The following is a 144179-nucleotide window of genomic DNA, read 5'->3' on the forward strand; positions in this document are numbered from 1 at the left end:
AACCGAGGGTTGTTTTTGTTTTCCTCTATCAATGATGAATAATAAGCTGTTCTTGCCGTACGTAAGGCTTTTTTGTATACAATTAAACTTTCTTTCCAGGTTAAGTGAGACTCCTCTAGTCCTGATGAACGCCATCTGTTTTCCAAACGCCTTGATGCCTGTTTTAGAGCTCGAAGCTGGGAATTAAACCAGGGAGCCTTCATAATCTTACCTAATTTCTTCTTCTTTAGGGGAGCAACATTATCCAAGTTTGTACGCATTGAAGCTGTTATAGTATCAGCATGTTGATCAATCTGAGCAGGAGTAAGGCTTAAAGGGGGACTCTCGGTCATGCTAACACATGGTAGATGTGAAAAAATTGATTCAATTGATTGTTTAAATTTTGTAATATTATTGTCTGATAAACATCTACTATAGTAGAATTTATTTTTGGTCAGTGAGTAATCAAATAAAGTGAATTCAAAGGTTAATAAGAAGTGATCGGACAAGACAGGGTTTTGAGGAAATACTTTGAGCTTATCAGTCTCAATACCACATGTTAGAACAAGATCAAGAGTATGACCATGAGAGTGAGTGGCTCCATGGACATTTTGTGAAAACCCAATTGAGTTTAGAATAGAGGTAAAGGAAATGTTTAAACTATCATTTTCAACGTCAACATGAATATTAAAATCACCTAGTACAATGACCTTATCAGTAGTCAGCACTAACTCAGACAAGAGATCAGAGAATTCGGTCAGAAACTCGGAGTAAGGTCCAGGTGGGCGATACACTAATGCTAAAAGGAGCGGTTTCTCTCAATTCCATTTTGGATGAGATAAATTTAATGTCAGGAATTCAAAGGATTTATAGTTAGTTTTGAGCTTAGGACTAATTCATAATTCTGACTGAAAAATAGCTGCAACACCTCCTCCTCTGCCTGTAGTTCTAGGAATGTGAAAGTTTAAATAGTTAGCTGGCGTAGCTTCATTAATACTAACATAATCCTCTTGCTGTAACCAGGTTTCCGTAAGACAGAATAAATCAATGTGGTGATCACATATCAAGTCATTGACTAATAAAGACTTATTTGGGAGGGATCTAATATTCAGAAGGCCACACTTTATTGTCTTATTTTCAGATTTTATTAGATCCATTGTTTTTATTTTGTATGAGGTTTTCACGATTAACCCCAGAAGTGTTTCTGTGTTGTTTAATTCTTACTGCTGGGGAGTTGTATAAGGTCGGAATGGGGTTTTGGGTGGGTGGCAGCAGGTGGGAAGCTGCAGAAAAGTGTGTAGGACTACAATTCTGCCTCCTGGTCCCAACCCTGAGTTGTCAATTTAGCTGACTAATAAAAGAGTCCATATTGCTAGATAAGAGAGCGGCTCCATCCAACGTGGGATGGATGCCATCTCTCCTAATAAGACAAGGCTTTCCCCAAAAAGCGCTCCAATTATCTATAAAACCCACGTTGTTATCGTAAACGTGCCCAAATGCCGGAATATTTCTTCAGGAATAAGTTTTTTGGAGGGAAACTCAAAAGTTTTCCATGACCGACGCCTTCTTACGATTAAAGTCTTGTTTGCATCTCACCTGGCGCTCTGTGTTGGATGGAAGAGGACGTCTGTCGGTGTCACCTGCAGAGACAAAAATGCTTTAATAACAAAACATGAACAAACTCAAGCATGTCGTCAGTTTGGTGTTCATGTTTCTGATCAACTGTAATCAGAATGCGTTGCTCCACCCGTCCCGTCTGATTCGGCTGGTTGAGGCCAGATGGAGGTTCGGGTTAGGGAACAATGCAGGAAACCTGAATCCCTGTAAACCTGTAAGACTGGTTGGTATGAAACATGCTACGGAAACCAGAGCCAGTTTCCCAGTTCCAGCCCAGTTAACACAAAGAGACTGAAAAGACCTGCAGAAACATGATGGTGCTGGTCGGATGGCCGACGGGTCAGCTGTTTCTCCACCACTGAGCTTTGTTTATATCAGTTTATCTGTCGGTTCATTTTCAGCAGCTTTAAATAAAACCTCCTGGAGGATCTTACTGATGTCTTCCTGAGAACAGGTCCTGGTACAAACTAGATCCGGATCAGCATCTGGATCAGGAAGGTTGTGAAGGATCCTTCCTCATTGAGAGATAGAACTATTATCATCCAGAGCAGGAACAACGTTCTGGATACTACCATCCAGAACAGGAACAACGTTCTGGACACTACCATCCAGAACAGAAACAACGTTCTGGACACTACCATCCAGAACAGGAACAACATTCTGGACACTACCATCCAGAACAGAAACAACGTTCTGGACACTACCATCCAGAACAGAAACAATGTTCCAGATACTACCATCCAGAACAGAAACAATGTTCCAGATACTACCATCCAGAACAGGAACAACGTTCTGGACACTACCATCCAGAACAAGAACAACGTTCTGGACACTACCATCCAGAACAGAAACAATGTTCCAGATACTACCATCCAGAACAGGAACAACGTTCTGGACACTACCATCCAGAACAGAAACAACGTTCTGGACACTACCATCCAGAACAAGAACAACGTTCTGGACACTACCATCCAGAACAGAAACAACGTTCTGGACACTACCATCCAGAACAAGAACAACGTTCTGGACACTACCATCCAGAACAGAAACAACGTTCTGGACACTACCATCCAGAACAGGAACAACATTCTGGATACTACCATCCAGAACAGAAACAACGTTCTGGACACTACCATCCAGAACAGGAACAACATTCTGGACACTACCATCCAGAACAGAAACAACGTTCTGGACACTACCATCCAGAACAGAAACAATGTTCCAGATACTACCATCCAGAACAGAAACAATGTTCCAGATACTACCATCCAGAACAGGAACAACGTTCTGGACACTACCATCCAGAACAAGAACAACGTTCTGGACACTACCATCCAGAACAGAAACAATGTTCCAGATACTACCATCCAGAACAGGAACAACGTTCTGGACACTACCATCCAGAACAGAAACAACGTTCTGGACACTACCATCCAGAACAAGAACAACGTTCTGGACACTACCATCCAGAACAGAAACAACGTTCTGGACACTACCATCCAGAACAAGAACAACGTTCTGGACACTACCATCCAGAACAGAAACAACGTTCTGGACACTACCATCCAGAACAGGAACAACGTTCTGGATACTACCATCCAGAACAGGAACAACGTTCTGGACACTACCATCCAGAACAGAAACAATGTTCCAGATACTACCATCCAGAACAGGAACAACGTCCTGGATACTACCATCCAGAACAGGAACAACGTCCTGGATACTACCATCCAGAACAGGAACAACGTCCTGGATACTACCATCCAGAACAGGAACAACGTTCTGGATGGTAGTATCCAGAACAGGAACAATGTTCTGGATACTACCATCCAGAACAGAAACAATGATCCAGATACTACCATCCAGAACAGGAACAACGTTCTGGATACTACCATCCAGAACAGAAACAATGTTCCAGATACTACCATCCAGAACAGGAACAACGTTCTGGACACTACCATCCAGAACAGAAACAATGTTCCAGATACTACCATCCAGAACAGGAACAACGTCCTGGATACTACCATCCAGAACAGGAACAACGTTCTGGATGGTAGTATCCAGAACAGGAACAACGTTCTGGATACTACCATCCAGAACAGAAACAATGTTCCAGATACTACCATCCAGAACAGTAACAACGTTCTAGATGGTAGTACCCAGAACAGGAACAACGTTCTGGATACTACCATCCAGAACAGGAACAACGTTCTGGATGGTAGTATCCAGAACAGGAACAATGTTCTGGATACTACCATCCAGAACAGGAACAACATTCTGGACACTACCATCCAGAACAGAAACAATGTTCCAGATACTACCATCCAGAACAGGAACAACGTTCTGGATGGTAGTATCCAGAACAGGAACAACGTTCTGGATACAACCATCCAGAACAGGAACAACATTCTGGATAATACCATCCAGAACAGGAACAACGTTCCAGATACTACCATCCAGAACAGGAAAAACGTTCCGGATACTACCATCCAGAACAGGAACAACATTCCGGATACTACCATCCAGAACAGGAACAATGTTCTGGATACTACCATCCAGAACAGGAACAACGTTCTGGATACTACCATCCAGAACAGAAACAATGTTCCAGATACTACCATCCAGAACAGGAACAATGTTCCAGATACAACCATTCAGAACAGGAACAACATTCTGGATACTACCATCCAGAACAGGAACAACGTTCCGGATGCTACCATCCAGAACAGGAACAACGTTCTGGATACTACCATCCAGAACAGGAACAACATTCTGTATACTACCATTCAGAACGGGAACAAAGTTCTGGATACTACCATCCAGCACAAGAACAATATTCTGTATACTACCATCCAGAACAGGAAAAACGTTCCGGATACTACCATCCAGAACAGGGACAACATTCCGGATACTACCATTCAGAACAGGAACAACATTCTGGATGCTACCATCCAGAACAGGAACAACATTCTGGATACTACCATTCAGAACAGGAACAACGTTCCAGATACTACCATCCAGAACAGGAAAAATGTTCCGGATACTACCATCCAGAACAGGGACAACATTCCGGATACTACCATTCAGAAGAGGAACAACATTCTGGATACTACCATCCAAAACAGGAACAACGTTCCGGATGCTACCATCCAGAACAGGAACAACATTCTGGATGCTACTATCCAGAACAGGAACAATGTCCTGGGTCTATCATCCAGAACAGGAACGACATTCTGGATACTACCATCCAGAACAGGAACAACATTCTGGATACTACCATCCAGAACAGGAACAACGTTCTGGATACTACCATCCAGAACAAGAACAATATTCTGGATACTACCATCCAGAACGGGAACAAAGTTCTGGATACTACCATCCAGAACAAGAACAATATTCTGTATACTACCATCCAGAACAGGAACAACATTCTGGACACTACCATCCACAACAGAAACAATGTTCCAGATACTACCATCCAGAACAGGAACAATGTTCCAGATACTACCATCCAGAACAGGAACAACATTCTGGATACTACCATTCAGAACAGGAACAACGTTCCGGATACTACCATCCAGAACAGGGACAACATTCCGGATACTACCATTCAGAACAGGAACAACATTTTGGATACTACCATCCAGAACAGGAACAACATTCTGGATACTACCATCCAGAACAGGAACAACATTCTGGATACTATCATCCAGAACAGGAACAACGTTCCGGATACTATCATCCAGAACAGTAACAACGTTCCGGATACTACCATCCGGAACAGGAACAATATTCTGGATATTCTGCTTTAAATGCCAGAAGTCCACCTGGAAGTCCACCTCCGCCAGAAATACAGAGAAAAACCGGGAATTATTCCTGGTCCAGAACACAACTCTGTTTTTATTGGAAAACAAACAAAATGTCATTTTTCTGCTTTTACATGTTTGTAGACAAACATGTGCATTTAGAAGCAGGAATCGAACTTGCGGAACATAAATAAAAACTCTTTATTCCTGAACAAAGTCTGGTCTCTGCATCTGTCAGAGTCCAACCCGGATCACAGGGACTCTAAAGTCCTCCAGCAGACCTCTAATAAAACATGGAATCCTGGGTCTGATTTCCAGGCAGGAGGATCCAGGTTCCGGTCTGCAGAACCCGGATCAGGTCTTCCTCCTGGGGGAGACACCGGGAGCAGCAGGAACAACCAAACTTCCTCCTCCAGGCTTCCGTCCAGCCTGTCAGCGCATTTATCAATAATTAATCATTTACCGGGATGTAACACGTCATGGTGGCGCGAGACGGTTTATGTAAGAAGAGAAAACAATAAATGTGCGCGAGGACGAAGAACCTGGCGTCTGAACCAGGACCGATCCGGATCTTCAGGTTTCAGCAGAGACCTTCAGGCCTTTGACAAGAGACTGGAACCAGATCAGTCGGCCCGGAACCGGAGTTATTCTTGAGAACTGGATCTGCTCAACTTTCCAACTTTTACCAGGTGGAATCTGCAGAAACGCACTTTGGAGTCCGGAGCGGGTCTTACCGTCGTGCCGGGGGTCCGGCTGAACGGACGCGGTTCCGTCCCGGTGCAGCAGGATGCAGGACGGGTCCGTCACGCGCCGGACCGTCCGCGCCGCCGGCGGGCGGGGCAGCCGGAGCCCGCTGCAGCACTGGTAGCACACCGCCCACGCCTGCTCCTCGTTGATCGGCTGCTCGTAGGACTTCAGCACCTCCTCCAGAGACAGCTCCCGGGGCTCCGCCAGGTCTCGCGCCTCCCCGCGCTCGGTGGGGGCGCTTCCACGCGGGTCTCCGTTCTCGGTGCTGGTGTTGGTGGATCTGGCCATGACGGCGCCGCCACCGAGGCCATGGATGCTGTCCGCCGCTCGCTCGCGCGTCCGCGGTGTCAGCTGCGACCGTCGTCAAGGTAGCGCGCGCCACTTCCGGTGGTCGGTTTTCAAAAGAAAAGCCTTTAGAGGCTGAAAGGTGGAGGTGAAGAAGGAAAGCTGCTTTTCATGTTTTTAGCAGTTTTAGTGAACGAGCGGTTCTCCTGTGATCCACTTTAACCCCCTACGGACGCCGAGAAGGTCCAGCTCCAAAGTTTTTCTTTTTCGTTTTTTTGCGATAATGAGACCAAACTTATCTGAAGACACAAAGTCTGTTTTCTGCTAAAAACACGATCAATGATCTGCTTTCACGATAAAAAGGTGGAACGCAGAAAACATGGGAGCCAACAGGTGTCTAGTCGTAGACATATATACATAGACATCATACATATATATATATATATATATATATATATATATATATATATATATATATATATATATATATATATATATATATATACATAGACGCTCATAGACCGTATATGAAAGATGGACGGAGCCTCCGGCGGTTAAAAGTGAAGCCTATGTGGAAGTGCATAAAACTGCAGTTCCCCCTTCATCCACTAGGGGCTGCAAAACGGAGCAAATCCCCATAGACTCCCATGTTAAAAAGACCAACTTTACAGCAGAAATAAACATGTTTACAGCAAAAATAAACATGTTTACAGCAGGAATAAACATGTTTACAGCAGGAATAAACAGGTTTACAGCAGAAATAAACATGTTTACAGCAGGAATAAACATGTTTACAGCAAAAATAAACATGTTCACAGCAGGAATAAACATGTTTACAGCAGAAATAAACAGGTTTACAGCAGAAATAAACATGTTTACAGCAGGAATAAACAGGTTTACAGCAGAAATAAACATGTTTACAGCAGGAATAAACATGTTTACAGCAGAAATAAACAGGTTTACAGCAGAAATAAACATGTTTACAGCAGGAATAAACAGGTTTACAGCAGAAATAAACATGTTTACAGCAAAAATAAACATGTTTACAGCAGGAATAAACATGTTTACAGCAGAAATAAACAGGTTTACAGCAGAAATAAACATGTTTACAGCAGGAATAAACATGTTTACAGCAGAAATAAACATGTTTACAGCAGAAATAAACATGTTTACAGCAGAAATAAACAAGTTTACAGCAGAAATAAACAAGTTTACAGCAGAAATAAACAAGTTTACAGCAGAAATAAACATGTTTACAACCTGGTACAAAAATCCATTTTAGGTTTAATAGGTCAGGTTTGCCTTCATGACAACTGTGGGGGGAGGGAATTTTTTTTCTAACTTGCCCGTTAAGAAGTAATTTAATCTCGAAGTTTGGTATATTTCGGGGCGTGTCCTTTTGATTGACAGGTACCGATCTCCTGCTTCAAGTCAGAAGAACGTAGAACAACCGCGGTTTTTAGCCGGTTAACAACGTGACTTAGCTTTAGCCCGCTTACCTCCATTAGCTGGTTAGCTCCTGTTATCTACGGGGTTAGCTCGGTTAGCTCTTAGCTACAGAAAGCTCGGAGTTCGCTCGATGTCAATCATCCACCATGACACTCACAGCCCCCCTCTCAGCTCCACCTCTTTGCCCATATTTGTATTTTCTGGGTGAGATGACGTGCATGCCCCTGCCAAGATGGTGATGGTAGGAACCGCCCACCGAGCTTCAATTCAGCTCTTCAGAAACCTACGGGTGACGTCACGGAGGCTCCGCCCATCTTTTATGTACAGTCTAATGAGAGTGACCCAGCGTCGCCGCCATATTGGATGGGTCTCAGCTTTTGAGTCTTGCTGCAGAGTCAACGTAGTTTCCTCACATAACTGTTTTCTGTGGAACAACACGTATATATTGCACACAAACAAAACACTTTTCTACAGAACTGGTTTCTAAATAATGTTAACACAGTAAATAATCTACTAAATGATAAATTTTACTCCTATGAGGTGTATATGGATAAATATGATATTGATGCTTCACAAAGAGAGTTTTACATGGTAGCATAATTACCTCCACCAAGGAAGTGATGTTTTTACCGTTTTATCTGTTTGTGTTCAAGATAACTGAAAAAGTTCTGGACGGATTTTCATGACATTTTCAGGACTTGTTGGAAACGTTAAAAGGAAGAACTGATTAATTCTGGTGGTGATCCGGATCACTGTTTGAATCCAGGAACTTTTTAAAGGCCTGGGTGGAGGTTAACGCTCTCAGTGTGTTTTTCTGGAAAACTTCTGAATTGTTTTGATACAATACGTTATTTTCAGACTTTGTACAACTGTATCTCTATATTGATAAATTAATGCATATAAATAAAAGAAAGAGTCAACCATAGTCAGGAGAAAGCAGCAGCTATTCCCGTATTTTGGTCAGCATACGGTTGCAATAACTGGCGAAATATTGAAAGCAGATTGTGTGGAATTACATTTCACAATGTTGAATAATAATTTATTTAACCAGATAAAAACAGATAAATCCAAATGTATCAACAAAACAATCAAACATGTTAGCATCAAATTTATTTATACATTTATTTATATTGCAGTTACCTTATGTCTTAGTTAAATAGCATTATAAAAATATTTTAGCACATAGTTTTTATTGTTTGACAGTGATCTGTATCATAACAACATCTCTGTCCTTTGTAACAAACCAAACTGAGAAAATCGGGTAAAAACTGGTGAAGCGGGAGAGGACTTCAGTCTTGGTAAGTAACATCCGACCAATGAGATCTAGGTCTCTCTGGGACCAAGAGTTGAGAAAAGCTTTACATTTTTCCAAGTTTTGGTTAATAAATTCACATCTTTGATAATTTGTGCACTTGGAAGTGTGCAGACCCTGGATTGAGAAACGCCTGTGTTCTCGTGTGGAAACATACGCATGCGCACAACGTCAAAACGTCATTACAATGTGTACTTCCAAGACGTCCATGAAGGCAGACTATTATTTTAAAAATTCAGACACAATTACAACATTGGCTTCAAAGAGATCTATCGTTAGGGGTCGACTACTAATTACAAAAGCAGAAGGCCTTTCTAGAATGACTTATGAAGCTCTAGACCTTCATCTAGACAGAAATAATCTAGACAGTAAACGTCTAGACTGTAAACATCTACAGTAAACATCTAGACAGTAAACATCTAGACTGTAAACATCTAGACAGTAAACATCTAGACAGTAAACGTCTAGACTGTAAACATCTACAGTAAACATCTAGACAGTAAACATCTAGACTGTAAACATCTAGACAGTAAACATCTAGACTGTAAACATCTAGACTGTAAACATCTAGACAGTAAACATCTAGACAGTAATCATCTAGACTGTAAACATCTAGACTGTAAACATCTAGACTGTAAACATCTAGACAGTAAACATCTAGACAGTAATCATCTAGACTGTAAACATCTAGACGGTAAACATCTAGACGGTAAACATCTAGACGGTAAACATCTAGACTGTAAACATCTAGACAGTCAACATCTAGACTGTAAACATCTAGACAGTAAACGTCTAGACAGTAAACGTCTAGACAGTAAACGTCTAGACAGTAAACATCTAGACAGTAAACATCTAGATAGAAATCATCTAGACAGTAAACATCTAGACAGTAAACGTCTAGACAGTAAACATCTAGACTGTAAACATCTAGACAGTAAAGATCTAGACAGTAAACATCTAGATAGAAATCATCTAGACGGTAAACATCTAGACAGTAAACGTCTAGACAGTAAACATCTAGATAGAAATCATCTAGACAGTAAACATCTAGACAGTAAACATCTAGACAGTAAACGTCTAGACAGTAAACATCTAGACTGTAAACATCTAGACAGTAAACATCTAGACAGTAAACATCTAGACTGTAAACGTCTAGACAGTAAACATATAGACTGTAAACATCTAGACTGTGAACGTCTAGACAGTAAACATCTACAGTAAACATCTAGACAGTAAACATGTAGACTGTAAACATCTAGACAGTAAACATCTAGACTGTAAACATCTAGACTGTAAACATCTAGACTGTAAACATCTAGACAGTAAACATCTAAACTGTAAACATCTATACTGTAAACATCTAGACTGTAAACATCTAAACTTTAAACATCTAGACTGTAAACATCTAGACTGTAAACATCTAGACTGTAAACATCTACAGTAAAAATCTAGACAGTAAACATCTAGACAGTAAACATCTAGACAGTAAACATCTAGACTGTAAACATCTAGACTAAACATCTACAGTAAACATCTAGATAGAAATCATCTAGACAGTAAACATCTAGACTGTAAACGTCTAGACAGTAAACATCTAGACTGTAAACATCTAGACAGTAAACATCTAGACTGTAAACGTCTAGACAGTAAACATATAGACTGTAAACGTCTAGACAGTAGACATCTAGATAGAAATAATCTAGACAGTAAACGTCTAGACAGTAAACATCTAGACTGTAAACTTCTACAGTAAACATCTAGACTGTAAACATCTAGACTGTAAACGTCTACAGTAAACATCTAGACAGTAAACATCTAGACAGTAAACATCTAGACTGTAAACGTCTACAGTAAACATCTAGACTGTAAACATCTAGACAGTAAACATCTAGACTGTAAACATAAAGACAGTAAACATCTAGACTGTAAACATCTAGACAGTAAACATCTAGACTGTAAACATCTAGACAGTAAACATCTAGACTGTAAACATCTACAGTAAACATCTAGACAGTAAACATCTAGACTGTAAACATCTAGACTGTGAACGTCTAGACAGTAAACATCTACAGTGAACATCTAGACAGTAAACATCTACAGTAAACATCTAGACAGTAAACATCTAGACAGTAAACATCTACAGTAAACATCTAGACTGTAAACATCTAGACAGTAAACATCTAGACTGTAAACATCTAGACAGTAAACATGTAGACTGTAAACATCTAGACAGTAAACATCTAGACAGTAAACATCTAGACTGTAAACATCTAGACTGTAAACATCTACAGTAAACGTCTAGACTGTAAACATCTAGACTGTAAACATCTACAGTAAACATCTAGACTGTAAACGTCTAGACAATAAATATCTAGACAGTAAACATCTAGACTGTAAACATCTAGACAGTAAACATCTAGACAGTAAACATCTAGATAGAAATCATCTAGACAGTAAACATCTAGACAGTAAACATCTAGACAGTAAACATCTAGACTGTAAACATCTAGACAGGAAACATCTAGACAGTAAACATCTACAGTAAACATCTAGACAGTAAACATCTATACTGTAAACATCTAAACTTTAAACATCTAGACTGTAAACATCTAGACTGTAAACATCTAGACAGTAAACATCTACAGTAAACATCTAGACAGTAAACATCTAGACTGTAAACATCTAGACAGTAAAAATCTAGACAGTAAACATCTACAGTAAACATGTAGACAGTAAACATCTACAGTAAACATCTAGACAGTAAACATCTAGACAGTAAACATCTACAGTAAACATCTAGACAGTAAACATCTACAGTAAACATCTAGATAGAAATCATCTAGACAGTAAACATCTAGACAGTAAACGTCTAGACAGTAAACATCTAGACTGTAAACATCTAGACAGTAAACATCTAGACTGTAAACGTCTAGACAGTAAACATATAGACTAAACATCTAGACAGTAGATATCTAGATAGAAATAATCTAGACAGTAAACGTCTAGACAGTAAACATCTAGACTGTAAACGTCTACAGTAAACATCTACACTGTAAACATCTAGACTGTAAACGTCTACAGTAAACATCTAGACAGTAAACATCTAGACAGTAAACATCTAGACAGTAAACATCTAGACTGTAAACGTCTACAGTAAACATCTAGACTGTAAACATCTAGACAGTCAACATCTAGACAGTAAATATCTAGACTGTAAACATCTACAGTAAACATCTAGACTGTAAACATCTAGACAGTAAACATCTACAGTAAACATCTAGACTGTAAACGTCTAGACAGTAAACATCTAGACTGTAAACATCTAGACAGTAAACATCTAGACAGTAAACATCTAGATAGAAATCATCTAGACAGTAAACATCTAGACAGTAAACGTCTAGACAGTAAACATCTAGACAGTAAACATCTAGACAGTAAACGTCTAGACAGTAAACATCTAGACAGTAAACATCTAGATAGAAATCATCTAGACTGTAAACATCTAGACAGTAAACATGTAGACTGTAAACATCTAGACAGTAAACATCTAGACAGTAAACATCTAGACAGAAATCATCTAGACAGTAAACATCTAGACAGTAAACATCTAGACAGTAAACATCTAGACTGTAAACATCTAGACTGTAAACATCTATACTGTAAACATCTAAACTTTAAACATCTAGACTGTAAACATCTAGACTGTAAACATCTAGACAGTAAACATCTACAGTAAACATCTAGACAGTAGACATCTAGACTGTAAACATCTAGACAGTAAACATCTAGACAGTAAACATCTACAGTAAACATCTAGACAGTAAACATCTACAGTAAACATCTAGACAGTAAACATCTAGACAGTAAACATCTACAGTAAACATCTAGACAGTAAACATCTACAGTAAACATCTAGATAGAAATCATCTAGACAGTAAACATCTAGACAGTAAACATCTAGACAGTAAACGTCTAGACAGTAAACATCTAGACGGTAAACATCTAGACAGTAAACATCTAGACTGTAAACGTCTAGACAGTAAACATATAGACTGTAAACATCTAGACAGTAGATATCTAGATAGAAATAATCTAGACAGTAAACGTCTAGACAGTAAACATCTAGACTGTAAACGTCTACAGTAAACATCTAGACTGTAAACATCTAGACTGTAAACGTCTACAGTAAACATCTAGACAGTAAACATCTAGACAGTAAACATCTAGACTGTAAACGTCTACAGTAAACATCTAGACTGTAAACATCTAGACAGTAAACATCTAGACAGTAAACATCTAGACTGTAAACATCTACAGTAAACATCTAGATAGAAATCATCTAGACAGTAAACATCTAGACAGTAAACATCTAGACAGTAAACGTCTAGACAGTAAACATCTAGACAGTAAACGTCTAGACAGTAAACATCTAGATAGAAATCATCTAGACAGTAAACATCTAGACAGTAAACGTCTAGACAGTAAACATCTAGACTGTAAACATCTAGACAGTAAACATCTAGACTGTAAACGTCTAGACAGTAAACATATAGACTGTAAACATCTAGACAGTAGACATCTAGATAGAAATAATCTAGACAGTAAACGTCTAGACAGTAAACATCTAGACTGTAAACGTCTACAGTAAACATCTAGACTGTAAACATCTAGACTGTAAACGTCTACAGTAAACATCTAGACAGTAAACATCTAGACAGTAAACATCTAGACTGTAAACGTCTACAGTAAACATCTAGACTGTAAACATCTAGACAGTAAACATCTAGACAGTAAACATCTAGACTGTAAACATCTAGACAGTGAACATCTAGACAGTAAACATCTAGACTGTAAACATCTACAGTAAACATCTAGACAGTAAACATCTAGACTGTAAACATCTAGACTGTGAACGTCTAGACAGTAAACATCTACAGTAAACATCTAGACAGTAAACATCTAGACAGTAAACATCTACAGTAAACATCTAGACAGTAAACATCTAGACAGTAAACATCTACAGTAAACATCTAGACTGTAAACATCTAGACAGTAAACATCTAGACTGTAAACATCTAGACAGTAAACATGTAGACAGTAAACATCTAGACTGTAAACATCTAGACAGTAAACATCTAGACTGTAAACATCTAGACAGTAAACATCTAGACTGTAAACATCTATACTGTAAACATCTAGACTTTAAACATCTAAACTTTAAACATCTAGACTGTAAACATCTAGACTGTAAACATCTAGACAGTAAACATCTACAGTAAACATCTAGACAGTAAACATCTAGACTGTAAACATGTAGACAGTAAACATCTACAGTAAACATCTAGACAGTAAACATCTAGACTGTAAACATCTAGACAGTAAACATCTATACTGTAAACATCTAGACTGTAAACATCTAGACTGTAAACATCTACAGTAAACATCTAGACTGTAAACATCTAGACAGTAAACATCTAGACTGTAAACATCTAGACTGTAAACGTCTAGACAGTAAACATCTACAGTAAACATCTAGACAGTAAACATATAGACAGTAAACATCTACAGTAAACATCTAGACTGTAAACATCTAGACAGTAAACATCTAGACTGTAAACATCTAGATAGAAATCATCTAGACAGTAAACATCTAGACTGTAAACGTCTAGACAGTAAACATCTAGACAGTAAACATCTAGATAGAAATCATCTAGACAGTAAACGTCTAGACAGTAAACATCTAGACTGTAAACGTCTACAGTAAAAATCTAGACTGTAAACGTCTACAGTAGACATCTAGACAGTAAACATCTAGATAGAAATCATCTAGACAGTAAACGTCTAGACAGTAAACATCTAGACTGTAATCGTCTACAGTAAACATCTAGACTGTTAACGTCTAGACAGTAAACATCTAGACTGTAAACATCTACAGTAAACATCTAGACAGTAAACATCTAGACTGTAAACGTCTAGACAGTAAACATCTACAGTAAACATCTACAGTAAACATCTAGACTGTAAACATCTAGACAGTAAACATCTAGACTGTAAACATCTAGACAGTAAACATCTAGACAGTAAACATCTACAGTAAACATCTAGACAGTAAACATCTAGACAGTAAACATCTACAGTAAACATCTAGACTGTAAACATCTAGACAGTAAACATCTAGACTGTAAACATCTAGACTGTAAACGTCTACAGTAAACATCTAGACTGTAAACATCTAGACAGTAAACATCTACACAGTAAACATCTACAGTGAACATCTAGACTGTAAACATCTAGACAGTAAACATCTACAGTAAACATCTAGACTGTAAACGTCTAGACAGTAAATATCTAGACAGTAAACATCTAGACTGTAAACATCTAGACAGTAAACATCTAGACAGTAAACATCTAGACAGTAAACATCTAGACTGTAAACAACTAGACTGTAAACATCTAGACAGTAAACATCTAGACAGTAAACATCTAGATTGTAAACATCTAGACTGTAAACGTCTAGACTATAAACGTCTAGACTATAAACGTCTAGACTGTAAACGTCTAGACTGTAAACGTCTAGACAGAAAACATCTAGACTGTAAACGTCTAGACTGTAAACGTCTAGACAGAAAACATCTAGACAGTAAACATCTAGACAGTAAACATCTAGTCTGTAAACATCTAGACTGTAAACATCTAGACAGTAAACATCTAGACAGTAAACATCTAGATTGTAAACGTCTAGACAGTAAACATCTAGACTGTAAACATCTAGACAGTAAACGTCTAGACAGTAAACATCTAGACAGTAAACATCTAGACAGTAAACGTCTAGACAGTAAACATCTAGACAGTAAACATCTAGATAGAAATCATCTAGACAGTAAACATCTAGACAGTAAACGTCTAGACAGTAAACATCTAGACAGTAAACATCTAGATAGAAATCATCTAGACTGTAAACATCTAGACAGTAAACATCTAGACGGTAAACATCTAGACTGTAAACATCTACACAGTAAACATCTACAGTAAACGTCTAGACTGTAAACATCTAGACAGTAAACATCTAGACAGTAAACATCTAGACAATAAACGTCTAGACAGTAAACATCTAAATAGAAATCATCTAGACAGTAAACATCTAGACAGTAAACATCTAGACAATAAAAATCTAGATAGAAATCATCTAGACAGTAAACATCTACACTGTAAACATCTAGACAGTAAACATCTAGATAGAAATCATCTAGACAGTAAACATCTAGACAGTAAACATCTAGACAGTAAACGTCTAGACAGTAAACATCTAGACTGTAAACATCTAGACAGTAAACATCTAGATAGAAATCATCTAGACAGTAAACATCTAGACAGTAAACGTCTAGACAGTAAACATCTAGACAGTAAACATCTAGATAGAAATCATCTAGACAGTAAACATCTAGACAGTAAACATCTAGACAGTAAACGTCTAGACAGTAAACATCTAGACAGTAAACGTCTAGACAGTAAACATCTAGATAGAAATCATCTAGACAGTAAACATCTAGACAGTAAACGTCTAGACAGTAAACATCTAGACTGTAAACATCTAGACAGTAAACATCTAGACTGTAAACGTCTAGACAGTAAACATATAGACTGTAAACATCTAGACAGTAGACATCTAGATAGAAATAATCTAGACAGTAAACGTCTAGACAGTAAACATCTAGACTGTAAACGTCTACAGTAAACATCTAGACTGTAAACATCTAGACTGTAAACGTCTACAGTAAACATCTAGACAGTAAACATCTAGACAGTAAACATCTAGACTGTAAACGTCTACAGTAAACATCTAGACAGTAAACATCTAGACAGTAAACATCTAGACTGTAAACATCTAGACAGTGAACATCTAGACAGTAAACATCTAGACTGTAAACATCTACAGTAAACATCTAGACAGTAAACATCTAGACTGTAAACATCTAGACTGTGAACGTCTAGACAGTAAACATCTACAGTAAACATCTAGACAGTAAACATCTAGACAGTAAACATCTACAGTAAACATCTAGACAGTAAACATCTAGACAGTAAACATCTACAGTAAACATCTAGACTGTAAACATCTAGACAGTAAACATCTAGACTGTAAACATCTAGACAGTAAACATGTAGACAGTAAACATCTAGACTGTAAACATCTAGACAGTAAACATCTAGACTGTAAACATCTAGACAGTAAACATCTAGACTGTAAACATCTATACTGTAAACATCTAGACTTTAAACATCTAAACTTTAAACATCTAGACTGTAAACATCTAGACTGTAAACATCTAGACAGTAAACATCTACAGTAAACATCTAGACAGTAAACATCTAGACTGTAAACATGTAGACAGTAAACATCTACAGTAAACATCTAGACAGTAAACATCTAGACTGTAAACATCTAGACAGTAAACATCTATACTGTAAACATCTAGACTGTAAACATCTAGACTGTAAACATCTACAGTAAACATCTAGACTGTAAACATCTAGACTGTAAACGTCTAGACAGTAAACATCTACAGTAAACATCTAGACAGTAAACATATAGACAGTAAACATCTACAGTAAACATCTAGACTGTAAACATCTAGACAGTAAACATCTAGACTGTAAACATCTAGATAGAAATCATCTAGACAGTAAACATCTAGACTGTAAACGTCTAGACAGTAAACATCTAGACAGTAAACATCTAGATAGAAATCATCTAGACAGTAAACGTCTAGACAGTAAACATCTAGACTGTAAACGTCTACAGTAAAAATCTAGACTGTAAACGTCTACAGTAGACATCTAGACAGTAAACATCTAGATAGAAATCATCTAGACAGTAAACGTCTAGACAGTAAACATCTAGACTGTAATCGTCTACAGTAAACATCTAGACTGTTAACGTCTAGACAGTAAACATCTAGACTGTAAACGTCTACAGTAAACATCTAGACAGTAAACATCTAGACTGTAAACGTCTACAGTAAACATCTAGACAGTAAACATCTAGACAGTAAAAATCTAGACTGTAAACGTCTAGACAGTAAACATCTAGACTGTAAACATCTACAGTAAACATCTAGACAGTAAACATCTAGACTGTAAACGTCTAGACAGTAAACATCTACAGTAAACATCTACAGTAAACATCTAGACTGTAAACATCTAGACAGTAAACATCTAGACTGTAAACATCTAGACAGTAAACATCTAGACAGTAAACATCTACAGTAAACATCTAGACAGTAAACATCTAGACAGTAAACATCTACAGTAAACATCTAGACTGTAAACATCTAGACAGTAAACATCTAGACTGTAAACATCTAGACTGTAAACGTCTACAGTAAACATCTAGACTGTAAACATCTAGACAGTAAACATCTACACAGTAAACATCTACAGTGAACATCTAGACTGTAAACATCTAGACAGTAAACATCTACAGTAAACATCTAGACTGTAAACGTCTAGACAGTAAATATCTAGACAGTAAACATCTAGACTGTAAACATCTAGACAGTAAACATCTAGACAGTAAACATCTAGACAGTAAACATCTAGACTGTAAACAACTAGACTGTAAACATCTAGACAGTAATCATCTAGACTGTAAACATCTAGACAGTAAACATCTAGACAGTAAACATCTAGATTGTAAACGTCTAGACTATAAACGTCTAGACTGTAAACGTCTAGACTGTAAACGTCTAGACAGAAAACATCTAGACTGTAAACGTCTAGACTGTAAACGTCTAGACAGAAAACATCTAGACAGTAAACATCTAGACAGTAAACATCTAGTCTGTAAACATCTAGACTGTAAACATCTAGACAGTAAACATCTAGACAGTAAACATCTAGATTGTAAACGTCTAGACAGTAAACATCTAGACTGTAAACATCTAGACTGTAAACATCTACACAGTAAACATCTACAGTAAACGTCTAGACTGTAAACATCTAGACAGTAAACATCTACAGTAAACATCTAGACTGTAAACGTCTAGACAGTAAATATCTAGACAGTAAACATTTAGACAGTAAACATTTAGACAGTAAACATCTAGATAGAAATCATCTAGACAGTAAACATCTAGACAGTAAACATCTAGACAGTAAACATCTAGACAGTAAACGTCTAGACAGTAAACATCTAGACAGTAAACATCTAGATAGAAATCATCTAGACAGTAAACATCTAGACAGTAAACGTCTAGACAGTAAACATCTAGACAGTAAACATCTAGATAGAAATCATCTAGACTGTAAACATCTAGACAGTAAACATCTAGACGGTAAACATCTAGACTGTAAACATCTACAAAGTAAACATCTACAGTAAACGTCTAGACTGTAAACATCTAGACAGTAAACATCTACAGTAAACATCTAGACTGTAAACGTCTAGACAGTAAATATCTAGACAGTAAACATCTAGACTGTAAACATCTAGACAGTAAACATTTAGACAGTAAACATCTAGATAGAAATCATCTAGACAGTAAACATCTAGACAGTAAACGTCTAGACAGTAAACATCTAGACAGTAAACATCTAGACAGTAAACGTCTAGACAGTAAACATCTAGACAGTAAACATCTAGATAGAAATCATCTAGACAGTAAACATCTAGACAGTAAACATCTAGACAGAAATCATCTAGACAGTAAACATCTAGACAGTAAACATCTAGACAGTAAACGTCTAGACAGTAAACATCTAGACAGTAAACATCTAGATAGAAATCATCTAGACAATAAACACCTAGACAGTAAACATCTAGACAGTAAACATCTAGACAATAAACGTCTAGACAGTAAACATCTAAATAGAAATCATCTAGACAGTAAACATCTAGACAGTAAACATCTAGACAATAAAAATCTAGATAGAAATCATCTAGACAGTAAACATCTACACTGTAAACATCTAGACAGTAAACATCTAGATAGAAATCATCTAGACAGTAAACATCTAGACAGTAAACATCTAGACAGTAAACGTCTAGACAGTAAACATCTAGACAGTAAACGTCTAGACTGTAAACATCTAGACAGTAAACATCTAGATAGAAATCATCTAGACAGTAAACATCTAGACAGTAAACATCTAGACAGTAAACGTCTAGACAGTAAACATCTAGACAGTAAACATCTAGACTGTAAACATCTAGACAGTAAACATCTAGATAGAAATCATCTAGACAGTAAACATCTAGACAGTAAACGTCTAGACAGTAAACATCTAGACAGTAAACATCTAGATAGAAATCATCTAGACAGTAAACATCTAGACAGTAAACATCTAGACAGTAAACGTCTAGACAGTAAACATCTAGACAGTAAACGTCTAGACAGTAAACATCTAGATAGAAATCATCTAGACAGTAAACATCTAGACAGTAAACGTCTAGACAGTAAACATCTAGACTGTAAACATCTAGACAGTAAACATCTAGACTGTAAACGTCTAGACAGTAAACATATAGACTGTAAACATCTAGACAGTAGACATCTAGATAGAAATAATCTAGACAGTAAACGTCTAGACAGTAAACATCTAGACTGTAAACGTCTACAGTAAACATCTAGACTGTAAACATCTAGACTGTAAACGTCTACAGTAAACATCTAGACAGTAAACATCTAGACAGTAAACATCTAGACTGTAAACGTCTACAGTAAACATCTAGACTGTAAACATCTAGACAGTAAACATCTAGACAGTAAACATCTAGACTGTAAACATCTAGACAGTGAACATCTAGACAGTAAACATCTAGACTGTAAACATCTACAGTAAACATCTAGACAGTAAACATCTAGACTGTAAACATCTAGACTGTGAACGTCTAGACAGTAAACATCTACAGTAAACATCTAGACAGTAAACATCTAGACAGTAAACATCTACAGTAAACATCTAGACAGTAAACATCTACAGTAAACATCTAGACTGTAAACATCTAGACAGTAAACATCTAGACTGTAAACATCTAGACAGTAAACATGTAGACAGTAAACATCTAGACTGTAAACATCTAGACAGTAAACATCTAGACTGTAAACATCTAGACTGTAAACATCTAGACAGTAAACATCTAGACTGTAAACATCTATACTGTAAACATCTAGACTTTAAACATCTAAACTTTAAACATCTAGACTGTAAACATCTAGACTGTAAACATCTAGACAGTAAACATCTACAGTAAACATCTAGACAGTAAACATCTAGACTGTAAACATGTAGACAGTAAACATCTACAGTAAACATCTAGACAGTAAACATCTAGACTGTAAACATCTAGACAGTAAACATCTATACTGTAAACATCTAGACTGTAAACATCTAGACTGTAAACATCTACAGTAAACATCTAGACTGTAAACATCTAGACAGTAAACATCTAGACTGTAAACATCTAGACAGTAAACATCTAAGGTGAACATCTAGACAGTAAACATATAGACAGTAAACATCTACAGTAAACATCTAGACTGTAAACATCTAGACAGTAAACATCTAGACTGTAAACATCTAGATAGAAATCATCTAGACAGTAAACATCTAGACTGTAAACGTCTAGACAGTAAACATCTAGACAGTAAACATCTAGATAGAAATCATCTAGACAGTAAACGTCTAGACAGTAAACATCTAGACTGTAAACGTCTACAGTAAACATCTAGACTGTAAACGTCTACAGTAGACATCTAGACAGTAAACATCTAGATAGAAATCATCTAGACAGTAAACGTCTAGACAGTAAACATCTAGACTGTAATCGTCTACAGTAAACATCTAGACTGTTAACGTCTAGACAGTAAACATCTAGACTGTAAACGTCTACAGTAAACATCTAGACTGTAAACGTCTACAGTAAACATCTAGACAGTAAACATCTAGACAGTAAAAATCTAGACTGTAAACGTCTAGACAGTAAACATCTAGACTGTAAACATCTACAGTAAACATCTAGACAGTAAACATCTAGACTGTAAACGTCTAGACAGTAAACATCTACAGTAAACATCTACAGTAAACATCTAGACTGTAAACATCTAGACAGTAAACATCTAGACTGTAAACATCTAGACAGTAAACATCTAGACAGTAAACATCTACAGTAAACATCTAGACAGTAAACATCTAGACAGTAAACATCTACAGTAAACATCTAGACTGTAAACATCTAGACAGTAAACATCTAGACTGTAAACATCTAGACTGTAAACGTCTACAGTAAACATCTAGACTGTAAACATCTAGACAGTAAACATCTACACAGTAAACATCTACAGTAAACATCTAGACTGTAAACATCTAGACAGTAAACATCTACAGTAAACATCTAGACTGTAAACGTCTAGACAGTAAATATCTAGACAGTAAACATCTAGACTGTAAACATCTAGACAGTAAACATCTAGACAGTAAACATCTAGACAGTAAACGTCTAGACAGTAAACATCTACACAGTAAACATCTAGACAGAAATCATCTAGACAGTAAACATCTAGACAGTAAACGTCTAGACAGTAAACATCTAGACAGTTAACATCTAGATAGAAATCATCTAGACAGTAAACATCTAAACAGTAAACATCTAGACTGTAAACATCTAGACTGTAAACGTCTAGACAGTAAACATGTAGACAGTAAACATCTAGATAGAAATAATCTAGACAATAAACATCTAGACAGTAAACATCTAGACAGTAAACATCTAGACAGTAAACGTCTAGACAGTAAACATCTAGATAGAAATCATCTAGACAGTAAACATCTAGACTGTAAACATCTAGACAGTAAACATCTAGATAGAAATCATCTAGACAGTAAACATCTAGACAGTAAACGTCTAGACAGTAAACATCTAGACAGTAAACATCTAGATAGAAATCATCTAGACAGTAAACATCTAGACAGTAAACATCTAGAAAGTAAACGTCTAGACAGTAAACATCTAGACAGTAAACATCTAGATAGAAATCATCTAGACAGTAAACATCTAGACAGTAAACGTCTAGACAGTAAACGTCTAGACAGTAAACATCTAGACAGTAAACATCTAGATAGAAATCATATAGACAGTAAACATCTAGACAGTAAACGTCTAGACAGTAAACATCTAGACAGTAAACATCTAGACAGTAAACATCTAGATAGAACTCATCTAGACAGTAAACATCTAGACAGTAAACGTCTAGACAGTAAACGTCTAGACAGTAAACATGTAGATAGAAATCATATAGACAGTAAACATCTAGACAGTAAACGTCTAGACAGTAAACATCTAGACAGTAAACATCTAGACAGTAAACATCTAGAAAGAAATCATCTAGACAGTAAACATCTAGACAGCAAACGTCTAGACAGTAAACGTCTAGACAGTAAACGTCTAGACAGTAAACATCTAGATAGAAATCATCTAGGCAGTAAACATCTAGACAGTAAACGTCTAGACAGTAAACATCTAGACAGTAAACATCTAGATAGAAATCATCTAGACAGTAAACATCTAGACAGTAAACATCTAGACAGTAAACGTGTAGACAGTAAACATCTAGATAGAAATCATCTAGACAGTAAACATCTAGATAGAAATCATCTAGACAGTAAACATCTAGACAGTAAACATCCAGACAATAAACATCTAGATAGAAATCATCTAGACAGTAAACATCTAGACTGTAAACATCTAGACAGTAAACATCTAGATAGAAATCATCTAGACAGTAAACATCTAGACAGTAAACGTCTAGACAGTAAACGTCTAGACAGTAAACATCTAGACTGTAAACATCTAGATAGAAATCATCTAGACAGTAAACATCTAGACAGTAAACATCTAGAGAGTAAACGTCTATACAGTAAACATCTAGACAGTAAACATCTAGACAGTAAACATCTAGATAGAAATCATCTAGACAGTAAACATCTAGACAGTAAACATCTAGATAGAAATCATATAGACAGTAAACATCTAGACAGTAAACATCTAGACAGTAAACATCTAGACAGTAAACATCTAGATAGAAATCATCTAGACAGTAAACATCTAGACAGTAAACATCTAGACAGTAAACGTCTAGACAGTAAACATCTAGACAGTAAACATCTAGATAGAAATCATCTAGACAGTAAACATCTAGACAGTAAACGTCTAGACAGTAAACATCTAGACAGTAAACATCTAGACAGTAAACGTCTAGACAGTAAACATCTAGACAGTGAACATCTAGATAGAAATCATATAGACAATAAACATCTAGACAGTAAACGTCTAGACAGTAAACATCTACACAGTAAACATTTAGATAGAAATCATCTAGACAGTAAACATCTAGACAATAAACGTCTAGACAGTAAACATCTAGACAGTAAACATCTAGATAGAAATCATCTAGACAGTAAACATCTAGACAGTAAACATCTAGACAGTAAACGTGTAGACAGTAAACACCTAGATAGAAATCATCTAGACAGTAAACATCTAGATAGAAATCATCTAGACAGTAAACATCTAGACAGTAAACATCCAGACAATAAACATCTAGATAGAAATCATCTAGACAGTAAACATCTAGACTGTAAACGTCTAGACAGTAAACATCTAGACTGTAAACATCTAGACAGTAAACATCTAGACTGTAAACGTCTAGACAGTAAACATATAGACTGTAAACATCTAGACAGTAGACATCTAGATAGAAATAATCTAGACAGTAAACGTCTAGATAGTAAACATCTAGACTGTAAACGTCTACAGTAAACATCTAGACTGTAAACATCTAGACTGTAAACGTCTACAGTAAACATCTAGACAGTAAACATCTAGACAGTAAACATCTAGACTGTAAACGTCTACAGTAAACATCTAGACAGTAAACATCTAGACAGTAAACATCTACAGTAAACATCTAGACAGTAAACATCTAGACTGTAAACATCTAGACTGTGAACGTCTAGACAGTAAACATCTACAGTAAACATCTAGACAGTAAACATCTAGACAGTAAACATCTACAGTAAACATCTAGACAGTAAACATCTAGACTGTAAACATCTAGACAGTAAACATCTAGACGGTAAACATCTAGACAGTAAACATCTAGACTGTAAACATCTAGACAGTAAACATGTAGACAGTAAACATCTAGACTATAAACATCTAGACTGTAAACATCTAGACAGTAAACATCTAGACTGTAAACATCTAGAGAGTAAACATCTATACTGTAAACATCTAGACTGTAAACATCTACAGTAAACATCTAGACTGTAAACATCTAGACAGTAAACATCTAGACTGTAAACATCTAGACTGTAAACGTCTAGACAGTAAACATCTACAGTAAACATCTAGACAGTAAACATCTAGACAGTAAACATCTACAGTAAACATCTAGACTGTAAACATCTAGACAGTAAACATCTAGACTGTAAACATCTAGATAGAAATCATCTAGACAGTAAACATCTAGACTGTAAACGTCTAGACAGTAAACATGTAGACAGTAAACATCTAGATAGAAATCATCTAGACAGTAAACGTCTAGACAGTAAACATCTAGACTGTAGACGTCTACAGTAAACATCTAGACTGTAAACGTCTACAGTAGACATCTAGACAGTAAACATCTAGATAGAAATCATCTAGACAGTAAACGTCTAGACAGTAAACATCTAGACTGTAATCGTCTACAGTAAACATCTAGACTGTTAACGTCTAGACAGTAAACATCTAGACTGTAAACGTCTACAGTAAACATCTAGACAGTAAACATCTAGACTGTAAACGTCTACAGTAAACATCTAGACAGTAAACATCTAGACAGTAAAAATCTAGACTGTAAACGTCTAGACAGTAAACATCTAGACAGTAAACATCTAGACTGTAAACATCTACAGTAAACATCTAGACAGTAAACATCTAGACTGTAAACATCTAGATAGAAATCATATAGACAATAAACATCTAGACAGTAAACGTCTAGACAGTAAACATCTACACAGTAAACATTTAGATAGAAATCATCTAGACAGTAAACATCTAGATAGAAATCATCTAGACAGTAAACATCTAGACAGTGAACATCCAGACAATAAACATCTAGATAGAAATCATCTAGACAGTAAACATCTAGACTGTAAACGTCTAGACAGTAAACATCTAGACTGTAAACATCTAGACAGTAAACATCTAGACTGTAAACGTCTAGACAGTAAACATATAGACTGTAAACATCTAGACAGTAAACATTTAGATAGAAATAATCTAGACAGTAAACGTCTAGACAGTAAACATCTAGACTGTAAACGTCTACAGTAAACATCTAGACTGTAAACATCTAGACTGTAAACGTCTACAGTAAACATCTAGACAGTAAACATCTAGACAGTAAACAACTAGACTGTAAACGTCTACAGTAAACATCTAGACTGTAAACATCTAGACAGTAAACATCTAGACAGTAAACATCTAGACTGTAAACATCTAGACAGTAAACATCTAGACAGTAAACATCTAGACTGTAAACATCTACAGTAAACATCTAGACAGTAAACATCTAGACTGTAAACATCTAGACTGTGAACGTCTAGACAGTAAACATCTACAGTAAACATCTAGACAGTAAACATCTAGACAGTAAACATCTACAGTAAACATCTAGACAGTAAACATCTAGACAGTAAACATCTACAGTAAACATCTAGACTGTAAACATCTAGACAGTAAACATCTAGACTGTAAACATCTAGACAGTAAACATGTAGACAGTAAACATCTAGACTGTAAACATCTAGACAGTAAACATCTAGACTGTAAACATCTAGACTGTAAACATCGAGACAGTAAACATCTAGACTGTAAACATCTATACTGTAAACATCTAGACTGTAAACATCTAGACAGTAAACATCTACAGTAAACATCTAGACAGTAAACATCTAGACTGTAAACATGTAGACAGTAAACATCTACAGTAAACATCTAGACAGTAAACATCTAGACTGTAAACATCTAGACAGTAAACATCTATACTGTTAACATCTAGACTGTAAACATCTAGACTGTAAACATCTACAGTAAACATCTAGACTGTAAACATCTAGACAGTAAACATCTAGACTGTAAACATCTAGACTGTAAACGTCTAGACAGTAAACATCTACAGTAAACATCTAGACAGTAAACATCTAGACAGTAAACATCTAGACTGTAAACATCTAGATAGAAATAATCTAGACAGTAAACATCTAGACTGTAAACGTCTAGACAGTAAACATCTAGACAGTAAACATCTAGATAGAAATCATCTAGACAGTAAACGTCTAGACAGTAAACATCTAGACTGTAAACGTCTACAGTAAACATCTAGACTGTAAACGTCTACAGTAGACATCTAGACAGTAAACATCTAGATAGAAATCATCTAGACAGTAAACGTCTAGACAGTAAACATCTAGACTGTAATCGTCTACAGTAAACATCTAGACTGTTAACGTCTAGACAGTAAACATCTAGCCTGTAAACGTCTACAGTAAACATCTAGACAGTAAACATCTAGACTGTAAACGTCTACAGTAAACATCTAGACAGTAAACATCTAGACAGTAAAAATCTAGACTGTAAACGTCTAGACAGTAAACATCTAGACAGTAAACATCTAGACTGTAAACATCTACAGTAAACATCTAGACAGTAAACATCTAGACTGTAAACGTCTAGACAGTAAACATCTACAGTAAACATCTAGACAGTAAACATCTACAGTAAACATCTAGACTGTAAACATCTAGACAGTAAACATCTAGACAGTAAACATCTACAGTAAACATCTAGACAGTAAACATCTAGACAGTAAACATCTACAGTAAACATCTAGACTGTAAACATCTAGACAGTAAACATCTAGACTGTAAACGTCTACAGTAAACATCTAGACTGTAAACATCTAGACAGTAAACATCTAGACAGTAAACATCTACAGTAAACATCTAGACTGTAAACATCTAGACAGTAAACATCTACAGTAAACATCTAGACTGTAAACGTCTAGACAGTAAATATCTAGACAGTAAACATCTAGACTGTAAACATCTAGACAGTAAACATCTAGATAGAAATCATCTAGACAGTAAACATCTAGACAGTAAACATCCAGACAATAAACATCTAGATAGAAATCATCTAGACAGCAAACATCTAGACTGTAAACGTCTAGACAGTAAACATCTAGACTGTAAACATCTAGACAGTAAACAACTAGACTGTAAACGTCTAGACAGTAAACATATAGACTGTAAACATCTAGACAGTAGACATCTAGATAGAAATAATCTAGACAGTAAACGTCTAGACAGTAAACATCTAGACTGTAAACGTCTACAGTAAACATCTAGACTGTAAACATCTAGACTGTAAACGTCTACAGTAAACATCTAGACAGTAAACATCTAGACAGTAAACATCTAGACTGTAAACGTCTACAGTAAACATCTAGACAGTAAACATCTAGACAGTAAACATCTACAGTAAACATCTAGACAGTAAACATCTAGACTGTAAACATCTAGACTGTGAACGTCTAGACAGTAAACATCTACAGTAAACATCTAGACAGTAAACATCTAGACAGTAAACATCTACAGTAAACATCTAGACAGTAAACATCTAGACTGTAAACATCTAGACAGTAAACATCTAGACTGTAAACATCTAGACAGTAAACATCTAGACTGTAAACATGTAGACAGTAAACATCTAGACTGTAAACATCTAGACTGTAAACATGTAGACTGTAAACATCTAGACAGTAAACATCTAGACTGTAAACATCTAGACAGTAAACATCTATACTGTAAACATCTAGACTGTAAACATCTACAGTAAACATCTAGACAGTAAACATCTAGACTGTAAACATCTAGACTGTAAACGTCTAGACAGTAAACATCTACAGTAAACATCTAGACAGTAAACATCTAGACAGTAAACATCTACAGTAAACATCTAGACTGTAAACATCTAGACAGTAAACATCTAGACTGTAAACATCTAGATAGAAATCATCTAGACAGTAAACATCTAGACTGTAAACGTCTAGACAGTAAACATGTAGACAGTAAACATCTAGATAGAAATCATCTAGACAGTAAACGTCTAGACAGTAAACATCTAGACTGTAAACGTCTACAGTAAACATCTAGACTGTAAACGTCTACAGTAGACATCTAGACAGTAAACATCTAGATAGAAATCATCTAGACAGTAAACATCTAGACTGTAATCGTCTACAGTAAACATCTAGACTGTTAACGTCTACACAGTAAACATCTAGACTGTAAACGTCTACAGTAAACATCTAGACAGTAAACATCTAGACTGTAAACGTCTACAGTAAACATCTAGACAGTAAACATCTAGACAGTAAAAATCTAGACTGTAAACGTCTAGACAGTAAACATCTAGACAGTAAACATCTAGACTGTAAACATCTACAGTAAACATCTAGACAGTAAACATCTAGACTGTAAACATCTAGATAGAAATCATATAGACAATAAACATCTAGACAGTAAACGTCTAGACAGTAAACATCTACACAGTAAACATTTAGATAGAAATCATCTAGACAGTAAACATCTAGATAGAAATCATCTAGACAGTAAACATCTAGACAGTGAACATCCAGACAATAAACATCTAGATAGAAATCATCTAGACAGTAAACATCTAGACTGTAAACGTCTAGACAGTAAACATCTAGACTGTAAACATCTAGACAGTAAACATCTAGACTGTAAACGTCTAGACAGTAAACATATAGACTGTAAACATCTAGACAGTAGACATCTAGATAGAAATAATCTAGACAGTAATCGTCTAGACAGTAAACATCTAGACTGTAAACGTCTACAGTAAACATCTAGACTGTAAACATCTAGACTGTAAACGTCTACAGTAAACATCTAGACAGTAAACATCTAGACAGTAAACATCTAGACTGTAAACGTCTACAGTAAACATCTAGACTGTAAACATCTAGACAGTAAACATCTAGACAGTAAACATCTACAGTAAACATCTAGACTGTAAACATCTAGACAGTAAACATCTAGACTGTAAACATCTAGACAGTAAACATGTAGACAGTAAACATCTAGACTGTAAACATCTAGACAGTAAACATCTAGACTGTAAACATCTAGACTGTAAACATCGAGACAGTAAACATCTAGACTGTAAACATCTATACTGTAAACATCTAGACTGTAAACATCTAGACTGTAAACATCTAGACAGTAAACATCTACAGTAAACATCTAGACAGTAAACATCTAGACTGTAAACATGTAGACAGTAAACATCTACAGTAAACATCTAGACAGTAAACATCTAGACTGTAAACATCTATACTGTTAACATCTAGACTGTAAACATCTAGACTGTAAACATCTACAGTAAACATCTAGACAGTAAACATCTAGACTGTAAACATCTAGACTGTAAACGTCTAGACAGTAAACATCTACAGTAAACATCTAGACAGTAAACATCTAGACAGTAAACATCTAGACTGTAAACATCTAGATAGAAATCATCTAGACAGTAAACATCTAGACTGTAAACGTCTAGACAGTAAACATCTAGACAGTAAACATCTAGATAGAAATCATCTAGACAGTGAACGTCTAGACAGTAAACATCTAGACTGTAAACGTCTACAGTAAACATCTAGACTGTAAACGTCTACAGTAGACATCTAGACAGTAAACATCTAGATAGAAATCATCTAGACAGTAAACGTCTAGACAGTAAACATCTAGACTGTAATCGTCTACAGTAAACATCTAGACTGTTAACGTCTAGACAGTAAACATCTAGCCTGTAAACGTCTACAGTAAACATCTAGACAGTAAACATCTAGACTGTAAACGTCCACAGTAAACATCTAGACAGTAAACATCTAGACAGTAAAAATCTAGACTGTAAACGTCTAGACAGTAAACATCTAGACAGTAAACATCTAGACTGTAAACATCTACAGTAAACATCTAGACAGTAAACATCTAGACTGTAAACGTCTAGACAGTAAACATCTACAGTAAACATCTAGACAGTAAACATCTACAGTAAACATCTAGACAGTAAACATCTAGACAGTAAACATCTAGACTGTAAACATCTAGACAGTAAACATCTAGACAGTAAACATCTACAGTAAACATCTAGACAGTAAACATCTAGACAGTAAACATCTACAGTAAACATCTAGACTGTAAACATCTAGACAGTAAACATCTAGACTGTAAACGTCTACAGTAAACATCTAGACTGTAAACATCTAGACAGTAAACATCTAGACAGTAAACATCTACAGTAAACATCTAGACTGTAAACATCTAGACAGTAAACATCTACAGTAAACATCTAGACTGTAAACGTCTAGACAGTAAATATCTAGACAGTAAACATCTAGACTGTAAACATCTAGACAGTAAACATCTAGACAGTAAACATCTAGACAGTTAACATCTAGATAGAAATCATCTAGACAGTAAACATCTAAACAGTAAACATCTCACTGTAAACATCTAGACAGTAAACGTCTAGACAGTAAACATGTAGACAGTAAACATCTAGATAGAAATCATCTAGACAATAAACATCTAGACAGTAAACATCTAGACAGTAAACATCTAGATAGAAATCATCTAGACAGTAAACATCTAGATAGAAATCATCTAGACAGTAAACATCTAGACAGTAAACATCTAGACAATAAACATCTAGATAGAAATCATCTAGACAGTAAATATCTAGACTGTAAACATCTAGACAGTAAACATCTAGATAGAAATCATCTAGACAGTAAACATCTAGACAGTAAACGTCTAGACAGTAAACATCCAGACAGTAAACATCTAGATAGAAATCATCTAGACAGTAAACATCTAGACAGTAAACATCTAGACAGTAAACGTCTAGACAGTAAACATCTAGACAGTAAACATCTAGATAGAAATCATCTAGACAGTAAACATCTAGACAGTAAACGTCTATACAGTCAACGTCTAGACAGTAAACATCTAGATAGAAATCATATAGACAGTAAACATCTAGACAGTAAACGTCTAGACAGTAAACATCTAGACAGTAAACATCTAGACAGTAAACATCTAGATAGAAATCATCTAGACAGTAAACATCTAGACAGTAAACGTCTAGACAGTAAACGTCTAGACAGTAAACGTCTAGACAGTAAACATGTAGATAGAAATCATATAGACAGTAAACATCTAGACAGTAAACGTCTAGACAGTAAACATCTAGACAGTAAACATCTAGACAGTAAACATCTAGAAAGAAATCATCTAGACAGTAAACATCTAGACAGCAAACGTCTAGACAGTAAACGTCTAGACAGTAAACGTCTAGACAGTAAACATCTAGATAGAAATCATCTAGACAGTAAACATCTAGACAGTAAACGTCTAGACAGTAAACATCTAGACAGTAAACATCTAGACAGTAAACATCTAGATAGAAATCATCTAGACAGTAAACATCTAGACAGTAAACGTCTAGACAGTAAACATCTAGACAGTAAACATCTAGACAGTAAACGTCTAGACAGTAAACATCTAGACAGGAAACATCTAGATAGAAATCATCTAGACAGTAAACATCTAGATAGAAATCATCTAGACAGTAAACATCTAGACAGTAAACATCTAGACAGTAAACGTCTAGACAGTAAACATCTAGACAGTAAACATCTAGACAGTAAACATCTAGATAGAAATCATCTAGACAGTAAACATCTAGACAGTAAACATCTAGACAGTAAACGTCTAGACAGTAAACATCTAGACAGTAAACATCTAGATAGAAATCATCTAGACAGTAAACATCTAGACAGTAAACATCTAGACAGTAAACGTGTAGACAGTAAACATCTAGATAGAAATCATCTAGACAGTAAACATCTAGATAGAAATCATGTAGACAGTAAACATCTAGACAGTAAACATCCAGACAATAAACATCTAGATAGAAATCATCTAGACAGTAAACATCTAGACTGTAAACATCTAGACAGTAGACATCTAGATAGAAATCATCTAGACAGTAAACATCTAGACAGTAAACGTCTAGACAGTAAACGTCTAGACAGTAAACATCTAGACTGTAAACATCTAGATAGAAATCATCTAGACAGTAAACATCTAGACAGTAAACATCTAGACAGTAAACGTCTATACAGTAAACATCTAGACAGTAAACATCTAGACAGTAAACATCTAGATAGCAATCATCTAGACAGTAAACATCTAGACAGTAAACATCTAGATAGAAATCATATAGACAGTAAACATCTAGACAGTAAACGTCTAGACAGTAAACATCTAGACAGTAAACATCTAGATAGAAATCATCTAGACAGTAAACATCTAGACAGTAAACGTCTAGACAGTAAACATCTAGACAGTAAACACCTAGACAGTAAACGTCTAGACAGTAAACATCTAGGCAGTAAACATCTAGATAGAAATCATCTAGACAGTAAACATCTAGACAGTAAACATCTAGACAGTAAACGTGTAGACAGTAAACATCTAGATAGAAATCATCTAGACAGTAAACATCTAGATAGAAATCATCTAGACAGTAAACATCTAGACAGTAAACATCCAGACAATAAACATCTAGATAGAAATCATCTAGACAGTAAACATCTAGACTGTAAACATCTAGACAGTAAACATCTAGATAGAAATCATCTAGACAGTAAACATCTAGACAGTAAACGTCTAGACAGTAAACGTCTAGACAGTAAACATCTAGACTGTAAACATCTAGATAGAAATCATCTAGACAGTAAACATCTAGACAGTAAACATCTAGACAGTAAACGTCTATACAGTAAACATCTAGACAGTAAACATCTAGACAGTAAACATCTAGATAGCAATCATCTAGACAGTAAACATCTAGACAGAAATCATATAGACAGTAAACATCTAGACAGTAAACGTCTAGACAGTAAACATCTAGACAGTAAACATCTAGATAGAAATCATCTAGACAGTAAACATCTAGACAGTAAACACCTAGACAGTAAACGTCTAGACAGTAAACATCTAGACAGTAAACATCTAGATAGAAATCATCTAGACAGTAAACATCTAGACAGTAAACATCTAGATAGAAATCATCTAGACAGTAAACATCTAGACAGTAAACATCTAGACAGTAAACGTCTAGACAGTAAACATCTAGACAGTAAACATCTAGATAGAAATCATCTAGACAGTAAACATCTAGACAGTAAACGTCTAGACAGTAAACATCTAGACAGTAAACATCTAGACAGTAAACGTCTAGACAGTAAACATCTAGACAGTGAACATCTAGATAGAAATCATATAGACAATAAACATCTAGACAGTAAACGTCTAGACAGTAAAAATCTACACAGTAAACATTTAGATAGAAATCATCTAGACAGTAAACATCTAGACAGTAAACATCTAGACAGTAAACATCTAGACAGTAAACGTCTAGACAGTAAACATCTAGACAGTAAACATCTAGATAGAAATCATCTAGACAGTAAACATCTAGACAGTAAACATCTAGACAGTAAACGTGTAGACAGTAAACATCTAGATAGAAATCATCTAGACAGTAAACATCTAGATAGAAATCATCTAGACAGTAAACATCTAGACAGTAAACATCCAGACAATAAACATCTAGATAGAAACCATCTAGACAGTAAACATCTAGACTGTAAACATCTAGACAGTAAACATCTAGACAGTAAACGTCTAGACAGTAAACATCTAGACAGTAAACATCTAGATAGAAATCATCTAGACAGTAAACATCTAGACAGTAAACGTGCAGACAGTAAACATCTAGATAGAAATCATCTAGACAGTAAACATCTAGATAGAAATCATCTAGACAGTAAACATCTAGACAGTAAACATCCAGACAATAAACATCTAGATAGAAATCATTTAGACAGTAAACATCTAGACTGTAAACATCTAGACAGTAAACATCTAGATAGAAATCATCTAGACAGTAAACATCTAGACAGTAAACGTCTAGACAGTAAACGTCTAGACAGTAAACATCTAGACTGTAAACATCTAGATAGAAATCATCTAGACAGTAAACATCTAGACAGTAAACATCTAGACAGTAAACGTCTATACAGTAAACATCTAGACAGTAAACATCTAGATAGAAATCATCTAGACAGTAAACATCTAGACAGTAAACATCTAGATAGAAATCATATAGACAGTAAACATCTAGACAGTAAACGTCTAGACAGTAAACATCTAGACAGTAAACATCTAGATAGAAATCATCTAGACAGTAAACATCTAGACAGTAAACGTCTAGACAGTAAACATCTAGACAGTAAACACCTAGACAGTAAACGTCTAGACAGTAAACATCTAGACAGTAAACATCTAGATAGAAATCATCTAGACAGTAAACATCTAGACAGTAAACATCTAGATAGAAATCATCTAGACAGTAAACATCTAGACAGTAAACATCTAGACAGTAAACGTCTAGACAGTAAACATCTAGACAGTAAACATCTAGATAGAAATCATCTAGACAGTAAACATCTAGACAGTAAACGTCTAGACAGTAAACATCTAGACAGTAAACATCTAGACAGTAAACGTCTAGACAGTAAACATCTAGACAGTGAACATCTAGATAGAAATCATATAGACAATAAACATCTAGACAGTAAACGTCTAGACAGTAAACATCTACACAGTAAACATTTAGATAGAAATCATCTAGACAGTAAACATCTAGACAGTAAACATCTAGATAGAAATCATCTAGACAGTAAACATCTAGACAGTAAACATCTAGACAGTAAACATCTAGACAGTGAACGTCTAGACAGTAAACATCTAGATAGAAATCATCTAGACAGTAAACATCTAGACAGTAAACATCTAGACAGTAAACGTCTAGACAGTAAACATCTAGACTGTAAACATCTAGACAGTAAACATCTAGACTGTAAACATCTAGACAGTAAACATCTAGACTGTAAACGTCTAGACAGTAAACATATAGACTGTAAACATCTAGACAGTAGACATCTAGATAGAAATAATCTAGACAGTAAACGTCTAGACAGTAAACATCTAGACTGTAAACGTCTACAGTAAACATCTAGACTGTAAACATCTAGACTGTAAACGTCTACAGTAAACATCTAGACAGTAAACATCTAGACAGTAAACATCTAAACAGTAAACATCTAGACTGTAAACATCTAGACAGTAAACGTCTAGACAGTAAACATGTAGACAGTAAACATCTAGATAGAAATCATCTAGACAATAAACATCTAGACAGTAAACATCTAGACAGTAAACATCTAGATAGAAATCATCTAGACAGTAAACATCTAGATAGAAATCATCTAGACAGTAAACATCTAGACAGTAAACATCTAGACAATAAACATCTAGATAGAAATCATCTAGACAGTAAATATCTAGACTGTAAACATCTAGACAGTAAACATCTAGATAGAAATCATCTAGAAAGTAAACATCTAGACAGTAAACGTCTAGACAGTAAACATCTAGACAGTAAACATCTAGATAGAAATCATCTAGACAGTAAACATCTAGACAGTAAACATCTAGACAGTAAACGTCTAGACAGTAAACATCTAGACAGTAAACATCTAGATAGAAATCATCTAGACAGTAAACATCTAGACAGTAAACGTCTATACAGTCAACGTCTAGACAGTAAACATCTAGATAGAAATCATATAGACAGTAAACATCTAGACAGTAAACGTCTAGACAGTAAACATCTAGACAGTAAACATCTAGACAGTAAACATCTAGATAGAAATCATCTAGACAGTAAACATCTAGACAGTAAACGTCTAGACAGTAAACGTCTAGACAGTAAACATGTAGATAGAAATCATATAGACAGTAAACATCTAGACAGTAAACGTCTAGACAGTAAACATCTAGACAGTAAACATCTAGACAGTAAACATCTAGAAAGAAATCATCTAGACAGTAAACATCTAGACAGCAAACGTCTAGACAGTAAACGTCTAGACAGTAAACGTCTAGACAGTAAACATCTAGATAGAAATCATCTAGACAGTAAACATCTAGACAGTAAACATCTAGACAGTAAACATCTAGATAGAAATCATCTAGACAGTAAACATCTAGACAGTAAACGTCTAGACAGTAAACATCTAGACAGTAAACATCTAGACAGTAAACGTCTAGACAGTAAACATCTAGACAGGAAACATCTAGATAGAAATCATCTAGACAGTAAACATCTAGATAGAAATCATCTAGACAGTAAACATCTAGACAGTAAACATCTAGACAGTAAACGTCTAGACAGTAAACATCTAGACAGTAAACATCTAGACAGTAAACATCTAGATAGAAATCATCTAGACAGTAAACATCTAGACAGTAAACATCTAGACAGTAAACGTCTAGACAGTAAACATCTAGACAGTAAACATCTAGATAGAAATCATCTAGACAGTAAACATCTAGACAGTAAACATCTAGACAGTAAACGTGTAGACAGTAAACATCTAGATAGAAATCATCTAGACAGTAAACATCTAGATAGAAATCATCTAGACAGTAAACATCTAGACAGTAAACATCCAGACAATAAACATCTAGATAGAAATCATTTAGACAGTAAACATCTAGACTGTAAACATCTAGACAGTAAACATCTAGATAGAAATCATCTAGACAGTAAACATCTAGACAGTAAACGTCTAGACAGTAAACGTCTAGACAGTAAACATCTAGACTGTAAACATCTAGATAGAAATCACCTAGACAGTAAACATCTAGACAGTAAACATCTAGACAGTAAACGTCTATACAGTAAACATCTAGACAGTAAACATCTAGACAGTAAACATCTAGATAGCAATCATCTAGACAGTAAACATCTAGACAGTAAACATCTAGATAGAAATCATATAGACAGTAAACATCTAGACAGTAAACGTCTAGACAGTAAACATCTAGACAGTAAACATCTAGATAGAAATCATCTAGACAGTAAACATCTAGACAGTAAACGTCTAGACAGTAAACATCTAGACAGTAAACACCTAGACAGTAAACGTCTAGACAGTAAACATCTAGGCAGTAAACATCTAGATAGAAATCATCTAGACAGTAAACATCTAGACAGTAAACGTGTAGACAGTAAACATCTAGATAGAAATCATCTAGACAGTAAACATCTAGATAGAAATCATCTAGACAGTAAACATCTAGACAGTAAACATCCAGACAATAAACATCTAGATAGAAATAATCTAGACAGTAAACATCTAGACTGTAAACATCTAGACAGTAAACGTCTAGACAGTAAACGTCTAGACAGTAAACATCTAGACTGTAAACATCTAGATAGAAATCATCTAGACAGTAAACATCTAGACAGTAAACATCTAGACAGTAAACGTCTATACAGTAAACATCTAGACAGTAAACATCTAGACAGTAAACATCTAGATAGCAATCATCTAGACAGTAAACATCTAGACAGTAAACATCTAGATAGAAATCATATAGACAGTAAACATCTAGACAGTAAACGTCTAGACAGTAAACATCTAGACAGTAAACATCTAGATAGAAATCATCTAGACAGTAAACATCTAGACAGTAAACACCTAGACAGTAAACGTCTAGACAGTAAACATCTAGACAGTAAACATCTAGATAGAAATCATCTAGACAGTAAACATCTAGACAGTAAACATCTAGATAGAAATCATCTAGACAGTAAACATCTAGACAGTAAACATCTAGACAGTAAACGTCTAGACAGTAAACATCTAGACAGTAAACATCTAGATAGAAATCATCTAGACAGTAAACATCTAGACAGTAAACGTCTAGACAGTAAACATCTAGACAGTAAACATCTAGACAGTAAACGTCTAGACAGTAAACATCTAGACAGTGAACATCTAGATAGAAATCATATAGACAATAAACATCTAGACAGTAAACGTCTAGACAGTAAACATCTACACAGTAAACATTTAGATAGAAATCATCTAGACAGTAAACATCTAGACAGTAAACATCTAGACAGTAAACATCTAGACAGTAAACGTCTAGACAGTAAACATCTAGACAGTAAACATCTAGATAGAAATCATCTAGACAGTAAACATCTAGACAGTAAACATCTAGACAGTAAACGTGTAGACAGTAAACATCTAGATAGAAATCATCTAGACAGTAAACATCTAGATAGAAATCATCTAGACAGTAAACATCTAGACAGTAAACATCCAGACAATAAACATCTAGATAGAAATCATCTAGACTGTAAACATCTAGACAGTAAACATCTAGACAGTAAACGTCTAGACAGTAAACATCTAGACAGTAAACATCTAGATAGAAATCATCTAGACAGTAAACATCTAGACAGTAAACATCTAGACAGTAAACGTGCAGACAGTAAACATCTAGATAGAAATCATCTAGACAGTAAACATCTAGATAGAAATCATCTAGACAGTAAACATCTAGACAGTAAACATCCAGACAATAAACATCTAGATAGAAATCATTTAGACAGTAAACATCTAGACTGTAAACATCTAGACAGTAAACATCTAGATAGAAATCATCTAGACAGTAAACATCTAGACAGTAAACGTCTAGACAGTAAACGTCTAGACAGTAAACATCTAGACTGTAAACATCTAGATAGAAATCATCTAGACAGTAAACATCTAGACAGTAAACATCTAGACAGTAAACGTCTATACAGTAAACATCTAGACAGTAAACATCTAGACAGTAAACATCTAGATAGAAATCATCTAGACAGTAAACATCTAGACAGTAAACATCTAGATAGAAATCATATAGACAGGAAACATCTAGACAGTAAACGTCTAGACAGTAAACATCTAGACAGTAAACATCTAGATAGAAATCATCTAGACAGTAAACATCTAGACAGTAAACGTCTAGACAGTAAACATCTAGACAGTAAACACCTAGACAGTAAACGTCTAGACAGTAAACATCTAGACAGTAAACATCTAGATAGAAATCATCTAGACAGTAAACATCTAGACAGTAAACATCTAGATAGAAATCATCTAGACAGTAAACATCTAGACAGTAAACATCTAGACAGTAAACGTCTAGACAGTAAACATCTAGACAGTAAACATCTAGATAGAAATCATCTAGACAGTAAACATCTAGACAGTAAACGTCTAGACAGTAAACATCTAGACAGTAAACATCTAGACAGTAAACGTCTAGACAGTAAACATCTAGACAGTGAACATCTAGATAGAAATCATATAGACAATAAACATCTAGACAGTAAACGTCTAGACAGTAAACATCTACACAGTAAACATTTAGATAGAAATCATCTAGACAGTAAACATCTAGACAGTAAACATCTAGACAGTAAACATCTGGACAGTGAACATCTAGATAGAAATCATATAGACAGTAAACGTCTAGACAGTAAACATCTAGATAGAAATCATATAGACAGTAAACATCTAGACAGTAAACGTCTAGACAGTAAACATCTAGATAGAAATCATCTAGACAGTAAACATCTAGACAGTAAACATCTAGACAGTAAACATCTAGACAGTAAACGTCTAGACAGTAAACATCTAGATAGAAATCATCTAGACAGTAAACATCTAGACAGTAAACATCTAGACAGTAAACGTCTAGACAGTAAACATCTAGACTGTAAACATCTAGACAGTAAACATCTAGACTGTAAACATCTAGACAGTAAACATCTAGACTGTAAACGTCTAGACAGTAAACATATAGACTGTAAACATCTAGACAGTAGACATCTAGATAGAAATAATCTAGACAGTAAACGTCTAGACAGTAAACATCTAGACTGTAAACGTCTACAGTAAACATCTAGACTGTAAACATCTAGACTGTAAACATCTAGACTGTAAACGTCTAGACTGTAAACATCTAGACTGTAAACATCTACAGTAAACATCTAGACAGTAAACATCTAGACAGTAAACATCTAGACTGTAAACGTCTACAGTAAACATCTAGACAGTAAACATCTAGACAGTAAACATCTAGACTGTAAACATCTAGACAGTAAACATCTAGACTGTAAACATCTACAGTAAACATCTAGACAGTAAACATCTAGACTGTGAACGTCTAGACAGTAAACATCTAGACAGTAAACATCTACAGTAAACATCTAGACAGTAAACATCTAGACTGTAAACATCTAGACTGTAAACATCTATACTGTAAACATCTAAACTTTAAACATCTAGACTGTAAACATCTAGACTGTAAACATCTAGACAGTAAACATCTACAGTAAACATCTAGACTGTAAACATCTAGACAGTAAACATCTAGACAGTAAACATCTACAGTAAACATCTAGACAGTAAACATCTACAGTAAACATCTAGACAGTAAACATCTAGACAGTAAACATCTACAGTAAACATCTAGACAGTAAACATCTACAGTAAACATCTAGATAGAAATCATCTAGACAGTAAACATCTAGACAGTAAACATCTAGACAGTAAACGTCTAGACAGTAAACATCTAGACTGTAAACATCTAGACTGTAAACGTCTAGACAGTAAACATATAGACTGTAAACATCTAGACTGTAAACGTCTACAGTATACATCTAGACTGTAAACATCTAGACTGTAAACGTCTACAGTAAACATCTAGACAGTAAACATCTAGACTGTAAACGTCTACAGTAAACATCTAGACAGTAAACATCTAGACAGTAAACATCTACAGTAAACATCTAGACAGTAAACATCTACAGTAAACATCTAGATAGAAATCATCTAGACAGTAAACATCTAGACAGTAAACATCTAGACAGTAAACGTCTAGACAGTAAACATCTAGACTGTAAACATCTAGACTGTAAACGTCTAGACAGTAAACGTCTAGACAGTAAACATCTAGACTGTAAACGTCTACAGTATACATCTAGACTGTAAACATCTAGACTGTAAACGTCTACAGTAAACATCTAGACAGTAAACATCTAGACTGTAAACGTCTACAGTAAACATCTAGACTGTAAACATCTAGACAGTAAACATCTAGACAGTAAACATCTAGACTGTAAACATCTACAGTAAACATCTAGACTGTAAACAACTAGACAGTAAACATCTACAGTAAACATCTAGACTGTAAACGTCTAGACAGTAAATATCTAGACAGTAAACATCTAGACTGTAAACATCTAGACAGTAAACATCTAGACAGTAAACATCTAGATAGAAATCATCTAGACAGTAAACATCTAGACAGTAAACGTCTAGACAGTAAACATCTAGACAGTAAACATCTAGACAGTAAACGTCTAGACAGTAAACATCTAGACAGTAAACATCTAGATAGAAATCATCTAGACTGTAAACATCTAGACAGTAAACATGTAGACTGTAAACATCTAGACAGTAAACATCTAGACAGTAAACATCTAGACTGTAAACATCTAGACAGTAAACATCTAGACAGTAAACATCTAGACTGTAAACATCTAGACTGTAAACATCTACACAGTAAACATCTACAGTAAACGTCTAGACAGAAATCATCTAGACAGTAAACATCTAGACAGTAAACATCTAGACAGTAAACCTCTAGACAGTAAACATCTAGACAGTAAACATCTAGATAGAAATCATCTAGACAATAAACATCTAGACAGTAAACATCTAGACAGTAAACATCTAGACAGTAAACGTCTAGACAATAAACATCTAGATAGAAATCATCTAGACAGTAAACATCTACACTGTAAACATCTAGACAGTAAACATCTAGATAGAAATCATCTAGACAGTAAACATCTAGACAGTAAACGTCTAGACAGTAAACATCTAGACTGTAAACATCTAGACAGTAAACATCTAGACAGTAAACATCTAGATAGAAATCATCTAGACAGTAAACATCTAGACAGTAAACGTCTAGACAGTAAACGTCTAGACAGTAAACATCTAGATAGAAATCATCTAGACAGTAAACATCTAGACAGTAAACATCTAGACAGTAAACGTCTAGACAGTAAACATCTAGACAGTAAACGTCTAGACAGTAAACATCTAGACTGTAAACATCTAGACAGTAAACGTCTAGACAGTAAACATCTAGATAGAAATCATCTAGACAGTAAACATCTAGACAGTAAACATCTAGACAGTAAACGTCTAGACAGTAAACATCTAGACTGTAAACATCTAGACAGTAAACATCTAGACTGTAAACGTCTAGACAGTAAACATATAGACTGTAAACATCTAGACAGTAGACATCTAGATAGAAATAATCTAGACAGTAAACGTCTAGACAGTAAACATCTAGACTGTAAACATCTAGACTGTAAACATCTTGACTGTAAATGTCTACAGTAAACATCTAGACAGTAAACATCTAGACTGTAAACGTCTACAGTAAACATCTAGACTGTAAACATCTAGACAGTAAACATCTAGACAGTAAACATCTAGACTGTAAACATCTAGACAGTAAACATCTAGACAGTAAACATCTAGACTGTAAACATCTACAGTAAACATCTAGACAGTAAACATCTAGACTGTAAACATCTAGACTGTGAACGTCTAGACAGTAAACATCTACAGTAAACATCTAGACAGTAAACATCTACAGTAAACATCTAGACAGTAAACATCTACAGTAAACCTCTAGACTGTAAACATCTAGACAGTAAACATCTAGACAGTAAACATGTAGACAGTAAACATCTAGACTGTAAACATCTAGACAGTAAACATCTAGACTGTAAACATCCAGACTGTAAACATCTAGACAGTAAACATCTAGACTGTAAACATCTATACTGTAAACATCTAGACTGTAAACATCTAAACTTTAAACATCTAGACTGTAAACATCTAGACAGTAAACATCTACAGTAAACATCTAGACAGTAAACATCTAGACTGTAAACATGTAGACAGTAAACATCTACAGTAAACATCTAGACAGTAAACATCTAGACTGTAAACATCTAGACAGTAAACATCTATACTGTAAACATCTAGACTGTAAACATCTAGACTGTAAACATCTACAGTAAACATCTAGACTGTAAACATCTAGACAGTAAACATCTAGACTGTAAACATCTAGACTGTAAACGTCTAGACAGTAAACATCTACAGTAAACATCTAGACAGTAAACATCTAGACAGTAAACATCTAGACTGTAAACGTCTAGACAGTAAACATCTAGACAGTAAACATCTAGATAGAAATCATCTAGACAGTAAACGTCTAGACAGTAAACATCTAGACTGTAAACGTCTACAGTAAACATCTAGACTGTAAACGTCTACAGTAGACATCTAGACAGTAAACATCTAGATAGAAATCATCTAGACAGTAAACGTCTAGACAGTTAACATCTAGACTGTAATCGTCTACAGTAAACATCTAGACTGTTAACGTCTAGACAGTAAACATCTAGACTGTAAACGTCTACAGTAAACATCTAGAAAGTAAACATCTAGACTGTAAACGTCTACAGTAAACATCTAGACAGTAAACATCTAGACAGTAAAAATCTAGACTGTAAACGTCTAGACAGTAAACATCTAGACAGTAAACATCTAGACTGTAAACATCTACAGTAAACATCTAGACAGTAAACATCTAGACTGTAAACGTCTAGACAGTAAACATCTACAGTAAACATTTAGACAGTAAACATCTAGACAGTAAACATCTAGACTGTAAACGTCTAGACAGTAAACATCTACAGTAAACATCTAGACAGTAAACATCTACAGTAAACATCTAGACTGTAAACATCTAGACAGTAAACATCTAGACTGTAAACATCTAGACAGTAAACATCTAGACAGTAAACATCTACAGTAAACATCTAGACAGTAAACATCTAGACAGTAAACATCTACAGTAAACATCTAGACTGTAAACATCTAGACAGTAAACATCTAGACTGTAAACACCTAGACAGTAAACATCTACACCGTAAACATCTAGACTGTAAACATCTAGACAGTAAACATCTACACAGTAAACATCTACAGTAAACATCTAGACTGTAAACATCTAGACAGTAAACATCTACAGTAAACATCTAGACTGTAAACGTCTAGACAGTAAATATCTAGACAGTAAACATCTAGACTGTAAACATCTAGACAGTAAACATCTAGACAGTAAACGTCTAGACAGTAAACATCTACACAGTAAATATCTAGACAGAAATCATCTAGACAGTAAACATCTAGACAGTAAACGTCTAGACAGTAAACGTCTAGACAGTAAACATCTAGACAGTTAACATCTAGATAGAAATCATCTAGACAGTAAACATCTAAACAGTAAACATCTAGACTGTAAACATCTAGACAGTAAACGTCTAGACAGTAAACATGTAGACAGTAAACATCTAGATAGAAATCATCTAGACAATAAACATCTAGACAGTAAACATCTAGACAGTAAACGTCTAGACAGTAAACATCTAGATAGAAATCATCTAGACAGTAAACATCTAGATAGTAAACATCTAGACAATAAACATCTAGATAGAAATCATCTAGACAGTAAACATCTAGACTGTAAACATCTAGACAGTAAACATCTAGATAGAAATCATCTAGACAGTAAACATCTAGACAGTAAACGTCTAGACAGTAAACATCTAGATAGAAATCATCTAGACAGTAAACATCTAGACAGTAAACGTCTAGACAGTAAACGTCTAGACAGTAAACATCTAGACAGTAAACATCTAGATAGAAATCATCTAGACAGTAAACATCTAGACAGTAAACGTCTAGACAGTAAACGTCTAGACAGTAAACATCTAGACAGTAAACATCTAGATAGAAATCATATAGACAGTAAACATCTAGACAGTAAACGTCTAGACAGTAAACATCTAGACAGTAAACATCTAGACAGTAAACATCTAGATAGAAATCATCTAGACAGTGAACGTCTAGACAGTAAACGTCTAGACAGTAAACGTCTAGACAGTAAACATGTAGATAGAAATCATATAGACAGTAAACATCTAGACAGTAAACATCTAGACAGTAAACATCTAGAAAGAAATCATCTAGACAGTAAACATCTAGACAGCAAACGTCTAGACAGTAAACGTCTAGACAGTAAACGTCTAGACAGTAAACATCTAGATAGAAATCATCTAGACAGTAAACATCTAGACAGTAAACGTCTAGACAGTAAACATCTAGACAGTAAACATCTAGATAGAAATCATCTAGACAGTAAACATCTAGACAGTAAACGTCTAGACAGTAAACATCTAGACAGTAAACATCTAGACAGTAAACGTCTAGACAGTAAACATCTAGACAGGAAACATCTAGACAGTAAACGTCTAGCCAGTAAACATCTAGACAGTAAACATCTAGACAGTAAACATCTAGATAGAAATCATCTAGACAGTAAACATCTAGACAGTAAACGTCTAGACAGTAAACATCTAGACAGTAAACATCTAGACAGTAAACGTCTATACAGTAAACATCTAGACAGTAAACATCTAGACAGTAAACATCTAGATAGAAATCATCTAGACAGTAAACATCTAGACTGTAAACATCTAGATAGAAATCATCTAGACAGTAAACATCTAGACTGTAAACGTCTAGACAGTAAACATCTAGACAGTAAACATCTAGATAGAAATCATCTAGACAGTAAACGTCTAGACAGTAAACATCTAGACTGTAAACGTCTACAGTAAACATCTAGACTGTAAACGTCTACAGTAGACATCTAGACAGTAAACATCTAGATAGAAATCATCTAGACTGTAAACGTCTAGACAGTAAACATCTAGACTGTAATCGTCTACAGTAAACATCTAGACTGTTAACGTCTAGACAGTAAACATCTAGACTGTAAACGTCTACAGTAAACATCTAGAAAGTAAACATCTAGACTGTAAACGTCTACAGTAAACATCTAGACAGTAAACATCTAGACAGTAAAAATCTAGACTGTAAACGTCTAGACAGTAAACATCTAGACAGTAAACATCTAGACTGTAAACATCTACAGTAAACATCTAGACTGTAAACGTCTAGACAGTAAACATCTACAGTAAACATCTAGACAGTAAATATCTACAGTAAACATCTAGACAGTAAACATCTAGACTGTAAACGTCTAGACAGTAAACATCTACAGTAAACATCTAGACAGTAAACATCTACAGTAAACATCTAGACTGTAAACATCTAGACAGTAAACATCTAGACTGTAAACATCTAGACAGTAAAAATCTAGACAGTAAACATCTACAGTAAACATCTAGACAGTAAACATCTAGACAGTAAACATCTACAGTAAACATCTAGACTGTAAACATCTAGACAGTAAACATCTACACAGTAAACATCTAGACTGTAAACATCTAGACAGTAAACATCTACACAGTAAACATCTACAGTAAACATCTAGACTGTAAACATCTAGACAGTAAACATCTACAGTAAACATCTAGACTGTAAACGTCTAGACAGTAAACATCTAGACTGTAAACATCTAGACAGTAAACATCTAGACAGTAAACGTCTAGACTGTAAAGATCTACAGAGTAAACATCTAGACAGAAATCATCTAGACAGTAAACATCTAGACAGTAAACGTCTAGACAGTAAACATCTAGACAGTTAACATCTAGATAGAAATCATTTAGACAGTAAATATCTAAACAGTAAACATCTAGACTGTAAACATTTAGACAGTAAACGTCTAGACAGTAAACATGTAGACAGTAAACATCTAGATAGAAATCATCTAGACAATAAACATCTAGACAGTAAACATCTAGACAGTAAACGTCTAGACAGTAAACATCTAGATAGAAATCATCTAGACAGTAAACATCTAGATAGAAATCATCTAGACAGTAAACATCTAGACAGTAAAAATCTAGACAATAAACATCTAGATAGAAATCATCTAGACAGTAAACATCTAGACTGTAAACATCTAGACAGTAAACATCTAGATAGAAATCATCTAGACAGTAAACATATAGACAGTAAACGTCTAGACAGTAAACATCTAGACAGTAAACACCTAGATAGAAATCATCTAGACAGTAAACATCTAGACAGTAAACATCTAGACAGTAAACGTCTAGACAGTAAACATCTAGACAGTAAACATCTAGATAGAAATCATCTAGACAGTAAACATCTAGACAGTAAACGTCTAGACAGTAAACGTCTAGACAGTAAACATCTAGACAGTAAACATCTAGATAGAAATCATATAGACAGTAAACATCTAGACAGTAAACGTCTAGACAGTAAACATCTAGACAGTAAACATCTAGACAGTAAACATCTAGATAGAAATCATCTAGACAGTAAACGTCTAGACAGTAAACGTCTAGACAGTAAACATGTAGATAGAAATCATATAGACAGTAAACATCTAGACAGTAAACATCTAGACAGTAAACATCTAGAAAGAAATCATCTAGACAGTAAACATCTAGACAGCAAACGTCTAGACAGTAAACGTCTAGACAGTAAACGTCTAGACAGTAAACATCTAGATAGAAATCATCTAGACAGTAAACATCTAGACAGTAAACGTCTAGACAGTAAACATCTAGACAGTAAACATCTAGACAGTAAACATCTAGATAGAAATCATCTAGACAGTAAACATCTAGACAGTAAACGTCTAGACAGTAAACATCTAGACAGTAAACATCTAGACAGTAAACGTCTAGACAGTAAACATCTAGACAGGAAACATCTAGATAGAAATCATCTAGACAGTAAACATCTAGATAGAAATCATCTAGACAGTAAACATCTAGACAGTAAACATCTAGACAGTAAACTTCTAGACAGTAAACATCTAGACAGTAAACATCTAGACAGTAAACATCTAGATAGAAATCATCTAGACAGTAAACATCTAGACAGTAAACGTCTAGACAGTAAACATCTAGACAGTAAACATCTAGACAGTAAACGTCTAGACAGTAAACATCTAGATAGAAATCATCTAGACAGTAAACATCTAGACAGTAAACATCTAGACAGTAAACGTGTAGACAGTAAACATCTAGATAGAAATCATCTAGACAGTAAACATCTAGATAGAAATCATCTAGACAGTAAACATCTAGACAGTAAACATCCAGACAATAAACATCTAGATAGAAATCATCTAGACAGTAAACATCTAGACTGTAAACATCTAGACAGTAAACATCTTGATAGAAATCATCTAGACAGTAAACATCTAGACAGTAAACGTCTAGACAGTAAACGTCTAGACAGTAAACATCTAGACTGTAAACATCTAGATAGAAATCATCTAGACAGTAAACATCTAGACAGTAAACATCCAGACAATAAAAATCTAGATAGAAATCATCTAGACAGTAAACATCTAGACTGTAAACATCTAGACAGTAAACATCTAGATAGAAATCATCTAGACAGTAAACATCTAGACAGTAAACGTCTAGACAGTAAACGTCTAGACAGTAAACATCTAGACTGTAAACATCTAGATAGAAATCATCTAGACAGTAAACATCTAGACAGTAAACATCTAGACAGTAAACATCTAGACAGTAAACGTCTAGACAGTAAACATCTAGACAGTAAACATCTAGATAGAAATCATCTAGACAGTAAACATCTAGACAGTAAACGTCTAGACAGTAAACGTCTAGACAGTAAACATCTAGACAGTAAACATCTAGATAGAAATCATATAGACAGTAAACATCTAGACAGTAAACGTCTAGACAGTAAACATCTAGACAGTAAACATCTAGACAGTAAACATCTAGATAGAAATCATCTAGACAGTAAACGTCTAGACAGTAAACGTCTAGACAGTAAACATGTAGATAGAAATCATATAGACAGTAAACATCTAGACAGTAAACATCTAGACAGTAAACATCTAGAAAGAAATCATCTAGACAGTAAACATCTAGACAGCAAACGTCTAGACAGTAAACGTCTAGACAGTAAACGTCTAGACAGTAAACATCTAGATAGAAATCATCTAGACAGTAAACATCTAGACAGTAAACGTCTAGACAGTAAACATCTAGACAGTAAACATCTAGACAGTAAACATCTAGATAGAAATCATCTAGACAGTAAACATCTAGACAGTAAACGTCTAGACAGTAAACATCTAGACAGTAAACATCTAGACAGTAAACGTCTAGACAGTAAACATCTAGACAGGAAACATCTAGATAGAAATCATCTAGACAGTAAACATCTAGATAGAAATCATCTAGACAGTAAACATCTAAACAGTAAACATCTAGACAGTAAACTTCTAGACAGTAAACATCTAGACAGTAAACATCTAGACAGTAAACATCTAGATAGAAATCATCTAGACAGTAAACATCTAGACAGTAAACGTCTAGACAGTAAACATCTAGACAGTAAACATCTAGACAGTAAACGTCTAGACAGTAAACATCTAGACAGTAAACATCTAGATAGAAATCATCTAGACAGTAAACATCTAGACAGTAAACATCTAGACAGTAAACGTGTAGACAGTAAACATCTAGATAGAAATCATCTAGACAGTAAACATCTAGATAGAAATCATCTAGACAGTAAACATCTAGACAGTAAACATCCAGACAATAAACATCTAGATAGAAATCATCTAGACAGTAAACATCTAGACTGTAAACATCTAGACAGTAAACATCTTGATAGAAATCATCTAGACAGTAAACATCTAGACAGTAAACGTCTAGACAGTAAACGTCTAGACAGTAAACATCTAGACTGTAAACATCTAGATAGAAATCATCTAGACAGTAAACATCTAGACAGTAAACATCTAGACAGTAAACGTCTATACAGTAAACATCTAGAAAGTAAACATCTAGACAGTAAACATCTAGATAGAAATCATCTAGACAGTAAACATCTAGACAGTAAACATCTAGATAGAAATCATATAGACAGTAAACATCTAGACAGTAAACGTCTAGACAGTAAACATCTAGACAGTAAACATCTAGATAGAAATCATCTAGACAGTAAACATCTAGACAGTAAACGTCTAGACAGTAAACATCTAGACAGTAAACACCTAGACAGTAAACGTCTAGACAGTAAACATCTAGACAGTAAACATCTAGATAGAAATCATCTAGACAGTAAACATCTAGACAGTAAACATCTAGATAGAAATCATCTAGACAGTAAACATCTAGATAGAAATCATCTAGACAGTAAACATCTAGATAGAAATCATCTAGACAGTAAACATCTAAACAGTAAACATCTAGACAGTAAACTTCTAGACAGTAAACATCTAGACAGTAAACATCTAGACAGTAAACATCTAGATAGAAATCATCTAGACAGTAAACATCTAGACAGTAAACGTCTAGACAGTAAACATCTAGACAGTAAACATCTAGACAGTAAACGTCTAGACAGTAAACATCTAGACAGTAAACATCTAGATAGAAATCATCTAGACAGTAAACATCTAGACAGTAAACATCTAGACAGTAAACGTGTAGACAGTAAACATCTAGATAGAAATCATCTAGACAGTAAACATCTAGATAGAAATCATCTAGACAGTAAACATCTAGACAGTAAACATCCAGACAATAAACATCTAGATAGAAATCATCTAGACAGTAAACATCTAGACTGTAAACATCTAGACAGTAAACATCTTGATAGAAATCATCTAGACAGTAAACATCTAGACAGTAAACGTCTAGACAGTAAACGTCTAGACAGTAAACATCTAGACTGTAAACATCTAGATAGAAATCATCTAGACAGTAAACATCTAGACAGTAAACATCTAGACAGTAAACGTCTATACAGTAAACATCTAGAAAGTAAACATCTAGACAGTAAACATCTAGATAGAAATCATCTAGACAGTAAACATCTAGACAGTAAACATCTAGATAGAAATCATATAGACAGTAAACATCTAGACAGTAAACGTCTAGACAGTAAACATCTAGACAGTAAACATCTAGATAGAAATCATCTAGACAGTAAACATCTAGACAGTAAACGTCTAGACAGTAAACATCTAGACAGTAAACACCTAGACAGTAAACGTCTAGACAGTAAACATCTAGACAGTAAACATCTAGATAGAAATCATCTAGACAGTAAACATCTAGACAGTAAACATCTAGATAGAAATCATCTAGACAGTAAACATCTAGACAGTAAACATCTAGACAGTAAACGTCTAGACAGTAAACATCTAGACAGTAAACATCTAGATAGAAATCATCTAGACAGTAAACATCTAGACAGTAAACATCTAGACAGTAAACGTGTAGACAGTAAACATCTAGATAGAAATCATCTAGACAGTAAACATCTAGATAGAAATCATCTAGACAGTAAACATCTAGACAGTAAACATCCAGACAATAAAAATCTAGATAGAAATCATCTAGACAGTAAACATCTAGACTGTAAACATCTAGACAGTAAACATCTAGATAGAAATCATCTAGACAGTAAACATCTAGACAGTAAACGTCTAGACAGTAAACGTCTAGACAGTAAACATCTAGACTGTAAACATCTAGATAGAAATCATCTAGACAGTAAACATCTAGACAGTAAACATCTAGACAGTAAACGTCTATACAGTAAACATCTAGACAGTAAACATCTAGACAGTAAACATCTAGATAGAAATCATCTAGACAGTAAACATCTAGACAGTAAACATCTAGATAGAAATCATATAGACAGTAAACATCTAGACAGTAAACGTCTAGACAGTAAACATCTAGACAGTAAACATCTAGATAGAAATCATCTAGACAGTGAACATCTAGACAGTAAACGTCTAGACAGTAAACATCTAGACAGTAAACACCTAGACAGTAAACGTCTAGACAGTAAACATCTAGACAGTAAACATCTAGATAGAAATCATCTAGACAGTAAACATCTAGACAGTAAACATCTAGATAGAAATCATCTAGACAGTAAACATCTAGACAGTAAACATCTAGACAGTAAACGTCTAGACAGTAAACATCTAGACAGTAAACATCTAGATAGAAATCATCTAGACAGTAAACATCTAGACAGTAAACGTCTAGACAGTAAACATCTAGACAGTAAACATCTAGACAGTAAACGTCTAGACAGTAAACATCTAGACAGTGAACATCTAGATAGAAATCATATAGACAATAAACATCTAGACAGTAAACGTCTAGACAGTAAACATCTACACAGTAAACATTTAGATAGAAATCATCTAGACAGTAAACATCTAGACAGTAAACATCTAGACAGTAAACGTCTAGACAGTAAACATCTAGACAGTAAACATCTAGATAGAAATCATCTAGACAGTAAACATCTAGACAGTAAACATCTAGACAGTAAACGTGTAGACAGTAAACATCTAGATAGAAATCATCTATACAGTAAACATCTAGATAGAAATCATCTAGACAGTAAACATCTAGACAGTAAACATCCAGACAATAAACATCTAGATAGAAATCATCTAGACAGTAAACATCTAGACTGTAAACATCTAGACAGTAAACATCTAGACAGTAAACGTCTAGACAGTAAACATCTAGACAGTAAACAACTAGATAGAAATCATCTAGACAGTAAACATCTAGACAGTAAACATCTAGACAGTAAACGTGTAGACAGTAAACATCTAGATAGAAATCATCTAGACAGTAAACATCTAGATAGAAATCATCTAGACAGTAAACATCTAGACAGTAAACATCCAGACAATAAACATCTAGATAGAAATCATCTAGACAGTAAACATCTAGACTGTAAACATCTAGACAGTAAACATCTAGATAGAAATCATCTAGACAGTAAACATCTAGACAGTAAACGTCTAGACAGTAAACGTCTAGACAGTAAACATCTAGATAGAAATCATCTAGACAGTAAACATCTAGACAGTAAACATCTAGACAGTAAACGTCTATACAGTAAACATCTAGACAGTAAACATCTAGACAGTAAACATCTAGATAGAAATCATCTAGACAGTAAACATCTAGACAGTAAACATCTAGATAGAAATCATATAGACAGTAAACATCTAGACAGTAAACGTCTAGACAGTAAACATCTAGACAGTAAACATCTAGATAGAAATCATCTAGACAGTAAACATCTAGACAGTAAACGTCTAGACAGTAAACATCTAGACAGTAAACACCTAGACAGTAAACGTCTAGACAGTAAACATCTAGACAGTAAACATCTAGATAGAAATCATCTAGACAGTAAACATCTAGACAGTAAACATCTAGATAGAAATCATCTAGACAGTAAACATCTAGACAGTAAACATCTAGACAGTAAACGTCTAGACAGTAAACATCTAGACAGTAAACATCTAGATAGAAATCATCTAGACAGTAAACATCTAGACAGTAAACGTCTAGACAGTAAACATCTAGACAGTAAACATCTAGACAGTAAACGTCTAGACAGTAAACATCTAGATAGAAATCATATAGACAATAAACATCTAGACAGTAAACGTCTAGACAGTAAACATCTACACAGTAAACATTTAGATAGAAATCATCTAGACAGTAAACATCTAGACAGTAAACATCTGGACAGTGAACATCTAGATAGAAATCATATAGACAGTAAACGTCTAGACAGTAAACATCTAGATAGAAATCATATAGACAGTAAACATCTAGACAGTAAACGTCTAGACAGTAAACATCTAGATAGAAATCATCTAGACAGTAAACATCTAGACAGTAAACATCTAGACAGTAAACATCTAGACAGTAAACGTCTAGACAGTAAACATCTAGATAGAAATCATCTAGACAGTAAACATCTAGACAGTAAACATCTAGACAGTAAACGTCTAGACAGTAAACATCTAGACTGTAAACATCTAGACAGTAAACATCTAGACTGTAAACGTCTAGACAGTAAACATATAGACTGTAAACATCTAGACAGTAAACATCTAGATAGAAATCATCTAGACAGTAAACGTCTAGACAGTAAACATCTAGACTGTAAACGTCTACAGTAAACATCTAGACTGTAAACATCTAGACTGTAAACGTCTACAGTAAACATCTAGACAGTAAACATCTAGACTGTAAACGTCTACAGTAAACATCTAGACTGTAAACATCTACAGTAAACATCTAGACAGTAAACATCTAGACTGTGAACGTCTAGACAGTAAACATCTACAGTAAACATCTAGACAGTAAACATCTACAGTAAACATCTAGACTGTAAACATCTAGACAGTAAACATCTAGACTGTAAACATCTAGACAGTAAACATGTATACTGTAAACATCTAGACAGTAAACATGTAGACTGTAAACATCTAGACTGTAAACATCTAGACTGTAAACATCTAGACAGTGAACATCTAGACAGTAAACATCTAAACTGTAAACATCTAGACTGTAAACATCTACAGTAAACATCTAGACAGTAAACATCTAGACTGTAAACATCTAGACAGTAAACATCTACAGTAAACATCTAGACAGTAAACATCTACAGTAAACATCTAGACTGTAAACATCTAGACAGTAAACATCTAGACTGTAAACATCTAGACTGTAAACGTCTAGACAGTAAACATCTACAGTAAACATCTAGATAGAAATCATCTAGACAGTAAACATCTAGACAGTAAACATCTAGACAGTAAACGTCTATACAGTAAACATCTAGACAGTAAACATCTAGACAGTAAACATCTAGATAGAAATCATCTAGACAGTAAACATCTAGACAGTAAACATCTAGATAGAAATCATATAGACAGTAAACATCTAGACAGTAAACGTCTAGACAGTAAACATCTAGACAGTAAACATCTAGATAGAAATCATCTAGACAGTAAACATCTAGACAGTAAACGTCTAGACAGTAAACATCTAGACAGTAAACACCTAGACAGTAAACGTCTAGACAGTAAACATCTAGACAGTAAACATCTAGATAGAAATCATCTAGACAGTAAACATCTAGACAGTAAACATCTAGATAGAAATCATCTAGACAGTAAACATCTAGACAGTAAACATCTAGACAGTAAACGTCTAGACAGTAAACATCTAGACAGTAAACATCTAGACAGTAAACGTCTAGACAGTAAACATCTAGACAGTGAACATCTAGATAGAAATCATATAGACAATAAACATCTAGACAGTAAACGTCTAGACAGTAAACATCTACACAGTAAACATTTAGATAGAAATCATCTAGACAGTAAACATCTAGACAGTAAACATCTAGACAGTAAACGTCTAGACAGTAAACATCTAGACAGTAAACATCTAGATAGAAATCATCTAGACAGTAAACATCTAGACAGTAAACATCTAGACAGTAAACGTGTAGACAGTAAACATCTAGATAGAAATCATCTATACAGTAAACATCTAGATAGAAATCATCTAGACAGTAAACATCTAGACAGTAAACATCCAGACAATAAACATCTAGATAGAAATCATCTAGACAGTAAACATCTAGACTGTAAACATCTAGACAGTAAACATCTAGACAGTAAACGTCTAGACAGTAAACATCTAGACAGTAAACATCTAGATAGAAATCATCTAGACAGTAAACATCTAGACAGTAAACATCTAGACAGTAAACGTGTAGACAGTAAACATCTAGATAGAAATCATCTAGACAGTAAACATCTAGATAGAAATCATCTAGACAGTAAACATCTAGACAGTAAACATCCAGACAATAAACATCTAGATAGAAATCATCTAGACAGTAAACATCTAGACTGTAAACATCTAGACAGTAAACATCTAGATAGAAATCATCTAGACAGTAAACATCTAGACAGTAAACGTCTAGACAGTAAACGTCTAGACAGTAAACATCTAGATAGAAATCATCTAGACAGTAAACATCTAGACAGTAAACATCTAGACAGTAAACGTCTATACAGTAAACATCTACACAGTAAACATCTAGACAGTAAACATCTAGATAGAAATCATCTAGACAGTAAACATCTAGACAGTAAACATCTAGATAGAAATCATATAGACAGTAAACATCTAGACAGTAAACGTCTAGACAGTAAACATCTAGACAGTAAACATCTAGATAGAAATCATCTAGACAGTAAACATCTAGACAGTAAACGTCTAGACAGTAAACATCTAGACAGTAAACACCTAGACAGTAAACGTCTAGACAGTAAACATCTAGACAGTAAACATCTAGATAGAAATCATCTAGACAGTAAACATCTAGACAGTAAACATCTAGATAGAAATCATCTAGACAGTAAACATCTAGACAGTAAACATCTAGACAGTAAACGTCTAGACAGTAAACATCTAGACAGTAAACATCTAGATAGAAATCATCTAGACAGTAAACATCTAGACAGTAAACGTCTAGACAGTAAACATCTAGACAGTAAACATCTAGACAGTAAACGTCTAGACAGTAAACATCTAGATAGAAATCATATAGACAATAAACATCTAGACAGTAAACGTCTAGACAGTAAACATCTACACAGTAAACATTTAGATAGAAATCATCTAGACAGTAAACATCTAGACAGTAAACATCTGGACAGTGAACATCTAGATAGAAATCATATAGACAGTAAACGTCTAGACAGTAAACATCTAGATAGAAATCATATAGACAGTAAACATCTAGACAGTAAACTTCTAGACAGTAAACATCTAGATAGAAATCATCTAGACAGTAAACATCTAGACAGTAAACATCTAGACAGTAAACATCTAGACAGTAAACGTCTCGACAGTAAACATCTAGATAGAAATCATCTAGACAGTAAACATCTAGACAGTAAACATCTAGACAGTAAACGTCTAGACAGTAAACATCTAGACTGTAAACATCTAGACAGTAAACATCTAGACTGTAAACGTCTAGACAGTAAACATATAGACTGTAAACATCTAGACAGTAAACATCTAGATAGAAATCATCTAGACAGTAAACGTCTAGACAGTAAACATCTAGACTGTAAACGTCTACAGTAAACATCTAGACTGTAAACATCTAGACTGTAAACGTCTACAGTAAACATCTAGACAGTAAACATCTAGACTGTAAACGTCTACAGTAAACATCTAGACTGTAAACATCTACAGTAAACATCTAGACAGTAAACATCTAGACTGTAAACATCTAGACTGTGAACGTCTAGACAGTAAACATCTACAGTAAACATCTAGACAGTAAACATCTACAGTAAACATCTAGACTGTAAACATCTAGACAGTAAACATCTAGACTGTAAACATCTAGACAGTAAACATGTATACTGTAAACATCTAGACAGTAAACATGTAGACTGTAAACATCTAGACTGTAAACATCTAGACTGTAAACATCTAGACAGTGAACATCTAGACAGTAAACATCTAAACTGTAAACATCTAGACTGTAAACATCTACAGTAAACATCTAGACAGTAAACATCTACAGTAAACATCTAGACAGTAAACATCTACAGTAAACATCTAGACTGTAAACATCTAGACAGTAAACATCTAGACTGTAAACATCTAGACTGTAAACGTCTAGACAGTAAACATCTACAGTAAACATCTAGATAGAAATCATCTAGACAGTAAACATCTAGACAGTAAACATCTAGACAGTAAACGTCTATACAGTAAACATCTAGACAGTAAACATCTAGACAGTAAACATCTAGATAGAAATCATCTAGACAGTAAACATCTAGACAGTAAACATCTAGATAGAAATCATATAGACAGTAAACATCTAGACAGTAAACGTCTAGACAGTAAACATCTAGACAGTAAACATCTAGATAGAAATCATCTAGACAGTAAACATCTAGACAGTAAACGTCTAGACAGTAAACATCTAGACAGTAAACACCTAGACAGTAAACGTCTAGACAGTAAACATCTAGACAGTAAACATCTAGATAGAAATCATCTAGACAGTAAACATCTAGACAGTAAACATCTAGATAGAAATCATCTAGACAGTAAACATCTAGACAGTAAACATCTAGACAGTAAACGTCTAGACAGTAAACATCTAGACAGTAAACATCTAGATAGAAATCATCTAGACAGTAAACATCTAGACAGTAAACGTCTAGACAGTAAACATCTAGACAGTAAACATCTAGACAGTAAACGTCTAGACAGTAAACATCTAGATAGAAATCATATAGACAATAAACATCTAGACAGTAAACGTCTAGACAGTAAACATCTACACAGTAAACATTTAGATAGAAATCATCTAGACAGTAAACATCTAGACAGTAAACATCTGGACAGTGAACATCTAGATAGAAATCATATAGACAGTAAACGTCTAGACAGTAAACATCTAGATAGAAATCATATAGACAGTAAACATCTAGACAGTAAACGTCTAGACAGTAAACATCTAGATAGAAATCATCTAGACAGTAAACATCTAGACAGTAAACATCTAGACAGTAAACATCTAGACAGTAAACGTCTAGACAGTAAACATCTAGATAGAAATCATCTAGACAGTAAACATCTAGACAGTAAACATCTAGACAGTAAACGTCTAGACAGTAAACATCTAGACTGTAAACATCTAGACAGTAAACATCTAGACTGTAAACGTCTAGACAGTAAACATATAGACTGTAAACATCTAGACAGTAAACATCTAGATAGAAATCATCTAGACAGTAAACGTCTAGACAGTAAACATCTAGACTGTAAACGTCTACAGTAAACATCTAGACTGTAAACATCTAGACTGTAAACGTCTACAGTAAACATCTAGACAGTAAACATCTAGACTGTAAACGTCTACAGTAAACATCTAGACTGTAAACATCTACAGTAAACATCTAGACAGTAAACATCTAGACTGTGAACGTCTAGACAGTAAACATCTACAGTAAACATCTAGACAGTAAACATCTACAGTAAACATCTAGACTGTAAACATCTAGACAGTAAACATCTAGACTGTAAACATCTAGACAGTAAACATGTATACTGTAAACATCTAGACAGTAAACATGTAGACTGTAAACATCTAGACTGTAAACATCTAGACTGTAAACATCTAGACAGTGAACATCTAGACAGTAAACATCTAAACTGTAAACATCTAGACTGTAAACATCTACAGTAAACATCTAGACAGTAAACATCTAGACTGTAAACATCTAGACAGTAAACATCTACAGTAAACATCTAGACAGTAAACATCTACAGTAAACATCTAGACTGTAAACATCTAGACAGTAAACATCTAGACTGTAAACATCTAGACTGTAAACGTCTAGACAGTAAACATCTACAGTAAACATCTAGATAGAAATCATCTAGACAGTAAACATCTAGACAGTAAACATCTAGACAGTAAACGTCTATACAGTAAACATCTAGACAGTAAACATCTAGACAGTAAACATCTAGATAGAAATCATCTAGACAGTAAACATCTAGACAGTAAACATCTAGATAGAAATCATATAGACAGTAAACATCTAGACAGTAAACGTCTAGACAGTAAACATCTAGACAGTAAACATCTAGATAGAAATCATCTAGACAGTAAACATCTAGACAGTAAACGTCTAGACAGTAAACATCTAGACAGTAAACGTCTAGACAGTAAACATCTAGACAGTAAACATCTAGATAGAAATCATCTAGACAGTAAACATCTAGACAGTAAACATCTAGATAGAAATCATCTAGACAGTAAACATCTAGACAGTAAACATCTAGACAGTAAACGTCTAGACAGTAAACATCTAGACAGTAAACATCTAGACAGTAAACGTCTAGACAGTAAACATCTAGACAGTGAACATCTAGATAGAAATCATATAGACAATAAACATCTAGACAGTAAACGTCTAGACAGTAAACATCTACACAGTAAACATTTAGATAGAAATCATCTAGACAGTAAACATCTAGACAGTAAACATCTAGACAGTAAACGTCTAGACAGTAAACATCTAGACAGTAAACATCTAGATAGAAATCATCTAGACAGTAAACATCTAGACAGTAAACATCTAGACAGTAAACGTGTAGACAGTAAACATCTAGATAGAAATCATCTATACAGTAAACATCTAGATAGAAATCATCTAGACAGTAAACATCTAGACAGTAAACATCCAGACAATAAACATCTAGATAGAAATCATCTAGACAGTAAACATCTAGACTGTAAACATCTAGACAGTAAACATCTAGACAGTAAACGTCTAGACAGTAAACATCTAGACAGTAAACATCTAGATAGAAATCATCTAGACAGTAAACATCTAGACAGTAAACATCTAGACAGTAAACGTGTAGACAGTAAACATCTAGATAGAAATCATCTAGACAGTAAACATCTAGATAGAAATCATCTAGACAGTAAACATCTAGACAGTAAACATCCAGACAATAAACATCTAGATAGAAATCATCTAGACAGTAAACATCTAGACTGTAAACATCTAGACAGTAAACATCTAGATAGAAATCATCTAGACAGTAAACATCTAGACAGTAAACGTCTAGACAGTAAACGTCTAGACAGTAAACATCTAGATAGAAATCATCTAGACAGTAAACATCTAGACAGTAAACATCTAGACAGTAAACGTCTATACAGTAAACATCTAGACAGTAAACATCTAGACAGTAAACATCTAGATAGAAATCATCTAGACAGTAAACATCTAGACAGTAAACATCTAGATAGAAATCATATAGACAGTAAACATCTAGACAGTAAACGTCTAGACAGTAAACATCTAGACAGTAAACATCTAGATAGAAATCATCTAGACAGTAAACATCTAGACAGTAAACGTCTAGACAGTAAACATCTAGACAGTAAACACCTAGACAGTAAACGTCTAGACAGTAAACATCTAGACAGTAAACATCTAGATAGAAATCATCTAGACAGTAAACATCTAGACAGTAAACATCTAGATAGAAATCATCTAGACAGTAAACATCTAGACAGTAAACATCTAGACAGTAAACGTCTAGACAGTAAACATCTAGACAGTAAACATCTAGATAGAAATCATCTAGACAGTAAACATCTAGACAGTAAACATCTAGACAGTAAACATCTAGACAGTAAACGTCTAGACAGTAAACATCTAGATAGAAATCATATAGACAATAAACATCTAGACAGTAAACGTCTAGACAGTAAACATCTACACAGTAAACATTTAGATAGAAATCATCTAGACAGTAAACATCTAGACAGTAAACATCTGGACAGTGAACATCTAGATAGAAATCATATAGACAGTAAACGTCTAGACAGTAAACATCTAGATAGAAATCATATAGACAGTAAACATCTAGACAGTAAACTTCTAGACAGTAAACATCTAGATAGAAATCATCTAGACAGTAAACATCTAGACAGTAAACATCTAGACAGTAAACATCTAGACAGTAAACATCTAGACAGTAAACGTCTAGACAGTAAACATCTAGATAGAAATCATCTAGACAGTAAACATCTAGACAGTAAACATCTAGACAGTAAACGTCTAGACAGTAAACATCTAGACTGTAAACATCTAGACAGTAAACATCTAGACTGTAAACGTCTAGACAGTAAACATATAGACTGTAAACATCTAGACAGTAAACATCTAGATAGAAATCATCTAGACAGTAAACGTCTAGACAGTAAACATCTAGACTGTAAACGTCTACAGTAAACATCTAGACTGTAAACATCTAGACTGTAAACGTCTACAGTAAACATCTAGACAGTAAACATCTAGACTGTAAACGTCTACAGTAAACATCTAGACTGTAAACATCTACAGTAAACATCTAGACAGTAAACATCTAGACTGTAAACATCTAGACTGTGAACGTCTAGACAGTAAACATCTACAGTAAACATCTAGACAGTAAACATCTACAGTAAACATCTAGACTGTAAACATCTAGACAGTAAACATCTAGACTGTAAACATCTAGACAGTAAACATGTATACTGTAAACATCTAGACAGTAAACATGTAGACTGTAAACATCTAGACTGTAAACATCTAGACTGTAAACATCTAGACAGTGAACATCTAGACAGTAAACATCTAAACTGTAAACATCTAGACTGTAAACATCTACAGTAAACATCTAGACAGTAAACATCTAGACTGTAAACATCTAGACAGTAAACATCTACAGTAAACATCTAGACAGTAAACATCTACAGTAAACATCTAGACTGTAAACATCTAGACAGTAAACATCTAGACTGTAAACATCTAGACTGTAAACGTCTAGACAGTAAACATCTACAGTAAACATCTAGATAGAAATCATCTAGACAGTAAACATCTAGACAGTAAACATCTAGACAGTAAACGTCTATACAGTAAACATCTAGACAGTAAACATCTAGACAGTAAACATCTAGATAGAAATCATCTAGACAGTAAACATCTAGACAGTAAACATCTAGATAGAAATCATATAGACAGTAAACATCTAGACAGTAAACGTCTAGACAGTAAACATCTAGACAGTAAACATCTAGATAGAAATCATCTAGACAGTAAACATCTAGACAGTAAACGTCTAGACAGTAAACATCTAGACAGTAAACACCTAGACAGTAAACGTCTAGACAGTAAACATCTAGACAGAAAACATCTAGATAGAAATCATCTAGACAGTAAACATCTAGACAGTAAACATCTAGATAGAAATCATCTAGACAGTAAACATCTAGACAGTAAACATCTAGACAGTAAACATCTAGACTGTAAACGTCTACAGTAAACATCTAGACTGTAAACATCTACAGTAAACATCTAGACAGTAAACATCTAGACTGTAAACATCTAGACTGTGAACGTCTAGACAGTAAACATCTACAGTAAACATCTAGACAGTAAACATCTACAGTAAACATCTAGACTGTAAACATCTAGACAGTAAACATCTAGACTGTAAACATCTAGACAGTAAACATGTATACTGTAAACATCTAGACAGTAAACATGTAGACTGTAAACATCTAGACTGTAAACATCTAGACTGTAAACATCTAGACAGTGAACATCTAGACAGTAAACATCTAAACTGTAAACATCTAGACTGTAAACATCTACAGTAAACATCTAGACAGTAAACATCTAGACTGTAAACATCTAGACAGTAAACATCTACAGTAAACATCTAGACAGTAAACATCTACAGTAAACATCTAGACTGTAAACATCTAGACAGTAAACATCTAGACTGTAAACATCTAGACTGTAAACGTCTAGACAGTAAACATCTACAGTAAACATCTAGACAGTAAACATCTAGACAGTAAACATCTAGACAGTAAACATCTAGACTTTAAACATCTAGACAGTAAACATCTAGACTGTAAACATCTAGATAGAAATCGTCTAGACAGTAAACATCTAGACTGTAAACGTCTAGACAGTAAACATCTAGATAGAAATCATCTAGACAGTAAACATCTAGACAGTAAACATCTAGACTGTAAACGTCTAGACAGTAAACATCTAGATAGAAATCATCTAGACAGTAAACATCTAGACAGTAAACATCCAGACAATAAACATCTAGATAGAAATCATCTAGACAGTAAACATCTAGACTGTAAACATCTAGACAGTAAACATCTAGATACAAATCATCTAGACAGTAAACATCTAGACAGTAAACATCTAGACAGTAAACGTCTAGACAGTAAACATCTAGACTGTAAACATCTAGATAGAAATCATCTAGACAGTAAACATCTAGACAGTAAACATCTAGACAGTAAACGTCTATACAGTAAACATCTAGACAGTTAACATCTAGATAGAAATCATCTAGACAGTAAACATCTAGACAGTAAACATCTAGATAGAAATCATATAGACAGTAAACATCTAGACAGTAAACGTCTAGACAGTAAACATCTAGACAGTAAACATCTAGATAGAAATCATCTAGACAGTAAACATCTAGACAGTAAACGTCTAGACAGTGAACATCTAGACAGTAAACATCTAGACAGTAAACGTCTAGACAGTAAACATCTAGACAGTAAACATCTAGATAGAAATCATCTAGACAGTAAACATCTAGACAGTAAACATCTAGACAGTAAACGTCTAGACAGTAAACATCTAGACAGTAAACATCTAGATAGAAATCATCTAGACAGTCAACATCTAGACAGTAAACATCTAGACAGTAAACATCTAGACAGTAAACATCTAGACAGTAAACATCTAGATAGAAATCATATAGACAATAAACATCTAGACAGTAAACGTCTAGACAGTAAACATCTGGACAGTGAACATCTAGATAGAAATCATATAGACAGTAAACGTCTAGACAGTAAACATCTAGATAGAAATCATATAGACAGTAAACATCTAGACAGTAAACGTCTAGACAGTAAACATCTAGATAGAAATCATCTAGACAGTAAACATCTAGACAGTAAACATCTAGACAGTAAACATCTAGACAGTAAACGTCTAGACAGTAAACATCTAGATAGAAATCATCTAGACAGTAAACATCTAGACAGTAAACATCTAGACAGTAAACGTCTAGACAGTAAACATCTAGACTGTAAACATCTAGACAGTAAACATCTAGACTGTAAACGTCTAGACAGTAAACATATAGACTGTAAACATCTAGACAGTAAACATCTAGATAGAAATCATCTAGACAGTAAACGTCTAGACAGTAAACATCTAGACTGTAAACATCTAGACTGTAAACGTCTACAGTAAACATCTAGACAGTAAACATCTAGACTGTAAACGTCTACAGTAAACATCTAGACTGTAAACATCTACAGTAAACATCTAGACAGTAAACATCTAGACTGTAAACATCTAGACTGTGAACGTCTAGACAGTAAGCATCTACAGTAAACATCTAGACAGTAAACATCTACAGTAAACATCTAGACTGTAAACATCTAGACAGTAAACATCTAGACTGTAAACATCTAGACAGTAAACATGTAGACTGTAAACATCTAGACAGTAAACATGTAGACTGTAAACATCTAGACTGTAAACATCTAGACTGTAAACATCTAGACAGTAAACATCTAAACTGTAAACATCTAGACTGTAAACATCTACAGTAAACATCTAGACAGTAAACATCTAGACTGTAAACATCTAGACAGTAAACATCTACAGTAAACATCTAGACAGTAAACATCCACAGTAAACATCTAGACTGTAAACATCTAGACAGTAAACATCTAGACTGTAAACATCTAGACTGTAAACGTCTAGACAGTAAACATCTACAGTAAACATCTAGACAGTAAACATCTAGACAGTAAACATCTAGACTTTAAACATCTAGACAGTAAACATCTAGACTGTAAACATCTAGATAGAAATCGTCTAGACAGTAAACATCTAGACTGTAAACGTCTAGACAGTAAACATCTAGACTGTAAACATCTAGATAGAAATCATCTAGACAGTAAACGTCTAGACAGTAAACATCTAGACTGTAAACGTCTACAGTAAACATCTAGACTGTAAACATCTAGACTGTAAACGTCTACAGTAAACATCTAGACTGTAAACGTCTATAGTAAACATCTAGACAGTAAACATCTAGACTGTAAACGTCTACAGTAAACATCTAGACTGTAAACGTCTACAGTAGACATCTAGACAGTAAACATCTAGATAGAAATCATCTAGACAGTAAACGTCTAGACAGTAAACATCTAGACTGTAAACGTCTACAGTAAACATCTAGACTGTAAACGTCTACAGTAAACATCTAGACTGTAAACGTCTAGACAGTAAACATCTAGACTGTAAACGTCTACAGTAAACATCTAGACTGTAAACATCTAGACAGTAAACATCTACAGTAAACATCTAGACAGTAAACATCTAGACAGTAAACATCTACAGTAAACATCTAGACTGTAAACATCTAGACAGTAAACATCTAGACAGTAAACGTCTAGACAGTAAACATCTAGACTGTAAACGTCTACCGTAAACATCTAGACAGTAAACATCTAGTGAGGTAAACATCTAGACTGTAAACATCTAGACAGTAAACATCTAGACAGTAAACATCTAGACAGTAAACATCTAGATAGAAATCATCTAGACAGTAAACATATAGACAGTAAACATCTAGATAGAAATCATCTAGACAGTAAACATCTAGACAGTAAACATCTAGATAGAAATCATCTAGACAGTAAACATCTAGACAGTAAACATCTAGACAGTAAACATCTACAGTAAACATCTAGACAGTAAACATCTACAGTAAACATCTAGACTGTAAACATCTAGACAGTAAACATCTAGACCGTAAACATCTAGACTGTAAACGTCTAGACAGTAAACATCTACAGTAAACATCTAGACAGTAAACATCTAGACTTTAAACATCTAGACAGTAAACATCTAGACTGTAAACATCTAGATAGAAATCGTCTAGACAGTAAACATCTAGACTGTAAACGTCTAGACAGTAAACATCTAGACTGTAAACACCTAGATAGAAATCATCTAGACAGTAAACGTCTAGACAGTAAACATCTAGACTGTAAACGTCTACAGTAAACATCTAGACTGTAAACATCTAGACTGTAAACGTCTACATTAAACATCTAGACTGTAAACGTCTATAGTAAACATCTAGACAGTAAACATCTAGACTGTAAACGTCTACAGTAAACATCTAGACTGTAAACGTCTACAGTAGACATCTAGACAGTAAACATCTAGATAGAAATCATCTAGACAGTAAACGTCTAGACAGTAAACATCTAGACTGTAAACGTCTACAGTAAACATCTAGACTGTAAACGTCTACAGTAAACATCTAGACTGTAAACGTCTAGACAGTAAACATCTAGACTGTAAACGTCTACAGTAAACATCTAGACAGTAAACATCTAGACTGTAAACATCTAGACAGTAAACATCTACAGTAAACATCTAGACAGTAAACATCTAGACAGTAAACATCTACAGTAAACATCTAGACTGTAAACATCTAGACAGTAAACATCTAGACAGTAAACGTCTAGACAGTAAACATCTAGACTGTAAACGTCTACAGTAAACATCTAGACAGTAAACATCTAGTGAGGTAAACATCTAGACTGTAAACATCTAGACAGTAAACATCTAGACAGTAAACATCTAGACAGTAAACATCTAGATAGAAATCATCTAGACAGTAAACATCTAGACAGTAAACATCTAGATAGAAATCATCTAGACAGTAAACATCTACACAGTAAACATCTAGATAGAAATCATCTAGACAGTAAACATCTAGACAGTAAACATCTAGACAGTAAACGTCTAGACAGTAAACATCTAGACAGTAAACATCTAGATAGAAATCATCTAGACAGTAAACATCTAGACAGTAAACGTCTAGACAGTAAACATCTAGACAGTAAACATCTAGACAGTAAACGTCTAGACAGTAAACATCTAGACAGTAAACATCTAGATAGAAATCATCTAGACAGTAAACATCTACAGTAAACATCTAGACTGTAAACATCTAGACAGTAAACATCTAGATAGAAATCATCTAGACAGTAAACATCTAGATAGAAATCATCTAGACAGTAAACATCTAGACAGTAAACATCTAGACAATAAACATCTAGATAGAAATCATCTAGACAGTAAACATCTAGACTGTAAACATCTAGACAGTAAACATCTAGACGTAAACATCTACAGTAAACATCTAGACAGTAAACATCTAGACTATAAACATCTAGACTGTGAACGTCTAGTCAACATCTACAGTAAACATCTAGACAGTAAACATCTACAGTAAACATCTAGACAGTAAACATCTAGACAGTAAACATCTAGACTGTAAACATCTAGACAGTAAACATCTAGACTGTGAACATCTAGACAGTAAACATCTAGACAGTGAACATCTAGATAGAAATCATATAGACAGTAAACGTCTAGACAGTAAACATCTAGATAGAAATCATATAGACAGTAAACATCTAGACAGTAAACGTCTAGACAGTAAACATCTAGATAGAAATCATCTAGACAGTAAACATCTAGACAGTAAACATCTAGACAGTAAACGTCTAGACAGTAAACATCTAGATAGAAATCATCTAGACAGTAAACATCTAGACAGTAAACATCTAGACAGTAAACGTCTAGACAGTAAACATCTAGACTGTAAACATCTAGACAGTAAACATCTAGACTGTAAACATCTAGACAGTAAACAACTAGACAGTAAACATCTACAGTAAACATCTAGACAGTAAACATCTAGACTGTAAACATCTAGACTGTGAACGTCTAGACAGTAAACATCTACATTAAACATCTAGACAGTAAACATCTACAGTAAACATGTAGACTGTAAACATCTAGACAGTAAACATCTAGACAGTAAACATCTAAACTGTAAACATTTAGACTGTAAACATCTACAGTAAACATCTAGACAGTAAACATCTAGACTGTAAACATCTAGACAGTAAACATCTACAGTAAACATCTAGACAGTAAACATCTACAGTAAACATCTAGACTGTAAACATCTAGACAGTAAACATCTAGACTGTAAACATCTAGACTGTAAACGTCTAGACAGTAAACATCTACAGTAAACATCTAGACAGTAAACATCTAGACTGTAAACATCTAGATAGAAATCGTCTAGACAGTAAACATCTAGACTGTAAACATCTAGACAGTAAACATCTAGACTGTAAACATCTAGATAGAAATCATCTAGACAGTAAACGTCTAGACAGTAAACATCTAGACTGTAAACGTCTACAGTAAACATCTAGACTGTAAACATCTAGACTGTAAACGTCTACAGTAAACATCTAGACTGTAAACGTCTATAGTAAACATCTAGACAGTAAACATCTAGACAGTAAACATCTACAGTAAACATGTAGACTGTAAACATCTAGACAGTAAACATGTAGACTGTAATCATCTAGACTGTAAACATCTAGACAGTAAACATCTGGACAGTGAACATCTAGATAGAAATCATATAGACAGTAAACGTCTAGACAGTAAACATCTAGATAGAAATCATATAGACAGTAAACATCTAGACAGTAAACGTCTAGACAGTAAACATCTAGATAGAAATCATCTAGACAGTAAACATCTAGACAGTAAACATCTAGACAGTAAACATCTAGACAGTAAACGTCTAGACAGTAAACATCTAGATAGAAATCATCTAGACAGTAAACATCTAGACAGTAAACATCTAGACAGTAAACGTCTAGACAGTAAACATCTAGACTGTAAACATCTAGACAGTAAACATCTAGACTGTAAACGTCTAGACAGTAAACATATAGACTGTAAACATCTAGACAGTAAACATCTAGATAGAAATCATCTAGACAGTAAACGTCTAGACAGTAAACATCTAGACTGTAAACGTCTACAGTAAACATCTAGACTGTAAACATCTAGACTGTAAACGTCTACAGTAAACATCTAGACAGTAAACATCTAGACTGTAAACGTCTACAGTAAACATCTAGACTGTAAACATCTACAGTAAACATCTAGACAGTAAACATCTAGACTGTAAACATCTAGACTGTGAACGTCTAGACAGTAAACATCTACAGTAAACATCTAGACAGTAAACATCTACAGTAAACATCTAGACTGTAAACATCTAGACAGTAAACATCTAGACTGTAAACATCTAGACAGTAAACATGTATACTGTAAACATCTAGACAGTAAACATGTAGACTGTAAACATCTAGACTGTAAACATCTAGACTGTAAACATCTAGACAGTGAACATCTAGACAGTAAACATCTAAACTGTAAACATCTAGACTGTAAACATCTACAGTAAACATCTAGACAGTAAACATCTAGACTGTAAACATCTAGACAGTAAACATCTACAGTAAACATCTAGACAGTAAACATCTACAGTAAACATCTAGACTGTAAACATCTAGACAGTAAACATCTAGACTGTAAACATCTAGACTGTAAACGTCTAGACAGTAAACATCTACAGTAAACATCTAGACAGTAAACATCTAGACAGTAAACATCTAGACAGTAAACATCTAGACTTTAAACATCTAGACAGTAAACATCTAGACTGTAAACATCTAGATAGAAATCGTCTAGACAGTAAACATCTAGACTGTAAACGTCTAGACAGTAAACATCTAGATAGAAATCATCTAGACAGTAAACATCTAGACAGTAAACATCCAGACAATAAACATCTAGATAGAAATCATCTAGACAGTAAACATCTAGACTGTAAACATCTAGACAGTAAACATCTAGATACAAATCATCTAGACAGTAAACATCTAGACAGTAAACATCTAGACAGTAAACGTCTAGACAGTAAACATCTAGACTGTAAACATCTAGATAGAAATCATCTAGACAGTAAACATCTAGACAGTAAACATCTAGACAGTAAACGTCTATACAGTAAACATCTAGACAGTTAACATCTAGATAGAAATCATCTAGACAGTAAACATCTAGACAGTAAACATCTAGATAGAAATCATATAGACAGTAAACATCTAGACAGTAAACGTCTAGACAGTAAACATCTAGACAGTAAACATCTAGATAGAAATCATCTAGACAGTAAACATCTAGACAGTAAACGTCTAGACAGTAAACATCTAGACAGTAAACATCTAGACAGTAAACGTCTAGACAGTAAACATCTAGACAGTAAACATCTAGATAGAAATCATCTAGACAGTAAACATCTAGACAGTAAACATCTAGACAGTAAACGTCTAGACAGTAAACATCTAGACAGTAAACATCTAGATAGAAATCATCTAGACAGTCAACATCTAGACAGTAAACATCTAGACAGTAAACATCTAGACAGTAAACATCTAGACAGTAAACATCTAGATAGAAATCATATAGACAATAAACATCTAGACAGTAAACGTCTAGACAGTAAACATCTGGACAGTGAACATCTAGATAGAAATCATATAGACAGTAAACGTCTAGACAGTAAACATCTAGATAGAAATCATATAGACAGTAAACATCTAGACAGTAAACGTCTAGACAGTAAACATCTAGATAGAAATCATCTAGACAGTAAACATCTAGACAGTAAACATCTAGACAGTAAACATCTAGACAGTAAACGTCTAGACAGTAAACATCTAGATAGAAATCATCTAGACAGTAAACATCTAGACAGTAAACATCTAGACAGTAAACGTCTAGACAGTAAACATCTAGACTGTAAACATCTAGACAGTAAACATCTAGACTGTAAACGTCTAGACAGTAAACATATAGACTGTAAACATCTAGACAGTAAACATCTAGATAGAAATCATCTAGACAGTAAACGTCTAGACAGTAAACATCTAGACTGTAAACGTCTACAGTAAACATCTAGACTGTAAACATCTAGACTGTAAACGTCTACAGTAAACATCTAGACAGTAAACATCTAGACTGTAAACGTCTACAGTAAACATCTAGACTGTAAACATCTACAGTAAACATCTAGACAGTAAACATCTAGACTGTAAACATCTAGACTGTGAACGTCTAGACAGTAAGCATCTACAGTAAACATCTAGACAGTAAACATCTACAGTAAACATCTAGACTGTAAACATCTAGACAGTAAACATCTAGACTGTAAACATCTAGACAGTAAACATGTAGACTGTAAACATCTAGACAGTAAACATGTAGACTGTAAACATCTAGACTGTAAACATCTAGACTGTAAACATCTAGACAGTAAACATCTAGACAGTAAACATCTAAACTGTAAACATCTAGACTGTAAACATCTACAGTAAACATCTAGACAGTAAACATCTAGACTGTAAACATCTAGACAGTAAACATCTACAGTAAACATCTAGACAGTAAACATCCACAGTAAACATCTAGACTGTAAACATCTAGACAGTAAACATCTAGACTGTAAACATCTAGACTGTAAACGTCTAGACAGTAAACATCTACAGTAAACATCTAGACAGTAAACATCTAGACAGTAAACATCTAGACTTTAAACATCTAGACAGTAAACATCTAGACTGTAAACATCTAGATAGAAATCGTCTAGACAGTAAACATCTAGACTGTAAACGTCTAGACAGTAAACATCTAGACTGTAAACATCTAGATAGAAATCATCTAGACAGTAAACGTCTAGACAGTAAACATCTAGACTGTAAACGTCTACAGTAAACATCTAGACTGTAAACATCTAGACTGTAAACGTCTACAGTAAACATCTAGACTGTAAACGTCTACAGTAAACATCTAGACTGTAAACGTCTACAGTAGACATCTAGACAGTAAACATCTAGATAGAAATCATCTAGACAGTAAACGTCTAGACAGTAAACATCTAGACTGTAAACGTCTACAGTAAACATCTAGACTGTAAACGTCTACAGTAAACATCTAGACTGTAAACGTCTAGACAGTAAACATCTAGACTGTAAACGTCTACAGTAAACATCTAGACTGTAAACATCTAGACAGTAAACATCTACAGTAAACATCTAGACAGTAAACATCTAGACAGTAAACATCTACAGTAAACATCTAGACTGTAAACATCTAGACAGTAAACATCTAGACAGTAAACGTCTAGACAGTAAACATCTAGACTGTAAACGTCTACCGTAAACATCTAGACAGTAAACATCTAGTGAGGTAAACATCTAGACTGTAAACATCTAGACAGTAAACATCTAGACAGTAAACATCTAGACAGTAAACATCTAGATAGAAATCATCTAGACAGTAAACATATAGACAGTAAACATCTAGATAGAAATCATCTAGACAGTAAACATCTAGACAGTAAACATCTAGATAGAAATCATCTAGACAGTAAACATCTAGACAGTAAACATCTAGACAGTAAACATCTACAGTAAACATCTAGACAGTAAACATCTACAGTAAACATCTAGACTGTAAACATCTAGACAGTAAACATCTAGACCGTAAACATCTAGACTGTAAACGTCTAGACAGTAAACATCTACAGTAAACATCTAGACAGTAAACATCTAGACTTTAAACATCTAGACAGTAAACATCTAGACTGTAAACATCTAGATAGAAATCGTCTAGACAGTAAACATCTAGACTGTAAACGTCTAGACAGTAAACATCTAGACTGTAAACACCTAGATAGAAATCATCTAGACAGTAAACGTCTAGACAGTAAACATCTAGACTGTAAACGTCTACAGTAAACATCTAGACTGTAAACATCTAGACTGTAAACGTCTACATTAAACATCTAGACTGTAAACGTCTATAGTAAACATCTAGACAGTAAACATCTAGACTGTAAACGTCTACAGTAAACATCTAGACTGTAAACGTCTACAGTAGACATCTAGACAGTAAACATCTAGATAGAAATCATCTAGACAGTAAACGTCTAGACAGTAAACATCTAGACTGTAAACGTCTACAGTAAACATCTAGACTGTAAACGTCTACAGTAAACATCTAGACTGTAAACGTCTAGACAGTAAACATCTAGACTGTAAACGTCTACAGTAAACATCTAGACAGTAAACATCTAGACTGTAAACATCTAGACAGTAAACATCTACAGTAAACATCTAGACAGTAAACATCTAGACAGTAAACATCTACAGTAAACATCTAGACTGTAAACATCTAGACAGTAAACATCTAGACAGTAAACGTCTAGACAGTAAACATCTAGACTGTAAACGTCTACAGTAAACATCTAGACAGTAAACATCTAGTGAGGTAAACATCTAGACTGTAAACATCTAGACAGTAAACATCTAGACAGTAAACATCTAGACAGTAAACATCTAGATAGAAATCATCTAGACAGTAAACATCTAGACAGTAAACATCTAGATAGAAATCATCTAGACAGTAAACATCTACACAGTAAACATCTAGATAGAAATCATCTAGACAGTAAACATCTAGACAGTAAACATCTAGACAGTAAACGTCTAGACAGTAAACATCTAGACAGTAAACATCTAGATAGAAATCATCTAGACAGTAAACATCTAGACAGTAAACGTCTAGACAGTAAACATCTAGACAGTAAACATCTAGACAGTAAACGTCTAGACAGTAAACATCTAGACAGTAAACATCTAGATAGAAATCATCTAGACAGTAAACATCTACAGTAAACATCTAGACTGTACACATCTAGACAGTAAACATCTAGATAGAAATCATCTAGACAGTAAACATCTAGATAGAAATCATCTAGACAGTAAACATCTAGACAGTAAACATCTAGACAATAAACATCTAGATAGAAATCATCTAGACAGTAAACATCTAGACTGTAAACATCTAGACAGTAAACATCTAGACGTAAACATCTACAGTAAACATCTAGACAGTAAACATCTAGACTATAAACATCTAGACTGTGAACGTCTAGTCAACATCTACAGTAAACATCTAGACAGTAAACATCTACAGTAAACATCTAGACAGTAAACATCTAGACAGTAAACATCTAGACTGTAAACATCTAGACAGTAAACATCTAGACTGTGAACATCTAGACAGTAAACATCTAGACAGTGAACATCTAGATAGAAATCATATAGACAGTAAACGTCTAGACAGTAAACATCTAGATAGAAATCATATAGACAGTAAACATCTAGACAGTAAACGTCTAGACAGTAAACATCTAGATAGAAATCATCTAGACAGTAAACATCTAGACAGTAAACATCTAGACAGTAAACGTCTAGACAGTAAACATCTAGATAGAAATCATCTAGACAGTAAACATCTAGACAGTAAACATCTAGACAGTAAACGTCTAGACAGTAAACATCTAGACTGTAAACATCTAGACAGTAAACATCTAGACTGTAAACATCTAGACAGTAAACAACTAGACAGTAAACATCTACAGTAAACATCTAGACAGTAAACATCTAGACTGTAAACATCTAGACTGTGAACGTCTAGACAGTAAACATCTACATTAAACATCTAGACAGTAAACATCTACAGTAAACATGTAGACTGTAAACATCTAGACAGTAAACATCTAGACAGTAAACATCTAAACTGTAAACATTTAGACTGTAAACATCTACAGTAAACATCTAGACAGTAAACATCTAGACTGTAAACATCTAGACAGTAAACATCTACAGTAAACATCTAGACAGTAAACATCTACAGTAAACATCTAGACTGTAAACATCTAGACAGTAAACATCTAGACTGTAAACATCTAGACTGTAAACGTCTAGACAGTAAACATCTACAGTAAACATCTAGACAGTAAACATCTAGACAGTAAACATCTAGACTGTAAACATCTAGATAGAAATCGTCTAGACAGTAAACATCTAGACTGTAAACATCTAGACAGTAAACATCTAGACTGTAAACATCTAGATAGAAATCATCTAGACAGTAAACGTCTAGACAGTAAACATCTAGACTGTAAACGTCTACAGTAAACATCTAGACTGTAAACATCTAGACTGTAAACGTCTACAGTAAACATCTAGACTGTAAACGTCTATAGTAAACATCTAGACAGTAAACATCTAGACAGTAAACATCTACAGTAAACATGTAGACTGTAAACATCTAGACAGTAAACATGTAGACTGTAATCATCTAGACTGTAAACATCTAGACAGTAAACATCTAGACAGTAAACATCTAAACTGTAAACATTTAGACTGTAAACATCTACAGTAAACATCTAGACAGTAAACATCTAGACTGTAAACATCTAGACAGTAAACATCTACAGTAAACATCTAGACAGTAAACATCTACAGTAAACATCTAGACTGTAAACATCTAGACAGTAAACATCTAGACTGTAAACATCTAGACTGTAAACGTCTAGACAGTGAACATCTACAGTAAACATCTAGACAGTAAACATCTAGACAGTAAACATCTAGACTGTAAACATCTAGATAGAAATCGTCTAGACAGTAAACATCTAGACTGTAAACATCTAGACAGTAAACATCTAGACTGTAAACATCTAGATAGAAATCATCTAGACAGTAAACGTCTAGACAGTAAACATCTAGACTGTAAACGTCTACAGTAAACATCTAGACTGTAAACATCTAGACTGTAAACGTCTACAGTAAACATCTAGACTGTAAACGTCTATAGTAAACATCTAGACAGTAAACATCTAGACTGTAAACGTCTACAGTAAACATCTAGACTGTAAACGTCTACAGTAGACATCTAGACAGTAAACATCTAGATAGAAATCATCTAGACAGTAAACGTCTAGACAGTAAACATCTAGACTGTAAACGTCTACAGTAAACATCTAGACTGTAAACGTCTGCAGTAAACATCTAGACTGTAAACATCTAGACTGTAAACGTCTACAGTAAACATCTAGACTGTCAACGTCTATAGTAAGCATCTAGACAGTAAACATCTAGACTGTAAACGTCTACAGTAAACATCTAGACTGTAAACGTCTACAGTAGACATCTAGACAGTAAACATCTAGATAGAAATCATCTAGACAGTAAACGTCTAGACAGTAAACATCTAGACTGTAAACGTCTACAGTAAACATCTAGACTGTAAACGTCTACAGTAAACATCTAGACAGTAAACATCTACAGTAAACATCTAGACTGTAAACATCTAGACTGTAAACATCTAGACAGTAAACTTCTAGACTGTAAACGTCTAGACAGTAAACATATAGACTGTAAACATCTAGACAGTAAACGTCTAGATAGAAATCATCTAGACAGTAAACGTCTAGACAGTAAACATCTAGACTGTAAACGTCTACAGTAAACATCTAGACTGTAAACATCTAGACTGTAAACGTCTACAGTAAACATCTAGACAGTAAACATCTAGACTGTGAACGTCTACAGTAAACATCTAGACTGTAAACATCTAGACAGTAAACATCTAGACTGTAAACATCTAGACAGTAAACATCTAGACAGTAAACATCTACAGTAAACATCTAGACAGTAAACATCTAGACTGTAAACATCTAGACTGTGAACGTCTAGACAGTAAACATCTACATTAAACATCTAGACAGTAAACATCTACAGTAAACATGTAGACTGTAAACATCTAGACAGTAAACATGTAGACTGTAATCATCTAGACTGTAAACATCTAGACAGTAAACGTCTAGACAGTAAACATCTAGACTGTAAACGTCTACAGTAAACATCTAGACTGTAAACGTCTACAGTAAACATCTAGACTGTAAACATCTAGACTGTAAACATCTAGACAGTAAACATCTAGACTGTAAACATCTAGATAGAAATCATCTAGACAGTAAACATCTAGACAGTAAACATCTAGACAGTAAACGTCTATACAGTAAACATCTAGACTGTAAACGTCTACAGTAAACATCTAGACAGTAAACATCTACAGTAAACATCTAGACTGTAAACATCTAGACTGTAAACATCTAGAAAGTAAACATCTAGACTGTAAACATCTAGATAGAAATCATCTAGACAGTAAACATCTAGACAGTAAACATCTAGACAGTAAACGTCTATACAGTAAACATCTAGACAGTAAACATCTAGACAGTAAACATCTAGATAGAAATCATCTAGACAGTAAACATCTAGACAGTAAACATCTAGATAGAAATCATATAGACAGTAAACATCTAGACAGTAAACGTCTAGACAGTAAACATCTAGACAGTAAACATCTAGATAGAAATCATCTAGACAGTAAACATCTAGACAGTAAACGTCTAGACAGTAAACATCTAGACAGTAAACACCTAGACAGTAAACGTCTAGACAGTAAACATCTAGACAGTGAACATCTAGATAGAAATCATCTAGACAGTAAACATCTAGACAGTAAACATCTAGATAGAAATCATCTAGACAGTAAACATCTAGACAGTAAACGTCTAGACAGTAAACATCTAGACAGTAAACATCTAGATAGAAATCATCTAGACAGTAAACATCTAGACAGTAAACGTCTAGACAGTAAACATCTAGACAGTAAACATCTAGACAGTAAAAGTCTAGACAGTAAACATCTAGACAGTGAACATCTAGATAGAAATCATCTAGACAGTAAACATCTAGACAGTAAACATCTAGACAGTAAACATCTAGACAGTAAACGTCTAGACAGTAAACATCTAGACAGTAAACATCTAGATAGAAATCATCTAGACAGTAAACATCTACAGTAAACATCTAGACTGTAAACATCTAGACAGTAAACATCTAGATAGAAATCATCTAGACAGTAAACATCTAGATAGAAATCATCTAGACAGTAAACATCTAGACAGTAAACATCTAGACAATAAACATCTAGATAGAAATCATCTAGACAGTAAACATCTAGACTGTAAACATCTAGACAGTAAACATCTAGACGTAAACATCTACAGTAAACATCTAGACAGTAAACATCTAGACTGTAAACATCTAGACTGTGAACGTCTAGTCAACATCTACAGTAAACATCTAGACAGTAAACATCTACAGTAAACATCTAGACAGTAAACATCTAGACAGTAAACATCTAGACAGTAAACATCTAGACTGTAAACATCTAGACAGTAAACATCTAGACTGTGAACATCTAGACAGTAAACATCTAGACAGTGAACATCTAGATAGAAATCATATAGACAGTAAACGTCTAGAAAGTAAACATCTAGATAGAAATCATATAGACAGTAAACATCTAGACAGTAAACGTCTAGACAGTAAACATCTAGATAGAAATCATCTAGACAGTAAACATCTACAGTGAACATCTAGACAGTAAACATCTAGACAGTAAACGTCTAGACAGTAAACATCTAGACTGTAAACATCTAGACAGTAAACTTCTAGACTGTAAACGTCTAGACAGTAAACATATAGACTGTAAACATCTAGACAGTAAACATCTAGATAGAAATCATCTAGACAGTAAACGTCTAGACAGTAAACATCTAGACTGTAAACGTCTACAGTAAACATCTAGACTGTAAACATCTAGACTGTAAACGTCTACAGTAAACATCTAGACAGTAAACATCTAGACTGTAAACGTCTACAGTAAACATCTAGACTGTAAACATCTAGACTGTAAACGTCTACAGTAAACATCTAGACTGTAAACGTCTATAGTAAGCATCTAGACAGTAAACATCTAGACTGTAAACGTCTACAGTAAACATCTAGACTGTAAACGTCTACAGTAGACATCTAGACAGTAAACATCTAGATAGAAATCATCTAGACAGTAAACGTCTAGACAGTAAACATCTAGACTGTAAACGTCTACAGTAAACATCTAGACTGTAAACGTCTACAGTAAACATCTAGACAGTAAACATCTAGACTGTAAACATCTAGACTGTAAACATCTAGACAGTAAACATCTACAGTAAACATCTAGACAGTAAACATCTAGACTGTAAACATCTAGACAGTAAACATCTAGACTGTAAACATCTAGACAGTAAACAACTAGACAGTAAACATCTACAGTAAACATCTAGACAGTAAACATCTAGACAGTAAACATCTAGACTGTGAACGTCTAGACAGTAAACATCTACATTAAACATCTAGACAGTAAACATCTACAGTAAACATGTAGACTGTAAACATCTAGACAGTAAACATGTAGACTGTAATCATCTAGACTGTAAACATCTAGACAGTAAACATCTAGACAGTAAACATCTAAACTGTAAACATTTAGACTGTAAACATCTACAGTAAACATCTAGACAGTAAACATCTAGACTGTAAACATCTAGACAGTAAACATCTACAGTAAACATCTAGACAGTAAACATCTACAGTAAACATCTAGACTGTAAACATCTAGACAGTAAACATCTAGACTGTAAACATCTAGACTGTAAACGTCTAGACAGTAAACATCTACAGTAAACATCTAGACAGTAAACATCTAGACAGTAAACATCTAGACTGTAAACATCTAGATAGAAATCGTCTAGACAGTAAACATCTAGACTGTAAACATCTAGACAGTAAACATCTAGACTGTAAACATCTAGATAGAAATCATCTAGACAGTAAACGTCTAGACAGTAAACATCTAGACTGTAAACGTCTACAGTAAACATCTAGACTGTAAACATCTAGACTGTAAACGTCTACAGTAAACATCTAGACTGTAAACGTCTATAGTAAACATCTAGACAGTAAACATCTAGACAGTAAACATCTACAGTAAACATGTAGACTGTAAACATCTAGACAGTAAACATGTAGACTGTAATCATCTAGACTGTAAACATCTAGACAGTAAACATCTAGACAGTAAACATCTAAACTGTAAACATTTAGACTGTAAACATCTACAGTAAACATCTAGACAGTAAACATCTAGACTGTAAACATCTAGACAGTAAACATCTACAGTAAACATCTAGACAGTAAACATCTACAGTAAACATCTAGACTGTAAACATCTAGACAGTAAACATCTAGACTGTAAACATCTAGACTGTAAACGTCTAGACAGTGAACATCTACAGTAAACATCTAGACAGTAAACATCTAGACAGTAAACATCTAGACTGTAAACATCTAGATAGAAATCGTCTAGACAGTAAACATCTAGACTGTAAACATCTAGACAGTAAACATCTAGACTGTAAACATCTAGATAGAAATCATCTAGACAGTAAACGTCTAGACAGTAAACATCTAGACTGTAAACGTCTACAGTAAACATCTAGACTGTAAACATCTAGACTGTAAACGTCTACAGTAAACATCTAGACTGTAAACGTCTATAGTAAACATCTAGACAGTAAACATCTAGACTGTAAACGTCTACAGTAAACATCTAGACTGTAAACGTCTACAGTAGACATCTAGACAGTAAACATCTAGATAGAAATCATCTAGACAGTAAACGTCTAGACAGTAAACATCTAGACTGTAAACGTCTACAGTAAACATCTAGACTGTAAACGTCTGCAGTAAACATCTAGACTGTAAACATCTAGACTGTAAACGTCTACAGTAAACATCTAGACTGTCAACGTCTATAGTAAGCATCTAGACAGTAAACATCTAGACTGTAAACGTCTACAGTAAACATCTAGACTGTAAACGTCTACAGTAGACATCTAGACAGTAAACATCTAGATAGAAATCATCTAGACAGTAAACGTCTAGACAGTAAACATCTAGACTGTAAACGTCTACAGTAAACATCTAGACTGTAAACGTCTACAGTAAACATCTAGACAGTAAACATCTACAGTAAACATCTAGACTGTAAACATCTAGACAGTAAACTTCTAGACTGTAAACGTCTAGACAGTAAACATATAGACTGTAAACATCTAGACAGTAAACGTCTAGATAGAAATCATCTAGACAGTAAACGTCTAGACAGTAAACATCTAGACTGTAAACGTCTACAGTAAACATCTAGACTGTAAACATCTAGACTGTAAACGTCTACAGTAAACATCTAGACAGTAAACATCTAGACTGTAAACGTCTACAGTAAACATCTAGACTGTAAACATCTAGACAGTAAACATCTAGACTGTAAACATCTAGACAGTAAACATCTAGACAGTAAACATCTACAGTAAACATCTAGACAGTAAACATCTAGACTGTAAACATCTAGACTGTGAACGTCTAGACAGTAAACATCTACATTAAACATCTAGACAGTAAACATCTACAGTAAACATGTAGACTGTAAACATCTAGACAGTAAACATGTAGACTGTAATCATCTAGACTGTAAACATCTAGACAGTAAACGTCTAGACAGTAAACATCTAGACTGTAAACGTCTACAGTAAACATCTAGACTGTAAACGTCTACAGTAAACATCTAGACTGTAAACATCTAGACTGTAAACATCTAGACAGTAAACATCTAGACTGTAAACATCTAGATAGAAATCATCTAGACAGTAAACATCTACAGTAAACATCTAGACTGTAAACATCTAGACTGTAAACATCTAGAAAGTAAACATCTAGACTGTAAACATCTAGATAGAAATCATCTAGACAGTAAACATCTAGACAGTAAACATCTAGACAGTAAACGTCTATACAGTAAACATCTAGACAGTAAACATCTAGACAGTAAACATCTAGATAGAAATCATCTAGACAGTAAACATCTAGACAGTAAACATCTAGATAGAAATCATATAGACAGTAAACATCTAGACAGTAAACGTCTAGACAGTAAACATCTAGACAGTAAACATCTAGATAGAAATCATCTAGACAGTAAACATCTAGACAGTAAACGTCTAGACAGTAAACATCTAGACAGTAAACACCTAGACAGTAAACGTCTAGACAGTAAACATCTAGACAGTGAACATCTAGATAGAAATCATCTAGACAGTAAACATCTAGACAGTAAACATCTAGATAGAAATCATCTAGACAGTAAACATCTAGACAGTAAACGTCTAGACAGTAAACATCTAGACAGTAAACATCTAGATAGAAATCATCTAGACAGTAAACATCTAGACAGTAAACGTCTAGACAGTAAACATCTAGACAGTAAACATCTAGACAGTAAAAGTCTAGACAGTAAACATCTAGACAGTGAACATCTAGATAGAAATCATCTAGACAGTAAACATCTAGACAGTAAACATCTAGACAGTAAACATCTAGACAGTAAACGTCTAGACAGTAAACATCTAGACAGTAAACATCTAGATAGAAATCATCTAGACAGTAAACATCTACAGTAAACATCTAGACTGTAAACATCTAGACAGTAAACATCTAGATAGAAATCATCTAGACAGTAAACATCTAGATAGAAATCATCTAGACAGTAAACATCTAGACAGTAAACATCTAGACAATAAACATCTAGATAGAAATCATCTAGACAGTAAACATCTAGACTGTAAACATCTAGACAGTAAACATCTAGACGTAAACATCTACAGTAAACATCTAGACAGTAAACATCTAGACTGTAAACATCTAGACTGTGAACGTCTAGTCAACATCTACAGTAAACATCTAGACAGTAAACATCTACAGTAAACATCTAGACAGTAAACATCTAGACAGTAAACATCTAGACAGTAAACATCTAGACTGTAAACATCTAGACAGTAAACATCTAGACTGTGAACATCTAGACAGTAAACATCTAGACAGTGAACATCTAGATAGAAATCATATAGACAGTAAACGTCTAGAAAGTAAACATCTAGATAGAAATCATATAGACAGTAAACATCTAGACAGTAAACGTCTAGACAGTAAACATCTAGATAGAAATCATCTAGACAGTAAACATCTACAGTGAACATCTAGACAGTAAACATCTAGACAGTAAACGTCTAGACAGTAAACATCTAGACTGTAAACATCTAGACAGTAAACTTCTAGACTGTAAACGTCTAGACAGTAAACATATAGACTGTAAACATCTAGACAGTAAACATCTAGATAGAAATCATCTAGACAGTAAACGTCTAGACAGTAAACATCTAGACTGTAAACGTCTACAGTAAACATCTAGACTGTAAACATCTAGACTGTAAACGTCTACAGTAAACATCTAGACAGTAAACATCTAGACTGTAAACGTCTACAGTAAACATCTAGACTGTAAACATCTAGACTGTAAACGTCTACAGTAAACATCTAGACTGTAAACGTCTATAGTAAGCATCTAGACAGTAAACATCTAGACTGTAAACGTCTACAGTAAACATCTAGACTGTAAACGTCTACAGTAGACATCTAGACAGTAAACATCTAGATAGAAATCATCTAGACAGTAAACGTCTAGACAGTAAACATCTAGACTGTAAACGTCTACAGTAAACATCTAGACTGTAAACGTCTACAGTAAACATCTAGACAGTAAACATCTAGACTGTAAACATCTAGACTGTAAACATCTAGACAGTAAACATCTACAGTAAACATCTAGACAGTAAACATCTAGACTGTAAACATCTAGACAGTAAACATCTAGACTGTAAACATCTAGACAGTAAACAACTAGACAGTAAACATCTACAGTAAACATCTAGACAGTAAACATCTAGACAGTAAACATCTAGACTGTGAACGTCTAGACAGTAAACATCTACATTAAACATCTAGACAGTAAACATCTACAGTAAACATGTAGACTGTAAACATCTAGACAGTAAACATGTAGACTGTAATCATCTAGACTGTAAACATCTAGACAGTAAACATCTAGACAGTAAACATCTAAACTGTAAACATTTAGACTGTAAACATCTACAGTAAACATCTAGACAGTAAACATCTAGACTGTAAACATCTAGACAGTAAACATCTACAGTAAACATCTAGACAGTAAACATCTACAGTAAACATCTAGACTGTAAACATCTAGACAGTAAACATCTAGACTGTAAACATCTAGACTGTAAACGTCTAGACAGTAAACATCTACAGTAAACATCTAGACAGTAAACATCTAGACAGTAAACATCTAGACTGTAAACATCTAGATAGAAATCGTCTAGACAGTAAACATCTAGACTGTAAACATCTAGACAGTAAACATCTAGACTGTAAACATCTAGATAGAAATCATCTAGACAGTAAACGTCTAGACAGTAAACATCTAGACTGTAAACGTCTACAGTAAACATCTAGACTGTAAACATCTAGACTGTAAACGTCTACAGTAAACATCTAGACTGTAAACGTCTATAGTAAACATCTAGACAGTAAACATCTAGACAGTAAACATCTACAGTAAACATGTAGACTGTAAACATCTAGACAGTAAACATGTAGACTGTAATCATCTAGACTGTAAACATCTAGACAGTAAACATCTAGACAGTAAACATCTAAACTGTAAACATTTAGACTGTAAACATCTACAGTAAACATCTAGACAGTAAACATCTAGACTGTAAACATCTAGACAGTAAACATCTACAGTAAACATCTAGACAGTAAACATCTACAGTAAACATCTAGACTGTAAACATCTAGACAGTAAACATCTAGACTGTAAACATCTAGACTGTAAACGTCTAGACAGTGAACATCTACAGTAAACATCTAGACAGTAAACATCTAGACAGTAAACATCTAGACTGTAAACATCTAGATAGAAATCGTCTAGACAGTAAACATCTAGACTGTAAACATCTAGACAGTAAACATCTAGACTGTAAACATCTAGATAGAAATCATCTAGACAGTAAACGTCTAGACAGTAAACATCTAGACTGTAAACGTCTACAGTAAACATCTAGACTGTAAACATCTAGACTGTAAACGTCTACAGTAAACATCTAGACTGTAAACGTCTATAGTAAACATCTAGACAGTAAACATCTAGACTGTAAACGTCTACAGTAAACATCTAGACTGTAAACGTCTACAGTAGACATCTAGACAGTAAACATCTAGATAGAAATCATCTAGACAGTAAACGTCTAGACAGTAAACATCTAGACTGTAAACGTCTACAGTAAACATCTAGACTGTAAACGTCTGCAGTAAACATCTAGACTGTAAACATCTAGACTGTAAACGTCTACAGTAAACATCTAGACTGTCAACGTCTATAGTAAGCATCTAGACAGTAAACATCTAGACTGTAAACGTCTACAGTAAACATCTAGACTGTAAACGTCTACAGTAGACATCTAGACAGTAAACATCTAGATAGAAATCATCTAGACAGTAAACGTCTAGACAGTAAACATCTAGACTGTAAACGTCTACAGTAAACATCTAGACTGTAAACGTCTACAGTAAACATCTAGACAGTAAACATCTACAGTAAACATCTAGACTGTAAACATCTAGACAGTAAACTTCTAGACTGTAAACGTCTAGACAGTAAACATATAGACTGTAAACATCTAGACAGTAAACGTCTAGATAGAAATCATCTAGACAGTAAACGTCTAGACAGTAAACATCTAGACTGTAAACGTCTACAGTAAACATCTAGACTGTAAACATCTAGACTGTAAACGTCTACAGTAAACATCTAGACAGTAAACATCTAGACTGTAAACGTCTACAGTAAACATCTAGACTGTAAACATCTAGACAGTAAACATCTAGACTGTAAACATCTAGACAGTAAACATCTAGACAGTAAACATCTACAGTAAACATCTAGACAGTAAACATCTAGACTGTAAACATCTAGACTGTGAACGTCTAGACAGTAAACATCTACATTAAACATCTAGACAGTAAACATCTACAGTAAACATGTAGACTGTAAACATCTAGACAGTAAACATGTAGACTGTAATCATCTAGACTGTAAACATCTAGACAGTAAACGTCTAGACAGTAAACATCTAGACTGTAAACGTCTACAGTAAACATCTAGACTGTAAACGTCTACAGTAAACATCTAGACTGTAAACATCTAGACTGTAAACATCTAGACAGTAAACATCTAGACTGTAAACATCTAGATAGAAATCATCTAGACAGTAAACATCTAGACAGTAAACATCTAGACAGTAAACGTCTATACAGTAAACATCTAGACTGTAAACGTCTACAGTAAACATCTAGACAGTAAACATCTACAGTAAACATCTAGACTGTAAACATCTAGACTGTAAACATCTAGAAAGTAAACATCTAGACTGTAAACATCTAGATAGAAATCATCTAGACAGTAAACATCTAGACAGTAAACATCTAGACAGTAAACGTCTATACAGTAAACATCTAGACAGTAAACATCTAGACAGTAAACATCTAGATAGAAATCATCTAGACAGTAAACATCTAGACAGTAAACATCTAGATAGAAATCATATAGACAGTAAACATCTAGACAGTAAACGTCTAGACAGTAAACATCTAGACAGTAAACATCTAGATAGAAATCATCTAGACAGTAAACATCTAGACAGTAAACGTCTAGACTGTAAACATCTAGACAGTAAACACCTAGACAGTAAACGTCTAGACAGTAAACATCTAGACAGTGAACATCTAGATAGAAATCATCTAGACAGTAAACATCTAGACAGTAAACATCTAGATAGAAATCATCTAGACAGTAAACATCTAGACAGTAAACGTCTAGACAGTAAACATCTAGACAGTAAACATCTAGATAGAAATCATCTAGACAGTAAACATCTAGACAGTAAACGTCTAGACAGTAAACATCTAGACAGTAAACATCTAGACAGTAAAAGTCTAGACAGTAAACATCTAGACAGTGAACATCTAGATAGAAATCATCTAGACAGTAAACATCTAGACAGTAAACATCTAGACAGTAAACATCTAGACAGTAAACGTCTAGACAGTAAACATCTAGACAGTAAACATCTAGATAGAAATCATCTAGACAGTAAACATCTACAGTAAACATCTAGACTGTAAACATCTAGACAGTAAACATCTAGATAGAAATCATCTAGACAGTAAACATCTAGATAGAAATCATCTAGACAGTAAACATCTAGACAGTAAACATCTAGACAATAAACATCTAGATAGAAATCATCTAGACAGTAAACATCTAGACTGTAAACATCTAGACAGTAAACTTCTAGACGTAAACATCTACAGTAAACATCTAGACAGTAAACATCTAGACTGTAAACATCTAGACTGTGAACGTCTAGTCAACATCTACAGTAAACATCTAGACAGTAAACATCTACAGTAAACATCTAGACAGTAAACATCTAGACAGTAAACATCTAGACAGTAAACATCTAGACTGTAAACATCTAGACAGTAAACATCTAGACTGTGAACATCTAGACAGTAAACATCTAGACAGTGAACATCTAGATAGAAATCATATAGACAGTAAACGTCTAGAAAGTAAACATCTAGATAGAAATCATATAGACAGTAAACATCTAGACAGTAAACGTCTAGACAGTAAACATCTAGATAGAAATCATCTAGACAGTAAACATCTACAGTGAACATCTAGACAGTAAACATCTAGACAGTAAACGTCTAGACAGTAAACATCTAGACTGTAAACATCTAGACAGTAAACTTCTAGACTGTAAACGTCTAGACAGTAAACATATAGACTGTAAACATCTAGACAGTAAACATCTAGATAGAAATCATCTAGACAGTAAACGTCTAGACAGTAAACATCTAGACTGTAAACGTCTACAGTAAACATCTAGACTGTAAACATCTAGACTGTAAACGTCTACAGTAAACATCTAGACAGTAAACATCTAGACTGTAAACGTCTACAGTAAACATCTAGACTGTAAACATCTAGACTGTAAACGTCTACAGTAAACATCTAGACTGTAAACGTCTATAGTAAGCATCTAGACAGTAAACATCTAGACTGTAAACGTCTACAGTAAACATCTAGACTGTAAACGTCTACAGTAGACATCTAGACAGTAAACATCTAGATAGAAATCATCTAGACAGTAAACGTCTAGACAGTAAACATCTAGACTGTAAACGTCTACAGTAAACATCTAGACTGTAAACGTCTACAGTAAACATCTAGACAGTAAACATCTAGACTGTAAACATCTAGACTGTAAACATCTAGACTGTAAACATCTAGACAGTAAACATCTACAGTAAACATCTAGACTGTAAACATCTAGACTGTAAACATCTAGACTGTAAACATCTAGATAGAAATCATCTAGACAGTAAACATCTAGACAGTAAACATCTAGACAGTAAACGTCTATACAGTAAACATCTAGACAGTAAACATCTAGACAGTAAACATCTAGATAGAAATCATCTAGACTGTAAACATCTAGACAGTAAACATCTAGACTGTAAACATCTAGACAGTAAACATCTAGACAGTAAACATCTACAGTAAACATCTAGACAGTAAACATCTAGACTGTAAACATCTAGACTGTGAACGTCTAGACAGTAAACATCTACATTAAACATCTAGACAGTAAACATCTACAGTAAACATGTAGACTGTAAACATCTAGACAGTAAACATGTAGACTGTAATCATCTTGACTGTAAACATCTAGACAGTAAACGTCTAGACAGTAAACATCTAGACTGTAAACGTCTACAGTAAACATCTAGACTGTAAACGTCTACAGTAAACATCTAGACAGTAAACATCTAGACTGTAAACATCTAGACAGTAAACATCTAGACTGTAAACATCTAGATAGAAATCATCTAGACAGTAAACATCTAGACAGTAAACATCTAGACAGTAAACGTCTATACAGTAAACATCTAGACTGTAAACGTCTACAGTAAACATCTAGACAGTAAACATCTACAGTAAACATCTAGACTGTAAACATCTAGACTGTAAACATCTAGAAAGTAAACATCTAGACTGTAAACATCTAGATAGAAATCATCTAGACAGTAAACATCTAGACAGTAAACATCTAGACAGTAAACGTCTATACAGTAAACATCTAGACAGTAAACATCTAGACAGTAAACATCTAGATAGAAATCATCTAGACAGTAAACATCTAGACAGTAAACATCTAGATAGAAATCATATAGACAGTAAACATCTAGACAGTAAACGTCTAGACAGTAAACATCTAGACAGTAAACATCTAGATAGAAATCATCTAGACAGTAAACATCTAGACAGTAAACGTCTAGACAGTAAACATCTAGACAGTAAACACCTAGACAGTAAACGTCTAGACAGTAAACATCTAGACAGTGAACATCTAGATAGAAATCATCTAGACAGTAAACATCTAGACAGTAAACATCTAGATAGAAATCATCTAGACAGTAAACATCTAGACAGTAAACGTCTAGACAGTAAACATCTAGACAGTAAACATCTAGATAGAAATCATCTAGACAGTAAACATCTAGACAGTAAACATCTAGACAGTAAAAGTCTAGACAGTAAACATCTAGACAGTAAAAGTCTAGACAGTAAACATCTAGACAGTGAACATCTAGATAGAAATCATCTAGACAGTAAACATCTAGACAGTAAACATCTAGACAGTAAACATCTAGACAGTAAACGTCTAGACAGTAAACATCTAGACAGTAAACATCTAGATAGAAATCATCAAGACAGTAAACATCTACAGTAAACATCTAGACTGTAAACATCTAGACAGTAAACATCTAGATAGAAATCATCTAGACAGTAAACATCTAGATAGAAATCATCTAGACAGTAAACATCTAGACAGTAAACATCTAGACAATAAACATCTAGATAGAAATCATCTAGACAGTAAACATCTAGACTGTAAACATCTAGACAGTAAACATCTAGACGTAAACATCTACAGTAAACATCTAGACAGTAAACATCTAGACTGTAAACATCTAGACTGTGAACGTCTAGTCAACATCTACAGTAAACATCTAGACAGTAAACATCTACAGTAAACATCTAGACAGTAAACATCTAGACAGTAAACATCTAGACAGTAAACATCTAGACTGTAAACATCTAGACAGTAAACATCTAGACTGTGAACATCTAGACAGTGAACATCTAGACAGTGAACATCTAGATAGAAATCATATAGACAGTAAACGTCTAGAAAGTAAACATCTAGATAGAAATCATATAGACAGTAAACATCTAGACAGTAAACGTCTAGACAGTAAACATCTAGATAGAAATCATCTAGACAGTAAACATCTACAGTGAACATCTAGACAGTAAACATCTAGACAGTAAACGTCTAGACAGTAAACATCTAGACTGTAAACATCTAGACAGTAAACTTCTAGACTGTAAACGTCTAGACAGTAAACATATAGACTGTAAACATCTAGACAGTAAACATCTAGATAGAAATCATCTAGACAGTAAACGTCTAGACAGTAAACATCTAGACTGTAAACGTCTACAGTAAACATCTAGACTGTAAACATCTAGACTGTAAACGTCTACAGTAAACATCTAGACAGTAAACATCTAGACTGTAAACGTCTACAGTAAACATCTAGACTGTAAACATCTAGACTGTAAACGTCTACAGTAAACATCTAGACTGTAAACGTCTATAGTAAGCATCTAGACAGTAAACATCTAGACTGTAAACGTCTACAGTAAACATCTAGACTGTAAACGTCTACAGTAGACATCTAGACAGTAAACATCTAGATAGAAATCATCTAGACAGTAAACGTCTAGACAGTAAACATCTAGACTGTAAACGTCTACAGTAAACATCTAGACTGTAAACGTCTACAGTAAACATCTAGACAGTAAACATCTAGACTGTAAACATCTAGACTGTAAACATCTAGACTGTAAACATCTAGACAGTAAACATCTACAGTAAACATCTAGACAGTAAACATCTAGACTGTAAACATCTAGACAGTAAACATCTAGACTGTAAACATCTAGACAGTAAACAACTAGACAGTAAACATCTACAGTAAACATCTAGACAGTAAACATCTAGACTGTAAACATCTAGACTGTGAACGTCTAGACAGTAAACATCTACATTAAACATCTAGACAGTAAACATCTACAGTAAACATGTAGACTGTAAACATCTAGACAGTAAACATGTAGACTGTAATCATCTAGACTGTAAACATCTAGACAGTAAACATCTAGACAGTAAACATCTAAACTGTAAACATTTAGACTGTAAACATCTACAGTAAACATCTAGACTGTAAACATCTAGACAGTAAACATCTACAGTAAACATCTAGACAGTAAACATCTACAGTAAACATCTAGACTGTAAACATCTAGACAGTAAACATCTAGACTGTAAACATCTAGACTGTAAACGTCTAGACAGTAAACATCTACAGTAAACATCTAGACAGTAAACATCTAGACAGTAAACATCTAGACTGTAAACATCTAGATAGAAATCGTCTAGACAGTAAACATCTAGACTGTAAACATCTAGACAGTAAACATCTAGACTGTAAACATCTAGATAGAAATCATCTAGACAGTAAACGTCTAGACAGTAAACATCTAGACTGTAAACGTCTACAGTAAACATCTAGACTGTAAACATCTAGACTGTAAACGTCTACAGTAAACATCTAGACTGTAAACGTCTATAGTAAACATCTAGACAGTAAACATCTAGACAGTAAACATCTACAGTAAACATGTAGACTGTAAACATCTAGACAGTAAACATGTAGACTGTAATCATCTAGACTGTAAACATCTAGACAGTAAACATCTAGACAGTAAACATCTAAACTGTAAACATTTAGACTGTAAACATCTACAGTAAACATCTAGACAGTAAACATCTAGACTGTAAACATCTAGACAGTAAACATCTACAGTAAACATCTAGACAGTAAACATCTACAGTAAACATCTAGACTGTAAACATCTAGACAGTAAACATCTAGACTGTAAACATCTAGACTGTAAACGTCTAGACAGTGAACATCTACAGTAAACATCTAGACAGTAAACATCTAGACAGTAAACATCTAGACTGTAAACATCTAGATAGAAATCGTCTAGACAGTAAACATCTAGACTGTAAACATCTAGACAGTAAACATCTAGACTGTAAACATCTAGATAGAAATCATCTAGACAGTAAACGTCTAGACAGTAAACATCTAGACTGTAAACGTCTACAGTAAACATCTAGACTGTAAACATCTAGACTGTAAACGTCTACAGTAAACATCTAGACTGTAAACGTCTATAGTAAACATCTAGACAGTAAACATCTAGACTGTAAACGTCTACAGTAAACATCTAGACTGTAAACGTCTACAGTAGACATCTAGACAGTAAACATCTAGATAGAAATCATCTAGACAGTAAACGTCTAGACAGTAAACATCTAGACTGTAAACGTCTACAGTAAACATCTAGACTGTAAACGTCTACAGTAAACATCTAGACAGTAAACATCTACAGTAAACATCTAGACTGTAAACATCTAGACTGTAAACATCTAGACAGTAAACTTCTAGACTGTAAACGTCTAGACAGTAAACATATAGACTGTAAACATCTAGACAGTAAACGTCTAGATAGAAATCATCTAGACAGTAAACGTCTAGACAGTAAACATCTAGACTGTAAACGTCTACAGTAAACATCTAGACTGTAAACATCTAGACTGTAAACGTCTACAGTAAACATCTAGACAGTAAACATCTAGACTGTAAACGTCTACAGTAAACATCTAGACTGTAAACATCTAGACAGTAAACATCTAGACTGTAAACATCTAGACAGTAAACATCTAGACAGTAAACATCTACAGTAAACATCTAGACAGTAAACATCTAGACTGTAAACATCTAGACTGTGAACGTCTAGACAGTAAACATCTACATTAAACATCTAGACAGTAAACATCTACAGTAAACATGTAGACTGTAAACATCTAGACAGTAAACATGTAGACTGTAATCATCTAGACTGTAAACATCTAGACAGTAAACGTCTAGACAGTAAACATCTAGACTGTAAACGTCTACAGTAAACATCTAGACTGTAAACATCTACAGTAAACATCTAGACTGTAAACATCTAGACTGTAAACATCTAGACAGTAAACATCTAGACTGTAAACATCTAGATAGAAATCATCTAGACAGTAAACATCTAGACAGTAAACATCTAGACAGTAAACGTCTATACAGTAAACATCTAGACTGTAAACGTCTACAGTAAACATCTAGACAGTAAACATCTACAGTAAACATCTAGACTGTAAACATCTAGACTGTAAACATCTAGAAAGTAAACATCTAGACTGTAAACATCTAGATAGAAATCATCTAGACAGTAAACATCTAGACAGTAAACATCTAGACAGTAAACGTCTATACAGTAAACATCTAGACAGTAAACATCTAGACAGTAAACATCTAGATAGAAATCATCTAGACAGTAAACATCTAGACAGTAAACATCTAGATAGAAATCATATAGACAGTAAACATCTAGACAGTAAACGTCTAGACAGTAAACATCTAGACAGTAAACATCTAGATAGAAATCATCTAGACAGTAAACATCTAGACAGTAAACGTCTAGACAGTAAACATCTAGACAGTAAACACCTAGACAGTAAACGTCTAGACAGTAAACATCTAGACAGTGAACATCTAGATAGAAATCATCTAGACAGTAAACATCTAGACAGTAAACATCTAGATAGAAATCATCTAGACAGTAAACATCTAGACAGTAAACGTCTAGACAGTAAACATCTAGACAGTAAACATCTAGATAGAAATCATCTAGACAGTAAACATCTAGACAGTAAACGTCTAGACAGTAAACATCTAGACAGTAAACATCTAGACAGTAAAAGTCTAGACAGTAAACATCTAGACAGTGAACATCTAGATAGAAATCATCTAGACAGTAAACATCTAGACAGTAAACATCTAGACAGTAAACATCTAGACAGTAAACGTCTAGACAGTAAACATCTAGACAGTAAACATCTAGATAGAAATCATCTAGACAGTAAACATCTACAGTAAACATCTAGACTGTAAACATCTAGACAGTAAACATCTAGATAGAAATCATCTAGACAGTAAACATCTAGATAGAAATCATCTAGACAGTAAACATCTAGACAGTAAACATCTAGACAATAAACATCTAGATAGAAATCATCTAGACAGTAAACATCTAGACTGTAAACATCTAGACAGTAAACATCTAGACGTAAACATCTACAGTAAACATCTAGACAGTAAACATCTAGACTGTAAACATCTAGACTGTGAACGTCTAGTCAACATCTACAGTAAACATCTAGACAGTAAACATCTACAGTAAACATCTAGACAGTAAACATCTAGACAGTAAACATCTAGACAGTAAACATCTAGACTGTAAACATCTAGACAGTAAACATCTAGACTGTGAACATCTAGACAGTAAACATCTAGACAGTGAACATCTAGATAGAAATCATATAGACAGTAAACGTCTAGAAAGTAAACATCTAGATAGAAATCATATAGACAGTAAACATCTAGACAGTAAACGTCTAGACAGTAAACATCTAGATAGAAATCATCTAGACAGTAAACATCTACAGTGAACATCTAGACAGTAAACATCTAGACAGTAAACGTCTAGACAGTAAACATCTAGACTGTAAACATCTAGACAGTAAACTTCTAGACTGTAAACGTCTAGACAGTAAACATATAGACTGTAAACATCTAGACAGTAAACATCTAGATAGAAATCATCTAGACAGTAAACGTCTAGACAGTAAACATCTAGACTGTAAACGTCTACAGTAAACATCTAGACTGTAAACATCTAGACTGTAAACGTCTACAGTAAACATCTAGACAGTAAACATCTAGACTGTAAACGTCTACAGTAAACATCTAGACTGTAAACATCTAGACTGTAAACGTCTACAGTAAACATCTAGACTGTAAACGTCTATAGTAAGCATCTAGACAGTAAACATCTAGACTGTAAACGTCTACAGTAAACATCTAGACTGTAAACGTCTACAGTAGACATCTAGACAGTAAACATCTAGATAGAAATCATCTAGACAGTAAACGTCTAGACAGTAAACATCTAGACTGAAAACGTCTACAGTAAACATCTAGACTGTAAACGTCTACAGTAAACATCTAGACAGTAAACATCTAGACTGTAAACATCTAGACTGTAAACATCTAGACTGTAAACATCTACAGTAAACATCTAGACTGTAAACATCTAGACTGTAAACATCTAGACTGTAAACATCTAGATAGAAATCATCTAGACAGTAAACATCTAGACAGTAAACATCTAGACAGTAAACGTCTATACAGTAAACATCTAGACAGTAAACATCTAGACAGTAAACATCTAGATAGAAATCATCTAGACAGTAAACGTCTAGACAGTAAACATCTAGACAGTAAACATCTAGATAGAAATCATCTAGACAGTAAACATCTAGACAGTAAATGTCTAGACAGTAAACATCTAGACAGTAAACACCTAGACAGTAAACGTCTAGACAGTAAACATCTAGACAGTGAACATCTAGATAGAAATCATCTAGACAGTAAACATCTAGACAGTAAACATCTAGATAGAAATCATCTAGACAGTAAACATCTAGACAGTAAACATCTAGACAGTAAACGTCTAGACAGTAAACATCTAGACAGTAAACATCTAGATAGAAATCATCTAGACAGTAAACATCTAGACAGTAAACGTCTAGACAGTAAACATCTAGACAGTAAACATCTAGACAGTAAAAGTCTAGACAGTAAACATCTAGACAGTAAACATCTAGACAGTAAACGTCTAGACAGTAAACATCTAGACAGTAAACATCTAGATAGAAATCATCTAGACAGTAAACATCTAGACAGTAAACGTCTAGACAGTAAACATCTAGACTGTAAACATCTAGACTGTAAACGTCTACAGTAAACATCTAGACTGTAAACGTCTATAGTAAGCATCTAGACAGTAAACATCTAGACTGTAAACGTCTACAGTAAACATCTAGACTGTAAACGTCTACAGTAGACATCTAGACAGTAAACATCTAGATAGAAATCATCTAGACAGTAAACGTCTAGACAGTAAACATCTAGACTGTAAACGTCTACAGTAAACATCTAGACTGTAAACGTCTACAGTAAACATCTAGACAGTAAACATCTAGACTGTAAACATCTAGACTGTAAACATCTAGACTGTAAACATCTAGACAGTAAACATCTACAGTAAACATCTAGACTGTAAACATCTAGACTGTAAACATCTAGACTGTAAACATCTAGATAGAAATCATCTAGACAGTAAACATCTAGACAGTAAACATCTAGACAGTAAACGTCTATACAGTAAACATCTAGACAGTAAACATCTAGACAGTAAACATCTAGATAGAAATCATCTAGACAGTAAACGTCTAGACAGTAAACATCTAGACAGTAAACATCTAGATAGAAATCATCTAGACAGTAAACATCTAGACAGTAAATGTCTAGACAGTAAACATCTAGACAGTAAACACCTAGACAGTAAACGTCTAGACAGTAAACATCTAGACAGTGAACATCTAGATAGAAATCATCTAGACAGTAAACATCTAGACAGTAAACATCTAGATAGAAATCATCTAGACAGTAAACATCTAGACAGTAAACATCTAGACAGTAAACGTCTAGACAGTAAACATCTAGACAGTAAACATCTAGATAGAAATCATCTAGACAGTAAACATCTAGACAGTAAACGTCTAGACAGTAAACATCTAGACAGTAAACATCTAGACAGTAAAAGTCTAGACAGTAAACATCTAGACAGTAAACATCTAGACAGTAAACGTCTAGACAGTAAACATCTAGACAGTAAACATCTAGATAGAAATCATCTAGACAGTAAACATCTAGACAGTAAACGTCTAGACAGTAAACATCTAGACAGTAAACATCTAGACAGTAAAAGTCTAGACAGTAAACATCTAGACAGTGAACATCTAGATAGAAATCATATAGACAATAAACATCTAGACAATAAACATCTAGATAGAAATCATCTAGACAGTAAACGTCTAGACAGTAAACATCTAGACTGTAAACGTCTACAGTAAACATCTAGACTGTAAACATCTAGACTGTAAACGTCTACAGTAAACATCTAGACAGTAAACATCTAGACTGTAAACGTCTACAGTAAACATCTAGACTGTAAACATCTACAGTAAACATCTAGACAGTAAACATCTAGACTGTAAACATCTAGACTGTGAACGTCTAGACAGTAAACATCTACAGTAAACATCTAGACAGTAAACATCTACAGTAAACATCTAGACTGTAAACATCTAGACAGTAAACATCTAGACTGTAAACATCTAGACAGTAAACATGTAGACTGTAAACATCTAGACAGTAAACATGTAGACTGTAAACATCTAGACTGTAAACATCTAGACAGTAAACATCTAGACAGTAAACATCTAAACTGTAAACATCTAGACTGTAAACGTCTACAGTAAACATCTAGACAGTAAACACCTAGACAGTAAACGTCTAGACAGTAAACATCTAGACAGTGAACATCTAGATAGAAATCATCTAGACAGTAAACATCTAGACAGTAAACATCTAGATAGAAATCATCTAGACAGTAAACATCTAGACAGTAAACATCTAGACAGTAAACGTCTAGACAGTAAACATCTAGACAGTAAACATCTAGATAGAAATCATCTAGACAGTAAACATCTAGACAGTAAACGTCTAAACAGTAAACATCTAGACAGTAAACATCTAGACAGTAAAAGTCTAGACAGTAAACATCTAGACAGTGAACATCTAGATAGAAATCATCTAGACAGTAAACATCTAGACAGTAAACATCTAGACAGTAAACGTCTAGACAGTAAACATCTAGACAGTAAACATCTAGATAGAAATCATCTAGACAGTAAACATCTACAGTAAACATCTAGACTGTAAACATGTAGACAGTAAACATCTAGATAGAAATCATCTAGACAGTAAACATCTAGACAGTAAACATCTAGACAATAAACATCTAGATAGAAATCATCTAGACAGTAAACATCTAGACTGTAAACATCTAGACAGTAAACATCTAGACGTAAACATCTACAGTAAACATCTAGACAGTAAACATCTAGACTGTAAACATCTAGACTGTGAACGTCTAGTCAACATCTACAGTAAACATCTAGACAGTAAACATCTACAGTAAACATCTAGACAGTAAACATCTAGACAGTAAACATCTAGACAGTAAACATCTAGACTGTAAACATCTAGACAGTAAACATCTAGACTGTGAACATCTAGACAGTAAACATCTAGACAGTGAACATCTAGATAGAAATCATATAGACAGTAAACGTCTAGAAAGTAAACATCTAGATAGAAATCATATAGACAGTAAACATCTAGACAGTAAACGTCTAGACAGTAAACATCTAGATAGAAATCATCTAGACAGTAAACATCTACAGTGAACATCTAGACAGTAAACATCTAGACAGTAAACGTCTAGACAGTAAACATCTAGACTGTAAACATCTAGACAGTAAACTTCTAGACTGTAAACGTCTAGACAGTAAACATATAGACTGTAAACATCTAGACAGTAAACATCTAGATAGAAATCATCTAGACAGTAAACGTCTAGACAGTAAACATCTAGACTGTAAACGTCTACAGTAAACATCTAGACTGTAAACATCTAGACTGTAAACGTCTACAGTAAACATCTAGACAGTAAACATCTAGACTGTAAACGTCTACAGTAAACATCTAGACTGTAAACATCTAGACTGTAAACGTCTACAGTAAACATCTAGACTGTAAACGTCTATAGTAAGCATCTAGACAGTAAACATCTAGACTGTAAACGTCTACAGTAAACATCTAGACTGTAAACGTCTACAGTAGACATCTAGACAGTAAACATCTAGATAGAAATCATCTAGACAGTAAACGTCTAGACAGTAAACATCTAGACTGTAAACGTCTACAGTAAACATCTAGACTGTAAACGTCTACAGTAAACATCTAGACAGTAAACATCTACAGTAAACATCTAGACTGTAAACATCTAGACAGTAAACATCTACAGTAAACATCTAGACTGTAAACATCTAGACTGTAAACATCTAGACTGTAAACATCTAGATAGAAATCATCTAGACAGTAAACATCTAGACAGTAAACATCTAGACAGTAAACGTCTATACAGTAAACATCTAGACAGTAAACATCTAGACAGTAAACATCTAGATAGAAATCATCTAGACAGTAAACATCTAGACAGTAAACATCTAGATAGAAATCATATAGACAGTAAACATCTAGACAGTAAACGTCTAGACAGTAAACATCTAGACAGTAAACATCTAGATAGAAATCATCTAGACAGTAAACATCTAGACAGTAAACGTCTAGACAGTAAACATCTAGACAGTAAACACCTAGACAGTAAACGTCTAGACAGTAAACATCTAGACAGTGAACATCTAGATAGAAATCATCTAGACAGTAAACATCTAGACAGTAAACATCTAGATAGAAATCATCTAGACAGTAAACATCTAGACAGTAAACATCTAGACAGTAAACGTCTAGACAGTAAACATCTAGACAGTAAACATCTAGATAGAAATCATCTAGACAGTAAACATCTAGACAGTAAACGTCTAGACAGTAAACATCTAGACAGTAAACATCTAGACAGTAAAAGTCTAGACAGTAAACATCTAGACAGTGAACATCTAGATAGAAATCATATAGACAATAAACATCTAGACAATAAACATCTAGATAGAAATCATCTAGACAGTAAACGTCTAGACAGTAAACATCTAGACTGTAAACGTCTACAGTAAACATCTAGACTGTAAACATCTAGACTGTAAACGTCTACAGTAAACATCTAGACAGTAAACATCTAGACTGTAAACATCTAGACAGTAAACATCTAGACTGTAAACATCTACAGTAAACATCTAGACAGTAAACATCTAGACTGTAAACATCTAGACTGTGAACGTCTAGACAGTAAACATCTACAGTAAACATCTAGACAGTAAACATCTACAGTAAACATCTAGACTGTAAACATCTAGACAGTAAACATCTAGACTGTAAACATCTAGACAGTAAACATGTAGACTGTAAACATCTAGACAGTAAACATGTAGACTGTAAACATCTAGACTGTAAACATCTAGACAGTAAACATCTAGACAGTAAACATCTAAACTGTAAACATCTAGACTGTAAACGTCTACAGTAAACATCTAGACAGTAAACATCTAGACTGTAAACATCTAGACAGTAAACATCTAGACTGTAAACATCTAGACAGTAAACATCTACAGTAAACATCTAGACAGTAAACATCTACAGTAAACATCTAGACTGTAAACATCTAGACAGTAAACATCTAGACTGTAAACATCTAGACTGTAAACGTCTAGACAGTAAACATCTACAGTAAACATGTAGACTGTAAACATCTAGACAGTAAACATGTAGACTGTAATCACCTAGACTGTAAACATCTAGACTGTAAACATCTAGACAGTAAACATCTAAACTGTAAACATTTAGACTGTAAACATCTACAGTAAACATCTAGACAGTAAACATCTAGACTGTAAACATCTAGACAGTAAACATCTACAGTAAACATCTAGACAGTAAACATCTACAGTAAACATCTAGACTGTAAACATCTAGACAGTAAACATCTAGACTGTAAACATCTAGACTGTAAACGTCTAGACAGTAAACATCTACAGTAAACATCTAGACAGTAAACATCTAGACAGTAAACATCTAGACTGTAAACATCTAGATAGAAATCGTCTAGACAGTAAACATCTAGACTGTAAACATCTAGACAGTAAACATCTAGACTGTAAACATCTAGATAGAAATCATCTAGACAGTAAACGTCTAGACAGTAAACATCTAGACTGTAAACGTCTACAGTAAACATCTAGACTGTAAACATCTAGACTGTAAACGTCTACAGTAAACATCTAGACTGTTAACGTCTATAGTAAACATCTAGACAGTAAACATCTAGACTGTAAACGTCTACAGTAAACATCTAGACTGTAAACGTCTACAGTAGACATCTAGACAGTAAACATCTAGATAGAAATCATCTAGACAGTAAACGTCTAGACAGTAAACATCTAGACTGTAAACGTCTACAGTAAACATCTAGACTGTAAACGTCTACAGTAAACATCTAGACTGTAAACATCTAGACTGTAAACGTCTACAGTAAACATCTAGAGTGTAAACGTCTATAGTAAGCATCTAGACAGTAAACATCTAGACTGTAAACGTCTACAGTAAACATCTAGACTGTAAACGTCTACAGTAGACATCTAGACAGTAAACATCTAGATAGAAATCATCTAGACAGTAAACGTCTAGACAGTAAACATCTAGACTGTAAACGTCTACAGTAAACATCTAGACTGTAAACGTCTACAGTAAACATCTAGACAGTAAACATCTACAGTAAACATCTAGACTGTAAACATCTAGACTGTAAACATCTAGACAGTAAACATCTAGACTGTAAACATCTAGATAGAAATCATCTAGACAGTAAACATCTAGACAGTAAACATCTAGACAGTAAACGTCTATACAGTAAACATCTAGACAGTAAACATCTAGACAGTAAACATCTAGATAGAAATCATCTAGACAGTAAACATCTAGACAGTAAACATCTAGATAGAAATCATATAGACAGTAAACATCTAGACAGTAAACGTCTAGACAGTAAACATCTAGACAGTAAACATCTAGATAGAAATCATCTAGACAGTAAACATCTAGACAGTAAACGTCTAGACAGTAAACATCTAGACAGTAAACACCTAGACAGTAAACGTCTAGACAGTAAACATCTAGACAGTGAACATCTAGATAGAAATCATCTAGACAGTAAACATCTAGACAGTAAACATCTAGATAGAAATCATCTAGACAGTAAACATCTAGACAGTAAACATCTAGACAGTAAACGTCTAGACAATAAACATCTAGACAGTAAACATCTAGATATAAATCATCTAGACAGTAAACATCTAGACAGTAAACGTCTAGACAGTAAACATCTAGACAGTAAACATCTAGACAGTAAAAGTCTAGACAGTAAACATCTAGACAGTGAACATCTAGATAGAAATCATATAGACAATAAACATCTAGACAATAAACATCTAGATAGAAATCATCTAGACAGTAAACGTCTAGACAGTAAACATCTAGACTGTAAACGTCTACAGTAAACATCTAGACTGTAAACATCTAGACTGTAAACGTCTACAGTAAACATCTAGACAGTAAACATCTAGACTGTAAACGTCTACAGTAAACATCTAGACTGTAAACATCTACAGTAAACATCTAGACAGTAAACATCTAGACTGTAAACATCTAGACTGTGAACGTCTAGACAGTAAACATCTACAGTAAACATCTACAGTAAACATCTAGACTGTAAACATCTAGACAGTAAACATCTAGACTGTAAACATCTAGACAGTAAACATGTAGACTGTAAACATCTAGACAGTAAACATGTAGACTGTAAACATCTAGACTGTAAACATCTAGACAGTAAACATCTAGACAGTAAACATCTAAACTGTAAACATCTAGACTGTAAACGTCTACAGTAAACATCTAGACAGTAAACATCTAGACTGTAAACATCTAGACAGTAAACATCTAGACTGTAAACATCTAGACAGTAAACATCTACAGTAAACGTCTAGACAGTAAACATCTACAGTAAACATCTAGACTGTAAACATCTAGACAGTAAACATCTAGACTGTAAACATCTAGACTGTAAACGTCTAGACAGTAAACATCTACAGTAAACATCTAGACAGTAAACATCTAGACAGTAAACATCTACAGTAAACATCTAGACTTTAAACATCTAGACAGTAAACATCTAGACTGTAACCATCTAGATAGAAATCGTCTAGACAGTAAACATCTAGACTGTAAACGTCTAGACAGTAAACATCTAGACTGTAAACATCTAGATAGAAATCATCTAGACAGTAAACGTCTAGACAGTAAACATCTAGACTGTAAACGTCTACAGTAAACATCTAGACTGTAAACATCTAGACTGTAAACGTCTACAGTAAACATCTAGACTGTAAACGTCTATAGTAAACATCTAGACAGTAAACATCTAGACTGTAAACGTCTACAGTAAACATCTAGTCTGTAAACGTCTACAGTAGACATCTAGACAGTAAACATCTAGATAGAAATCATCTAGACAGTAAACGTCTAGACAGTAAACATCTAGACTGTAAACGTCTACAGTAAACATCTAGACTGTAAACGTCTAGACAGTAAACATCTAGACTGTAAACGTCTACAGTAAACATCTAGACAGTAAACATCTAGACTGTAAACATCTAGACAGTAAACATCTACAGTAAACATCTAGACAGTAAACATCTAGATAGAAATCATCTAGACAGTAAACATCTAGACAGTAAACGTCTAGACAGTAAACATCTAGACAGTAAACATCTAGACAGTAAACATCTAGATAGAAATCATCTAGACAGTAAACATCTAGACAGTAAACGTCTAGACAGTAAACATCTAGACAGTAAACGTCTAGACAGTAAACATCTAGACAGGAAACATCTAGATAGAAATCATCTAGACAGTAAACATCTAGATAGAAATCATCTAGACAGTAAACATCTAGACAGTAAACATCTAGACAGTAAACGTCTAGACAGTAAACATCTAGACAGTAAACATCTAGACAGTAAACATCTAGATAGAAATCATCTAGACAGTAAACATCTAGACAGTAAACGTCTAGACAGTAAACATCTAGACAGTAAACATCTAGACAGTAAACGTCTAGACAGTAAACATCTAGACAGTAAACATCTAGATAGAAATCATCTAGACAGTAAAAATCTAGACAGTAAACATCTAGACAGTAAACGTGTAGACAGTAAAGATCTAGATAGAAATCATCTAGACAGTAAACATCTAGATAGAAATCATCTAGACAGTAAACATCTAGACAGTAAACATCCAGACAATAAACATCTAGATAGAAATCATCTAGACAGTAAACATCTAGACTGTAAACATCTAGACAGTAAACATCTAGATAGAAATCATCTAGACAGTAAACATCTAGACAGTAAACGTCTAGACAGTAAACGTCTAGACAGTAAACATCTAGACTGTAAACATCTAGATAGAAATCATCTAGACAGTAAAAATCTAGACAGTAAACATCTAGACAGTAAACATCTAGATAGAAATCATCTAGACAGTAAACATCTAGACAGTAAACATCTAGATAGAAATCATATAGACAGTAAACATCTAGACAGTAAACATCTAGACAGTAAACATCTAGATAGAAATCATCTAGACAGTAAACATCTAGACAGTAAACGTCTAGACAGTAAACATCTAGACAGTAAACACCTAGACAGTAAACGTCTAGAAAGTAAACATCTAGACAGTAAACATCTAGATAGAAATCATCTAGACAGTAAACATCTAGACAGTAAACATCTAGATAGAAATCATCTAGACAGTAAACATCTAGACAGTAAACATCTAGACAGTAAACGTCTAGACAGTAAACATCTAGACAGTAAACATCTAGATAGAAATCATCTAGACAGTAAACATCTAGACAGTAAACATCTAGACAGTAAACATCTAGACAGTAAACGTCTAGACAGTAAACATCTAGACTGTAAACGTCTACAGTAAACATCTAGACAGTAAACATCTAGACTGTAAACATCTAGACAGTAAACATCTACAGTAAACATCTAGACAGTAAACATCTAGATAGAAATCATCTAGACAGTAAACATCTAGACAGTAAACGTCTAGACAGTAAACATCTAGACAGTAAACATCTAGACAGTAAACATCTAGATAGAAATCATCTAGACAGTAAACATCTAGACAGTAAACGTCTAGACAGTAAACATCTAGACAGTAAACGTCTAGACAGTAAACATCTAGACAGGAAACATCTAGATAGAAATCATCTAGACAGTAAACATCTAGATAGAAATCATCTAGACAGTAAACATCTAGACAGTAAACATCTAGACAGTAAACGTCTAGACAGTAAACATCTAGACAGTAAACATCTAGACAGTAAACATCTAGATAGAAATCATCTAGACAGTAAACATCTAGACAGTAAACGTCTAGACAGTAAACATCTAGACAGTAAACATCTAGACAGTAAACGTCTAGACAGTAAACATCTAGACAGTAAACATCTAGATAGAAATCATCTAGACAGTAAAAATCTAGACAGTAAACATCTAGACAGTAAACGTGTAGACAGTAAAGATCTAGATAGAAATCATCTAGACAGTAAACATCTAGATAGAAATCATCTAGACAGTAAACATCTAGACAGTAAACGTCTATAGTAAACATCTAGACAGTAAACATCTAGACTGTAAACGTCTACAGTAAACATCTAGTCTGTAAACGTCTACAGTAGACATCTAGACAGTAAACATCTAGATAGAAATCATCTAGACAGTAAACGTCTAGACAGTAAACATCTAGACTGTAAACGTCTACAGTAAACATCTAGACTGTAAACGTCTAGACAGTAAACATCTAGACTGTAAACGTCTACAGTAAACATCTAGACAGTAAACATCTAGACTGTAAACATCTAGACAGTAAACATCTACAGTAAACATCTAGACAGTAAACATCTAGATAGAAATCATCTAGACAGTAAACATCTAGACAGTAAACGTCTAGACAGTAAACATCTAGACAGTAAACATCTAGACAGTAAACATCTAGATAGAAATCATCTAGACAGTAAACATCTAGACAGTAAACGTCTAGACAGTAAACATCTAGACAGTAAACGTCTAGACAGTAAACATCTAGACAGGAAACATCTAGATAGAAATCATCTAGACAGTAAACATCTAGATAGAAATCATCTAGACAGTAAACATCTAGACAGTAAACATCTAGACAGTAAACGTCTAGACAGTAAACATCTAGACAGTAAACATCTAGACAGTAAACATCTAGATAGAAATCATCTAGACAGTAAACATCTAGACAGTAAACGTCTAGACAGTAAACATCTAGACAGTAAACATCTAGACAGTAAACGTCTAGACAGTAAACATCTAGACAGTAAACATCTAGATAGAAATCATCTAGACAGTAAAAATCTAGACAGTAAACATCTAGACAGTAAACGTGTAGACAGTAAAGATCTAGATAGAAATCATCTAGACAGTAAACATCTAGATAGAAATCATCTAGACAGTAAACATCTAGACAGTAAACATCCAGACAATAAACATCTAGATAGAAATCATCTAGACAGTAAACATCTAGACTGTAAACATCTAGACAGTAAACATCTAGATAGAAATCATCTAGACAGTAAACATCTAGACAGTAAACGTCTAGACAGTAAACGTCTAGACAGTAAACATCTAGACTGTAAACATCTAGATAGAAATCATCTAGACAGTAAAAATCTAGACAGTAAACATCTAGACAGTAAACATCTAGATAGAAATCATCTAGACAGTAAACATCTAGACAGTAAACATCTAGATAGAAATCATATAGACAGTAAACATCTAGACAGTAAACATCTAGACAGTAAACATCTAGATAGAAATCATCTAGACAGTAAACATCTAGACAGTAAACGTCTAGACAGTAAACATCTAGACAGTAAACACCTAGACAGTAAACGTCTAGACAGTAAACATCTAGACAGTAAACATCTAGATAGAAATCATCTAGACAGTAAACATCTAGACAGTAAACATCTAGATAGAAATCATCTAGACAGTAAACATCTAGACAGTAAACATCTAGACAGTAAACGTCTAGACAGTAAACATCTAGACAGTAAACATCTAGATAGAAATCATCTAGACAGTAAACATCTAGACAGTAAACATCTAGACAGTAAACATCTAGACAGTAAACGTCTAGACAGTAAACATCTAGACTGTAAACGTCTACAGTAAACATCTAGACAGTAAACATCTAGACTGTAAACATCTAGACAGTAAACATCTACAGTAAACATCTAGACAGTAAACATCTAGATAGAAATCATCTAGACAGTAAACATCTAGACAGTAAACGTCTAGACAGTAAACATCTAGACAGTAAACATCTAGACAGTAAACATCTAGATAGAAATCATCTAGACAGTAAACATCTAGACAGTAAACGTCTAGACAGTAAACATCTAGACAGTAAACGTCTAGACAGTAAACATCTAGACAGGAAACATCTAGATAGAAATCATCTAGACAGTAAACATCTAGATAGAAATCATCTAGACAGTAAACATCTAGACAGTAAACATCTAGACAGTAAACGTCTAGACAGTAAACATCTAGACAGTAAACATCTAGACAGTAAACATCTAGATAGAAATCATCTAGACAGTAAACATCTAGACAGTAAACGTCTAGACAGTAAACATCTAGACAGTAAACATCTAGACAGTAAACGTCTAGACAGTAAACATCTAGACAGTAAACATCTAGATAGAAATCATCTAGACAGTAAAAATCTAGACAGTAAACATCTAGACAGTAAACGTGTAGACAGTAAAGATCTAGATAGAAATCATCTAGACAGTAAACATCTAGATAGAAATCATCTAGACAGTAAACATCTAGACAGTAAACATCCAGACAATAAACATCTAGATAGAAATCATCTAGACAGTAAACATCTAGACTGTAAACATCTAGACAGTAAACATCTAGATAGAAATCATCTAGACAGTAAACATCTAGACAGTAAACGTCTAGACAGTAAACGTCTAGACAGTAAACATCTAGACTGTAAACATCTAGATAGAAATCATCTAGACAGTAAAAATCTAGACAGTAAACATCTAGACAGTAAACATCTAGATAGAAATCATCTAGACAGTAAACATCTAGACAGTAAACATCTAGATAGAAATCATATAGACAGTAAACATCTAGACAGTAAACATCTAGACAGTAAACATCTAGATAGAAATCATCTAGACAGTAAACGTCTAGACAGTAAACATCTAGACAGTAAACACCTAGACAGTAAACGTCTAGACAGTAAACATCTAGACAGTAAACATCTAGATAGAAATCATCTAGACAGTAAACATCTAGACAGTAAACATCTAGATAGAAATCATCTAGACAGTAAACATCTAGACAGTAAACATCTAGACAGTAAACGTCTAGACAGTAAACATCTAGACAGTAAACATCTAGATAGAAATCATCTAGACAGTAAACATCTAGACAGTAAACATCTAGACAGTAAACATCTAGACAGTAAACGTCTAGACAGTAAACATCTAGACAATAAACATCTAGATAGAAATCATCTAGACAGTAAACATCTAGACAGTAAACATCTAGACAGTAAACGTGTAGACAGTAAACATCTAGATAGAAATCATCTAGAAAGTAAACATCTAGATAGAAATCATCTAGACAGTAAACATCTAGACAGTAAACATCCAGACAATACACATCTAGATAGAAATCATCTAGACAGTAAACATCTAGACTGTAAACATCTAGACAGTAAACCTCTAGACAGTAAACATCTAGACAGTAAACGTCTAGACAGTAAACATCTAGACAGTAAACATCTAGACAGTAAACATCTAGATAGAAATCATCTAGACAGTAAACATCTAGACAGTAAACATCTAGACAGTAAACGTGTAGACAGTAAACATCTAGATAGAAATCATCTAGACAGTAAACATCTAGATAGAAATCATCTAGACAGTAAACATCTAGACAGTAAACATCCAGACAATGAACATCTAGATAGAAATCATCTAGACAGTAAACATCTAGACTGTAAACATCTAGACAGTAAACATCTAGATAGAAATCATCTAGACAGTAAACATCTAGACAGTAAACGTCTAGACAGTAAACGTCTAGACAGTAAACATCTAGACTGTAAACATCTAGATAGAAATCATCTAGACAGTAAACATCTAGACAGTAAACATCTAGACAGTAAACGTCTATACAGTAAACATCTAGACAGTAAACATCTAGACAGTAAACATCTAGATAGAAATCATCTAGACAGTAAACATCTAGACAGTAAACATCTAGATAGAAAACATATAGACAGTAAACATCTAGACAGTAAACGTCTAGACAGTAAACATCTAGACAGTAAACATCTAGATAGAAATCATCTAGACAGTAAACATCTAGACAGTAAACGTCTAGACAGTAAACATCTAGACAGTAAACACCTAGACAGTGAACGTCTAGACAGTAAACATCTAGACAGTAAACATCTAGATAGAAATCATCTAGACAGTAAACATCTAGACAGTAAACATCTAGATAGAAATCATCTAGACAGTAAACATCTAGACAGTAAACATCTAGACAGTAAACGTCTAGACAGTAAACATCTAGACAGTAAACATCTAGATAGAAATCATCTAGACAGTAAACATCTAGACAGTAAACGTCTAGACAGTAAACATCTAGACAGTAAACATCTAGACAGTAAACGTCTAGACAGTAAACATCTAGACAGTGAACATCTAGATAGAAATCATATAGACAATAAACATCTAGACAGTAAACGTCTAGACAGTAAACATCTACACAGTAAACATTTAGATAGAAATCATCTAGACAGTAAAAATCTAGACAGTAAACATCTAGACAGTAAACATCTGGACAGTGAACATCTAGATAGAAATCATATAGACAGTAAACGTCTAGACAGTAAACATCTAGATAGAAATCATATAGACAGTAAACATCTAGACAGTAAACGTCTAGACAGTAAACATCTAGACAGTAAACATCTAGACAGTAAACGTCTACAGTAAACATCTAGACTGTAAACATCTAGACTGTAAACGTCTACAGTGAACATCTAGATAGAAATCATATAGACAGTAAACGTCTAGACAGTAAACATCTAGATAGAAATCATCTAGACAGTAAACATCTAGACAGTAAACATCTAGACAGTAAACATCTAGACAGTAAACGTCTACAGTAAACATCTAGACTGTAAACATCTAGACTGTAAACGTCTACAGTAAACATCTAGACAGTAAACATCTAGACTGTAAACGTCTACAGTAAACATCTAGACTGTAAACATCTACAGTAAACATCTAGACAGTAAACATCTAGACTGTAAACATCTAGACTGTGAACGTCTAGACAGTAAACATCTACAGTAAACATCTAGACAGTAAACATCTACAGTAAACATCTAGACAGTAAACATCTAGACAGTAAACATGTAGACTGTAAACATCTAGACAGTAAACATGTAGACTGTAAACATCTAGACTGTAAACATCTAGACAGTAAACATCTAGACAGTAAACATCTAAACTGTAAACATCTAGACTGTAAACATCTACAGTAAACATCTAGACAGTAAACATCTAGACTGTAAACATCTAGACAGTAAACATCTACAGTAAACATCTAGACAGTAAACATCTACAGTAAACATCTAGACTGTAAACATCTAGACAGTAAACATCTAGACTGTAAACATCTAGACTGTAAACGTCTAGACAGTAAACATCTACAGTAAACATCTAGACAGTAAACATCTAGACAGTAAACATCTACAGTAAACATCTAGACTTTAAACATCTAGACAGTAAACATCTAGACTGTAAACATCTAGATAGAAATCGTCTAGACAGTAAACATCTAGACTGTAAACGTCTAGACAGTAAACATCTAGACTGTAAACATCTAGATAGAAATCATCTAGACAGTAAACGTCTAGACAGTAAACATCTAGACTGTAAACGTCTACAGTAAACATCTAGACTGTAAACATCTAGACTGTAAACGTCTACAGTAAACATCTAGACTGTAAACGTCTATAGTAAACATCTTGACAGTAAACATCTAGACTGTAAACGTCTACAGTAAACATCTAGACTGTAAACGTCTACAGTAGACATCTAGACAGTAAACATCTAGATAGAAATCATCTAGACAGTAAACGTCTAGACAGTAAACATCTAGACTGTAAACGTCTACAGTAAACATCTAGACTGTAAACGTCTAGACAGTAAACATCTAGACTGTAAACGTCTACAGTAAACATCTAGACAGTAAACATCTAGACTGTAAACATCTAGACAGTAAACATCTACAGTAAACATCTAGACAGTAAACATCTAGACAGTAAACATCTACAGTAAACATCTAGACTGTAAACATCTAGACAGTAAACATCTAGACAGTAAACATCTAGACTGTAAACGTCTACAGTAAACGTCTACAGTAAACATCTAGACAGTAAACATCTAGTGAGGTAAACATCTAGACTGTAAACATCTAGACAGTAAACAGCTAGACAGTAAACATCTAGATAGAAATCATCTAGACAGTAAACATCTAGACAGTAAACATCTAGATAGAAATCATCTAGACAGTAAACATCTAGACAGTAAACATCTAGATAGAAATCATCTAGACAGTAAACATCTAGACAGTAAACATCTAGACAGTAAACGTCTAGACAGTAAACATCTAGACAGTAAACATCTAGATAGAAATCATCTAGACAGTAAACATCTACAGTAAACATCTAGACTGTAAACGTCTACAGTAAACATCTAGACTGTAAACGTCTACAGTAAACATCTAGACAGTAAACATCTACAGTAAACATCTAGACTGTAAACATCTAGACTGTAAACATCTAGACAGTAAACATCTAGACTGTAAACATCTAGATAGAAATCATCTAGACAGTAAACATCTAGACAGTAAACATCTAGACAGTAAACGTCTATACAGTAAACATCCAGACAGTAAACATCTAGATAGAAATCATCTAGACAGTAAACATCTAGACAGTAAACATCTAGATAGAAATCATATAGACAGTAAACATCTACACAGTAAACGTCTAGACAGTAAACATCTAGACAGTAAACATCTAGATAGAAATCATCTAGACAGTAAACATCTAGACAGTAAACGTCTAGACAGTAAACATCTAGACAGTAAACACCTAGACAGTAAACGTCTAGACAGTAAACATCTAGACAGTGAACATCTAGATAGAAATCATCTAGACAGTAAACATCTAGACAGTAAACATCTAGATAGAAATCATCTAGACAGTAAACATCTAGACAGTAAACATCTAGACAGTAAACGTCTAGACAGTAAACATCTAGACAGTAAACATCTAGATAGAAATCATCTAGACAGTAAACATCTAGACAGTAAACGTCTAGACAGTAAACATCTAGACAGTAAACATCTAGACAGTAAAAGTCTAGACAGTAAACATCTAGACAGTGAACATCTAGATAGAAATCATATAGACAATAAACATCTAGACAGTAAACATCTAGATAGAAATCATCTAGACAGTAAACGTCTAGACAGTAAACATCTAGACTGTAAACGTCTACAGTAAACATCTAGACTGTAAACATCTAGACTGTAAACGTCTACAGTAAACATCTAGACAGTAAACATCTAGACTGTAAACATCTAGACAGTAAACATCTACAGTAAACATCTAGACAGTAAACATCTAGACAGTAAACATCTACAGTAAACATCTAGACTGTAAACATCTAGACAGTAAACATCTAGACAGTAAACATCTAGACTGTAAACGTCTATAGTAAACGTCTACAGTAAACATCTAGACAGTAAACATCTAGTGAGGTAAACATCTAGACTGTAAACATCTAGACAGTAAACATCTAGACAGTAAACATCTAGATAGAAATCATCTAGACAGTAAACATCTAGACAGTAAACATCTAGATAGAAATCATCTAGACAGTAAACATCTAGACAGTAAACATCTAGATAGAAATCATCTAGACAGTAAACATCTAGACAGTAAACATCTAGACAGTAAACGTCTAGACAGTAAACATCTAGACAGTAAACATCTAGATAGAAATCATCTAGACAGTAAACATCTAGACAGTAAACGTCTAGACAGTAAACATCTAGACAGTAAACATCTAGACAGTAAACGTCTAGACAGTAAACATCTAGACAGTAAACATCTAGATAGAAATCATCTAGACAGTAAACATCTACAGTAAACATCTAGACTGTAAACGTCTACAGTAAACATCTAGACTGTAAACGTCTACAGTAAACATCTAGACAGTAAACATCTACAGTAAACATCTAGACTGTAAACATCTAGACTGTAAACATCTAGACAGTAAACATCTAGACTGTAAACATCTAGATAGAAATCATCTAGACAGTAAACATCTAGACAGTAAACATCTAGACAGTAAACGTCTATACAGTAAACATCTAGACAGTAAACATCTAGATAGAAATCATCTAGACAGTAAACATCTAGACAGTAAACATCTAGATAGAAATCATATAGACAGTAAACATCTAGACAGTAAACGTCTAGACAGTAAACATCTAGACAGTAAACATCTAGATAGAAATCATCTAGACAGTAAACATCTAGACAGTAAACGTCTAGACAGTAAACATCTAGACAGTAAACACCTAGACAGTAAACGTCTAGACAGTAAACATCTAGACAGTGAACATCTAGATAGAAATCATCTAGACAGTAAACATCTAGACAGTAAACATCTAGATAGAAATCATCTAGACAGTAAACATCTAGACAGTAAACTTCTAGACAGTAAACGTCTAGACAGTAAACATCTAGACAGTAAACATCTAGATAGAAATCATCTAGACAGTAAACATCTAGACAGTAAACGTCTAGACAGTAAACATCTAGACAGTAAACATCTAGACAGTAAAAGTCTAGACAGTAAACATCTAGACAGTGAACATCTAGATAGAAATCATATAGACAATAAACATCTAGACAGTAAACATCTAGATAGAAATCATCTAGACAGTAAACGTCTAGACAGTAAACATCTAGACTGTAAACGTCTACAGTAAACATCTAGACTGTAAACATCTAGACTGTAAACGTCTACAGTAAACATCTAGACAGTAAACATCTAGACTGTAAACGTCTACAGTAAACATCTAGACTGTAAACATCTACAGTAAACATCTAGACAGTAAACATCTAGACTGTAAACATCTAGACTGTGAACGTCTAGACAGTAAACATCTACAGTAAACATCTAGACAGTAAACATCTACAGTAAACATCTAGACTGTAAACATCTAGACTGTAAACATCTAGACAGTAAACATGTAGACTGTAAACATCTAGACTGTAAACATCTAGACAGTAAACATCTAGACAGTAAACATCTAGACTGTAAACATCTACAGTAAACATCTAGACAGTAAACATCTAGACTGTAAACATCTAGAGTAAACATCTATAGTAAACATCTAGACAGTAAACATCTACAGTAAACATCTAGACTGTAAACATCTAGACAGTAAACATCTAGACTGTAAACATCTAGACTGTAAACGTCTAGACAGTAAACATCTACAGTAAACATCTAGACAGTAAACATCTAGACAGTAAGCATCTACAGTAAACATCTAGACTTTAAACATCTAGACAGTAAAAGTCTAGACAGTAAACATCTAGACAGTGAACATCTAGATAGAAATCATATAGACAATAAACATCTAGACAGTAAACATCTAGATAGAAATCATCTAGACAGTAAACATCTAGACAGTAAACGTCTAGACAGTAAACATCTAGACAGTAAACATCTAGACAGTAAAAGTCTAGACAGTAAACATCTAGACAGTGAACATCTAGATAGAAATCATATAGACAATAAACATCTAGACAGTAAACATCTAGATAGAAATCATCTAGACAGTAAACGTCTAGACAGTAAACATCTAGACTGTAAACGTCTACAGTAAACATCTAGACTGTAAACATCTAGACTGTAAACGTCTACAGTAAACATCTAGACAGTAAACATCTAGACTGTAAACATCTAGACAGTAAACATCTACAGTAAACATCTAGACAGTAAACATCTAGACAGTAAACATCTACAGTAAACATCTAGACTGTAAACATCTAGACAGTAAACATCTAGACAGTAAACATCTAGACTGTAAACGTCTATAGTAAACGTCTACAGTAAACATCTAGACAGTAAACATCTAGTGAGGTAAACATCTAGACTGTAAACATCTAGACAGTAAACATCTAGACAGTAAACATCTAGATAGAAATCATCTAGACAGTAAACATCTAGACAGTAAACATCTAGATAGAAATCATCTAGACAGTAAACATCTAGACAGTAAACATCTAGATAGAAATCATCTAGACAGTAAACATCTAGACAGTAAACATCTAGACAGTAAACGTCTAGACAGTAAACATCTAGACAGTAAACATCTAGATAGAAATCATCTAGACAGTAAACATCTAGACAGTAAACGTCTAGACAGTAAACATCTAGACAGTAAACATCTAGACAGTAAACGTCTAGACAGTAAACATCTAGACAGTAAACATCTAGATAGAAATCATCTAGACAGTAAACATCTACAGTAAACATCTAGACTGTAAACGTCTACAGTAAACATCTAGACTGTAAACGTCTACAGTAAACATCTAGACAGTAAACATCTACAGTAAACATCTAGACTGTAAACATCTAGACTGTAAACATCTAGACAGTAAACATCTAGACTGTAAACATCTAGATAGAAATCATCTAGACAGTAAACATCTAGACAGTAAACATCTAGACAGTAAACGTCTATACAGTAAACATCTAGACAGTAAACATCTAGATAGAAATCATCTAGACAGTAAACATCTAGACAGTAAACATCTAGATAGAAATCATATAGACAGTAAACATCTAGACAGTAAACGTCTAGACAGTAAACATCTAGACAGTAAACATCTAGATAGAAATCATCTAGACAGTAAACATCTAGACAGTAAACGTCTAGACAGTAAACATCTAGACAGTAAACACCTAGACAGTAAACGTCTAGACAGTAAACATCTAGACAGTGAACATCTAGATAGAAATCATCTAGACAGTAAACATCTAGACAGTAAACATCTAGATAGAAATCATCTAGACAGTAAACATCTAGACAGTAAACTTCTAGACAGTAAACGTCTAGACAGTAAACATCTAGACAGTAAACATCTAGATAGAAATCATCTAGACAGTAAACATCTAGACAGTAAACGTCTAGACAGTAAACATCTAGACAGTAAACATCTAGACAGTAAAAGTCTAGACAGTAAACATCTAGACAGTGAACATCTAGATAGAAATCATATAGACAATAAACATCTAGACAGTAAACATCTAGATAGAAATCATCTAGACAGTAAACGTCTAGACAGTAAACATCTAGACTGTAAACGTCTACAGTAAACATCTAGACTGTAAACATCTAGACTGTAAACGTCTACAGTAAACATCTAGACAGTAAACATCTAGACTGTAAACGTCTACAGTAAACATCTAGACTGTAAACATCTACAGTAAACATCTAGACAGTAAACATCTAGACTGTAAACATCTAGACTGTGAACGTCTAGACAGTAAACATCTACAGTAAACATCTAGACAGTAAACATCTTCAGTAAACATCTAGACTGTAAACATCTAGACTGTAAACATCTAGACAGTAAACATGTAGACTGTAAACATCTAGACTGTAAACATCTAGACAGTAAACATCTAGACAGTAAACATCTAGACTGTAAACATCTATAGTAAACATCTAGACAGTAAACATCTACAGTAAACATCTAGACTGTAAACATCTAGACAGTAAACATCTAGACTGTAAACATCTAGACTGTAAACGTCTAGACAGTAAACATCTACAGTAAACATCTAGACAGTAAACATCTAGACAGTAAGCATCTACAGTAAACATCTAGACTTTAAACATCTAGACAGTAAACATCTAGACTGTAAACATCTAGATAGAAATCGTCTAGACAGTAAACATCTAGACTGTAAACGTCTAGACAGTAAACATCTAGACTGTAAACATCTAGATAGAAATCATCTAGACAGTAAACGTCTAGACAGTAAACATCTAGACTGTAAACGTCTACAGTAAACATCTAGACTGTGAACATCTAGACTGTAAACGTCTACAGTAAACATCTAGACTGTAAACGTCTATAGTAAACATCTAGACAGTAAACATCTAGACTGTAAACGTCTACAGTAAAAATCTAGACTGTAAACGTCTACAGTAGACATCTAGACAGTAAACATCTAGATAGAAATCATCTAGACAGTAAACGTCTAGACAGTAAACATCTAGACAGTAAACGTCTAGAGTAAACATCTAGACTGTAAACGTCTACAGTAAACATCTAGACTGTAAACGTCTACAGTAGACATCTAGACAGTAAACATCTAGATAGAAATCATCTAGACAGTAAACGTCTAGACAGTAAACATCTAGACTGTAAACGTCTACAGTAAACATCTAGACTGTAAACGTCTACAGTAAACATCTAGACTGTAAACGTCTAGACAGTAAACATCTAGACTGTAAACGTCTACAGTAAACATCTAGACAGTAAACATCTAGACTGTAAACATCTAGACAGTAAACATCTACAGTAAACATCTAGACAGTAAACATCTACAGTAAACATCTAGACTGTAAACATCTAGACAGTAAACATCTAGACAGTAAACGTCTAGACAGTAAACATCTAGACTGTAAACGTCTACAGTAAACATCTAGACAGTAAACATCTAGTGAGGTAAACATCTAGACTGTAAACATCTAGACAGTAAACATCTAGACAGTAAACGTCTAGACAGTAAACATCTAGACAGTAAACACCTAGACAGTAAACGTCTAGACAGTAAACATCTAGACAGTGAACATCTAGATAGAAATCATCTAGACAGTAAACATCTAGACAGTAAACATCTAGATAGAAATCATCTAGACAGTAAACATCTAGACAGTAAACTTCTAGACAGTAAACGTCTAGACAGTAAACATCTAGACAGTAAACATCTAGATAGAAATCATCTAGACAGTAAACATCTAGACAGTAAACGTCTAGACAGTAAACATCTAGACAGTAAACATCTAGACAGTAAAAGTCTAGACAGTAAACATCTAGACAGTGAACATCTAGATAGAAATCATATAGACAATAAACATCTAGACAGTAAACATCTAGATAGAAATCATCTAGACAGTAAACGTCTAGACAGTAAACATCTAGACTGTAAACGTCTACAGTAAACATCTAGACTGTAAACATCTAGACTGTAAACGTCTACAGTAAACATCTAGACAGTAAACATCTAGACTGTAAACGTCTACAGTAAACATCTAGACTGTAAACATCTACAGTAAACATCTAGACAGTAAACATCTAGACTGTAAACATCTAGACTGTGAACGTCTAGACAGTAAACATCTACAGTAAACATCTAGACAGTAAACATCTTCAGTAAACATCTAGACTGTAAACATCTAGACTGTAAACATCTAGACAGTAAACATGTAGACTGTAAACATCTAGACTGTAAACATCTAGACAGTAAACATCTAGACAGTAAACATCTAGACTGTAAACATCTATAGTAAACATCTAGACAGTAAACATCTACAGTAAACATCTAGACTGTAAACATCTAGACAGTAAACATCTAGACTGTAAACATCTAGACTGTAAACGTCTAGACAGTAAACATCTACAGTAAACATCTAGACAGTAAACATCTAGACAGTAAGCATCTACAGTAAACATCTAGACTTTAAACATCTAGACAGTAAACATCTAGACTGTAAACATCTAGATAGAAATCGTCTAGACAGTAAACATCTAGACTGTAAACGTCTAGACAGTAAACATCTAGACTGTAAACATCTAGATAGAAATCATCTAGACAGTAAACGTCTAGACAGTAAACATCTAGACTGTAAACGTCTACAGTAAACATCTAGACTGTGAACATCTAGACTGTAAACGTCTACAGTAAACATCTAGACTGTAAACGTCTATAGTAAACATCTAGACAGTAAACATCTAGACTGTAAACGTCTACAGTAAAAATCTAGACTGTAAACGTCTACAGTAGACATCTAGACAGTAAACATCTAGATAGAAATCATCTAGACAGTAAACGTCTAGACAGTAAACATCTAGACAGTAAACGTCTAGAGTAAACATCTAGACTGTAAACGTCTACAGTAAACATCTAGACTGTAAACGTCTACAGTAGACATCTAGACAGTAAACATCTAGATAGAAATCATCTAGACAGTAAACGTCTAGACAGTAAACATCTAGACTGTAAACGTCTACAGTAAACATCTAGACTGTAAACGTCTACAGTAAACATCTAGACTGTAAACGTCTAGACAGTAAACATCTAGACTGTAAACGTCTACAGTAAACATCTAGACAGTAAACATCTAGACTGTAAACATCTAGACAGTAAACATCTACAGTAAACATCTAGACAGTAAACATCTACAGTAAACATCTAGACTGTAAACATCTAGACAGTAAACATCTAGACAGTAAACGTCTAGACAGTAAACATCTAGACTGTAAACGTCTACAGTAAACATCTAGACAGTAAACATCTAGTGAGGTAAACATCTAGACTGTAAACATCTAGACAGTAAACATCTAGACAGTAAACATCTAGACAGTAAACATCTAGACAGAAATCATCTAGACAGTAAACATCTAGACAGTAAACATCTAGATAGAAATCATCTAGACAGTAAACATCTAGACAGTAAACATCTAGATAGAAATCATCTAGACAGTAAACATCTAGACAGTAAACATCTAGACAGTAAACGTCTAGACAGTAAACATCTAGACAGTAAACATCTAGATAGAAATCATCTAGACAGTAAACATCTAGACAGTAAACGTCTAGACAGTAAACATCTAGACAGTAAACATCTAGACAGTAAACGTCTAGACAGTAAACATCTAGACAGTAAACATCTAGATAGAAATCATCTAGACAGTAAACATCTACAGTAAACATCTAGACTGTAAACATCTAGACAGTAAACATCTAGATAGAAATCATCTAGACAGTAAACATCTAGATAGAAATCATCTAGACAGTAAACATCTAGACAGTAAACATCTAGATAGAAATCATCTAGACAGTAAACATCTAGACTGTAAACATCTAGACAGTAAACATCTAGACTGTAAACATCTACAGTAAACATCTAGACAGTAAACATCTAGACAGTAAACATCTAGACTGTGAACGTCTAGACAGTCAACATCTACAGTAAACATCTAGACAGTAAACATCTAGACAGTAAACATCTAGACTGTAAACATCTAGATAGAAATCATCTAGACAGTAAACATCTAGACAGTAAACATCTAGACAGTAAACGTCTATACAGTAAACATCTAGACAGTGAACATCTAGACAGTAAACATCTAGATAGAAATCATCTAGACAGTAAACATCTAGACAGTAAACATCTAGATAGAAATCATATAGACAGTAAACATCTAGACAGTAAACGTCTAGACAGTAAACATCTAGACAGTAAACATCTAGATAGAAATCATCTAGACAGTAAACATCTAGACAGTAAACGTCTAGACAGTAAACATCTAGACAGTAAACACCTAGACAGTAAACGTCTAGACAGTAAACATCTAGACAGTGAACATCTAGATAGAAATCATCTAGACAGTAAACATCTAGACAGTAAACATCTAGATAGAAATCATCTAGACAGTAAACAACTAGACAGTAAACATCTAGACAGTAAACATCTAGACTGTGAACGTCTAGACAGTCAACATCTACAGTAAACATCTAGACAGTAAACATCTACAGTAAACATCTAGACTGTAAACATCTAGACAGTAAACATCTAGACTGTAAACATCTAGACAGTAAACATGTAGACTGTAAACATCTAGACAGTAAACATCTAGACAGTAAACATCTAGACTGTAAACGTCTACAGTAAACATCTAGACTGTAAACGTCTACAGTAAACATCTAGACAGTAAACATCTACAGTAAACATCTAGACTGTAAACATCTAGACTGTAAACATCTAGACAGTAAACATCTAGACTGTAAACATCTAGATAGAAATCATCTAGACAGTAAACATCTAGACAGTAAACATCTAGACAGTAAACGTCTATACAGTAAACATCTAGACAGTAAACATCTAGACAGTAAACATCTAGATAGAAATCATCTAGACAGTAAACATCTAGACAGTAAACATCTAGATAGAAATCATCTAGACAGTAAACGTCTAGACAGTAAACATCTAGACTGTAAACGTCTAGAGTAAACATCTAGACTGTAAACGTCTACAGTAAACATCTAGACTGTAAACGTCTACAGTAGACATCTAGACAGTAAACATCTAGATAGAAATCATCTAGACAGTAAACGTCTAGACAGTAAACATCTAGACTGTAAACGTCTACAGTAAACATCTAGACTGTAAACGTCTACAGTAAACATCTAGACTGTAAACGTCTAGACAGTAAACATCTAGACTGTAAACGTCTACAGTAAACATCTAGACAGTAAACATCTAGACTGTAAACATCTAGACAGTAAACATCTACAGTAAACATCTAGACAGTAAACATCTACAGTAAACATCTAGACTGTAAACATCTAGACAGTAAACATCTAGACAGTAAACGTCTAGACAGTAAACATCTAGACTGTAAACGTCTACAGTAAACATCTAGACAGTAAACATCTAGTGAGGTAAACATCTAGACTGTAAACATCTAGACAGTAAACATCTAGACAGTAAACATCTAGACAGTAAACATCTAGACAGAAATCATCTAGACAGTAAACATCTAGACAGTAAACATCTAGATAGAAATCATCTAGACAGTAAACATCTAGACAGTAAACATCTAGATAGAAATCATCTAGACAGTAAACATCTAGACAGTAAACATCTAGACAGTAAACGTCTAGACAGTAAACATCTAGACAGTAAACATCTAGATAGAAATCATCTAGACAGTAAACATCTAGACAGTAAACGTCTAGACAGTAAACATCTAGACAGTAAACATCTAGACAGTAAACGTCTAGACAGTAAACATCTAGACAGTAAACATCTAGATAGAAATCATCTAGACAGTAAACATCTACAGTAAACATCTAGACTGTAAACATCTAGACAGTAAACATCTAGATAGAAATCATCTAGACAGTAAACATCTAGATAGAAATCATCTAGACAGTAAACATCTAGACAGTAAACATCTAGATAGAAATCATCTAGACAGTAAACATCTAGACTGTAAACATCTAGACAGTAAACATCTAGACTGTAAACATCTACAGTAAACATCTAGACAGTAAACATCTAGACAGTAAACATCTAGACTGTGAACGTCTAGACAGTCAACATCTACAGTAAACATCTAGACAGTAAACATCTAGACAGTAAACATCTAGACTGTAAACATCTAGATAGAAATCATCTAGACAGTAAACATCTAGACAGTAAACATCTAGACAGTAAACGTCTATACAGTAAACATCTAGACAGTGAACATCTAGACAGTAAACATCTAGATAGAAATCATCTAGACAGTAAACATCTAGACAGTAAACATCTAGATAGAAATCATATAGACAGTAAACATCTAGACAGTAAACGTCTAGACAGTAAACATCTAGACAGTAAACATCTAGATAGAAATCATCTAGACAGTAAACATCTAGACAGTAAACGTCTAGACAGTAAACATCTAGACAGTAAACACCTAGACAGTAAACGTCTAGACAGTAAACATCTAGACAGTGAACATCTAGATAGAAATCATCTAGACAGTAAACATCTAGACAGTAAACATCTAGATAGAAATCATCTAGACAGTAAACAACTAGACAGTAAACATCTAGACAGTAAACATCTAGACTGTGAACGTCTAGACAGTCAACATCTACAGTAAACATCTAGACAGTAAACATCTACAGTAAACATCTAGACTGTAAACATCTAGACAGTAAACATCTAGACTGTAAACATCTAGACAGTAAACATGTAGACTGTAAACATCTAGACAGTAAACATCTAGACAGTAAACATCTAGACTGTAAACGTCTACAGTAAACATCTAGACTGTAAACGTCTACAGTAAACATCTAGACAGTAAACATCTACAGTAAACATCTAGACTGTAAACATCTAGACTGTAAACATCTAGACAGTAAACATCTAGACTGTAAACATCTAGATAGAAATCATCTAGACAGTAAACATCTAGACAGTAAACATCTAGACAGTAAACGTCTATACAGTAAACATCTAGACAGTAAACATCTAGACAGTAAACATCTAGATAGAAATCATCTAGACAGTAAACATCTAGACAGTAAACATCTAGATAGAAATCATATAGTCAGTAAACATCTAGACAGTAAACGTCTAGACAGTAAACATCTAGACAGTAAACATCTAGATAGAAATCATCTAGACAGTAAACGTCTAGACAGTAAACGTCTAGACAGTAAACATCTAGACAGTAAACACCTAGACAGTAAACGTCTAGACAGTAAACATCTAGACAGTGAACATCTAGATAGAAATCATCTAGACAGTAAACATCTAGACAGTAAACATCTAGATAGAAATCATCTAGAAAGTAAACATCTAGACAGTAAACATCTAGACAGTAAACGTCTAGACAGTAAACATCTAGACAGTAAACATCTAGATAGAAATCATCTAGACAGTAAACATCTAGACAGTAAACGTCTAGACAGTAAACATCTAGACAGTAAAAGTCTAGACAGTAAACATCTAGACAGTGAACATCTAGATAGAAATCATATAGACAATAAACATCTAGACAGTAAACATCTAGATAGAAATGATCTAGACAGTAAACGTCTAGACAGTAAACATCTAGACTGTAAACGTCTACAGTAAACATCTAGACTGTAAACATCTAGACTGTAAACGTCTACAGTAAACATCTAGACAGTAAACATCTAGACTGTAAACGTCTACAGTAAACATCTAGACTGTAAACATCTAGACTGTGAACGTCTAGACAGTAAACATCTACAGTAAACATCTAGACAGTAAACATCTACAGTAAACATCTAGATTGTAAACATCTAGACTGTAAACATCTAGACAGTAAACATGTAGACTGTAAACATCTAGACAGTAAACATGTAGACTGTAAACATCTAGACTGTAAACATCTAGACTGTAAACATCTAGACAGTAAACATCTAGACAGTAAACGTCTATACAGTAAACATCTAGACAGTAAACATCTAGACAGTAAACATCTAGATAGAAATCATCTAGACAGTAAACATCTAGACAGTAAACATCTAGATAGAAATCATATAGACAGTAAACATCTAGACAGTAAACGTCTAGACAGTAAACATCTAGACAGTAAACATCTAGATAGAAATCATCTAGACAGTAAACATCTAGACAGTAAACGTCTAGACAGTAAACATCTAGACAGTAAACATCTAGACAGTGAACATCTAGATAGAAATCATCTAGACAGTAAACATCTAGACAGTAAACATCTAGATAGAAATCATCTAGACAGTAAACATCTAGACAGTAAACATCTAGACAGTAAACGTCTAGACAGTAAACATCTAGACAGTAAACATCTAGATAGAAATCATCTAGACAGTAAACATCTAGACAGTAAACGTCTAGACAGTAAACATCTAGACAGTAAACATCTAGACAGTAAAAGTCTAGACAGTAAACATCTAGACAGTGAACATCTAGATAGAAATCATATAGACAATAAACATCTAGACAGTAAACATCTAGATAGAAATGATCTAGACAGTAAACGTCTAGACAGTAAACATCTAGACTGTAAACGTCTACAGTAAACATCTAGACTGTAAACATCTAGACTGTAAACGTCTACAGTAAACATCTAGACAGTAAACATCTAGACTGTAAACGTCTACAGTAAACATCTAGACTGTAAACATCTAGAATGTGAACGTCTAGACAGTAAACATCTACAGTAAACATCTAGACAGTAAACATCTACAGTAAACATCTAGATTGTAAACATCTAGACTGTAAACATCTAGACAGTAAACATGTAGACTGTAAACATCTAGACAGTAAACATGTAGACTGTAAACATCTAGACTGTAAACATCTAGACTGTAAACATCTAGACAGTAAACATCTAGACAGTAAACGTCTATACAGTAAACATCTAGACAGTAAACATCTAGACAGTAAACATCTAGATAGAAATCATCTAGACAGTAAACATCTAGACAGTAAACATCTAGATAGAAATCATATAGACAGTAAACATCTAGACAGTAAACGTCTAGACAGTAAACATCTAGACAGTAAACATCTAGATAGAAATCATCTAGACAGTAAACATCTAGACAGTAAACGTCTAGACAGTAAACATCTAGACAGTAAACATCTAGACAGTGAACATCTAGATAGAAATCATCTAGACAGTAAACATCTAGACAGTAAACATCTAGATAGAAATCATCTAGATAGTAAACATCTAGACAGTAAACATCTAGACAGTAAACGTCTAGACAGTAAACATCTAGACAGTAAACATCTAGATAGAAATCATCTAGACAGTAAACATCTAGACAGTAACCGTCTAGACAGTAAACATCTAGACAGTAAACATCTAGACAATAAAAGTCTAGACAGTAAACATCTAGACAGTGAACATCTAGATAGAAATCATATAGACAATAAACATCTAGACAGTAAACATCTAGATAGAAATGATCTAGACAGTAAACGTCTAGACAGTAAACATCTAGACTGTAAACGTCTACAGTAAACATCTAGACTGTAAACATCTAGACTGTAAACGTCTACAGTAAACATCTAGACAGTAAACATCTAGACTGTAAACGTCTACAGTAAACATCTAGACTGTAAACATCTAGACTGTGAACGTCTAGACAGTAAACATCTACAGTAAACATCTAGACAGTAAACATCTACAGTAAACATCTAGATTGTAAACATCTAGACTGTAAACATCTAGACAGTAAACATGTAGACTGTAAACATCTAGACAGTAAACATGTAGACTGTAAACATCTAGACTGTAAACATCTAGACTGTAAACATCTAGACAGTAAACATCTAGACAGTAAACGTCTATACAGTAAACATCTAGACAGTAAACATCTAGACAGTAAACATCTAGATAGAAATCATCTAGACAGTAAACATCTAGACAGTAAACATCTAGATAGAAATCATATAGACAGTAAACATCTAGACAGTAAACGTCTAGACAGTAAACATCTAGACAGTAAACATCTAGATAGAAATCATCTAGACAGTAAACATCTAGACAGTAAACGTCTAGACAGTAAACATCTAGACAGTAAACACCTAGACAGTAAACGTCTAGACAGTAAACATCTAGACAGTGAACATCTAGATAGAAATCATCTAGACAGTAAACATCTAGACAGTAAACATCTAGATAGAAATCATCTAGACAGTAAACATCTAGACAGTAAACATCTAGACAGTAAACGTCTAGACAGTAAACATCTAGACAGTAAACATCTAGATAGAAATCATCTAGACAGTAAACATCTAGACAGTAAACGTCTAGACAGTAAACATCTAGACAGTAAACATCTAGACAGTAAAAGTCTAGACAGTAAACATCTAGACAGTGAACGTCTAGATAGAAATCATATAGACAATAAACATCTAGACAGTAAACATCTAGATAGAAATCATCTAGACAGTAAACGTCTAGACAGTAAACATCTAGACTGTAAACGTCTACAGTAAACATCTAGACTGTAAACATCTAGACTGTAAACGTCTACAGTAAACATCTAGACAGTAAACATCTAGACTGTAAACGTCTACAGTAAACATCTAGACTGTAAACATCTACAGTAAACATCTAGACAGTAAACATCTAGACTGTAAACATCTAGACTGTGAACGTCTAGACAGTAAACATCTACAGTAAACATCTAGACAGTAAACATCTACAGTAAACATCTAGACTGTAAACATCTAGACTGTAAACATCTAGACAGTAAACATCTAGACTGTAAACATCTAGACAGTAAACATGTAGACTGTAAACATCTAGACTGTAAACATCTAGACAGTAAACATCTAGACAGTAAACATCTAAACTGTAAACATCTAGACTGTAAACATCTACAGTAAACATCTAGACAGTAAACATCTAGACTGTAAACATCTAGACAGTAAACATCTACAGTAAACATCTAGACAGTAAACATCTACAGTAAACATCTAGACTGTAAACATCTAGACAGTAAACATCTAGACTGTAAACATCTAGACTGTAAACGTCTAGACAGTAAACATCTACAGTAAACATCTAGACAGTAAACATCTAGACAGTAAACATCTACAGTAAACATCTAGACTTTAAACATCTAGACAGTAAACATCTAGACTGTAAACATCTAGATAGAAATCGTCTAGACAGTAAACATCTAGACTGTAAACGTCTAGACAGTAAACATCTAGACTGTAAACATCTAGATAGAAATCACCTAGACAGTAAACGTCTAGACAGTAAACATCTAGACTGTAAACGTCTACAGTAAACATCTAGACTGTAAACATCTAGACTGTAAACGTCTACAGTAAACATCTAGACTGTAAACGTCTATAGTAAACATCTAGACAGTAAACATCTAGACTGTAAACGTCTACAGTAAACATCTAGACTGTAAACGTCTACAGTAGACATCTAGACAGTAAACATCTAGATAGAAATCATCTAGACAGTAAACGTCTAGACAGTAAACATCTAGACTGTAAACGTCTACAGTAAACATCTAGACTGTAAACGTCTACAGTAGACATCTAGACAGTAAACATCTAGATAGAAATCATCTAGACAGTAAACGTCTAGACAGTAAACATCTAGACTGTAAACGTCTACAGTAAACATCTAGACTGTAAACGTCTACAGTAAACATCTAGACTGTAAACGTCTAGACAGTAAACATCTAGACTGTAAACGTCTACAGTAAACATCTAGACAGTAAACATCTAGACTGTAAACATCTAGACAGTAAACATCTACAGTAAACATCTAGACAGTAAACATCTAGACAGTAAACATCTACAGTAAACATCTAGACTGTAAACATCTAGACAGTAAACATCTAGACAGTAAACGTCTAGACAGTAAACATCTAGACTGTAAACGTCTACAGTAAACATCTAGACAGTAAACATCTAGTGAGGTAAACATCTAGACAGTAAACATCTAGACAGTAAACATCTAGACAGAAATCATCTAGACAGTAAACATCTAGACAGTAAACATCTAGATAGAAATCATCTAGACAGTAAACATCTAGACAGTAAACATCTAGATAGAAATCATCTAGACAGTAAACATCTAGACAGTAAACATCTAGACAGTAAACGTCTAGACAGTAAACATCTAGACAGTAAACATCTAGATAGAAATCATCTAGACAGTAAACATCTACAGTAAACATCTAGACTGTAAACATCTAGATAGAAATCATCTAGACAGTAAACATCTAGATAGAAATCATCTAGACAGTAAACATCTAGACAGTAAACATCTAGATAGAAATCATCTAGACAGTAAACATCTAGATAGAAATCATCTAGACAGTAAACATCTAGACAGTAAACATCTAGATAGAAATCATCTAGACAGTAAACATCTAGACTGTAAACATCTACAGTAAACATCTAGACAGTAAACATCTAGACAGTAAACATCTAGACTGTGAACGTCTAGACAGTCAACATCTACAGTAAACATCTAGACAGTAAACATCTACAGTAAACATCTAGACTGTAAACATCTAGACAGTAAACATCTAGACTGTAAACATCTAGATAGAAATCATCTAGACAGTAAACATCTAGACAGTAAACATCTAGACAGTAAACGTCTATACAGTAAACATCTAGACAGTAAACATCTAGACAGTAAACATCTAGATAGAAATCATCTAGACAGTAAACATCTAGACAGTAAACATCTAGATAGAAATCATATAGACAGTAAACATCTAGACAGTAAACGTCTAGACAGTAAACATCTAGACAGTAAACATCTAGATAGAAATCATCTAGACAGTAAACATCTAGACAGTAAACGTCTAGACAGTAAACATCTAGACAGTAAACACCTAGACAGTAAACGTCTAGACAGTAAACATCTAGACAGTGAACATCTAGATAGAAATCATCTAGACAGTAAACATCTAGACAGTAAACATCTAGATAGAAATCATCTAGACAGTGAACAACTAGACAGTAAACATCTAGACAGTAAACATCTAGACTGTGAACGTCTAGACAGTCAACATCTACAGTAAACATCTAGACAGTAAACATCTACAGTAAACATCTAGACTATAAACATCTAGACAGTAAACATCTAGACTGTAAACATCTAGACAGTAAACATGTAGACTGTAAACATCTAGACAGTAAACATCTAGACAGTAAACATCTAGACTGTAAACGTCTACAGTAAACATCTAGACTGTAAACGTCTACAGTAAACATCTAGACAGTAAACATCTACAGTAAACATCTAGACTGTAAACATCTAGACTGTAAACATCTAGACAGTAAACATCTAGACTGTAAACATCTAGATAGAAATCATCTAGACAGTAAACATCTAGACAGTAAACATCTAGACAGTAAACGTCTATACAGTAAACATCTAGACAGTAAACATCTAGACAGTAGACATCTAGATAGAAATCATCTAGACAGTAAACATCTAGACAGTAAACATCTAGATAGAAATCATATAGACAGTAAACATCTAGACAGTAAACGTCTAGACAGTAAACATCTAGACAGTAAACATCTAGATAGAAATCATCTAGACAGTAAACATCTAGACAGTAAACGTCTAGACAGTAAACATCTAGACAGTAAACACCTAGACAGTAAACGTCTAGACAGTAAACATCTAGACAGTGAACATCTAGATAGAAATCATCTAGACAGTAAACATCTAGACAGTAAACATCTAGATAGAAATCATCTAGACAGTAAACATCTAGACAGTAAACATCTAGACAGTAAACGTCTAGACAGTAAACATCTAGATAGAAATCATCTAGACAGTAAACATCTAGACAGTAAACGTCTAGACAGTAAATATCTAGACAGTAAACATCTAGACAGTAAAAGTCTAGACAGTAAACATCTAGACAGTGAACATCTAGATAGAAATCATATAGACAATAAACATCTAGACAGTAAACATCTAGACAGTAAACATCTAGACAGTAAACGTCTAGACAGTAAACATCTAGACAGTAAACATCTAGATAGAAATCATCTAGACAGTAAACATCTAGACAGTAAACGTCTAGACAGTAAATATCTAGACAGTAAACATCTAGACAGTAAAAGTCTAGACAGTAAACATCTAGACAGTGAACATCTAGATAGAAATCATATAGACAATAAACATCTAGACAGTAAACATCTAGATAGAAATCATCTAGACCGTAAACGTCTAGACAGTAAACATCTAGACTGTAAACGTCTACAGTAAACATCTAGACTGTAAACATCTAGACTGTAAACATCTACAGTAAACATCTAGACAGTAAACATCTAGACTGTAAACGTCTACAGTAAACATCTAGACTGTAAACATCTACAGTAAACATCTAGACAGTAAACGTCTAGACAGTAAACATCTAGACAGTGAACATCTAGATAGAAATCATCTAGACAGTAAACATCTAGACAGTAAACATCTAGATAGAAATCATCTAGACAGTAAACATCTAGACAGTAAACATCTAGACAGTAAACGTCTAGACAGTAAACATCTAGACAGTAAACATCTAGATAGAAATCATCTAGACAGTAAACATCTAGACAGTAAACGTCTAGACAGTAAATATCTAGACAGTAAACATCTAGACAGTAAAAGTCTAGACAGTAAACATCTAGACAGTAAACATCTACAGTAAACATCTAGACTATAAACATCTAGACAGTAAACATCTAGACTGTAAACATCTAGACAGTAAACATGTAGACTGTAAACATCTAGACAGTAAACATCTAGACAGTAAACATCTAGACTGTAAACGTCTACAGTAAACATCTAGACTGTAAACGTCTACAGTAAACATCTAGACAGTAAACATCTACAGTAAACATCTAGACTGTAAACATCTAGACTGTAAACATCTAGACAGTAAACATCTAGACTGTAAACATCTAGATAGAAATCATCTAGACAGTAAACATCTAGACAGTAAACATCTAGACAGTAAACGTCTATACAGTAAACATCTAGACAGTAAACATCTAGACAGTAGACATCTAGATAGAAATCATCTAGACAGTAAACATCTAGACAGTAAACATCTAGATAGAAATCATATAGACAGTGAACATCTAGACAGTAAACGTCTAGACAGTAAACATCTAGACAGTAAACATCTAGATAGAAATCATCTAGACAGTAAACATCTAGACAGTAAACGTCTAGACAGTAAACATCTAGACAGTAAACACCTAGACAGTAAACGTCTAGACAGTAAACATCTAGACAGTGAACATCTAGATAGAAATCATCTAGACAGTAAACATCTAGACAGTAAACATCTAGATAGAAATCATCTAGACAGTAAACATCTAGACAGTAAACATCTAGACAGTAAACGTCTAGACAGTAAACATCTAGACAGTAAACATCTAGATAGAAATCATCTAGACAGTAAACATCTAGACAGTAAACGTCTAGACAGTAAATATCTAGACAGTAAACATCTAGACAGTAAAAGTCTAGACAGTAAACATCTAGACAGTGAACATCTAGATAGAAATCATATAGACAATAAACATCTAGACAGTAAACATCTAGATAGAAATCATCTAGACCGTAAACGTCTAGACAGTAAAGATCTAGACTGTAAACGTCTACAGTAAACATCTAGACTGTAAACATCTAGACTGTAAACATCTACAGTAAACATCTAGACAGTAAACATCTAGACTGTAAACGTCTACAGTAAACATCTAGACTGTAAACATCTAGACTGTGAACGTCTAGACAGTAAACATCTACAGTAAACATCTAGACAGTAAACATCTACAGTAAACATCTAGATTGTAAACATCTAGACTGTAAACATCTAGACAGTAAACATGTAGACTGTAAACATCTAGACAGTAAACATGTAGACTGTAAACATCTAGACTGTAAACATCTAGACTGTAAACATCTAGACAGTAAACATCTAAACTGTAAACATCTAGACTGTAAACATCTAGAGTAAACATCTAGACAGTAAACATCTAGACTGTAAACATCTAGACAGTAAACATCTACAGTAAACATCTAGACAGTAAACATCTACAGTAAACATCTAGACTGTAAACATCTAGACAGTGAACATCTAGACTGTAAACATCTAGACTGTAAACGTCTAGACAGTAAACATCTACAGTAAACATCTAGACAGTAAACATCTAGACAGTAAACATCTACAGTAAACATCTAGACTTTAAACATCTAGACAGTAAACATCTAGACTGTAAACATCTAGATAGAAATCGTCTAGACAGTAAACATCTAGACTGTAAACGTCTAGACAGTAAACATCTAGACTGTAAACATCTAGATAGAAATCATCTAGACAGTAAACGTCTAGACAGTAAACATCTAGACTGTAAACGTCTACAGTAAACATCTAGACTGTAAACATCTAGACTGTAAACGTCTACAGTAAACATCTAGACTGTAAACGTCTATAGTAAACATCTAGACAGTAAACATCTAGACTGTAAACGTCTACAGTAAACATCTAGACTGTAAACGTCTACAGTAGACATCTAGACAGTAAACATCTAGATAGAAATCATCTAGACAGTAAACGTCTAGACAGTAAACATCTAGACTGTAAACGTCTACAGTAAACATCTAGACTGTAAACGTCTACAGTAAACATCTAAACTGTAAACGTCTACAGTAGACATCTAGACAGTAAACATCTAGATAGAAATCATCTAGACAGTAAACGTCTAGACAGTAAACATCTAGACTGTAAACGTCTACAGTAAACATCTAGACTGTAAACGTCTAGACAGTAAACATCTAGACTGTAAACGTCTACAGTAAACATCTAGACAGTAAACATCTAGACTGTAAACATCTAGACAGTAAACATCTACAGTAAACATCTAGACAGTAAACATCTAGACAGTAAACATCTACAGTAAACATCTAGACTGTAAACATCTAGACAGTAAACATCTAGACAGTAAACGTCTAGACAGTAAACATCTAGACTGTAAACGTCTACAGTAAACATCTAGACAGTAAACATCTAGTGAGGTAAACATCTAGACTGTAAACATCTAGACAGTAAACATCTAGACAGTAAACATCTAGACAGTAAACATCTAGATAGAAATCATCTAGACAGTAAACATCTAGACAGTAAACATCTAGATAGAAATCATCTAGACAGTAAACATCTAGACAGTAAACATCTAGATAGAAATCATCTAGACAGTAAACATCTAGACAGTAAACATCTAGACAGTAAACGTCTAGACAGTAAACATCTAGACAGTAAACATCTAGATAGAAATCATCTAGACAGTAAACATCTAGACAGTAAACGTCTAGACAGTAAACATCTAGACAGTAAACATCTAGACAGTAAACGTCTAGACAGTAAACATCTAGACAGTAAACATCTAGATAGAAATCATCTAGACAGTAAACATCTACAGTAAACATCTAGACTGTAAACATCTAGACAGTAAACATCTAGATAGAAATCATCTAGACAGTAAACATCTAGATAGAAATCATCTAGACAGTAAACATCTAGACAGTAAACATCTAGACAATAAACATCTAGATAGAAATCATCTAGACAGTAAACATCTAGACTGTAAACATCTAGACAGTAAACATCTAGACTGTAAACATCTACAGTAAACATCTAGACAGTAAACATCTAGACTGTAAACATCTAGACTGTGAACGTCTAGACAGTCAACATCTACAGTAAACATCTAGACAGTAAACATCTACAGTAAACATCTAGACTGTAAACATCTAGACAGTAAACATGTAGACTGTAAACATCTAGACAGTAAACATCTAGAGAGTAAACATCTAGACTGTAAACATCTAGACAGTAAACATCTAGACTGTAAACATCTAGACTGTGAACATCTAGACAGTAAACATCTAGACAGTGAACATCTAGATAGAAATCATATAGACAGTAAACGTCTAGACAGTAAACATCTAGATAGAAATCATATAGACAGTAAACATCTAGACAGTAAACGTCTAGACAGTAAACATCTAGATAGAAATCATCTAGACAGTAAACATCTAGACAGTAAACATCTAGACAGTAAACGTCTAGACAGTAAACATCTAGATAGAAATCATCTAGACAGTAAACATCTAGACAGTAAACATCTAGACAGTAAACGTCTAGACAGTGAACATCTAGACTGTAAACATCTAGACAGTAAACATCTAGACTGTAAACGTCTAGACAGTAAACATATAGACTGTAAACATCTAGACAGTAAACATCTAGATAGAAATCATCTAGACAGTAAACGTCTAGACAGTAAACATCTAGACTGTAAACGTCTACAGTAAACATCTAGACTGTAAACATCTAGACTGTAAACGTCTACAGTAAACATCTAGACAGTAAACATCTAGACTGTAAACGTCTACAGTAAACATCTAGACTGTAAACATCTAGACAGTAAACATCTAGACTGTAAACATTTAGACAGTAAACATCTAGACAGTAAACATCTACAGTAAACATCTAGACAGTAAACATCTAGACTGTAAACATCTAGACTGTGAACGTCTAGACAGTAAACATCTACAGTAAACATCTAGACAGTAAATATCTACAGTAAACATCTAGACTGTAAACATCTAGACAGTAAACATCTAGACTGTAAACATCTAGACTGTAAACGTCTAGACAGTAAACATCTAGACTGTAAACGTCTACAGTAAACATCTAGACAGTAAACATCTAGACTGTAAACATCTAGACAGTAAACATCTACAGTAAACATCTAGACAGTAAACATCTAGACAGTAAACATCTACAGTAAACATCTAGACTGTAAACATCTAGACAGTAAACATCTAGACAGTAAACGTCTAGACAGTAAACATCTAGACTGTAAACGTCTACAGTAAACATCTAGACAGTAAACATCTAGTGAGGTAAACATCTAGACTGTAAACATCTAGACAGTAAACATCTAGACAGTAAACATCTAGACAGTAAACATCTAGATAGAAATCATCTAGACAGTAAACATCTAGACAGTAAACATCTAGATAGAAATCATCTAGACAGTAAACATCTAGACAGTAAACGTCTAGACAGTAAACATCTAGACAGTAAACATCTAGATAGAAATCATCTAGACAGTAAACATCTACAGTAAACATCTAGACTGTAAACATCTAGACAGTAAACATCTAGATAGAAATCATCTAGACAGTAAACATCTAGATAGAAATCATCTAGACAGTAAACATCTAGACAGTAAACATCTAGACAATAAACATCTAGATAGAAATCATCTAGACAGTAAACATCTAGACTGTAAACATCTAGACAGTAAACATCTAGACTGTAAACATCTACAGTAAACATCTAGACAGTAAACATCTAGACTGTAAACATCTAGACTGTGAACGTCTAGACAGTCAACATCTACAGTAAACATCTAGACAGTAAACATCTACAGTAAACATCTAGACTGTAAACATCTAGACAGTAAACATCTAGACTGTAAACATCTAGACAGTAAACATGTAGACTGTAAACATCTAGACAGTAAACATCTAGAGAGTAAACATCTAGACTGTAAACATCTAGACAGTAAACATCTAGACTGTAAACATCTAGACTGTGAACATCTAGACAGTAAACATCTAGACAGTGAACATCTAGATAGAAATCATATAGACAGTAAACGTCTAGACAGTAAACATCTAGATAGAAATCATATAGACAGTAAACATCTAGACAGTAAACGTCTAGACAGTAAACATCTAGATAGAAATCATCTAGACAGTAAACATCTAGACAGTAAACGTCTAGACAGTAAACATCTAGATAGAAATCATCTAGACAGTAAACATCTAGACAGTAAACATCTAGACAGTAAACGTCTAGACAGTAAACATCTAGACTGTAAAAATCTAGACAGTAAACATCTAGACTGTAAACGTCTAGACAGTAAACATATAGACTGTAAACATCTAGATAGAAATCATCTAGACAGTAAACGTCTAGACAGTAAACATCTAGACTGTAAACGTCTACAGTAAACATCTAGACTGTAAACATCTAGACTGTAAACGTCTACAGTAAACATCTAGACTGTAAACGTCTACAGTAAACATCTAGACAGTAAACATCTAGACTGTAAACGTCTACAGTAAACATCTAGACTGTAAACATCTAGACAGTAAACATCTAGACTGTAAACATTTAGACAGTAAACATCTAGACAGTAAACATCTACAGTAAACATCTAGACAGTAAACATCTAGACTGTAAACATCTAGACTGTGAACGTCTAGACAGTAAACATCTACAGTAAACATCTAGACAGTAAATATCTACAGTAAACATCTAGACTGTAAACATCTAGACAGTAAACATCTAGACTGTAAACATCTAGACAGTAAACATGTAGACTGTAAACATCTAGACAGTAAACATGTAGACTGTAATCATCTAGACTGTAAACATCTAGACTGTAAACATCTAGACAGTAAACATCTAGACAGTAAACATCTAAACTGTAAACGTTTAGACTGTAAACATCTACAGTAAACATCTAGACAGTAAACATCTAGACTGTAAACATCTAGACAGTAAACATCTACAGTAAACATCTAGACAGTAAACATCTACAGTAAACATCTAGACTGTAAACATCTAGACAGTAAACATCTAGACTGTAAACATCTAGACTGTAAACGTCTAGACAGTAAACATCTACAGTAAACATCTAGACAGTAAACATTTAGACAGTAAACATCTACAGTAAACATCTAGACTTTAAACATCTAGACAGTAAACATCTAGACTGTAAACATCTAGATAGAAATCGTCTAGACAGTAAACATCTAGACTGTAAACATCTAGACAGTAAACATCTAGACTGTAAACATCTAGATAGAAATCATCTAGACAGTAAACGTCTAGACAGTAAACATCTAGACTGTAAACGTCTACAGTAAACATCTAGACTGTAAACATCTAGACTGTAAACGTCTACAGTAAACATCTAGACTGTAAACGTCTATAGTAAACATCTAGACAGTAAACATCTAGACTGTAAACGTCTACAGTAAACATCTAGACTGTAAACGTCTACAGTAGACATCTAGACAGTAAACATCTACAGTAAACATCTAGACAGTAAACATCTAGACTGTAAACATCTAGACTGTGAACGTCTAGACAGTAAACATCTACAGTAAACATCTAGACAGTAAATATCTACAGTAAACATCTAGACTGTAAACATCTAGACAGTAAACATCTAGACTGTAAACATCTAGACAGTAAACATGTAGACTGTAAACATCTAGACAGTAAACATGTAGACTGTAATCATCTAGACTGTAAACATCTAGACTGTAAACATCTAGACAGTAAACATCTAGACAGTAAACATCTAAACTGTAAACATTTAGACTGTAAACATCTACAGTAAACATCTAGACAGTAAACATCTAGACTGTAAACATCTAGACAGTAAACATCTACAGTAAACATCTAGACAGTAAACATCTACAGTAAACATCTAGACTGTAAACATCTAGACAGTAAACATCTAGACTGTAAACATCTAGACTGTAAACGTCTAGACAGTAAACATCTACAGTAAACATCTAGACAGTAAACATCTAGACAGTAAACATCTACAGTAAACATCTAGACTTTAAACATCTAGACAGTAAACATCTAGACTGTAAACATCTAGATAGAAATCGTCTAGACAGTAAACATCTAGACTGTAAACGTCTAGACAGTAAACATCTAGACTGTAAACATCTAGATAGAAATCATCTAGACAGTAAACGTCTAGACAGTAAACATCTAGACTGTAAACGTCTACAGTAAACATCTAGACTGTAAACATCTAGACTGTAAACGTCTACAGTAAACATCTAGACTGTAAACGTCTATAGTAAACATCTAGACAGTAAACATCTAGACTGTAAACGTCTACAGTAAACATCTAGACTGTAAACGTCTACAGTAGACATCTAGACAGTAAACATCTAGATAGAAATCATCTAGACAGTAAACGTCTAGACAGTAAACATCTAGACTGTAAACGTCTACAGTAAACATCTAGACTGTAAACGTCTACAGTAAACTTCTAGACTGTAAACATCTAGACTGTAAACGTCTACAGTAAACATCTAGACTGTAAACGTCTATAGTAAGCATCTAGACAGTAAACATCTAGACTGTAAACGTCTACAGTAAACATCTAGACTGTAAACGTCTACAGTAGACATCTAGACAGTAAACATCTAGATAGAAATCATCTAGACAGTAAACGTCTAGACAGTAAACATCTAGACTGTAAACGTCTACAGTAAACATCTAGACGGTAAACGTCTACAGTAAACATCTAGACAGTAAACATCTACAGTAAACATCTAGACTGTAAACATCTAGACTGTAAACATCTAGACAGTAAACATCTAGACTGTAAACATCTAGATAGAAATCATCTAGACAGTAAACATCTAGACAGTAAACATCTAGACAGTAAACGTCTATACAGTAAACATCTAGACAGTAAACATCTAGACAGTAAACATCTAGATAGAAATCATCTAGACAGTAAACATCTAGACAGTAAACATCTAGATAGAAATCATATAGACAGTAAACATCTAGACAGTAAACGTCTAGACAGTAAACATCTAGACAGTAAACATCTAGATAGAAATCATCTAGACAGTAAACATCTAGACAGTAAACGTCTAGACAGTAAACATCTAGACAGTAAACACCTAGACAGTAAACGTCTAGACAGTAAACATCTAGACAGTGAACATCTAGATAGAAATCATCTAGACAGTAAACATCTAGACAGTAAACATCTAGATAGAAATCATCTAGACAGTAAACATCTAGACAGTAAACATCTAGACAGTAAACGTCTAGACAGTAAACATCTAGACAGTAAACATCTAGACAGTAATCATCTAGACAGTAAACATCTAGACAGTAAACGTCTAGACAGTAAACATCTAGACAGTAAACATCTAGACAGTAAACATCTAGACAGTGAACATCTAGATAGAAATCATATAGACAATAAACATCTAGACAGTAAACGTCTAGACAGTAAACATCTAGATAGAAATCATATAGACAGTAAACATCTAGACAGTAAACGTCTAGACAGTAAACATCTAGATAGAAATCATCTAGACAGTAAACATCTAGACAGTAAACATCTAGACAGTAAACGTCTAGACAGTAAACATCTAGATAGAAATCATCTAGACAGTAAACATCTAGACAGTAAACATCTAGACAGTAAACGTCTAGACAGTAAACATCTAGACTGTAAACATCTAGACAGTAAACATCTAGACTGTAAACGTCTAGACAGTAAACATATAGACTGTAAACATCTAGACAGTAAACATCTAGATAGAAATCATCTAGACAGTAAACGTCTAGACAGTAAACATCTAGACTGTAAACGTCTACAGTAAGCATCTAGACTGTAAACATCTAGACTGTAAACGTCTACAGTAAACATCTAGACAGTAAACATCTAGACTGTAAACGTCTACAGTAAACATCTAGACAGTAAACATCTAGACAGTAAACATCTAGACTGTAAACATCTACAGTAAACATCTAGACAGTAAACATCTAGACTTTAAACATCTAGACTGTGAACGTCTAGACAGTAAACATCTACAGTAAACATCTAGACAGTAAACATCTACAGTAAACATCTAGACTGTAAACATCTAGACAGTAAACATCTAGACAGTAAACATCTAGACTGTAAACATCTAGACAGTAAACATCTAGACAGTAAACATCTAAACTGTAAACATCTAGACTGTAAACATCTACAGTAAACATCTAGACAGTAAACATCTAGACTGTAAACATCTAGACAGTAAACATCTACAGTAAACATCTAGACAGTAAACATCTACAGTGAACATCTAGACTGTAAACATCTAGACAGTAAACATCTAGACTGTAAACATCTAGACTGTAAACGTCTAGACAGTAAACATCTACAGTAAACATCTAGACAGTAAACATCTAGACAGTAAACATCTACAGTAAACATCTAGACTTTAAACATCTAGACAGTAAACATCTAGACGGTAAACATCTAGATAGAAATCGTCTAGACAGTAAACATCTAGACTGTAAACGTCTAGACAGTAAACATCTAGACTGTAAACATCTAGATAGAAATCATCTAGACAGTAAACGTCTAGACAGTAAACATCTAGACTGTAAACGTCTACAGTAAACATCTAGACTGTAAACATCTAGACTGTAAACGTCTACAGTAAACATCTAGACTGTAAACGTCTATAGTAAACATCTAGACAGTAAACATCTAGACTGTAAACGTCTACAGTAAACATCTAGACTGTAAACGTCTACAGTAGACATCTAGACAGTAAACATCTAGATAGAAATCATCTAGACAGTAAACGTCTAGACAGTAAACATCTAGACTGTAAACGTCTACAGTAAACATCTAGACTGTAAACGTCTACAGTAAACTTCTAGACTGTAAACATCTAGACTGTAAACGTCTACAGTAAACATCTAGACTGTAAACGTCTATAGTAAGCATCTAGACAGTAAACATCTAGACTGTAAACGTCTACAGTAAACATCTAGACTGTAAACGTCTACAGTAGACATCTAGACAGTAAACATCTAGATAGAAATCATCTAGACAGTAAACGTCTAGACAGTAAACATCTAGACTGTAAACGTCTACAGTAAACATCTAGACGGTAAACGTCTACAGTAAACATCTAGACAGTAAACATCTACAGTAAACATCTAGACTGTAAACATCTAGACTGTAAACATCTAGACAGTAAACATCTAGACTGTAAACATCTAGATAGAAATCATCTAGACAGTAAACATCTAGACAGTAAACATCTAGACAGTAAACGTCTAGACAGTAAACATCTAGACAGTAAACATCTAGACAGTAGACATCTAGATAGAAATCATCTAGACAGTAAACGTCTAGACAGTAAACATCTAGATAGAAATCATATAGACAGTAAACATCTAGACAGTAAACGTCTAGACAGTAAACATCTAGACAGTAAACATCTAGATAGAAATCATCTAGACAGTAAACATCTAGACAGTAAACGTCTAGACAGTGAACATCTAGACAGTAAACACCTAGACAGTAAACGTCTAGACAGTAAACATCTAGACAGTGAACATCTAGATAGAAATCATCTAGACAGTAAACATCTAGACAGTAAACATCTAGATAGAAATCATCTAGACAGTAAACATCTAGACAGTAAACATCTAGACAGTAAACGTCTAGACAGTAAACATCTAGACAGTAAACATCTAGATAGAAATCATCTAGACAGTAAACATCTAGACAGTAAACGTCTAGACAGTAAACATCTAGACAGTAAACATCTAGACAGTAAACATCTAGACAGTGAACATCTAGATAGAAATCATATAGACAATAAACATCTAGACAGTAAACGTCTAGACAGTAAACATCTAGATAGAAATCATATAGACAGTAAACATCTAGACAGTAAACGTCTAGACAGTAAACATCTAGATAGAAATCATCTAGACAGTAAACATCTAGACAGTAAACATCTAGACAGTAAACGTCTAGACAGTAAACATCTAGATAGAAATCATCTAGACAGTAAACATCTAGACAGTAAACATCTAGACAGTAAACGTCTAGACAGTAAACATCTAGACTGTAAACATCTAGACAGTAAACATCTAGACTGTAA

General features: G+C 34.0%; 1 protein-coding gene across 1 annotated transcript in view; it reads right to left on the reverse strand.

Annotated features, from left to right (window-relative positions):
* Positions 1–6437, reverse strand: part of spire2 (spire-type actin nucleation factor 2) — a gene marked incomplete at its 5' end in the record, with an annotated part of 232710 nt that extends 226273 nt beyond the window's left edge. The window contains 2 exons of the mRNA XM_079248480.1: positions 1576–1619; positions 6137–6437. Of these exons, the coding sequence (XP_079104606.1) occupies positions 1576–1619; positions 6137–6437 (345 nt within the window). The remainder of the gene's footprint in view (positions 1–1575; positions 1620–6136) is intronic.
* Positions 6438–144179: the final 137742 nt, after the last annotated feature.

This window comes from Telmatherina bonti (assembly GCF_933228915.1).
Source record: "Telmatherina bonti genome assembly, chromosome: 2".
Taxonomy (NCBI): domain Eukaryota; kingdom Metazoa; phylum Chordata; class Actinopteri; order Atheriniformes; family Telmatherinidae; genus Telmatherina; species Telmatherina bonti.